Here is a 142929-nt window from a genome sequence, read left to right on the forward strand (position 1 = left end):
GCACTGGAATCATATTATCAACGATCCACGGCCGCCTGCAATACAGGGTGAAACCGGGGCCGGTGAACACCCACCGGCAAACCACGGGAACAGCGGAACACCGCTGCTTGGAACGCGGGGAAAGTGACCATCGAAAAGACCATGACCAAGGAAAAAGACCATGCACGGGCATTGGAAATCAGGTGACAATAGTTCCACGGCCGTCCGTAATACAGAGCGAAACCGGGCCTGGTGAACAGGATACGCACTGGCAAACCAGGAGATCAGCCGACCACCGTCGCTTGGAATACAGGTTTAAGATTTTAGCATTTTGAGCGGCCTAGTGGTACGATGGCACTTTCCTTGAGCGACTTGGTTGACGAAACACAGTTTCATCATATGACCCCGAGACAGAACAACAATTAATCCATGGAATAGCGGCACTCGGGTTCTCCGGGGATGAAGAAACACAAGACCCGTAGATAAGCGGGATAATGACGGTTTTCTGGGACAAGGAAGGTGCTTTCTTTTTAGTTGTGTGTTAGCGCCGCGAAGCAACTGTGGTTATAAGCTGCATACAGATGGAGAGGACAGCAGGAAAATGTGGGGACAGGGTGGTGTTGTGATGGCCACCATCAAAAGGGTACGTGTAACATTTGATGCAGGATGCTACTGTACGTAGTTTTCCCTAAAGGATAAAGAGGCTTAGAAAGAAAAGTACGGCATGTAAAGCTAAGGAAAGGCGTTCTCGCACGACAATGAGCAGCTCATAAAGCATGGAAGATAGCGCAGGTTCTGAAGGACTCGCTATTTGAAGGCATTGGACCCGCCGTGCTCGCCATCGCAATAGTTAGTTTCCAAACCTGTGAAAAAGTAAGGAAGGAAAGACATTGTCGGAGGACTTGAAGATGGCAGGGAACCACCGAAGCATGATTCGGAGAGCAGATGTCGCATTTCTTTTCTAAGGGAGCATAAAAGCGGCCCCCAAAAAATTGTTTGTTTGTTTTTTTCGCTGTGGCGTGTTCTGCAACGAATAAAATGAGGTCCTGCGAAACAACGGTGGGCGCAGGTGACTTACAGAGCACGCGCAACGCTCCGTTCCGCACACTTTTAAAAATCCTCTCCTCGTGCAAAGAGCGCATCGCCGAACGAGAGGAAGTCGTGACGTATCATAGCCCTGGCACGTGACCAGTGACGTACAGCGGCACAGCTCTAGCATGTCCTCGGTAGCTCTAGCCCAGTCTGTAACGTGCTGGCTTGCTGAGCTCACGATCGCGGGTTCGATCCCGGCTGAGGTTCGGTAGCGATGTGGGGGAGGTAAACATTGCTGCCGGCACAATATGTGTCGGAGATTTCCGGTGCAAGTCAAAAGAACCCCGGTCCATTATACTCCGCCGCACATGCAATATGTAGCCACACTGCGAAGACAAACCTTACATGTAACGCCACGGTAGCATTAGACAAGCCTGTATAAGCCACGCGTGAGCTGAGAAGGAAAAAAAAACAAAAGACACAGAGCCGTTTCTGTGTCACACCAGAATCGTGTCTATAGGCAGCGGCTGCTTTCTCCAAATGTTTTTGGGAATAGACCTCTCCCTGTTTGTAAACAAATGACGTCATAGTGTTCGACAGCGCCACCAATTTGGTAGAGTTGAACTACGTTCGAAAGGGGGCGAACAAGGTCGCGCCCGAAAGCCACGTTCTTGAGGGGATTACGATTGTCTCTGAAAGCCATTCGTGGAACCCAGCCCTCCCCTTCAGATTTGTTTCGGTTTCAGTCTGTCTACAAACGTCACGATGACGTTTCTTGGGTAGATGTGTATTCGATGGCGCAGTGACAATACACCGCAGAGCGAAAATATTTCGCATGGAACTCCTGGTGGACAACTTCACAGATGAGGCATATATGCTATCAAGAACGATGTGCCAAGTGCGTTCAACTTCCAGGAAGCTATATCAAATTGTAATAAAGTTTGACGACTCTTACTGCATTCTTCTTGTCGGGCCTAAACTTTTCGGCACCGTCTCGTACGTCACCCCTTGCTCACGTTAGGCCTACCTCTCACAGCATTCAGTCGCTAACGCATGGCTGCACCTCGCTCCGGACATAAACTGGACTGAACTCAGCTGATCCAACATTTCCGCACTTTATGTGAACGCGGCTACCACAGGACCCGATGCAGCAGAGCTAGCGTTGCCTCGGAAGCCCACGAGGGACGTTTAAAACAGCAGCGATAAGACAAGCCACTAGAGAAGAGTGGTGTCTGGGACAAAAAAAAAAAAAAAAACTTTCTTGCCAGTTCAATGCTTTGTGCCTGGCTTTTGTGATCTGCGCTGTTGTTTTCATCGTTTTCAATGGAAACACACAAACAACAAACGTTCTTGCACAGAAACTGCGATAGTGTTGAAGCTGGGTTCTAGACACTGCTTCACATCCAGTACCAACACTTGGCCACCAACTTTTTCTGCTGTGCTCGTTACAGTTAAGTGTGGAGATGCCTTTGCACTGGTTTGCCACCTTTCAAACTGTTACAAACTGTTTTGAACTTCAATTCCGAGTACTGGCCCAACACTGCCGACATCCCGACAATGAGACTGCCTCTCGCAAACATTTGGCAACACATAGGCAACCTTTATTTTTTTCCACAAATGTGGCAGCAAAGTTAAGAAATATATTACACTATGTACAGTAGCAGGATGTGTGCAATCATGCCAGCGAAGGGAAGAGCTCCGTGAGAGGGTCGTCCCACAGGCTCGCATCCAGAAGAGGTTCATCAGTGTTGGAATCGCTCAGTGGGGAATGTGCAGAGTCATAACCAGTCTCTATGCTGGCTGCTGGGCTGGGAACCGGTGTTTCCTGTTTAACTGTTGCTGCCACACAGGTGGGGAGGCCGCCCGTGTGCTCCTCCTTCCTGGAGTACACGTGGTCAATGTCGATCACCTCTTTGAGGGAGACCAGTTCCTTTGGTGAGGGCCCCACCAACGCATTGCTGGCTCCACTTTGCTCACTTGTCTGAAAGCAAAGAATGCTCCGCTTAATCGCAGGCTTTTGTATTACGGCAAAAGCTGACAGTTTCAAGTCACTCTAACAGTCAGTCCGGCATGGTCGAAACTACTGCCACGTAGGGGAGAAAGGTTGGGAGAACAAAATTTCAGACAGAAGATTTTTCCGCTGGATATTGCGGCCAACAAAGCTTTCACCAGAGCTCACCAAAGCACAAACTCAATCACCTCATACAGGTACGGGGGCCGTAGATGCTTTGCTCTCAACGCTGCCTCACACCATCTCATGTTCACCCAAAATGTGTAAATAGACCCTTGCCAAATACAACGAGGAGGTAGTCCAAGTAAAGTTAGAGGCATTTAATTTTATTCATGTGCTTTCGCCTCACAAGTCACCAGATGATGTGCAGACGCCGCACAAAAGCTAGTAAATTACACCAGACACTACAAACCATTTGATCTCTACTTCATCTGAAATGTGGGAAGTGCTCTTTTCTGCTCAGGCTAATAATGTGCTCCTTCGCACGATACAGCAAAAGCCCCGTTACTGTAACACCACTTTTTGTAAAGAAGTGGCTATTGTGAACTCAAGTGCCAGTCTGACTCAATTATTACGCACCTTCTATGACTCAATGGACTGCTATATAGTAAACCACAACAACTAAGGATACAGATTACAGTAAAAATTATTTAGTGTCCCACTCTGCCTTTAATTGCTTCAGTGGCGCCGCCACGCGTAAGTCTCACTTGTGCTGTGCAGTCGAGAATGTAGGAGTTGTGTGTGTGTATGACAGTATGGCTCATCTTCATCGAAATCTGACTGCTTTAACGCTAGTACAGAACTCAAGTTTGCTCAAAGTGGTGGACGGGAACTAATGAACGCGAAAACAAATTGTGGATGAGTTCGGTGTCAATTTAGTCAAGAACAGGAAGCGAATTGAAGGTGCAATAAACAGCTTTAGAAAGTCACCGCTTTGAACTATGGGAACTTGCTGATAACAGAGGAGGAGAAGATATCCAAGCTGTTTCACTTCCTCCTCTCTCGGCTGATTGTCCACGAGGGGTCAAGGTCAGCGAAAATGAAACGTGAAGGATTTCAGGAAGGAAATTTCACGTGAAGGAATGATGAAGCTTTTTTTTTTAGTCCTGTCAGAGTAGGATCTGACTATTTTGGGTTAAATGTCTTTCCTGGATTCAGGTACTATTTTGAAATCAAACTCTGAGTGACATCGGATTGCTTTTGTCTTTCTGTGATGTGACGGACAGCCTGTAGTTGGGGGGGGGGGGCACATAATGGTCAAACATGCAATCCTGGCAATTAAGGGCCGCGAGCACCGCGTGATGTAACATTGAATGCGCTCCAGCATTACAGTTCTTGTTCTGAGCCAAACAAACCTTTCATTCATTTCTGCTGCCTTTTTTGTATACTCTAAGGATTTTTAAGATGCTCCTGATATGATAGAACTACCGATACGGTAAATCTATGCTTGGAGCTCACCAGTTTACTTTTGAAGGGTTCTAATCATGCGAGTTTCCAGGACTTTTTCCAAGGCAACCCCCCCCCCCACCTTTTTCTGGAGGTGGACGTTGCGGGCAGTGCAGTTGTTCAGGGGTTCCTATTATGACATCTGAGACTAACCATTACGACCTATAACTAGATAGCACACTATTTTTACGAGCGACCTCGGAGCTCCAGGGGAGGGGCTACGGCCCTCCCTTGCCCCCCCTTTGTCCGTACGCTCATGGTACTAACGTATCACCCGGTTTTACTAGGTTCTCCAGTTGCTGACATAAACCACAATTTTAACCCCGAAAAAAAGAAAAAAAAAAAAACGAGACTCGAAAACACGCAAGGGTCCGCTCACCTGTGGCACTCCTCCCACTGACGTACCCACTGATGCGGGGGCAAATCCGAGAAGGTTTTCGCTGCACTCTTGTAGCATAGCAAATAGGTCATCAGGCTGGAAGGAAAAAGACCACATCAGCCTCCACTTCAACCGCCACGAGGGAGGAGTTGGACATTACCTCGTCATCAGATGTAAAAAGCCTGACCGCATCATCCAGAGTGAAAGTGCCAGTAGCTGAACCTGATCCTTCTGCAGAGGTTCACTAATAAGCGAAGCATGCTCAATGGAACTGCTACTGGTGTTTCCAATCCTCTCCCTCAGACGCTCGTTCTCGGCCTCACTTTGCTCCAGGCGCTGCTTAAGGGCAGCGTTCTCCTCCGCCAGGGCCTCTTTCTGAAAACATCAACGGTGTCTCTCCTGCTCACACTGCGTTCACGTCGCAGACAAAGCTATCATCGTGGAGCAAGAGTTGTACCACTTGTCTTGCGCATGCAATGTACCGTATTTTCTGGTGTATAACGCGCGCGGTATACAGTAAAAAAGTGTTCTGAAGAGGGCCTGCGCGTTATTCTGCGTTCACATTGCAGACCAAGTTATCATCGTGGAGCGAGAGTTGTACCACTTGTCTTGTGCATGCAATGTACCGTATTTTCTGGTGTATAACGTGCGCGTTATACAGTAAAAAAAGTGTTCTGAAGAGGGCCTGCGCGTTATACACGGAAATATTTTCCTGCAGAGTTCCTTTTCAGGTCGATAACGTACAAATTCTAGCCTCTTCCAGAGTGTGCTGTGGCTTTCTCGCGTACCTTTTAGGGTCAGTTGACGAAACCGGCAAAAGGGCACTGGACTTCATAAAGGTTAATGATGCTGCTATTCAGCAGTCAATAATCTTGGAATTCATTTTGGAAGAATGGTGTGATTGAGAAGGGACGCAAAACGGAAAGCAGAGAGGAGACTGAAGTTTAACGGATTTTAACGGATTTGACTAAATGTCTTTCAAATATAGCATATGCATACATATAAGATACACCGCTTTGGTTTATTGTGTATATACTGGTGGCAGTACAGAAGCTTGTAGCACCATTGCGGTGCGCGTTATACATCAAACATTTTTCAAATTCGGCCCGTTTTTAGGGGTGCGCGTTATACGCCGGAAAATACGGTATGTCGAGATAGACAGCATTAAAGGAGCAATGCACAGCCCCGCAAAAAATATTCTTGAGTGTAGTATGACGTCCTATCCCTTCTAATCATATAATACCATTCAATGCGTTCCGAGTCACCAGAAATATTTAATATGCAGCCTCGTTGTCCTCTTATGTTTGTACATGAGGTTTACATATTCTCCATTATCTGTACAGTGAAGCTGCTCATGCCAGTGCTATATCTAAATAGTGCTATATCCAAAAAAGAGTAATGGTCTAAATGAAATGTTGCAAACCTCGTATCTAAATAAAATGCCAACTCCTGGATCATTCTAGAAAAATAAAATAACCAGCACCATAAGCAGAACAAGAGCAAAACCAACACAGTTGGATATCACAGCTACTACACATTACCGTCAAATGCGAACTGAAGTAAAAACGTATTGTGCCCATTCAGTCAGACAAGACTGTACAGAAATTAAGCAGTTCGGAAAGAAGTTGAATATCCCAGTGTTTGAGCACTGCACACGAGCACACCACCTGTAAACATTCATCTGGCAGAAGGAAAACTATGACGCGGCAACACGACATAACTGCCTGTAAAATGTGACTCGATGCTATCACTCGATGTCCCGTCGTAGCTTTCCTCCCGTCGCACGATTGTTCAACGCTACCAAACTAGCTCGGTACTCATAAGGTTCTTCGTTTTTCGAGTTAAACCCGATCTTTCACGATAGTTCCCCCCGAACAAGTTTTCAAGATGAAAGTCACTGAAAAGGTTAGCCAGCTGTAGGACTCGAACCCACATCTTCTGGATTTCAAGAATTTGGGTAAAACCAGATATCTACCCGAAATCCTTGGGGGTCCTTAAACTTGTCATTCTCTGTAAACCGCCCAAAAAGTGAATCATAATATCAGCAAAGACAGCTATTTGTGACAACCTATTTATCCTCCTTTTATGATTCCCTCCTGAAGGAGACAAAGACAAGTTTTTGTGGAGCTCGGGCAAGTGTTTGAATACCGTGGCAGTGATTTCCCCAGAAATTCACTGCTGGGGGGGTGCCGAGCTTTCAAGGGGGAGGGGGGGGGGGCATGCTTGGTGAAGGTTCCACTTACAGAATTTTTCTTAGACACGGAAAGAATCGCGGCACAACGGTAACATATCTGCACAGCTTTCCCGGTTTATTTGTACATGTTATTACTTTAGAACACTACTTTATTACTTTAGAATAGAGATTCATTGTGAACGGCATTTCAACATTAGGATCCATAACCACATGACCGACAAAGATAAGAGACTACCATCTTGTCAATGAACACCTAGCAATCAACGGTGAAAACCTTAGAATACCTCGCTTGGTTGAGTTGGGCGCAAATGGCTCTTGATGATCCACATTAAGTTTGCGTGGCCGCACGCATTTTTGCTCGTACATACGCGCAATATATGCATTGCACAGTCACTTTCAAATTATTTTGGACAAATGCATGGTATGATCATCTGCATGACTGTGGTCCTACAGCCCAAGTTTGACAGCACAGGATGTAATTCGCTGCGCCGGACTCACTACCAGAACGTTCTGGTGGCCGAGCTGGGTGAAGTCGCCTGAGAAATTTCAGGGGGGGTGTTGCAAAAATGCAGGGAGGGTGTACACCCCCCCTGAGGGGGGTGTAGGGAAATCCCTGTACCGCGGTCACCCACTGCCCCAGTTCCGATCAGAAGTATAAATATTCTGGTTTCTCGTCCCCGTGTCACAGCAGAGGCTTGTTTCACATGCCTCTCATTTCACCCGAGAATTCCCCAGTGACATATCACACAGAGAACATATAGTGCCCCCTCTCTCGTTTGTAAAGAGTGCAAAATTTTTCCCCTCCCGAATTTGAAAAAATCATCAAAACCCGAAAACGAAGGACCCTAGGTATTCAGTAACGTTACACTACCTCTGCCTGCAACGTCATCACGACGATCTCCAACTCGTCCATGCGAGCCTTTTTCCTGTCCCGGGCGCACTGGGCTGCCACACGGTTCTTCATCTTTCTGAAACAAGAGACGGGGGCCTCAATCGAGCGAGGATGGACAGAAGCGAACACTCAAGCCAGGCTTCAACACAGTAGCAGTTTGCACCTGCCTCAGATGCGCAACACGGACGAGAAACAGTTTATACGTACAGTAATTAAACCTGCCGCAAAACATAAGGTAGGCAACATAGGCACATCACACCAAAGAGGCACTAAACAGCAACCATTTCTCCGCAGTCACCAAAGTATGCCGTTACCTTCGTATCACCACGAAAGGAGCAGTATTAACCTACATGTTGTTTGTAATTTATGCGCGAAAGAAAACATACCGTATTTTCCGGTGTATAATGCACACGTTATACAATAAAGTGCTCTGAAGAGATCCTGTGCATTATCTAACGGTGCGCGTTATACACGGAAATATTTTGCTTCAGAGTTCCTTTTCAGGTCGGGACGTACTAATTCTAGCCACTTCCAGGGTGAGCCTGTGGCTCCCTCCCATATTCAGTTGACAAAACCGGCCAAAGGACGATGGACTTTATAAACGGTTGATGCTGCGGCTTAAGGATGCTATTAAGCAGTCAATAATCTTGAATTCATTTCAGAAGAAAGGCGTGATTGAGAAGGGACGTCAAACTTAAAGCAGAGGGGAGACTGAAGTATATTATGACAGCGACGCGGTTGCATCGGAGTTTAACGAATGTGACTAAATGTGTTTAAAATGTAGCGTATGCGTATATGATGCACAGCTTTGGTTTATTGTGTATACTGGTGGCAGTACAGAAGCTTGTAGTACCATTGCAGTGCGTGTTATACATACAACATTTTTCAAATTCAGCTCATTTTAGGGGTGCACAGTACACACCAGAAAATACAGTAGTTCGCGTTTTGAAAGATGCAAGTTGCGGTTTTTCCAAGGTCCTTTTGAGGTTCAGACGTCATTCTGTCGGGGTTGTGAAACACAGTTTATGACCACGGCTTCAATATTTCGCAGAAATATTTATAAGCTACAGGTATCGCACGAGAGAATACATGGGAACTGCATAATGTCAGTTTGCGGATGTGACTGACAACTGCTGAATTTTAAAGATCATAGTACAGAAAAAATATATTAATAGAATCCATGTCGTTAATTTCTTGTTGCTGATGTCTACTGCCACAAGTGCTAACTCCTGCGGTTTCAGAGCTACAGTTCTGACTCTGGAGAAGCGTAATTTGCACAAGCAGCTCCATGAAAACAAGAAATAGATGCAAAATCGAGGGTTTTCAAGGACTGTAAAAAAAAATTCAATTTTTACGCAAATCGTGAGAAGGCAAAAAGGAAAGTGCAATTTGCATTTTCTCTCATGCATGTTCTAATGCACAATTAATTCTGTTAACAAAAAAATGATGCAAATCTGAGATTGTGGTTCATATCTAGCTCAGGTGCACCACTGGATTTAACCCTACATTGCAGTGCACCGCATAAGCAATATTGCAAAGTTTGAGATTTTCCTTCAAAATCTGGAGGTTTAGTGCCTCCAGTACCACAGCCTCACGGGAAGAATCTTGGATCAGAGGCAGGAGGGAAATCCGAGGGTTTTCTCTTTTATCTTGCTGCGTTTGCAACAGAGGGTAAACATGGCACAGAGCAGATGAGTGTCATGATATGAAAGGCATTGTAAAACCACCTGTCAGCATCCAAACGTCTTTCAATCTAACGGAACATGTTGTATTTTATTTTTACATTGGATGTTCACGTTATTTCTCGTCTTAGTGTGCATGTTCCATTCGTACAAAAACATTTCACATGCCTCATCAACAGTTGAGGTTCGCAATGAGTGGTTATGGAATCTTTCGTTGAATACATGTAATAAGAAGATTAATGTATTCAAAGAAAGACGCACGTCGAGATCTAATTGAACTATTGTCGGACAGCGTGATTTCTCAGGAGGCTTCAATAAATAGAGGGACAGTCGACTAGGCAAAACTCAAGTCGAGTAGCAGACCACTGGCAGGGTGCCACTAAAATCCATCCACCAAAACGCATGGAACAAAATTGTCACGCGGATAACACTACCTGTACAAGCTATTAGTCAGCACGCTGATATGGCAACGTTCTAAAACCTCACTGCGAACCTTGTGGTATGACACTGAACATTTACGCAATAGTATTTCCCAAGGAAACATCAGTAGCAGGGTACCCGTGTTGAAGGCACACCCCTATTTGTCGTCCGAAACGCTTTCCAGGTTTTGATCTTCCTTGGCACGCAGCCAAATAATAATGTGATCCCGACGCCTATTATCATCGGTGGCTTGATTGCTCGGAGAAACCAGAAACCGTGTGACGTCTCGGCTTGTGTTGGTAGCCAAAGTGTTGGTTGTAAAATTGAATGTAAAATAATTCAAGTCCGACTTCAATTTAAACTTTCTACGTGCTGCCTGAGAGTACAATAATAATAAGAAAAAAAAAAAAAACTCCCCAACTTTTTTTTTTTTTTTTCGAATTCGGAATCAAGCTGGGCTTGCTTTCCATGTCGCTGGGCATTGTGGATTGCTGCACATGAGCAGGTAAGACAATAGCTCGATTTTGTCAACATGACAGTTCGCGCAGGCGAACAAACAGCTGACGTGTCCATATGGTGGACGAATGGCGACCATTCTTGCGTGAGTCCCTTACCGTCTTAACATCTTCTCTTCCCGCGTGAGATGGTCCAAACGTTGCCGCTTTCTCACCGGGGCTGTGGTGACCACATCCATGACGGCCACTTCTTCTGGACGATCCCAATTCCTCGGTAATCCTGGTGACGACGTTGCTAGGTCTTCGCTCACGGTTGCGATAAATATCCTTTTTGGGACACCCATCACCGTTTTTTGCCGCCCTCCACTATTCTGTCACTCGGCTAATCATAACACACCTCAATATTGAGGAAAGTATTTCTATCTAACTCCGTGGACTCCAGTAAAATCATCGCACGATTGCACGCACCCGCAAGCACTATGTCACCACGACAGCAATAACGGGAAAGGCTCCGTGTGAGCTATTCATTGGTGGAGAAGACGACCAGCTACCTCATTGGCCAGTTGGACGTAGACGTCATCGGGGTAACTGGGCAACTGCTGATGAAATACAGCAGCGGTTTTACGTAAGCGTGCGGGCATCGGGCAGTTTCAGTCGTTTCCGCTCTCGGCTCTAATCAACAAGGAAAACGGGCAATATCAATGAAGGCATTGAATCATCAATGAATCCGCATGAAAACATGAGTCGCGTTATCTATTTGAAGCATGATTCCAAATACGCTGCTGGGAGGGAGTTCTCGAAGAACCAAGTACATGTATATCTCTGGTATCTCGTCCAGCAATGCAAAAAATAAATTTGAAAATAAATTTTTATCTGCAAGGGAAATGTTTGAGCAGAAAATGCAGTGCTGACAAGCCACGACAACATTTAAACAACTTGCAACAATTAAAACTTGGAAATACGAAAATAGAATGACACAAAAGTTGGGAACTAGGATAGTATTGCAAGAGCTTACATCATTCCCGTTGTATATTCTAGGCTTTGAAAAAAAATCCAGACTTGCATAGGGCCTATCCAAACTGAAACTGTTTATCCAAAGGGTCGATATATATATATATCGACCCTTTGGAGCCGTTTATATATGTAAGAAAAGAAAAGAAAATACGCTGGAAAAGCAGATTGTCGTCTTTATGTGGACACGCAGCCAGGATGTGCTTCCGGGCTCGCTTGCAACAAACTCTAGTGAATGAGTTTTCCACTCAAGCATTATTGCACCCAGTGTGCATTGTGTGAAAAACGAGTATTTCCCTGAAACACACAAACATATACAGGGTGTCCAAGCCAAGTATGAACATATTTTTTAAAAATATATATATGTATAACTTTTTCCGAGATGAAATCAATTGCAATATAGCATATGCTGAAGGGCATTAGCAAACTCCTAAGACAATGTCTTAATTAGCTTTCAATAGTGAGTTTTAGTATACCGTTGATGGTTATCGTGCCTATCGGAACCAAGTCGCAGTCGTGCGTGACTCGAGAATCCTATCCACTGATTGGTTGATACGGTTCGACGCAGCCATCTTATCAACGGTCTGCTAAAACTCTCTAAAATTAACCTTTTAATTATAAAAGCTACAAAGTTGTCCCAATGAGAACATCTGTTCCTTTCCGTCACTTCATATCGTAGCCGTTTTCAGAACAAGAATCCGTTCGGTAGATCGTCCGCAAAAGATTCGTGAAGGAACACAGTATTTTTCCCTTTATTTTGTTCATTGCGCATCTTCGGAGACGCGTATTTCCTTCATCCCCAATGTGAGAGGGTGAAGGAGCACAGTGCCGCCTCATGCGTCGAAGATCTCCTATGCCTTCATTTTGAAGATTGTCCTGCATCAAAATGGACTATGAGCTACTCATCTACTTTAATTTGCGGAAACAAAACAAAAACAAATGTATCGGGTGACTCTATCGGAGCTGCCCTTATCTTGTGTTGCAGTTTTTCTTTTAATCTTTTTCCAGGACGCAAGAGGCCATAGTGTGCTCTTTCCCCATCTCACATTGGAGATGAAGGAAATACGCGTCTCTGAAGATGCGCAATGAACAAAAAAAAAAAAAAAACGGTGTTTCTTCACGAATTTTTTGCGGACGATCTACCGAACGGATTCTTGTTCTGAAAACGGCTACGATATCAGGTGACCGAAAGGAACAGATGTTCTCATTGGGACAACTTCGTAGCTTTTATAATTAAGTATTGAAAGTTAAGACATTAGGAGTTTGCTAATGCCCTACCAAGGAGTGCCCTTCAGCATATGCTATATTGCAATTGATTTCACCTAGGAAAAAGTGATATATATATTTAAAAAAATATGTTCACACTTAGCTTGGACACCCTCTATGTACATATTTTTCCAATCGATGCGATCGATATTTGTAAAATATTGAAATTGGTCCAATGTCCCTCTGGCTTTGCAGTTTATAAGGCCTGAGCTATATCACATAAAGCACAGAACATCTAGTGCAACAAAAATTAACTGCACAACCTCTCTACACAAGTTCAGCTACAGGGCGTCCCTTCTAATTCTGTATAATCTGAATGGAAATAAAGCAACAACAATATCTTTCGATGCAGGGGCAGTTTATTGAAACAGTAGATATGACAGCATCTTTTGCAAACTACGCTCAGTCCATTTCTGGGTCACGAGCATTCAACAGCTGGACTGTAAAGGCAGACACTCTGACTGTGTGTGTTTCAGTTTTCTACTTAACAGCACCAAAGCTGTTCATATCAATGCATAAAGCACCGGCCCTTTGGCTGTCGGCAGGAAACATCTATAACTATATCCTTACAAGTAGTCAAGGTCTTCAGGAATGCCAAATTGCTTGTTGAGGACTGAGTCTTCAATGAAGAACTTGTTCTTGACCCAGGACTTTATGCTGCAAATGTTGTCTAGAAACGCGGCATTGTATAGACCAAGCATGTAATGTTGTGTTGTGTGCACAACCCATTAGATTATAACGACCATGTCATAAATCGGCAACCCCCATGAGAAGCCCGTCTGCACGGTCCGCTATTCATCGGCCCGCGCGATTCACATCGTGATTGGACAATGGAAATTTGAATTATGAATGCGCAGAAGCGAGCGCGCGACTACCGTAGCAGACGACAGCAACAGCTCATATGAAAACTCGTAGATTCATGATGATAATCAACTTTAGAAAGAAGCATTGCTCGTGGGACATCTGACGCTTGTATGAAAATACTGAAGTAAGCTGAAGTACAAAGTATTGCAGAAATTGAGGAAGCTATAACCGGGCCGACACCGTTAGCTTCCAAATGCGGCGCTGGCCCAAGCAACAAACAAAGGTTGGGCCAAGCTTGGCAATAGTTAGGTTGGCCTACCTGGCCTTGCTTGGTACATCATCGGCCAACAAGCTTGTTTCTTGATACCGATCTGTACCCTGGCCAATGATTTGCCAAGCATTGGCCAGCCTACGTTGTGCCAAGCCTGTGCCAAGATACAGACCAAAGCATTCCTGCGGCGTCGCTCATTGTCATACTCAATTGTCTCGCGGTGTAAGGTAACGATATACTATCATTATTTGTTTGTTTTGCTAGTAATTTCCCACAACGACAAGTGAGCACGACGTTTCAAGATGCAAAAAATAGATAGGTTTTTAAAGGTATAAAAAAAGCTCGTAAGGTTCCCCGAGACCACAATACGACCAACCGCACAACGGCATGTGTTTCCTGAGGAAAAACAGATACTACGTATACATAGCTTGTCTCGCGAGCTTCCGCAAATTCGAGAGTCCTGTTCGCGTGTATGTCAAAATGAAGGGTGAGGTATCTAAGTTTAATTTGGTGCGTACACAATACTACAATGAAATGATGAATTTCTTGTCGTATTAACTCGCCATGAAGGTAACGCTTCTGTTTCTTACTGCTTTAGTTTTGAGAAATTCCCTTGGTCCATCGAAAGTCGAACTTATGCAGCGTTAGATCATTCTACGTTTCCCTCTCCCCCAGGCGAGATTGATCAAAGCTCTGGCAAGTGCTTGGCCAACGAGCTCGTTTCTCGATACGGATCTGTACCCCGGCCGACGGCTTTCCAATCCTCGCTCTACCTATCACTATGCAACGTTGCGGCAACGTTGGACGACCGAAAGAGTCGTTGGCTAACTGTCATCCGACCTTTTGCCAACCGTCGGCCATCGGCCATTGCTTGCTTCAGGGGAAGGGGTGCCTACGACATGATTATCATACTCTAGTAGGTCGTGGTTGCGTGTGCCGTGCAATTACGATTGCTTCTAGGCTCACCTGTCCATCGGTTGATGGCGTCTCTGGCTGTGGCCGTCTGAGCACGGACGGCATCCAGCACATCAGGGTCGCAGTCCTTGAACTTGTCGAGACGTGCCAGTAGGTCCTTGCGGTGGGTTTCTGCCTGTGCCAGATCCTCCAGCAGCTTGGAACGTTCCTCCTGTAATTCGAGGGCACAATTTTTCTGCCTCGCTCAAGACACACAGATCGCGGAGCACCTACCGATTCTTCCCTCCCGACGCGCGCCTTCTCTACCTGCTCCTCTGTGACCGCAAGTTTTCTCCCAGTGGTCTCTGCTTCAGTTTCCAGATGCTCAATCTTGCGCTTCCTCTGGAAGACGCTCAATTCAGCCTGGACAAATGGACATGGGGGGGGGGAAGGAAAACAACTTGGGAAGATTGGGAACCATTAATGGAGACCAGAAAGTCACCCAAAAGATTTTCTGTTTCAGGCGAATTACAAAAGGGTGTAACTTGACGCATACATCGAGACGTTACGTGTAAAAAAAAACTTGTTACGAGTTAAGTTACCGTTTGAAAAATGTAACTAAGTTAATAACGAAGTTCTTCAGCCTGAAATGTAACTCGCAGTTACGGAGTTACTTGAAAAAAGAGAACGAGTTACTTCCAAGTTACTTTGGACACAACATAGCACTACACAGGTGTGTCACGCGTGAGAAGTTGAGTTAGACCCTGAGTTGCCCGCGGAGGAGTGCAACACGCTTAGATCGTTTTCGCTTATGTCCAACAATTCGAACGCTTTCGGTCTTACTCCCTGTGGGTGCACAGTGGTTCAGCTTCATTTCAATGGCTGCAGTTCTTACTTCCTGAACAGAATACTGTCATTGATTGAATATCACGTTTTATGGCAAAAAGTGTCACGAAGGAACCAGAGAGAAAGCAAGAAAATATGTGGACGTGAGCGAAAAGCGCATTAAGAGCAACTTGGAACTTAGCTTAAGTTACTTTGGCAAAGTTACCCAAAAAAGAAATGAGTTCCTTTGTAAGTTACCAGGGCACAAAAGTATCGCGTTAAGTTAAAAGTTACCAAAAAACTTAGAACCAAGAACTTAGTTACAGTAATGAGTTGCCACCTTGAACTCTGACGACGTGCCAACTAACACAAAAAAATTCTCTGTACGCAGTATTTTTCTTGGAATAAAACGCCCCCGAACCTCGACGCGCGCGTTCCCATTCGACTCACCCTGCAGGCCGAAACGAGGAGGAGGAGGATTGTGATGTCATCAGGGTTACAAGAGAGACCGTGCTCCAATAGAGGCCGGCGCTTTTCGCACTTTTTTTCTTTTTTGTTTCTACTCCCAGTTCTCTCTCTGTGTAGCAGACGACGCTTCTCCAAACAAGCAAACCAGTTAGCGGGTTGAACCGCGATGACATCAAAACGACACTGGTGGCTAATTGCGGGCATTGCCACAGTTGTGCGCGGTCGCGATTTTCAAAATCAAATTCCGCGACATTTATCCATCTGTCGAGTAGATCACTTCGCATGGTGTGTTTTAGCAATCAGGTCAACTGCTTCGTTTGAAAAAAATGTTCGTGACTGAAGCGCTTTCTGTGCTCCTTTAAAGTCCTTGAGTCCAAGTAGGGTTCTTTGTTTTTGGGTTAAACCCAATTTTTCACCCAATAGTTCCCCCAAAAAGCAAGTTTTCAAGAATTCGGGTAAAACATGATATCTACCCGGAATCCTTGCGGTCCTTCAGCATGTCGTTCTAGATAAACCGTCGTAAAAGTGAATCTTAATATCAGCAAAGAGGACTATTTGTGACAACCTGTTTGTTTCTCCTTTTATAATCCCCTCCTGCAGGAGTCAGAGACGAGCTTTTATGGAGTTCGGGCAAGTGTTTGAATACAGCGGTCATTCGCTGCCCCAGTTCCGAGCGGAAGTATAAAGATCCTTGTTTCTCGTCCCAGTGTCATACCAGTGGCTTATTTATTTATTTATTTATTTATTTATTTCATGATACTACGGGCACTGCCCAAGCAGGAGGGAAATAACAAGAATATACAAAACTATCATTGTTAATCACACAACACGGAAACAGCGTCCTCAAATTGGTTAATTGTACAGTTGGCAACATCAAAAGACAACGAGTTCCATTCAGGTATCGTTTTCACAAAAAACGAGTTTTTAAAAATATTCGTACGAGCAAATAACGGCTTAAAGGAGTAAGGATGATGATGACGTGAGGAACGCGCTTGCAAGGGAAGAAGAAACGATCCTGAGTCTAATCTGATATTGCCCTTAAATATCTGAAACAAAAATTTTAAACGAGCAATTTTTCTCCTTTTCAGTAAGGTTGGAATATTTGCGTTCGACATAAGGATGGAAGGAGAGTCCCGCCTTGAGTACTTCCCGAAAATAAATCGCACTGCTTTACGTTGAACCATTTCCAATTTTGCAATATCGGATTTCGTGTGCGGATCCCACACAATGCTAGCGTATTCAAGTTTTGATCTAATTAAGGAGCTAAAAGATAACATCTTCACTTCAGACGGAGCCTGTCGTAATTTTCGCTTCAAATATCCGAGCTTTCGCATAGCTGCAGAACATGTTAAAGATATATGTTTGGAACATTTGTAATATTTAATATGCCTTTCGTTTCATCCGAAAATTCGCCGATGACACATCAAACAGAGATTGTAGCGCCCGAATTTTCGCGCGTAAATAGCACCCGATTTTTACCCGCCAGAATTTGAAAAATCATAAGACCCAAAAACGAAGAACCCTAAGGATAAGCTAATAAATCCGTTTCCACATGCGATGCACTCGCACAACAGAGAGATGTGTTATTGGGGGTGGGGGGTGAGGGGGGGTTCCTTGTTTGACGGGTGCACGTACCACATTTGCAGCCTTACTGGGGAATGACCAGAAGTAGACCGAAGTGCCAATTTTTTCAGAGTCCACCAGTCCGTCGTCGACCAACGTTTGCACGACGTCTTTCACGGCCTGAGCAATTACGCCTTTTTCCTTGGGGGCTAGTTTCTCCAGCTCCTTTAACTGGAATACATCTCTCTAGACGGGGGAAAAGAGGAAGCAATCTCCTATCTCAAGCTTCTCCTCGACGTGGCACTCGCCTTCTCGTAGAAGAGCTGCAGCATGCGCTGACGCTTCTCCTCGGCGCTCACACCTCTTCTCTTGGACTGTAGGGAGAGAAAGGGGTGAGGAAGGAAGACCCACGAGGATGCTTTTCGTGAAGGCTGCATATCGGTTTTGTGATGCGGATACTGGAAACCTGCTGACTCAACATTTCAGGTCGAGGCACCCCGTGTGAAGTGCAGGGAGGGCGACCCATTTCAGGACGTCGTCCATGCTCAGGCGAAAGGGGAACGTTGGGCAAAAAGTAATGAGTAACTTAAGGAAACGGGTTACCAATTTTTGTAACGAAATACGTTACTAGTTACAGTTTTTTGGAAAGTAACTACCGTATTTTCACGCATATTAGCCGCGGCTTATGCGCGATTTTTTTTTCTCACGGGCGCCCTGCGGCTTATCCACCGGTGCGGCTTATCTGATGACTATTTTTTCCTGGTATTTTCCCCATACGCCGATTTTAACGAAAGGGCCGACAGTGTCTCTGGAAGAGCACTGCCCTGCCGATGCACGAACAGTGCATAACAGGGACGGGTCCACATTCGAGTAGATTGATCTTAATGGTGCATTCCCCCAAGCAGCTTTAAGGAAAGTGGTGACAGTGATCCATGTCTTCTGGAAGATCACTGACCCATCAGTCCACGAAAAACACCCGACAAGGGCACAATCCGATCTTGGTAGAACTCCAGAACTGACCTCCTCTGTTGTACACTGTGCCGATCCCGGAGTATGGACCACAGGGTTTATGGCCTTCTCTATGGTCTCCTTTGTCGCACAAATCAGTCGTCTCCTATTGCCCGCGGCTTATCTGCCAGAAAATTTTCAAAACGTCCCAAAAAACGCGTCCTGCGGCTTATCTGCGGTGCGGCTTATACGCGTGAAATTACGGTAAGTCATTACTTCGTTGCCATAAAAAGTAACTCGTTACCAAGTAACTCGTTACTACTTGGTACTTGGTAACTCGTTACCAGTAGTTACTCGTTACCAAGTAACGAGTTACGTACAGCTCTGTACAGACACGAACATGTGCACGCAATATATTCATGCAGATCAGAACACGAAGTAGCGCTCACTTTGTTAGATGTCCTTTCTGGTGTCTGCCTTCCAAAACAGTTTGAATGTTCAGTTTGGAAGAAACATTCATTCAAAATTCGAATATAGAATTCTGTATTTGATTCGGAGATCAAATTCAACGTAGGTATTCAAAAATTTTTTATACTCGCACACGCCTACTTTTTGCATCCCTAGAATTATAGAACTATCGGACTTGCGATGTACTACTTGTGTCCTAGCTCACCGTAAGCTTCCGCCAAACTCTTACTTGTTTGTATTTCCACGTAGGTATACGTACAAACAGATACATAAAATTTGATGCCTTTGGAAGCACTGTTAGAGATCAAGCGAGCATGTGAGTGACAGTGTTTTTGTGGCAGTTTTGTGACAGTGTAAAAACAGGCTCGTGCAAACATGATGTTTGTGCAAACAAAACCTGAGACAGGGAAGAGAGAGGACGACACACACTGGATCCCTGTTTCGGGTTTTTGGTGCTCCAGCTCGCCTGTGCCCTTGCCCTGTTGCCGATTATGCAAACATAGCTTTGGCTTCATTTTGACGACCTCTCAACTGCTCCTCGAAAAGGAGAAATGTCCCAAGTAACGGAGTGAGACGTGTATGGCCAACAAATGAAGTGGCTACATTATTATGTGCCTTGCACCTTGGCTATTTTAACACGATACTTGAAATAGCAAAAGGTGTGAGAAGAATGTCAGGTTGCGGACAAGACAGTACTTCAAAAAGAAAAATGAAAACGGCGGTTAGGAGCACCTATCGATTTATTAATTGCGCGACTTTCGCGCACGAAACTCCACTTCGGACCTAACACGTGAACCTGAAGAAGTTCAGTGTCATGCACGAAATAAGAAGGCAGTAAATCGTTAGATACTCTAAACCGTATTTTTCTCACTTACGTATTTCAAAGTTAAAATCGTTTGGTGGACACCTACACTATAGACATGCACCTTCTAGTTGCGTTAGCTGTAATAAAAGAGAGAGGGTGCAGACTAACTGGTGCATGATCATTAAAAGAACTAAAGAAAACCGAGAGACACGGGACACGTAGACAAACACGAAGTTCTCAAACACAGTAAGGGGTTTAATAACATGAAGCCTCCTAGATATCCAACAATTCCCGGAGGGAGGGGGAGAAAGCAGAAAGGACGGCCTATTTACATCGCTCCCTCCCTTCCGGGATTTGTTGGGTATTTAGGAGGCTTCATGTTATTAGACCCCTTACTGTCTTCGAGAACTCCTTGGTGTTTGTCTTCGTGTCCCGTGTCTCTCGGATTTTCGTTCTGTCACAATGTTGCATTCACATACCATTCTTCACCGTAGCGCAAAATCGACCTTTTAAAACAGTTTTATCTGCACCGTCTACGGTACGCTAACTTATATGAGATGCTGGCATGTAGCTTCTTTTCGTGCGTTCGTTCGTGTGGTCCCGCCGTACAAGGCAAAACAAAATAACAACACAAAACTGCTAAAACCAGACTCCGCTTTGACTCCCGCTTGACTTGATACTTGACCACTTGACGGCTTGCAAGATCAACGCCGCTAACGCCACCCGAGGCATATTCCGACGAAGGCAAAAATAAAAAAAAAATAAATGCGGCAATTTTGAGAGTACGGATAATTCCCGAAAGCTTTTGCGAACGTAAATGTGTTGGAGGATTTCAGGGAAGCATAAACAAACACCGAAACCAGATTAAGCAGACGACGACGGCGTAACGCGTATCTTTGCCAAACACCCTTGCATATCTGGGTCTGGAAACGTCCGTCAGCATGAATTTGTTCACGCTCGGGAGGATCCTTAAGGATACAGAAAGTACAGTGTCCTGGATACGAGAGAGGGGCTTGGTGCTTACCACAATGATCTGTCCCCACTGTGGTCATGAACTATCACCAAAGCCGTCGCAGCGGACCTTCGGGCGCTTTCGGTGCCGCCGCAACCACGCCGAGTTCTGCCAGTCCACCACCGTCGGAACCTGGTTTGAAAACATCAGACTGGCACCGGAACAAGTCTTAATTTTGATCTATTGCTTTTCGAAGAAGATGACCTTTCGGCAAGCAATAGATGAAGCGTCGCTATCATCAGAGAGCACCATGTCCGAGGCAACGGTCGCGGATTGGTACTCCTACTGTAGGGAGGTATGTACAGACTCCATTGCGGACGTCCAGAGCGGCAAAATCGGTGGCACGAACCACACCGTCGAAATTGATGAGTGCAAGATCGGCCGACGGAAGTACCCCCGGGGTCGCGTAGTTGAGGGAACATGGGTTCTAGGGCTCATAGACGTCACTACAAAGGAGCTTCGCCTTACCATTTGTCCACCCGACAAAAGGGACAAGGACACACTCCTTTCCCTCGTAGATGCGAACGTCGAAAAAGGAACCACCCTACACACCGACTGCTGGAAGGGTTACGGCGGACTGACCGCCGAAGAATTTCGTCGCATGACCGTTGATCACGGATACCACTTCGTCGATACAGACAACGACGTGACAACGAACCACATAGAGTCACAGTGGAGATCACTCCGGACCCCTTTGACAGGCTATTGGGTGACATCAAGCGTCTGTATAAGCCCATATCTGTCATTAAGCCCGGACTTGACACTTAAATCCCAACTGGATGCGCTGTATACGTTGTAAATATTTTGTACATATTTTGTACATATTTTGACCGGCCCCTTTTCGGGTGACTGTATACAGTTGGGTATTGTACCCTGCACTGTACTGATGAGCCCCAATTAGGGCGAAACGGTTGCGTGGGTTTTCCTCAGCATCCCCAGCGAAGCGTGCCCGGGACCCGCATTCCCTTCCCAGACCTTCTTAGTCACTAAGGCCCGGTTTCACCAACGTCAGCTTTGAACCGAAATCAAGCGTTGCTATTGGAAGTTAACACTCAAGTCTTTTTTGCAAACATCAGTTGGTGATGTGATGAATGTTTCAATAAAATAACTCCCTCTAGTGATGCACAGTTAAGCGTTAAATTCGAGTTAAGGGACCGTTGATCTTGGATCAAATGTTAATCGGTGTTGAAACCGGGCCTAAGACCTTCTTTGTCCTTCACAATATGGCTTCCACAGAGGGAAGTCAGCAATACTGGCCCTAGTTAACGTTGCTGAAAAAAAAAATCAAAATGACACGGGTGCTAAACGGCTCACCAAGGAAATTTTTTGTAGAGCTATACAAAGCACCCAATTTGATTAACCACAATATTCTTCTGCAAAAACTGGATTGATATTGAATAAGAAGACAACCCCTAAGCTTGCTTCGCAGTCTTACCTCCCCAAAAGCAATACGTACCTGCGAGTTGTACCTGTAAACAGGTACAACTCGCATGCTTTAAACATCAATACCCAGTACTGCACTAAGGCAAACGCCTGGATAAGTTCTAAGACTGTTGAAGAACAAGCATGCAGTCTGCATTTTGACCATTGCGCTTCCTACGAAGTTTGACGCCACGTATCTTCATAACTACTTGACATATTCAGCTTTCTTTTTCACAGCTTGAGTTCTTTTTCACATATTGGCAGGGGCGGGTAGAATCGCATCCTAAGTTCCGAAGATTCTAAGGTTTGCCTTTAAGGATATAAAAATTGCAAAGTTGCTTCATTTCTAAAATATGGTACGTTTTGAGAACTTCACTAGTCATCTCCCACTTGAGATACCCGAAGGTAATCTACATCATTGTGTTCGCCTCGAAATGCCCTTTCTTTTCATACCAACATTGCAACCGACGTTGCGTTATGAACGTAACTTCAACCATCTCTGAAGCAAATTTTTTTTTATGTGCTGTTTTGAGTCTTCATGAAAAACATTTGTGAGTAAAATGAACGATGTCACGAGTGGGAATATATGGGATGCGCGCTGTAGAATTTACGCATTTTTGGTAGACACCCCTCACAAAAAGACTGTTGAGCGTGTTGCCCCAAATCACAATACCATGTACTTGCTATGAGATGAAAGGGCATTTCGAGACGAACACAATGATGTAGATTACCTTCGGGTGTAACAATTGGGAGATGACTAGTGAAGTTCTCAAAACGTACCATATTTTACAAATGAGGCAACTTTGCCATTTTTTATCTCCTGAAAGGCAAACCTTAGAATCTTCGGAACTTAGGATGCGATGCTACCCACCCCTACCAGGGATCGGAACCGGTATTTTTTTCGGTCCGGTTCGGGTTCGGGTTCAGGCATATTGGTTCGGTTCGGGTTTAGCTCCGCTGAACCGAAATTATCAGCTTGAACCGGTTCAGGTATATCGGTTCGGTTCGGGTTCGGCTCAGGGAGAACCCTCCACCCCCCACCCCCCCCCACCCCTGCACATACACAGACAAAAAAAAATCTGTCAGCGGTCGGGGCATTTACAGGGATTGGAACAGTTACTTCTTTCGGCCTCGGTTTAACCGGTCCACGGGCAGTAATTTTGCTACATGCAAGCAAGCTTACGCTCACCGTACACGATTGTAAGAGAAAGGTGTGAGATAACCGTTCAGGTGAGCAAAAAAAAGGTCGGTCAGTAGTACAATTAATTTACCTCTGAACCGCTTCCCGAACCGGTAACCGTATCAATTTTTTTCGGTTCAGTTCCGGTTCGGCTCAGGACAAGCAAAAAAATCGTTCGGGTTCGGTTCGGTTCGGGTTCGTCAGAAAATAACGTTTTTTTCCGGTTTTCGGTTCGGGTTCAGTTTCGGTTCCGATCCCTGACCCCTACCAATATCTGAAAAAAAAAAAAAAATAAAATAAAAATAAGAAGAAAAAAAAAACATTCAGCTGAATATGTCAATTAGTTATGAAGATACATGGCGTCAAAATTCGTAGGAAATGCAATGGTCGAAATGCCCACATTTGAATGATACTTGATTAAAAAATAACCACCAGTTATTTTCAACTACTTCGTACTTCAACTACAACAATATGCGTCCTAGGACAAGGCCTTAATATATGTTTGAAAGAAAAAGATTGGAGTGGTCGACCGGACCACCCTGCCTTATTCGGGTGAAATCACCAACCTCAATAAAAAAAGAGGGAAGACTGTAGCGCAGTGACAGTATCAGTACTCTTCTTGTAAGATCTAAGAGGTCGCAATTCTTGTTGAAGGGCCTGTGGAATGACGTATGGCAGGGATTCTCAAGCTCTGCGATGTCAAGGAGCGTACTTTTCTCTTTTTGGCATAGCACGGAACCCTCTCTCCCCCTCAATAATTGAAACAATGAACAAATCAGATCGTCCTGCTCACATTCATGACTAATTCGCCCCATAGAGTCATAATTATAGCAGAAATTGAATTTAAAGCGACTGTGCGCAATGGCGGTGAAGAGCAGTACCAGCCAGCGATCTGCCTGGGACCTACGCTGACGCTACAGGGGCCACGCTTGCAGATTGGTCCAGAGAAGTGTTGTCCGCTACTCGGCTGTTCGGGGTTCTGAAAAAGCATTGCTCCTGGCTCGGTCATTATTCGGCCGCTCCTTCTATCCCCAATTCTCTGGGGGAACTGGCAAAACTGGTCTATGGTGGAAGAGGGACAGGGCGCTGACCCCCACTGGCCAGCGAACCAGAACAAGTTGTCCCTGTAACGTCATCGGTCACGTGGCATCATACGTTCTCCTCCTCATTACACCCGGAGTGGTGAGTTAAGGGTGGACGCGCATAGCTATGTTTATCAGAGTTTTTTTTTCTGGGAAGCAAACTGCACACATGAAAACCTTTCACGCTATTCGGCAAAAATGACACACGTACATCTGTGTGTTGGCTACCGAAGGATTTAGTGATGCCTGTCGTCGAACGGTACGCCATGAAGGCGGCAGAACCCGAGTTCCACGGAACTCATTTTGGGAACAGTATGAAACACTGACATCGTGTTGGTCTCGAGTTAATTACCTCGAGCAGTTCCTCACTCCAGTGTTGCTTGTGTGAGTAAACGAAATAAATTTAGACGCCTCGCCCTCCTGTTTGACACGAGGCAGCAACATCTGACATATATGGGGTTGGCCAAAACTCCAAAATACCTTTTCTGAATGATGCCTTGCGATGGTCACTGCACGATTCAATAAAAAAATAAATAAACAATACCCTGAAAAATCAGCCTTGTGCGGATCAGAGGGACCCCGATCGGATGTGCTGCCCAGACACGAAACGTGCTCATTCTCCGGTGGGCTATGCGGACAAGCGAAGGTGTTCCCAGCTGTTGAGCTCCTCTCACGCACTTCGCAGGCGAGCTGCGATTTGCTAGTCGGCAATTTTTCGATTCGCGATTTGCATTATGCGCGATTTCCAGGTCGATTTGCTGTCACTGCGGGTTCCGGGTAAAATGCGGGCAAAGTTGCGTGCTTGTTTCAAGATCTTTAAGAAATAGGATGACTTGCAACGAAGATTGTCTTCCATTCCCGAATTTCACTTTTGCCCGAAAGCTCCTAACTAGAGAATTCCTTAACAGGTGTTCGGTAATCAGTCATTTGTAGTTACATCCTCTCTGCAATAGGACAGCCGTCCAGCCATATAACTCGACGGCGATAACGGCATCAATGCTGCTCGTAGCTTTTTTTTTTTTTTTTTAAAGTTTGATGCAAAAAATAAAGACAATTATGAAAAGGGGGAAGAAATTAAAAATAAATAAACAAAAAAAGTGAATTGCACTAAATGCGATGGAAAGTAATGTTTCTGAGGCTGAAACACACGAGACACGCAACACGAGCCTCAGAAATTAATGACGAGAGAAGGAAGTCACTAAAAAGTCACTTCCTTCTTTCATCATTTATTTCTTGGGCACTTGAGGCTTTGTATGTATTTCTCCTTTCTATGTTTTCCAGCATGAGGAGATGAATTGCCATCACGTTCAACAAGCCTCAAGTTGCCCCACGACCATGGACGATTGGAATATGCATAAAAATCATAAGGAGAGTTCTATGGGAATATGAGGATTCCAATTTAAAAAAAAAATTCTGATAACATCACAAAACAACTGTAGTTATGAGCAGTGTACAGACACACACTCCTGTCGCACGACAAACTGAATGGCATTCCCAGCGAATGACATTCGCACTGAAAGGCACTCGCTTGTACTATAGGCTACACTAAGAAACAGAACGTCATTCGCAAATTGCGTCACTGTCAAAACTAGCGAAGCATATTATTTGACAAAAGTTTTTGACTTTGACAAAGGCAACTAAGAAGCCTGTCTGCACAGCACTTAGCGACTGGGAACGAGGGTAATTCTAAAAAAAAACAAACAATGGGTGTGTTAAGCAGCTGCTCCAGAGCACGAGTGTTTGGCACTTCTACCGCTCAGTGGTTACGCTCATACTCGGAGTTTCTTATGCGAGTGCGCTCTTCGCGCACCTGATTTTGGAGGGTGCACGAAAAGGGGGTTTCATGCTCTGTCACGTGACCTCTTCTCCCCCCTTTCCACGAAAGTGAAGAAAGAGAATGCAGGACTTAAGGGCGCAGCTGAGCAGAAAACAGAGAGAAAGGGAGAAACGGCAGCTCAGCGATCGTGTTTTAGCATCCAAGTGCCGCTTAATAGCTGCTCCAGGAGCATGAAACTCTGAGCGCCCGAGAAGGAGTAAGAGAGCAGCTACTTAACGCGTTTAGTATTAAGCCTTCCTTCCGGCGTGTCAAAAGTCTTTGAATTCGTGATAAAACATTGAATTACAACTTTCCATTTGTGTTTGATTTCTTCAAACAGTTTATCGTCATTGTCGTCGTTTTTGCAGTCAGTGCGAAAGGGAAAACCAAATGAACCAAACCAAACGAAAGTCATCCTGTGCGAAACATCATTCGCTGGGAATGACATTAAATTTGTTGCGTGACAGAGGTAACAGACAGATGGAGAGAGGACAGTAGGGCGGAGTGGGGGATGGTGTTGTTAATATGCATCCTGGGCCGACTTCAAGGGGAGCTGCCCCGACATTTGTCTGGAAAGCATGCCGGAAAACCTCGGGAAAGTCAGCCGGGATTCAAACCCGGGTCACCTCGGAGTCTCAACGTGGAAGGCAACCTTACTTTCAACTACTTCAATTTCGCATCATTTACATTTACCCTCTTATCTCCCCTTATACCTCTGCCTCCGCCAGGCTTCACCATCTCAACACACACACATACATAAAGTAATTTTCCACTTTGACACTCTTAATGCTAACTCATTAAAAGTGGGCGGAGCATCAGGGATAGGCATGACCCATTAACAGCCAGACTCCCTTCAATATACAGCCCTGCTTGTCTTCTATGTACAGTCAAACTCCCTTATAGCGAACACCTTTTTAACGAAAATACCACTACAGAGAATTTTTTTACAGTCCCGTTGGAGCCCTATAGGTCCAATAATGGACATCCTTTTTAACGAAAATACCTTTACTGCAAATTTTTTTCGCTGTCCCCTGAGTTTCGTTGTAAAGGAGTTTTACTGTACATGTAAGAAGTGGTGCATGTCCCATTAGTCCAATGAGGCTCCTTAGTAAGTTGTCAGAAAGCAGGCGCCAGCGTAGCATAATTGGCCGGTAGCGAAAAGGCGACCGGCAGTCGAGAGGTGTGTTGTCCGTGTGCCACGTTTCAGTAGCACTCGGGGTTGAAAAAAATCCGGGTATTTTTAAAAAGATCCTCTCCAGCAGGCTTTTTTTGGATAAAACGCAGAGTAAAAACAAATGTGCTTTGCTGTTCTTGATTTCGGGTGACCTCTCATAGTTTCGGTTTTTGCAACTGCCTGTCCCAGTAACACTGAATGGGTTTTCATTGTTTCCCGAGAGGTGGAGTCCCCATGTGAGGAGTCCCCATGTCCCCGCGGGTGAATGGTGTGGATGCTACACGCCTGGATTAGCTGTCGTACTTCAGTTACGATGCCTCCAAGAAGCAGAAGAAAGCTCCATGACGAAAACCCGAGACTGGGAAAAAGACGAAAAACAGACGACACAACACAAGTCTTGAGACTTGTGTTGTGTCGTCTGTTTTTCGTCTTTTTCCCAGTCTCGGGTTTTCGTCATGGATCTTAGCCACCAGCTCGCTTGCTTTTTAACCATTTTAGAAGAAAGCTTCTCCCTAAATGGGCAGAAGTAGAAGAAAATGAAAAAAAAAAAAAAAAAAGTTAAACCTGAAAAGTTCAAAAAGTCAGGTTAGAAAGTTAAAAAGAAATTAGAAGTTAATGTTGCACGTACCTGGGCTTTTGTAAACGGCCAATGCTACAATAAAATAAAGCGGGAGATATCCGTGCGACACTGAATTAAGATGGTCTATCGTGTCGCATCTGTGCAACATCTCTAAAAAAATCCGGATTGAATTGTGCGGATAAAATTTAAAAAAATCCGTGTGGGTTAAATCCAAACAACCCTGGTCACACTACATATATAATGTTCCTAAAATCTTTAATTTGCATCACCTTTCTTTTTTTAAATAATCTCCAATAGTCTCGTATGTCTCTGGACACCAGTCGTCACGTGCAGGGGGGGGGGGGGGGGGGCAACAAAGCGGGACGATATGGCACATCTTTCGTGTCTCCTCGTTGCCCGAGAGATTCTGACAGGAAAGAGCGGGTCCGCTGCTGGTTTCCCTTCGGAGGAAAGGCACTGAAAGATGACCAAGTTGCTCAAAACAGGGGTGGGGGGGCCAACGTTGGCCCGGTCTGCAAAGTTCTGTCGAAGCAATGTCGTACGTGCGTCAAGGTGGCTAAAAGAAAGCATCCTGCAGCACTATCGGAGAAGTCTTAAAAGGACCCACGGCACACCCAGGCCTGCCAGACACCGCCGTTGGGGACCCGCGCGTCGGTTTCTATACAGGGGGGCCGTCACATGGTGTTGTACAGGGAGTTCCTATGCCGCCTGAGACCCTGCTGCCTGCACACGGTCGGGCGGGGCAGCAGCCCGGGGCCGCTCTGCGACCTCTGCAGCACGCCCGCCGTCCTCCTGCCGTGCAGCCTGCAGTGCTGCTCCAGGAACGCGGACAGGTTCTTGGAGGCCGTGTGCTTGCGCAGCCTCTCTTCCTCCGCCCTCCTCGGCTGCTGCACGCCGGCCTTCGCCTCCAGCTCCTTCGTCAGGCGCTTCACCACCCCCTCTTCCTCCCTCCTCTGCGGCACGCCTTCCGCCCCCACCTGCTGCTGTCCGGCGCCGTCTCCCCCGACGTGGCTCTCCTTGCAGGCGGGCTCCCCCACTTCCCAGAGCACCCGGTTGAATGCCTCGACGACGCACGGCGTGCTCGTGCTGTGGATGATGACGTTGGGGACCTGGGGGAACCTCGACTGACCCCGGGGGAGCACCGCCGTCGACCGCGGGCGGTGCTCGCACCTCAGGCTCTGCGTGCGCAGGATCTGCCGGGAGGGGAAGAAGCTCTCCGGGGAGGTCTGCGTCACCCCCGCATCGTCTGCTTCCGGTCGCGTCGTCTGGCGCGCTTTCCGGCTGCGGACTTCCGGCGGCCGGCACGCCTCGAGGCGGTGACTAGGAGGGGACTGGGTTTCTTTCGCGGGCACCGGGTTGTACTTCGGAGGCTTCGCGTGCAGGGGCTCGATGACGCTCGGCTCGTCGGGCGCGTCGTTCCTCGAAAACTGGTTGGCCAGGTTGAGGATGAACCGGCTCTTCGTGTTGCCCTCCGGGGCGGGCGTCCGGTTGGGCGCCTTCGCGGGCTCCTTCTGAGATTCAAGCTCGCATATTCGGTCCTTGACGGACGCGACGCGGTGGAGACCTTCCTGCTTGGGGCAAGTTATGTACAGCGGAATTGTCAGTCGCGAGAAGAGCTTGGCGCACTTTCCCTCGGAGGTTACGGTCGAGGAGTTCTCGCTGCAGTCGGACCTCGGACTCTTGTCGGAAGCTGGAAAAAGGCAGAAACGAGGCGGATGAGTGGAAACGTTCCTTCGACGGCGGGAAGCGCACTCACCTTTGGGGAAGAGGATCTCCGAAGAGAGGTCGTCCGGCGACCAGGACTTGGGACGAGAAACTGACCCGGGAATTAGAAGATTCATTTGGTTCCTCATCGCTTCGCTTTTCCTTTCCTCATCCTCTTCTTTTTTTGTCTTCTTTGGTTTCTCGTACTTGAGGTTAGTCTCCGATTTTGAGCGCCAAATGCTGTTGTGCCTTTGTTTACTGCAAGGGTAAAAGGTTCTTCCTGCAACAAGCTCCGTTTTGCAAAAACTTTTTTTTTTTTTTTTCACTAATATCCACTGTGAAGACAGCATCAAAGAGTCTTTCTAGCGATAAATTTTCTTTCATATCTCAATGCTGAAAAAGCTTACGCAGCGACCCATTTCAATTAACGCAGCACAGCCAGTCTGATCTTCAATATGATGGTGTACCTTTTTTTCTATATGATGTTTTTTTTTCTTACAATCAAACTCAAACTCAAATGATTATCCTCAATGAAATGATAACTACAACAGCAAGTTCCAATAGATGGTTCTTGTCAGCCTGCCCTGTGAAGCACATGTAAACGAGGCTTCAACATAACGGTCGCGGTGAAAGCTCTTGCTTGCATATAGCAGTCAGAATTATTCTGCCAGCCGATAAAACGTGCAAAAATTCAGGAGCAATACTCCTTTTTTGTTGTTTTCACTGACAGCTAAAGATAAAGGCATGTCCAAGAACCATAGTCTCCAAGAGCATTTGAGTGTGACTGTCACGCGTTTAACAGTGAATAACCTACGGGGAGTAGGTGGAATAGGTGCGGGAATCACAGCGCACACCTGCACCCGCAAGACGCAACAGTGTTGCTTCCTCTCCACACTATTCTCTCGCACTCTAGCTTTTTCCGACTTACTGTGTGGAACAATGATGTCTGAGGCTTTGGGAAGTGTTCTCATCATGAAAAGCACATGCTTCATGGATTTTCTACGGTGCTGGACAAAAGTTTACGGAACAAGCTCCCGTACATTTATTCCTCAGAGTGCATTCCTTCCTTCCTTCACGGGTGGTGCCGAACGAACTTACAAACAGGTGACTAGGCACATAGGCACACGTTACATAGGCACACGTGCCTAAGTCCGTACGGTCTCAGCCGGTGCTAGCGTGTCGCTCTGAAGAAGGAATGTGCGAGGGCCTGTTCCGTAAGCAGCACCGTACTAGCACCGTAACGTTGTCCAGCACCGTACTAGCGTGCTCGTCCATGTACTTGCACAATGTAATCAGCACAATTGTGAATACACTCAAACACCTTTACAATGCACGCTTTTATAACGAAAAGACCGTTATGACGAACCTTTTTTCGTGGTCTGGTCAGGCGCCCATAGGATTCAATGTATACTTCGGACATTTATAACAAATTCTTTTATAACGAATATACCGAAATAAAGAAGCGAATTTGAAGTCGGTAGGGCGAAATTCGCGACTTTTACGACGAAGTTTTGCGAGCAAATGTCGAATTGCAAACATTTTGAGAGAGTTCCTCATTCCGAAGCGGCGCACTCGGCACCACAGATGGCGATTCTGCGGGGGTCATAAAAGGCGAGGAGAGAGAACAGGTGTTCATCCTCCCGGCATTTGTCCAATCGGATGACTTGTTCACGTGGGTGGGGCGCAGTCGGGGTTGATGGACCTCGACTTTGCTCCCTGCTCCTTGTGGGTAGGCTTGTACGGAGCGTACGAGGTCCGACACGCGAAACAACGGTAACGCAGCGCCATCTCTTAGGCGAGAGCAGTGGCTTGGGAAGTGCCTGCCCTCCGCGTCCTCTTGTTGGCCGGCATCCAGGAGGTGGAGCCTCCCTCGCTCTTGGTCAGCGAACGCAAGAATAGTCACGAAAAAAAAATTGTATCATCTGAAATCTGTGTCAAAAGAATTAAACCGAAATAAAAATTGAGCAAAAGAAAATTGACAGTGACTGTTCATTTCCTATAACTGTCAGTGTGTCAGTGTCATCGAATTTTTGGCCTATGCTGCCAAAATTAGATAATTCAAGAGGCCCAACACGTGCTTTCCACACGTGAGTCGCGCGCTCGTATAGCGAGCTTCTCCTAAAGCACACAGGCGTTAGGTGAAGCCAACTTGCGGAATGGTGACTTGTAATGTTGCCAGAAGCTGTCCTGGTATGTTGCCTCCACATGGTCTGGTCGCTATTTTCGTCACACAGCTTTGCGGTTTATTGTTGCGAGGGGGGGGGGGGGGGGTAGAAAGGTCAAAACAGAGACAAGGTTCCATGTCCATTGTAGGAGTCCATGTCTGAGGTGTGTTTTGATCAGAGCAACGAAGTCCTACCAATAAACAAGAGTGCTAGCGTTTTAAGGCACTTTTCCTTTGAAACATCCGCTTTAAATAAGTTACCGTTACGACAAAGATTTTCTGTGGTCTCCTGAAGTTTGTTATAAAGGAGTTTGACTGTACAGCGACGGTGCTACCTTAGCAACAATGTGTTGCGATGTGTTGTCCCGTGCTTCTGCGGCAGAGCAGACATACAGGGCCAGTTTCGTTTGCCACTCACGAATAAAAACCTTGACAGAAAAATTCTTTGCCACAGACTAAAGATTGAACTGACCATTCAGCTCGATCCTACGGCTCCTAGAAGTACGGAAAATGGCAGCTGTCTACGGGGAATGCTTAGCGGCCAGTCCTATCTAATGTTACGTACAGTAATCAGCACCGAATAATATACTATTGACTGACCTTGCATTGAGGATTCCTTGGTACGTCTCTAGCTGCTTCAAGAAGCCAGAGTTTGGTTTGATACAGCTTCGTCTCGTCCGTACAAATTCCAGGGCCTGGTCCAGGTTCCAGTCATTGGCCTTCATAACGTAAGCGATGACCACAGATGCTGACCTACTGATTCCCATCTTGCAGTGTACCAGCACTTTGGATCCTTGCTCCCTGGCCACACAACACACATGGTCAGCTAACCATTATTGCAAGAGAGCTTCAAATTAGGTACACTCTGGTACGTGCACATTGTTAAACACAACCTTCGGTCTGGAAAGACTTAAAGGGGCACTAAAACGCAAAAACGAGTTCGCTTCAAATTACGTTACATGCTATGCTAATTTCGTACTTGTTATCACAATTCAAAACTTTTGATTCTGTCTCGAAGCTACAATAATAATTATACCGGACTCTTTCTTGCGTCAGCACTAAGGAGTGAACGACGCTTCAGCTCCTGCATCGGTGTTTTTAGTCGAACATGCACCTGCGCACGCCATGGAGCATTCCCGGGTAAAAACACAGAGTGCGTTGCAAAGCGGACTGGCGTCGCTGTCCGAGGGATGTGAAAATATAAATGTTGTCAGTGGAACATTTGCGAGAACTGTTGTGGACAACATTTTGGAGAATCGGTATTGAAGAATGCAGCAGTGTTCATCATGCCGCACATATACGGAACTCTACGGGTGGAGCAGTTCCAAATCCACACGCGCACGATACGTACGCGCTCGCTTCTCCTGCTGTCTCATTGGATGCCGCCAATCTTTGCCTCCCGGGGATCCCATTCGTTGCCGCCAAAGATGGCTCCGTTTTCATTGCATTTTTCTTCTAAACGGTAACGTTGTGTCAACTAATGTTGTTTCATCTGTACAGTAAAATCTCGTGTAAGTTCGGCCCCCGTTAGTTCGGAATTTCGGATAATTCGGCTCCTCCAGTTCGTCCTGTCAAAACCATACCATGTATTTCTATGGCATGAAGCTCGCATTAATTCGTAAAAAAAAAATTCAGCGGGCTCCGCATTATTCGGACTTCGGGCCGGACAATCGGTTGTCGCAAACGCGAAAATGGGCGGCGCAAGCTTCCATCGAGGGACGTCATCACCCGATCTCCTTCTCTCTCCCTCTCTTATTGCACGCGTGCTGCCCTTCCTCGCTGCTCGTCGTGGCGTTCGTACCTCAGTGGGAGCGTTCGGACTGCACATGGCCACGATTGCTCACGCAAAGAGTGGAAAAAGTGGTGTCTAACTGCTTCAAACATAGCGGATTTATGCAATCTGGGGACCATCTGGATGCCGCAGAAGAAAGTTTCGAGGCCAGCGTACAAGACGATGGCGTTTTCGACCGTGTTCTTCCTCGCACGCTGCCACTCGCGGACTACGCTTCCCTTGTTGATGGCGTTGCTGTCGCCGGCCAGTTGACAGACGAAGACAGTATCAGTCATGTGTTGGGCACATAACACGATGAATCCGACAGCGGAATCGACTGCGAGGAGGCGCCACGGCCGCCGTGTTTGGCCGTGCCCGTCCGTGAAGGACGCCGCTGGGGCCCTAGCAACTAGGGTTGCCACCTTTCGGAGTGAAAAATACCGGCTGAGGGAGAGGAGGTGGAATAGAGGGAAAGGAGGAAAGGCTCGTGGGGAAAGGAAAGTGGGTGAGGAACGTTCTAGCTGGCTGGACACAACCACCAACAGCTTTGCACGACCACTGCTCTTGTACCCTCCGAACACAAGACGTAATGAATAACAATGAATAATAATAATAATAATAATGAATAACTAAGAAAACGACTGGAGACTGCGGAGTTTGGTCTGTGCTCCAGATTTATTCAAGCTGTAGTGGAATGTTGAAGGAAAAACCCCGTAAAAGCCCTTATGAAAGGTCTTGAGCCACAAATACCGGCAAAAGGCTGCCGGTATCATCTTCCTACCGGCAACCGGCAGAGGAAGCAAATAACCGGTCGGGCCGGTATAATACCGGCCTGGTGGCAACCCTACCAGCCACCCTGAAGGTCTTCTACGGCGGCTCCGATGGTGCCTGTGCTGAGGAACTGCTTGCGGACGTCCGAAAAGTTGTTATTCGCGTGCAAACATCTGGTAAACAGGCAACTATTGACCAGTTTTTTCAGAAATAAACCTGCGTGAGTGCAGCTCATGTAAAAATAAATAAATAAAGATAATCGTTTTCTGGTGTAAATTCGTTATTCTGGAAAACCCGATAATTCAGATTTTTTTTTTTGCGGTCCCTTGAAACCCGAATTAATGAGATTTTACTGTACTAATTGAAACACTGACTTTCATTTGAGAGCGAGTTGTTTTTTTGCATTTTAGTGCCCCTTCAAAGCTGGTCAGAGAGAATGGTTGTAGATTGAGCTGAAAAGAAGACATTTCAGAGAAACACTTCCCTTATGCAGATAAACAAGGAAAATTTGCTCCTGCAAAACTAAGACTCAAACCAATAGCAGTGACACCCTCTTATCACATATAAACATCTCATAATATAATGTTACAACAGAGAGCTCTAAGAGACAAGAAATATGTTAGGATAAGAATCATATCACAGACGGCACATGGCAACCGTTCTTACATGAACCGTTACGTCAACGGAAAGCCCTGGTCAACGAATCGTCAAGGCTGAAGAGCGTGGGCTTATGTGACAATCGACTGAGGCTCACAAGGTCACAGAACAACTGACTTGACCTGCTCAACTAAAGCACTGGCTTATGGGAAGCCACTAAAGCCAAATTGCCTGACTGCTGGATTATCTGGGCCCTTGACCTTAATTAATACAGTGATGGTACTCCCAAGATGTTATGTGGAACAATTTTTAGAGCAATAAAATATGCATTTTGGAGCAATAAAATATCATTTCCCCCAAGTACTTTGGTAGCAGTACTGCCAAGCCTTGGCCTGGTTTTCCTGTAACCTGAAATGTTGCCATTTCCCTCCCAGCATGCATATGTGCACTAGTTATGGCAGTTGCTGGGACATAGGTAGGGTCCGACTTTTCCGGCCTAAATCCGACTCTGCTCGATTATTCCCTCCCAAATCAATTTGGGACTCATTCGGGATGAACCCGACCTCTCCAAGATTTCTAACCACGTTACAACTTCGTGTCACATATTATTTGCTCATAAATAATATTTCGCACGTATTCATATTTACAGAAATTTGACGTAAATAATATTTTGGCACAACAGTATGCTATGCGAAGCACACATGATGTAACAGCATGTAACGATGTCACTATAGTAAATTAAAATGTATGCATGTTTGACTAGTAATAATAATAACCACAGGCATTGGTTGCAGATATAAGTAAGTTGACATCTGTGGGGTGACTCATGGTCATGGCCCGGATTTGTTATTCGTTTATTATTAAACCTTTTCTCTTAGAAGCGGAGCGGCCACCTTGTTCTTTCTTCACAGCATCTTGCTGGACAGGAGAGAAAAACAATAACCCCTATGTCACCCGAGTTTATCAGTAGCACCCGATTTAACCCAGAATTACGGGCTTTCTAATAGCACCCGACAACCCGAGCATCCAATTTCAAAATAGTGCTGGAGCGCGGAAAGCGCCAAGTGGATGCAGCAACTGTTACACTGCTGCTATACTGATGCGAAAATACAGCAGAAACGTAGGTGGATGTGCTAATAATGTGAAATGAAAGCCTTTAAATGGCATCCTCTCTTTAACTCGTGACAGCAAGCTGCTCTGCACTCCTTTCAGTTCAGTCAACATTTACTTGAGTGAACTTTTTTGTGTGTCGATGAAGTTTATTCCTTCAAGCAGGGATTGGACCCGTGACTTTTTTCTCTTCGATTCGGGTCCAGCTCCGCAGCAGTGCCATTCTGCAAGTCGGTTTCACCTCATTACTCCCGAGCGCTAGGAGAAGCCCTCTTTACGCCGCTTACAATATTCTGTCACTAAAGCCTACAAATTTTGTGAGCTCGTGGTCACCACTATACACTGGCCGTCGCAGGTTCGAGTAAATGTGCTCCCAACACTGAGAGTCATGTTCAGTGACAGCTGGAAATATGTGCAGTTTCTAAGCAGAGTTTCAGGAAATTCACAATGTAAACAGTTGCATGTACATTTGATTCGATTTGCAGTGTAAGTAAAATATTCGCAAAACTATTTGCGAGGGAAATTTTGCTATTTGCACAGCTCTTGTTAAGAGCAAGCGCATCCTTAGGAATCTCAAATAACACTAATGTACATTTGTTGTTCTTGTTGCCGACGCAGCAGTGGTTCACGGCAACAATGCATGTTACAGATCTGCATTTCAGGTGAAACGTCACATAGCATACTGTACTTAGGGCCTGACTTTTTCGGGTTTTATTTTTGGCCAAATTCAGGGGGTAAATATCGGGTGATATTTTTCATTCAAAAATTCGGGTGTATTCGGGTTAAATTCCGTTACGGCATATTCTGTCGTCTGGAATTCGGGTGTATTCGGGTGATTTTTTTTGTTTAATAAAAATTTGTGTTAACATCGAACTAATGTTTAGCAATGTTATCAAACTTTATTTGAATGCACGCTTATGAGTGTGCCACGTGACCCGGATGTTTTCGGGTAGATTCGGGTTAAACCCGAATTTTACAGATTTCGTTCGGGGGGTAAATATCGGGCGAATACGGGTTTAACCCTAAAAAGTCAGGCCCTAACTGTACTCTCTATATTCACTCACTGTATACACCCTGTTACATCCTGCTCAGGGACTGCCCGTTATTTTCACAGCCCGAAATTAAAACTTGGGGTTGCAGGACGCTGAAAATCGCGTACGAGGAAGCCTACAACCGCCAAAAGGATTACCTTAAAACCACAGATAGAAAAGTTACCCGTCAAAAAGAACTCGTTACGAGTTAAGTTACCGTGTGAAAAATGTAACTAAGTTAATAACGAAGTCCTTCAGCCTGAAATGTAACTCTCAGTTACGGAGTTACTTAAAAAAAAAAAGAGTTACTTCCAAGTTACTTTGTACACAAAATAGCACTACACAGGTGGTGGGCGCGTGAGTGGTTGAGTTCGACCTTGAGTTGCCTGCGGAGGAGTGCAACAATTCGCTTAGATCGTTTTCGTTTATGTCCAACAATTCGAACGCTTTGCGTCTTAGTCCCTGTGGGCGTACAATGGTTTAGCTTCGTTTCAATGGCAGCGATTCTTACTTCCTGAATAGAATACCGTATTTGTCCGCATATAATGCGAACCCGCGTATAATGCGAAGTCGCTTTTCAGTTATCACCCATAAGAAAAACACGATTGAGTGACAAATTTATTGAACGCGAATTTATCCGCCCACAAGCGAACAGTGATGCCTGCTGCTGACGCCAAAGGCGAATGTTCGACTCGTTCACGTCGTACTTCCTCGACAGCGTCAATAGCGTCGTTCAACCAACGCACATGTCGGGAGAGCTAACACAACTGTAGAACGCAGCACACGTGGAACGGAGTGACTCACGTTCCTTTGGCGCCTTCTTCTCTCAGGCGTTTCGTTGTCACGTGACGCACTGCTTGCGCTGCCGTAGACCAATCACCGCGGGGCAGGGAAGAGCAGATAGGAGAAGGAGCAGGGGAGCAGGTTCATGGTTACGGTGTTTATTTCGTATGAGATAACAGTCCTCATACGAAACAAACATCGTAGCCATGAACCTTCCCTCCTATTCCGGGGTTCCGTGTTTTTGGCGTTTATCGCTGTGCAGATACGATGCCCTCGTGTCTGCGTAGCGATACACTCCGGAAACACGGAACCCTAGAATCACAAAGGTCTGCGATGGCCGTGGGGCTACGGCCCCAAAGTGCCGCGTATAATGCGAGCCCGCGTATAATGCGAATGCGTTTTTAGCAACTAAATTTCGAGGTAAAAAACCTCGCATTATATGCGGACAAATACGGTACTGTCATTAATTGAATATCACGTTTTATGACCTAAAATGCCATGAAAGATCCGGAGAGAAAGCAAGAAAATAAGTGGACGTGAGTGAAAGGTGAATTAAAAGTAACTTGGAACTTAGCTTAAGTTACTTTGACAAAGTTACCTGAAAAAGAAATGAGTTCCTCTGAAAGTTACCATGGCGCAAAAGTACAGAGTTAAATTACAAGTTACCAAAAAAAAAAAAGGAACCTAGTTACAGTAACGAGTTACCTCGAACTCTGCTTAAAACTAAAGCAACTGAATGAACGCAACAGCTGCGAGGAGGAAATATCTCGTGCACTTGGGTTGCAGTTTTGTTTTGTTCGGTTCCGGTGTCTAATCTGTTTGGCAACGTGGCTCAATCTGCCGTGTAAATTGTAGTTCCGACATTTTGCAACACACATTATCAACTGGTAACCGCCGGTTCGATTCAATGTGAGAACGAAAAAAAAAAAAAAAAAAAAGTTCAGTTCAATTTCGGTTCAGCAAAAATGCGGGTTTTCGGTTCAGGTTCAGTTTTGGTTCCTGTCCCTGGCTCCGAACGAACTTGCTCAAGCTTGCAGGTGCAAACTTGCTTGCAACAAAAATTGCAGGTTCATCGAGCCATTTCAGTCCTCAAACTTTTGAAGAATTTGAAGAAAGCTCTCAACATTCCTAGTGGCACAATACAACATGTATGATGTGAGAATGCTTCACCTTGCCTGAGCAATATACTTGTAAGTCTTGTCCCAGTGCTTGAGCATCTCCGTTGTTTCGTCGTCGTACACGCGGATGTTGAAGTAGTTGAAGATTCCAGGATAGAAGTTGTCTATTTCCCGCGTCACATTCAGGATGTGGCCCACTCTGAAGTGAGAGACCCAATAACGGTGAGAAACTCTTTAAAATAAGAACATTTAGCGCATCTATTATTGGGGTGCGTCTCCTTAGCCCGGCTGTGCCGTGAAACGGGGGTTTCACAGACGAATCTTGCCGCCCTTCCCTGGTCATAGCCTCCAATATACCATATGTGTGCCCAATGGTCCCGAAACATATACCGTATTTACTCACATAATTTGCGCACCCCCACTTTTTACTTTAAGAGTTCAAGAAAAAAAAATCTTTGCACAATTCGCGCACCCCTACTTTCGCAAGAACAGAAATCGCGGACGCTCCATCGTCGTTCCAGGAGCTGCCAACACCTTGAAGCCCTCCTTTCAGTGTCCGTTTCTTCCAACCTCTCCTTCCTCCCTTCATGTTCTCCTTTTACCCCCACCACCCTCGCAATGTACCCTTTGGCGACGATGCACGTTTCCAAACTGCATGGGAACATCATCGCGACCCCCTTCCTGGCATCCACATCCACCACGCCCCTTGCACGTGCAGACTCTACGGCCAATGACAAGGCGCTCTCATTAGTCAGCACAGGAACGGCGTTGGGGAGTCCACGTTGGTGACTTAGGTCACACAGTTGCTGGTTGTCATTTGATCTCGACGCAGTTGCACAACGTGTCGCTGGTAGTTCCTTCCAAGTTCCGTGATCGTGATGGGCTACGACAGTTTTACGGCCAAGTTTAAGTTGCGGGTCATAGAACCTGCAGAGCAACGGGGCAACAGAGCAGCAGTTCGAAGTCTACGTAGAGTGGATGGCGTCCGGCAAACAATGCTTAACGCCAACTGGGCGCATTAGGCGGCCGTCGACTGAACAGATGTGCCAGTGGATCTGTGATGCGTGGGACATGGTCCCATTTGGTGTTGTCGTCAAAAGCTTTAAGAAAACTGGTATTTCTAACGACCTCGACGGTACAGAAGACGACATGCTATGGGACGAGAGAGACCCCGATGTCGCCGATGGCTGTGACGTTATTTCTGGCTCGAGTAGCGACGACGAGTTGTAAAGTTACCAAGTAATAAAGGTAATTATTCACCTTAAGGCCAGTCTTTTGTTTTGGCTTATCAGGAACTGATTTTGCACCCGTTCCTCAAGTCGTCTCGAGAAAGTCCCGCGTAATTTGCGCACCCCTAACTTTTGCTCATTTTTTGGGGAAAAAAAAGTGCGCAAATAAATAAATAAAAAAAAAAACGTCTTCAAAAATGCAAAACGTCAAAATGACGTCGCTCCTATTGTTGTGAACTTGAAGGGCGGAGCGAGTTCATAGTGCGCGTCGCGTTCTGTAATTACTCCGCTACTATGTCGTTGTCGACCTTCATAAGTTAAGAAGATGTGTTTCAGAGTTAAATGGACACATTCCTACTGATACATCATTGCTCATCTTCGGACTCAAAGTCTGTGGGTGGCCAGACAATGCTGGAGGACTATGTACGAATGGACAGCAATGTGCTGAATGAAAAACAATGAAACATGAAACAATGAAAAGAATGAAAAACACGATTCTGAGTGAAACAGCAGGTTCCGCAGGACAAGGGCATACGATGCCTGTGGAAAAAAAGCCAGAGATTCGGAGACTCAAAGTCTGTGGGTGACCAGACAATGCTGGAGGACTATGTACGAATGGACAGCAATGCGCTGGTTGCTGAATCGGCAACCGATGACGCCACCGTTCGCGACGGCTGAATGCGCGAAATCGCTGATAACGACGCGTATGATGAAGATGACGTTTCACCATCCATTACACGTGCTACCACATTTCCCTAAGAGTTGGGTGAAGGTCACGTGGCAGTTTATCCTACCCTATCACACACACACACGCTTCACATATTGAATAAAAAGCTGCTGGAGTCAAGTTACCCCTTGTCCTTTAGTTCTTCTAAATTTGAGGCATTCCATTCGGATCCGAGATACAGGTACTCCAGGATTTCTGTAGCAGCATCCATTTGCCCAAGAATAGTCAACATCTCCTGGTCGATGAAAGGCTTGAATTCGTTCAAGTTCATATCTAGCTCTTCCTCCAGCCGTGACCGAATCTGTAAAAATAATATAATTAATGTAATGTGTACATATTCCCCACTGAATTTTTGAACATTTGAGGGTTTTTCAAGTTTTTTTTTTAAGGTACACTGTAAAAACAGGACTATCCTAAATATAGAGCTAAATATAGAACCGCACATAGTACGCTCTGCACCAACCATGACCACGAATGATAGGGTTCTCACTTTTGATTCGAAGAGAGAGGACGACTTATGCCTTTTTGTGTCTGTTATCATATATCCAAATTGATACAAAGAGGCATACACCCCGTCCTCGAATCAGAAGTGACAACCCTATCATTTGCGCAATTACAGTTAACTCTCGATAACTCCCACTATCCACTAACACCCACTATCCACGATCTCAGTTTGACTAATGAGGGAGTTTTGACTTATCAAACCTGCCTCAAGTTTTGTTGAAAATTGCCCCCAAAATGTTGCACAGGTCAGTAAGATTGATTAATCAATTACCTTACAGTGCAAACTTAATTTTCGAGCTCCAATTAATCACAAAATACATTTAAAGCGGACTCACTTCTTAAGAATATCTATGGGGAATTTTTGTTCGCAGGGTTCTAGTAAACCTCGCTAAATTACGAAACAGGTACATTCGTGATCCTGTAGAGTTTGTTCAGGGAATAACATGTTTTTGAAAGGCCTGACGCCATTCGCAGATTTTTTGCGAATTAAAGTTTGTAAAATTTTCAATACATGGGTGTCCATGGGAGATGCAACAAAATCGCTTCTCTCGGCATGCCCGCCCTCGATATTTGGGCCAAAATGATGTAGTTCCCTGCAGTAACAGACGGGGGGGAATTTATTGCAATCAACAAATTCGACGAGCTTACTGCAGTCTTCCAGATCCCTCTGAACAAAAATAATGGCTTTGTTGTTTGCTAGCATGTTCTGCACGCTGGAGCAGATTACATTACAGTGGGCTCCCGTTAAGCCGAACTTCCGGATATGCCAAACAAATTACGGATATTTGTTTGTTTTTCCCATAGACGCCATGTAAAAAAAATTTCCGCTTAACACAAACAGACACCGCGGGCACTTCGGATCACCCAAACTTTTCCGGCGCCCACGGCACATGTAACCAGGCTTCACCGCACGCAGCGGAAGCGAGGAAGGCACGTGCTCAGCTTCCACCACCCCCGCCACGCGGGAACGCTCTGTGGTCGTTTAGTCCCTATAGACCATTTTAGAAAAGCAAGTGCCACCTGTGGTACGCAAGGGCTCATGGGAAATTAGAGGGCCTTCAAGCATTACGGTACGATACGGCCAGAGGCGGAGGTAGAAGAAGAACAACAACGTTCCCGGTGTGCGTAGCATCAGCGTCAGCCGATATAAACCATATCCGAAGCAGACGACGGAGCAGTGTCCCTCAAAGTTCCCATGCTGCCTTGCGCCACGCACTTGATGGCGCGCGCATCTTTTTAAAATCGTCTATTTGAGCCGACCACACATAGTCTTTCCCCCTTTTGCAAGTGCACCATAACATGAAACCTAAACTTTGTGGTGTCTTTTGATGTGCAGGCATTCGGAATTACAGTGGGGGCATGTGTGATTGCGCAATTCGCGTGTAGTCGCGGGGGGGGGGGGGGGACTGCCGTTCGAGTGCTGTTAGGGCCCATTCTATCCGCGTGCAGCAGAGGACAACCAGCGGCTTAATAATGCTTCAGTGGGTGGCCAAACTGGCAGGAAGTAAGTTATTGTATGCTGCCATGTTGCCAATATGCCGTTTCCCCAATTGCTACCCTGTTTTTGACATTTTCTGTGACACACTTGGGTACTCCTGTTAAGACGAACAAATTTCCGCGGTCCCCTCGTGTTCGTCTTAATGGGAGTTCACTGTACTTTCCCGAAAGCGCAGCAGGAAAGCAAAGCGAAGCAAACAATTTCGCGATGATGCAGCCAACTCTCTTGGGAAGCGAACGTTAACCAGACCGCATGAGTCCGCCTTAATCATCAACATCCACAAATCAGTGCTGGATGTGGCCACCCAGCCTTCAACTACAGCCACATCAACTGACTTGCCCTCCCCAGAAACTGTTCCAACAGTCAATCCCCGTCTTGCCATTACAGTCGCCGTCCGATTTTTCGGACTAGGCGGGGATCGCGTAACAGTCCGAATAATCGAGCAGTCCGAAAAAACGAATTTCGTTTCAAAATAAACTTTACTAAGCCCTAGTAGGCTGGAAAAATTTCTCGATGCTTTCCTAACGCACTTCCAGCTCTGCCTGATAACATCAGCTTCTATCTCCCGAAGCGACATTTCGTCACTGTAAGTACACTGACAGAGGCACCGCCGTCATCAAGTCCGCAAGTCGGCTTCACCGAACGCATGCGTGCTTTAGGTGAAGCTCGCTTTACAGCGCTGTCGCGCGACTCGCGGGCGGACAGCCCGTGCTGGGCCGTTGGCCGAAAACGAAGACGCAAAAGCGCTACGACACACCTCTTCTACTCAGAGGAATGGGAAATCAACAATCATCACTGCCTATTTTTTTGCCTCAATATTTTAGTTGGTTGATTTCTTTTGATACGAATTTCAGATGATACCAGTGTTTTCCGTCACCCCATGAAATTCGCGGGTTGGGCAAACAAGTCCTGAAATATTGAGCGACGGAGCTGCACGGCGTCCGAAATTTTGGACGTTCTGATACATCACCTCTATGCGACCCGCGGCCGTTCCGCGAACGAGTCCGAGTAATCGAGCATGTCCGAAAAATCGGTCGGCGACTGTGTATCCTGCCAGCCAGCCTTCGCTGCATTTGAAATCGCTGATTCCAAGCCTTGAGAACAAAGTGTGCCACTAACTTCTAGCTGCTGATTCCTATTGCAAAGAGTGCCGACTCCGGTATTTTAAAAACTAGAGTTCCCACTAATGGATAAGCGTAACTTGCTAAAGCAGCTCCATGAGAATGAGAAAAATATGCAAAGTCTTCTTTCAAGGACTGTGAAAAATTCCAGGGCTTTCAAGGAGCACTGGGAACCATGTGTCTAAATTGGGAGTTGTGTTGGCAAAAGGACGTCAACACTTACAAATTTGCTGGTGACTTCATCTAGATCTAGTGCCATCATCAATTCTTTGAGTTTGCTCTTAATCAGAGCCTTTGTCTCCTCCTTTTCCGTAGGTCTGAAACGTAGAAATATGAGTCGTCAATCCCGGAACCAACGCCAACTTCTTCGCAAAGCGTGGCAGTGGAACAACCCATTTTAGGAAAGGGCAGCCTGCCACATACATTTTTTCCCTAGCTTCCTAGATACGTACTCACTGTGTAAGGACACTACCGTGCTACAGAGCCTGAGGTGCACAAACCGCAAAGATATCAACAGCGAATTGTCCTGGTTCAAGAGCTGCCACGTGTTTGATCCTCCCGAGAAATCCCCCGACTGCACGGTGTCCCCGCCAAAACCAAAGGACACGCTTTATTTTACGAGTCATCTTAAATACCGAACGAGTCCCCTCCCCACCAGTTATTGCCCGACAAGGACAGAGGCTGGAAAGGAAACCCTAATCGCTCACAAGACACAACACCACGTTCAACAATTGTCAGATTCGTCACACAGCAGTGAAAATATTGTGTTCTCTCTTGAAAGCATTGCAGAAGTTACTGCGTTAGTAATGGCCTACTGAGCATTACCACATTTTCTCGAATCTAAGACTATATAGGGCAACTAGATAGGGCATATCTAAACGATAAGGGGGCAACAGTTCGAGGTGAGACACATATGGCTTCTTCTCTGGGCCAAAGCAGGTCTACAAATACCCACTCTTTGCTGTAGAGCCCTGCACCATCCATGGATGGAAGCGGATATCCGCAAGATACATGTAGATTTGGATGAAAATTTAGCACTTTCTGCGGATCGGATGCAGATGGCGCGAGGTCAGATGCGCATTGGATGCGAAGGCACCGGATCAGTAGCGGATCGGATGTGAACAGGCCGCGTGCTGTAATTTGTCCCCCAGCAATTTATTAGCTGTCAGCATTAGCTGCTGAGTCTTAGAATTTGTCGTCCATCCTTCTTGTTCCGTGTCTCTCGGTCCCCTACCATGAACAATTTATTTGTATTGCGCGCCGACAGCGAGCGTATGCTCGGGTTCACCTTTGACCATGCACGGCCAAGATGGGAGAAGAGGCATTCTGGCACCTCGAACCGCGCGAGCACCGACAAGGTAGCGTTCCACGCGTTCCAGAAGTCTCTCCACATCGCGTTTGTTGAAAGGTTTACCTTTGCTTGTCGTCGTGAGTCCTTCCGTGACAGCATGGAGGCATCAGAAATTATACCAACATGCTTCCGGCGATCTTTACACGTCCTTCGAAACGTGCGATTTTGCGGATCGGATGCGGATGTAAACTGTTGTGTATGCTGCGGATGTGGATAAAGTGTGCGCGGATGCGGGTTGGATGCGGATGCCAAAAATCTCATCCGCGCAGGGCTCTACCTTGCTGCCTTACGAGTGGGCAGACACTGGTTTCACCAAACTTTCACCCTTTCCCCCCCCCCGCTTTTTCTTAATTTCCAACACGACAACGGAATCGTAAATAGAAACGAGTCAATTGAGAAAAATTGTGACTTGTAAGCAAGTATGCAAGAAATTAGAGCATCGCTTGTTTCTCGGAAAAGACAATAATGGGAAGCTGTCAACACGTACTTCCAGGGACAACAAAAAACATTAAGTTAGGGAACAGGCACTTCACATTTGGGGGAAAGCACACATTCCTTGGGACGAAAGTGTGCGATGTTGGAAAACTGTCCTACGATAGAAGAGTTGTGGCGCTTCACGTGGTACCGTCGGTGAAACATTGATGTGATAACAAACACCCTGATACAAAACCAATTGTTGCTGACTTTGCTTTCATTTAAGCTGAGAATTTTATGCACAGATACCACAGCAATCCCCATAATGCATCATAAAAGAACCTGACTTTGAGCGTGAAGAATCCGGAGAAGGAGGTCTTCTGGAGACCAGGTCATCCATGGCGTGCCTGCAAAACAACAGCCTCAGATTTAGTACAAACCACAGGTCTCATCCATCCAGAGGCGTGGAATACGCGAATCTACAGTGTATCCAAGCTAACTCCGAACATATGTTTTAAAAATATATCACTTTTTTCGAGACGAAATCAATTGCAATATAGCACATGCTTACGGTACTTCGTTTTTGGGTTAAACCAGATTTTTCACGATAGTTCCCCCTGGAACAAAGGTTCAAGAATTCAGGTAAAACCTGATATCTACCCGAAATCATTGTGGTCCTTCAACTTGTCGTTCTCGGTAAACCGTCGGAAAAGCGAATCAATATATCAGCAAAGAGAGCTACTTGTGACAACCTATGTGTCCTCCTTTTTATGATCCCCTCCTGCAGGTGATGATGATGATGATTAGGATTTTTATGGCGCATCGACAACTATGGCCATAATGCGCCAAATGCTGGTGAGTGCATAAAACTGAGTTAAAAATATACTGATGTAATTAAACAAAGACTATGTTTGTAGTCAAAGCAGGAGTCAAAGCCACAACAAAGAGTGCCAGCCACAACAAGGAGTCAAAGCCAAAAACAAAGGAGTCAAAGCAGGAGTCAAAGACGAGCTTTTATGGAGTTTGGGCAAGTGTTTGAATACACTTGTCATTTACTGCCCCAGTTCCGAGTGGAAATATAAAGATGATTGTTTCTCGTCCCAGTGTCGCAGCAGTGGCTCGTTTCACATGCCTTTCGTTTGACCCGAAAATTCCCCGTGACATATCAAACAGAGATTGTATCGCCCGATTTTTCCTTCCCGAATTTGAAAAATCATAAGACACGAAAATGAAGAACCCTACATATGCTGAAGGGCACTCCTCAGGAGGGTACCAGCAAACTCCAAGAAACAATGTCCTAATTACCTTTCAATAATTAACTTTTTAATTATAAAAGCTACGAAGTTGTCCCCAATGAGAACATCTGGTCCCTCCGGCCACAGATCATAGATCGTCGGAAAAAATTTGTGAAGGAACGCAATATTTTTCTTTATTTTGTTTATTGCGCATCTTCGGAGACGGGTCTTTCCTTCACCCCTGAACGATTTTTGTTCTGAAAGCGGCAGCGGGGACCAGATGTTCTCATTAGGACAACCTCGTAGCTTTTATATTTAAAAAGTTAATTATTAAAAGTTAATTAGGACATTGTTTTTTGGAGTTTTCTGGTGCCCTCCTGTGGAGGTCGCTTCAGCATATGCCATATTGCAATTGATTTCATCTCAGAAAAAGTGATATATAATTTTTTAAAAATCAGTTCGCATTTAGCTGGGACACCCTGTATATTCTGCATTGTTTTCCCCGTAACAAGAATATATTGTACGACAGTATTGTGTGGAATGTAAGGTGACTACAATTCTACAATTAAACTTCCCCCAGTTTCTGCTTTGACACAGCTCTGATGCTCACAATAACACTGAACTATCACGCCGATTCCCAGTGTGCACTTCTTGTGCTACAGGACTTTGTGCGTTAAAGTGCCACTCCTGACTCAGAAAACAGTGTTTTATTTACCCCATGGTGAAAAGAAGGTGCCTCAAGGATTCTATACGCAAAATTTCAATCCTGTTTACGAATGCTGTGCATTTCTGTCAATTTTTGAAGATCCGCTGAGCCTCCACAAGTTTCGATGACGCGAGGAGCGGGTGACGTAATCATAAGCCCACAAATTACAGTGATGTCATGTACTGGAGAGGGCACTGGCCTCCTAGCAACGACGCCGGCGTCCGGGGGGGGGGGTCAGGTTGTAGAGAAGTCACATGACACTAATCAAAAGAAGGGAAAACTGGAGAGATCGTCTTCTCTCTCCTTTGTGTTTCGGTTTCTGTGTTTCTGTTTCCGTGAAGGTCGGAGCTGTCGGATGATATGTCACGTGGGGCTCCGGTAACGGAGTTCAAAAAGTGAGGCCCCCGGAAGACGTGAAGGGCAACAATGTTGCCAGACGAGAGCCCGGCGCCCTGTCGGAGCCTAACATGACGTGTCACAGTTCTCAAAAATAAAAATTAATTTTCTCTAGCTTTTGCATCATGTAGAGCCAAAATATTTTGCAGGTCTGTAAAGTGAGACGAGAAGATTTCATTAACATAACCTTGGTAGGATTCTGAAGACGCGAGATTTAGACCGTAGTAGCACTTTAAAAAAAAATTGTTCATTCTCCAAGCATCAACTTGTAGGTTATCCTTGCCACGGGTAGTGCATTTTCTATTTTATCGAGTTCCTGATTTACTTGACGACTTGTTGGCATTATCCAACGTTCTGCGAAGAGCAGTCACCTTCGCAACTGTTGCTAGGGCGAGAGAACCCACAGCCCCGGGTGACATCATTTACTCTTGGAAAATCCGAAATCCAAAATAAAATAAATGATGACGATAATTAGGGTTTTTTTGGCGCATCGACAACTACAAAATAAAATAAAATAAAGACCCTTTTTTTTTTATGTCTGTAGTGGAACTTTAAAGAGAACCAGTTTAATCTGGGTTGCTCTACGTCTCGAGACAACTATGATCAGACACTTTAGGACAGTGTTATGGATGGACCTGTAAACTGATTGCAATTAATTACATTCTCAGAAATTGCTTCCAAGATTAGTTTATATTAAAATCAAACCATATTATATAATTATTTTAAAACAAACGTGAACACAAAGCGAATTGGTACATAGGCAGAGCAGATACAGTCAAACCTAGTTAAAATGAAACAAGATACAACAAATTGCGTGATATAACAAAATATTGTATATTGCCAAGAAAAAAAGAACTGGTTCCGTAAAATCGAGGAACGACTTGTACGCGGAGTCCACCTATACAAAGAGCGGTTTAGCAACCTTGAGACCCGAAATCCCAACAATGTGCATGCACCACGTGCGTGACACTTTAGTGCAAGCGATGCACCGTGTCATTCTGTCACCTGTCTCGTTGCTACCGTGCGCAGTTGTCATGGTGCCAAAAAGGCAGCGTATGAGCTCTTTCAAACGGCAGGCAATCCTCTACAGCGAAAAAATCAACAACATCACCGCAGAGATTAAGTTTTGCGTGCCAGAGAAGTACACCTGGGGATGGCACAAATAGCGTTTCACTTGTTGAAGCATGCATTTTTGTTACGAAATTGGAATACAAAATCCCACAGTCAATTCAGAAACGGACTGAATGTAGAATTGAACCTCTGTATGCAATATGGGGATCAGTCGAAAAATCTGAAAACAAGAAAAGGGGCCCGATTTGATTGTCTGTCCCACTGACAATGACAAACATGCATTTCCCGTTTCTTACCTCGTTGTAGCGGGCCAATAAATTCCAATGTGGTTCTAAATTTTCTTTGGCAGGTACATACTTATTGCATACAGAGGTTCAATTATTCGCTTCCTTTAAAAAAATTGCATACTGGCACGTGCCTAACATAAAGAAAACGAGACAAGTTTGCCGAATTACAAATATGTATGCTGCAGCTTGAGTTTGAGCCTAAATTTGTGCACGCTTATGTTTGAATAACTCAACGGTAATGACCGACTGAACGTCTCACTCACCATTCATTGAGGCAGGACTGATCCGACTGAATCCTGTCGGCATAGTGCTGAACCCAAACACGAGTTGTCCCACCTTGAAAGTTATTTAGTTCCCGGGACTTAGCGCAGGCCCTGTGCAAGGACTGAAGTGCTGACCTGTGAATAAGCGAGCATCCTATTAGTAGAAACACTGCAAACTAATGTACTGTGGCTGCTTGGTTCAGAGTCCTCATACAGTGGCACAACACATTTTAAGGGTTTCATGAAGTGTTCCAGCAAGTTTCGGTTTGTTCTTGCATCGGCTCCCATGTATGCCGGGCGTCCATGCTAACCGTGGTCAGAACTATTCTTAAAATTAGGGAAAAGCATTTTCTCGGCAAACCTCTACGCGAGAAACGTCATCATGACGTTGGTAGACAGACCGAAGCCGAAACAAATCAAAACGGAAGGGCTGGGTTCCACGAATTAGAGTAAGAGTAGGACCCAAGGTCTCGTCCCTTTCAGGGACGAGACCCTGGCTCCTCATCTCCTCATCTCCTCAAGACCGTGGCTTTCGGGCATGACCTTGTTCGCCTCTAGATTCGAGCGTAGGTGGCGCTGCTGAACACTATGACGTCAGTTGTTTACAAACAGGGAGAGGTCTATTAAAACAACTGGCAACACACTCTTGGCCGGGTGGAACACCTTATGACTACAGTAGCAACAACCTGAAGCATTGTGAACATTACTTCCAGTAAAAAAACTTCTTAATTACGAAAAACACAAGTTAAGCGTAATGGCAACGTCTATTCCTTTTGGTACACCATTGCCGTTTTCATAAAAGTAACTGAATCAATACAGAGCGAGCAAATAGAGCAGGAAGAGGACAAGGCACCGAGGTCAGAAACCCTAACATCATCTCTGTAAACAATTGTGGTGAAAAAGGTCAAATGCAGCAGCACCTTTTTGATGAAAAGAATGCACCTTCCGTGTGCTGAACTGCACCTACAACTTTCCAGCATAAACATTACCATGCCAAATAAGCAACCGTCAAACAGATTTTCGAGAGCTGTGCATGTCTTGGCTCAGCTCAGGTGCTTAGGCCAGAACCGCGTATTGCACCCCGCAGGGCAATGCAAAGCTATGCCAATTAGCTGCATACATCTGTGGCTCATGAAAGGAAAGCTATCAAATGAACCAAATAATTCAGAACAGTGCCTCCTCTATTACTCAATGCCTGTCCATTTGCAGATGCGCCGGGTCGCTTCCCTTTCCCGCGGAGGGCACGTACAGGGCGCCACTTCCCTATACCCCTCGTCGTCTGCTATGTGCTCTTGTCTGATTTCGATAAGCGCGGTTTCGAACGTTTCGAAAAATGCGGTCCTGCGTACTGCCTTCTGCCATTTTTTTTACTTCTGGGACCAAGAAAAAGAAGCAAGGGGTATCGTTTCACGAGGTGCCTGCGGATCTCTCGTTACGAAAGGAGTGGTAGAAAGTGATGGCGAGGAAAGATTGGGAGCCGATCACTACTTCCAACTGTTCCGTTGGGTGCAGCAAGCACTTCCTTGCGAGTGATTACAAAGAAAACATCAAAACACGAACGTGTGTGGCAGGTGACGTCAGCGCGCGTCAGACCTGGGTGTAGGGTAGTGGCGCCGCCAAACGAGAGAACGTGAACTAATACGCATGCGCAGTACGGCACCTCTGACCAAATGGAGAGGCACTGAGTAATAGAGGAGGCGCTGTTCAGAATAACACACACAACTGCAATAGGCCCGTTGTTTCCCCCTTGTTTGATCTTCGATGCTCAGTTCACTTTCTCTGCACTCTCTCAGACAGCTCCGAGGGGGTTACCTGCAGAGTAGTGACACTGAAGGTGCACTCTTTTCATCAAAAAAGGTGCTGCCCCATTTGATAGATTTCGCCGAGGGTGCAACGAAAATTCCGTAAACATTCCCGACATCCCACTTGGCCTGAAAAGAATACGAGTGCAAATTGGTGCCACCTGCTGCGTCGTCTGCCACTGAGCACGGTTGGACTGAGTTCACAGGTCGTTTGTATACTATTCGCTGTCGCTAATTGAGCAAGCACCGCGGTTGTCGTGCTTCGTCACCTTAATAGAGATTCCGAAGAGGCAGCAACTGTGCGGCACTTGGCAAACGATTCCGCCACGTATCATGAAAGCACCACACCGAACTGCTCTAACCGAATGCAAGCACATGTTTCACTTGCCGCCTTACCCGGTTAATCTCAGTAACGTCTGAAAATCCACTATGCTGTCCGAAGACAATAAAATTGCAGTAAAGAGCTGCACGCAAGGGGTAAGTACACTAGCTAGCAAGGGCACAGTAAGGAGATCGACAGTGCACACTCGTAACGGCTCTCGGTCATCCTCGATACTGGAATTCCGATCTTCACGAAGGCATCGAATATGTGCGCACTTTCCAGCGCCACGTTGCTGTGTGTGTTCTCTGCTCGTTCTTCCCTGCACCTACTCCAGTGATGGTGCAGAGGTTTTAAGGGCTCGGTGCAGAATCCGAGCACTTCGCAACATGAAACGAATATGAAAGCGCAGGGGTGCAAAGTTGCACCCTCCAAAACTAATCAGGGTGTCTACCAAACTGCAGCCTTCAAATTCCCTGACTTTTCCAGGTTTTCCCTGATTGTTTCGAGTGAATTCCCTGACAAAATCAAAAGGGAACTTGGTTCCTGCTCCTACGTTTTGATATAGATTCCTCATAAAAAAAAGACCATTTATTAAGTATTAGTGAGGCTACCTTACTTTTCTGGCCTCAGAACTGTCGTAGAACTTGTCATACTTGCAGAACTTGTCAGAACTTGTCGAACTTGTCAGAACTTGTCATACTGGCAAACTGCTACTCGCGGTAACGTTGCTGCGGCATCGCCGCTCAACCACCGGTCGGCACTCGCAAATTCGCCGTGCATCATCATGGTACTTGTCCGCGATTTTCCCTGACTTCACCTGCTTTTTGGCCAAATTCCCTGACAATCCCTGACTTTTCCAGTCACATCAAAATTTCCCGATAATTCCCTGTTTTCCAGGTTTTCCAGGTTGGTAGACACCCTGCTAATGCACCTGAGTTCCACAGGTGAGCAGGAGAGGCAAGGAAAGGCCATTTTGTTTTCGCACCACGCTAGCCTCACCTAACAAGCGCACTTCAAAATGTTGCTCCTGTTGCGAGCAGCCACCACGATAGACATCTCGACAGCTTTGAGCTCACCTTGACCTCCTCGGAATGCTTCCGTGGATAAAATACACAGGTAATGCCACAAATCATACAGGCTTCTCTAACGCATGGCCTCCATAGCTAGTATTGTTAGCTCTCTCTGCTCCTCAACTGATGGTGGCGCTGGTGTGGAGTGGAAACAAAATGGCTTCCCAACTCGCCTGTGGAACCCTGTGTCGCTACTCTGAAGCAAAGCTTAAAAATGACTCGAGTCGCACTCGGTGCTGTAAATTTTTCGCAACGTTTCAACTGCACAGTTAATTAGTCGTCGTTTTGCCGGACTGCTACTTGCGGCGACGTTGCTATACGGCGTGGCCTCTCAACCGCCGATCGGCACACGCGATTCGCTGCGCATCGTCACAACACTTTTCCGCAATTTTTTGCCAGACTTCTGCTACTATTTGGCAAATGGCCTGACAAGCCCCTGACTTTTCCAGTTGCATCGAAATTCCCTGACAATTCCTGGTTTTCACAAGTTTTCCAGTTTGGTAGACACCCTGCCAAGTAACATTCTCAAATCCACCAGCATGTGGATTGCAATGCAGGTGCCACCACGGCAGACTTTGTGCATTCATACGGTTAAGAGCGTAGCAGACGATTAGTAAAAGGCACAGAGCTAACCCTACGCAAAGCATAAAGAAAGCAGAGGAACTGTTATCTTACCACATAGCTTGCACGGATACTGGTTTGAAGATATAATGCCCACTGCTAGATGTCACACTAAACCCCCTGCAAAAAGCAAAGCACTGCCTTCAGCACTATACATGTTCACAGCCTTAAGGTGCTACTACGGACTAAGAGTTATATTTATTTTACTCCCAATTATAAATCAGAGACTCAGCACGCAAAATACAAATGCACGCACTTCCACGAAAGTTTGAGGTAAGTCACAAAACTGCACAGTCGTCATTCGTTTGGTGAAGGAGCAAAGAGATGCGGACAAACGGAAACCGCAACACACAGGGCTCCTACAATCAACAATGATTGTATTTTTTTGGTACCGCAACTCATCACGTGTAAGCGTTACGGTGGGTGCACCGACGCAGTGTTCGCAACCAGCCAACGATATAAAGGAAGCTTCAAACAGTTCCCTCTCTATCAAATCCTTAAATCTCCCTTTTATCTTTGTTCTGGCAATCTAAGGAATACACCTGCATCTAGATATATTGTTAAGATAAACGGGAGGCTTAAGGATAAGTTACAGAGGGAATCATTAGAACTTCCTTATGGCAATTTCGGATGATGCATCTGGCGATCCGAGCAACAGCCCACACGCTACATGGGAGACGCTCTGGGGGGCTCCTCACCCGAGTTTGCTCGAGAGAAAGCAGAGAGCAAATGTAATGGAATAAAACCAGTAGTGGCGGGCCATGAACTTTGAGTTCACGCAATCATTATAGACCCAACATTCGGAAAGTTTCAGTCCCTCTGTGCAGAACTCCTTTAAGTGACAGTTATAGAAAAAAAATTGGGGCAGACCCAGTGGTCTCCGGCCCGTAGTGTTTTACACGAAAACGTCACGATCTATCTCAGATCCCTTTGCTCCTTTGTGGGATTTTAGTGAACGAAAATACGAGTCTTTGTTCATTCATTCACTTGGGTAAGGGTTCCCTGTCCGTGCCAGTGGTCGAATTCGCCTCCACCGCTAATCTTCTCCGGTGCCCCCGTAGCTCTCTCGATCACTTGGTGCTGGACTTTGGGGGCTTTTTGGTTTGGGGGGTTTGTTCCTCCCGAGCTGCTCTTTCTTCAGATTGCCGTTTCTTTTGCTTCTGATTTTAGTTTCATGTATGCCGACGTCCTGGCAGAAATTTTGATATTTCAACTTTGGACATTTATAAAGTTTTGGTTATTGTTGTTGAAGCCGATATCGCCTAAAGCGAGACCCCGCAAGGATTAGAAAAAAAATTAGGTGAGCATCATACCGAACATGAACCACCCCTCGATACCAAATACAGCATTCGCATTCATTTTGCGCGAGAAATTAATTAATAAACGATGACAATAGCAAACCGAAACGCGAAGAGCAGAAAACAGAGCCCCATACTACGGTGGTTCGTTCGTTCGGAGGATTCTGTGACGTCGCCCAGCGTTGTCGTCTGCTTCCAAGCCTGCATCCTGTCTCCCTTTCCGGATGCCGGATGATGTCAGCAGTGTGCTGTTTTCAGTGCCCTCTCGCTTCACAGAGGCGAAGTGCTCGCTTTGTAAACATTCGTTTGACTAAAATCTGCACATTTTTGGATCGAGATATTTCGTACACATGTTCCTGGCATCCCAAAGATTACCAATATACCACAAACAACCTTTGTGGTGATTTTGTTGAGAAGTCCCACTTTAAGGTCAAGGCAGAACCCATCAAGCGCTTTCCGACGACATCTCGATCGGCATCTTGCATCACATGTTCGCAAGATAGACTGCCCGCAAAGGTACGGTACCCCTTAAGGTACCCCTATATTTCCGTCTCTCTCGCGTGTGCCTGCCACCCACAGAGATTGCGTCTGCCGCCGCTGTAATACTGTTGGCTATTTAGCTGGTTGGCCAATTACTCAACGCGTTATCGCGTCATTAGATTCGGCTTAACTTTGTTGCATCGTAAATTTTGACCTGGCTACCAAATCGAACTGCCTTTAGGAAAAAAAAAAAAAAAAACGAAAAAAGAGAAAAAAAAACATTACCTATATGTAGGAGCCTTGCGTTTTGTGTTATTTGTTCCGCATCTTTTCGCTCCCTTGCCCAAAAACGAAGATGCCCCAACTAGCCCACAGTGGTATCGTGGGGAAAATCGCATAGGTTCCGATTCTCCAAGAACCGGTGATGTCACGAGGGTTGGTGTCCGTCTCCTAGCAACAAGGCCGCAGTCTCGGGTCTCCGCCCAACGCTGGAAGACTGGCGGCAACTATTGTGAAGAGACAGAAATTGACCTCCGAGGAGCAACGTTGCTCGACACCTCGGGTACATTGGCCACCATATGACATCATACTTCTCAAAACTAGGAATTTATTTTACAATACTTTCTCTTCACATAGAGAAACAATATTTTGGGAGAACACAGCATGAGACATGTGGATTTTAATGGCATACATTAAGATTTAGATTAGGTATTTAGTCCGTAGTAGCACCTAAACAAAGCCACAGCTATGTCTCAACATTATATCAATCGCATGCTCGTGCATAGGCAAGAGACCACATGGTTACAGTGAACTAGACGATAGCAGCGTAATGACCGCGCTCTCCGCGTGACTATCACGATGTCGACAGCCAATGGCGGCGCTGGAATCGACGACTATGGAGTTGCCGTACAGATGGTAAGGAGGAGACTCATAAAAAAGGCAATTGTTATTGCAATTACAATTAATTACAATTATAGTTGATTGTATTCAATAGAAAGAACAATAACCTGAACTCGTAAAATTGTTGAGACGCAGATGACACACTCTGCAAGGCATTCCCACACACTGTAGTTGGCGATAGCATTGCCGCCGCTACATTTTCGACACTTGCTCTGACAGCCGTCCCAAGGCACAGACCTGTCCGTTCGTTCTAGTGCCATTTTCTAGTTCACTGTAACAAGGTTATTCAGTCAGAAAACAAAACGGACAAATAAAGCTAGCAGTGCACGTAGTACATCCAGTTCCCTTCGCTGCACCAGTGCAGACCACACTGAAGTGCAAGTGCAGATATGTTCTGTCTCCAAGTGGAGACCATTGAAGTGATGCAATCACTTTAGAAAGGTCTCCTTTTCACAGTAATGCCGCCAGCATTCGCATGGCCCACAATACTAACTGAGTGTACTATAGCCCCTTCCTCCTAGATAAGGCCTTCCTACATAAGGAAGGCCCAAACGAAAAGTATCGCAGTCATCCAAAAAGCCAGACAACAGCACCTTTTTGGGCACCTTGACGCTCATGTCGTGCTTGTCTGTGTGTTTCAGCGTCAGAAAAGCCACTTCCCGCCATCTAGAACCTGATCGCTTGAACGACGTGATGCAACAATTAAAGCAACACTAAAATGCAAAAAATAAAAAAATAAAAAATAAAAACGAGTATATAGTTATTTTACTTAGGGCTACAATTTGTCACGAAAACGCCGGCGACAGCAAATTGGGTCCTCAAAATGCAGAAACGGCGGCAATCAATCGCGCAACACAAAGTACACTAGTGATCATGTCATGTATACACGTGTTTCAAACGTAGTCTGTCCGTGGTCTTGTGCACGTGTGCCGCTTCATGCACACTGCTGAATTTAAAAAATGTCTCTCGTTACGTTAATGAGAGATGTTCCGATGCAGCAAATTATCCGTAAATCTCAGCAGCAGCTGTCAAAAATCTACGTTATTTCGTTTCACCGTTCACACTATTTCTTTCGAGGCAAAAACGCTCCGTAGCGGGGACGCATTTCCGGTAGCGAAACTTCCTGATGCGCGAGGTGAAGCGGTGGTTGCAGGGCAGTGCCAAGAGAGGAAGGAGTTTGGTACGACTCTGACTGTGACTTTGTGACTTCATGAAAATTCTGAGTAATAACGGCCACTACGAAATGTACACGTGCCTTACGCCGTGAAAGGAGCATGGAAAGTTAACCTGATTGGCTGAACCCCATTTTTAGTTTAAGCAGGGTGTATATATTGTCCACGTAAAATATTTCGACTGAGCAACGTTTTGTTACAGCGCAATTCAATTTATAAAATCGCTGCTGTGGCGGGAAGCTTGCACGCTCAACTCATAAGCCACTCCCCATTGGCTGTGGCGTGAAATGTTTAAAGTATTCTCATTCGCTAGGAAAAAATTTGTCTGCTTCAGACATGACATGCTCCCTGTTGACAGCTATTCATTATGTTCTGTTGGTGCAAACGTAGAATAATAAAATAGACATATTTTAAACAACAGTAGAATAATAGACAATATAATGTTTAATAATTAATTAATTTAAATAAATAAATATTTAACTTAATTTAAATATAATTTAAATAAATATTAAATAATTTAATAGACAAACATAGAATAAAGCATTACGCTCATATGCGGCATGCGATCGTGTGTCTTATAGTCATTGTTTAGGTGTATTATATCAGTCTGAAGCTAACGAAGAGTGCTGGCAACTCACATGAAGGGATGCGCAGGAAGAGGCATGTCACGTCAAAGTGACAAAATATGCCAGCTGCAAATGAAGATAACGCGCGGATTCGTAATAAGACTCGTTAGACATAAAATCGTATTTTTTTTTTTGGTCACAAAGAGCATTGCAGAACTTCAGAATCACAATGTAGCCCTATTATAACGGTCCCAACACTGCTCTAGCTTCTGGGGCGCACGCACCTGCAACCCCGTCCTGCACTCCTCCACTCGCGGCGGGTAGTAGCTCTGGCTGTCTCTACTACAGAATATGTACCTCTATGCATCACAGCAAAGTCGGAGCTCCCCTTGTACGTCACTGATTGGACGAAGGAATGTGGGAGGGGGATGTTTGCACAATATATTTCCTCTGACAACTTCCTCAACAACAACCCGTCGGTGACGCATTCTTGATGTTTTTCGCAGATTCATAGGAGAGGAAGAGGAACCTTTGAACTGGCACTTTTCTTCGTGTCTTAATTACAAACAGCGCAACAGATGAACCCTGTTCCTTTTTGCGCTGCTCTCGTGGTGACTGGAACTTTCGTGCCTCAAAAAAAAAAAAAAAAAAAAAAAAAAAAAAAAAAAATAAATAAAAAAGCACGTCAGCTCCATTTTAAGTGCAACTCTGACACTAGCGCTCCACAGCCACCGTAAAGGGGCCACTTCGTCCGCGCTCCACACTGTCGCCGTCGTTCGGCTCGTTGCGCTCGAGCTTCTGGTTTTCGTTTTAGGATTCTGACGCTTTGATAGATTATGATTAGATTGCTGGATTATGCACTAAAGGATAAAGGCGGGGTAGCTGGTAAATACTGACACCTGTATCGCAGCCAAGGAGACACAGACAGAGACAAGGTGCAACAAGGGCAACTGCGTACTCTCAACTGATCAGCTTTAAAGGAGTACAGAATGCCATCCAGAATATTTTCAGTTTAAAACACCCGGTGAAAGAATATCCGTCAATTTGCTGAACAGCACAAAAGGTTTTGATGGGTGCGGTTTTTTTCCCCAGAAAATAACGTACACAAACCCGGATGTAATGAGGATGAGAAGGATGACTGTAATGTCATACTGTCTGCACAGTCAGTCAAGGTCAGCACCTGTCCTTTTCTTTTTGTGTGTGAGGGCTTTCTCCTTTTGTAGTCCTGTAAACCTGTTTCCTAGGGGGAGATTAGGAATTGAAAGGGTGACCCTGCGCATGAAGGATTTCATTGTCCTGCCAGAGTTTCCCTGTGCGTTACGTCAGTAGGGTTGCCACAAGGCCGGTATTATACCGGCAGGGCCGGTTATTTGCTCGCTCTGCCTGTTGCCGGTAGGAAGGTGATACCGGCAGCCTTTTCCCGGTATTTGTGGCTCAACACCTTTCATAGGGGCTTTTACGGGGTTTTCCTTTCAACATTCCACTGCAGCTTGAATAAATCTGGAGCACAGACCCAACTCCGTAGTCACCAGTCGTTCTCTTAGTTATTCATTATTATTATCATTGTTGTCTTGAGCGAGTACGCTCCTTCTTTCTCTCTCTCTGTATACTCTGCACCCCTCACCCACTTTCCTTTTCCCGCGAACATTTCCTTCTTTCCCTCTATTCCACCTCCTCTCCCTCAGCCGGTATTTTGCACTCCGAAAGGTGGCAACCCTATACGTCGGCGTAAGGTCACATGCTGGTACTGCTCTCCACCACCGTTGTGTATGGCCGCTTTTTGCTGCATACCTTAAATTCAATTTCTGCGATAATTACGACTCCGTGGGGCTGAATTACTTCCGGGGTGAATTTTACTGGCCTACTTAGTAGTTTTACAGAGCGAAAACAGGTTGTTAAAAATGACGTGTGTGCTACTTTAATGTTCGTGTGTGAAATTCACACACGTAGCTGAACGACAGGATAAAAAAAAGAACAAACCAAAAAGGGGAAAGCAAAGACGCGCGGAAACTCCCGCAGGCAGCAACGGCAGGTAGCATCCTGCTTATCTTGCCACCCCGTGTTTTGTCGAAACAGAGACCCTGCTGCCTTTCAGATGCATGGACTAAATATTGATGCTCTGTGTCTACTGGTATGTCGTGAATTACGCCGAGTACACCAAGGATTTGCACGTGATTCAATCTCATTCAACCAGAATCCGGTAGAATCACGTCGAGTTCAACCCGATTACACCCGAATTACTGAAGAAAAATATAACGCGATATTTATTCTCCCCCCCCAGATGCTGCTGGAAAATGTAACCCCAAAAAGTGACTCCCGAATTATGAATAGGGCCTCACTTTTTTGGGTTATATTTTCCAGCAACATCGGGTTATATTTTTCTTCAGTAATTCGGGTGTAATCGGGCTGAATGCAACATAGGGCCTGGTTTTTATCGGGTTTTATTTTTCAGCAAAATCGGGGGGGTAAATATCGGGTTATATTTTGCTTCAATAATTCGGGTGTAATCGGGTTGAACAGAACCTGATCCAGCCCCAATTTTTGTTGAATCGGATTGAATGAGGCATAATACACACCAGTAGACAAAGAGCCCATGCATGCAAGAGGCAGGAGGGTCTCTGTTTTGACAGTTTGCATGAGCATGTTTCTGCATTTACAACACAGTCTCCAAAGTTCTGCGCTAGTTACGATGGATCCCCACAGTCCAGCAGTTTTCGGGGAAATATCGGTTTAAACCCCGTTTTTGCCTATTTTAATCCGGGGCTAAATATCGGGCATAGTCGGGTATAACCCTAAAAAGTCCGGCCCTGATTATGAACATTATTTGATCCAGTCCCACGCTAAAGAAAGGAAGGGTGAGCGTACGGGTCTGCTACGTACCCGTCCCCGTCGAGCGTTATCCTGGTGTCTGCCCAGATGGGAAGGACTAGTCCAATCGTTGTGCGGTGGTTGCAATCCATGCCCAGCAGGCACGCCTCGTTCTGTCCCACACCCCTTTCCACCACTGCCAGGTACCGCGTCCTCGAAGGGTGCAGGCTCTCCAACTTGACGGCCTGCAATGTACGGACGGTTCAAAAAGTGTTCAAACACTACAGGTTTTCCCTGTGATTTTAATCCACGTGCCATGCAAACTTTATGGGGCACGGATTAATTCAGCTGGAACTTGGATTAAAATCGACGGGAAAACCCGTAGATTCACGCCGCGCGAGTACCATCTTGAGTGTGTCTTCCCGACGCAGCATGTAGAGCATGGACTGAAGGTGTGCTCGGATGTCCCCAGCGACTGAAAAATGTCATTGAGTTGAAATGCCATCGAGCCGGACGTCCCCGACTGGTGTCCACTCACCGATATTGTTGTTGGGACACCGGTATATGTGGACGCACTCGTCGTGGGGCAAAATCAGCGCGGTCCCCTTCACTGCCAGGTAGCACTCGCTGATGCTGAAAACGGAGGATATTCGGGAAATGAGTCCCGGGTACTTTAGGAAGGTCACCAGGTCTGGCCACGCCTTTGCCTCTTGTAATAAGAAGCCGTGTTCTTGAGGATCACGCATACCAGTCACCAGCGATTTATCCAGACCCCCCCTTCCCTACACCCCCCAAATGTTCAGTGACGCCCCCTAACTTTTTCACCAGTGTACCCCCTGCAGGGGGTGCCCTTGCGATTTCAGCTTTAGACACGTGTCAGTAATGATATCTTAAGCTGTGATGACGCAACTATAATAATTGCCCCCCCTCCCCTTATTTTTTTCAACACCTCTCTGTGCTAGGGATTCTGGATAAACCACTGCCAGTCAGTTTAAGATAAAATAAGATAAAAATTTAATTCGTGATACTTTTTTTTTTCTCTTTCACAGTTACATCGGGACTGAAAGGGCAGTTTAACGGGTATCAACACTAAGGGAAATGAACCTGTGATCTCACAACTAGTGATCCAAGTACACTCAGTAATCAAAGCTGCTGCTGCTGTTGTTGATAACTAAGGAAGCATTCTTTTTTTTTTTTCCCGCACCTTTCCTCTGCACAAAATACGCGGCCACGACACGAGTACAGACATCATTAGACTCATTGAATAATTGCACATACTGTGTAGCGGAAGGAAGGTTTGCACTGTGTATCAATTTCACTTGAAGGTGCTCATATTTGACACAAATGTGCCTGGTTGGGTTAATAAACTGAAGGGGGAGAAGAAAGAAATGTTTTTCGTATAATGGTCTTCGGAGTGTCACTCATCAATTTGATCATTTCTTTTCTTTACTTGGGGAGGGAAAAAAAGAAACAATGTACACACTTCCTAGTATTATGTTGTACAATCCTTGCATAAGGCTATATTACGCTTTTGTTCATTCTCATCTAGGGTACTGTGCCTTCGTGTGAGGACTTATTAATGAATCACGCTTATCTACAACTCTTAATTACACAGAAGCGGGGCTATCAGGATCACTTTTGGATTGCCATGTCATTCTCATATGTTAATGGCCTTCAAATTCTTGTTGTCCACCAACTTATAACGGCCAGTGTACTGATATTGCTTATCGTATCATAACAGGTACCCTTGTCATAAGAGCCATAGGTTTCAGTGGCCTTTTTGCTAACTACCACACTAGGGCAGGGGCTATTGGTGTACTGAATTTCCCAAAAGTTAAAACAAATGATGAAAAACTGTCATTTCTGTTTACGCAGCGTATCAAAGTGCCACCTCAAATACGGAACACTTCACTCCTCCAGTCATTTAAGAAGGAAATTAAATACGTTTTACTAGGCTTAACTAGCCGTGAATAAAGCCTACTAGCTCTACACGTTCCACCATGTCGATGGATACTGTGGATTTCTTTTCTCTAACGCATGGTATACATGATTTGTACCTCCATTTTGTTGACGTTTACGTATTTGTTCGACTACGATGTGCTTTTTTTTTTGCTTTTCCCGACATTTCACTGTCGCTCTCTGCTCATCCCTTGACAGTAACTAATGTGTCTTTCAATCACATACAAGTTCTCTTTTACACAGAGAGGTCCTGTTGTGTTGTCAGTTGTGGTAGATTGCAACCTCTACGTGCAACCCCGTATCGCTAAACAGAAATGCGATATGGCAGCCGCTTCATATCACTCTCCGTAACTCGTTATCTTCCTCATCGAGGGGGACGACCCTGACCAAGTAAAAAACAAGAAAGTAAAAGTGCAGCATCGCTCAAAAGATGCTTTTCTGCTCTTTTGACAAAACATAATACCACGTCCCACCGAAATTTCCCAGCATGCCGCCAGGGACTCTTTGATCCTGGTGTTTAAATGCCACCCAGTTTGACCTACGTACAGGGTGTCCACACTAACTGTGGTCAGAATTTTTGAAAATAGGAAAATGCCTCTTTTTAACCACAATACTAGATATACAGGATGTTGCAAATACTAACAAATAAAAAAAGCTGTTACAAATAAAAAGGCTATGAGACCAGCACAGGTGTCTCTGCCGGTGTGTTGTGCATCCTCTCGAAGCAAGCACGCAACTACAAGGTGCCTAGTTACCCAAATTTGATTAAGTCATTAATTAGGTAATTTCAGACAAAAAATGAGTCCGTGGGATGGAAGACAACCCTCGTTGAAAGCCAGTCTACGTTTTATAAAAGTCCTGAAACGTGCGAATGCCGTGAAATACCCATGACCGAAATTTGTTACAGAATTTTTGTTTCTCCGTGCCTCATTTGCATTGCAAAAGTTGGCGGTGGATCTTTCAGTGCACACGCATGTTTCAGAATTTTTTAAGCACGAAAGCACTTTCAACGAAGATCATCTAACATTGTACTGTCTCACCCTTACCCCAAATCCCGTAATTAAACAGTTTATTAATTTTACATAATTACTCCAACTGGTCACCTCGTACTACTTACGCACTGACATCTCCGCTGCTCTCATAGTAATTTTATCAAAAAAATCTGCGCCAGATAAAAATGAACCCCTGTACATTCCTCGTTTGCTGTACTGGCGACCTCCTGCGGCGTTGTCTTATCAACATTTGCCAATGAACTTTTTCATCACCAAAGATTGAAGTTTGGCCTAATGACAACATTCGTTCCCTTTAATGCGCTGAGGTCACTGCTGTTTTCATAAAACAGCAGATACTCGCTCCGAGATTGAACGGTGTCGGCGCGCTGCGGAGAACGGAGAACTAGTGCAGTGTGGGCGCGTCGTCTGCTTTAACACATTTATTCTGCGTTCAGTGCAGTAGGTGGAGCCATTGGGGAACCGAATAGTATCGTACCATCGTGGCACAAGTGATCTTCTGGTGAATATACATAAGAATCACGGAAAAGAACCACCAACTCCGAACATCGGCCCATGTGTTATCCACACTAGAACGGTGACAGTGTCGCCCCCTATACGTCGATCTCGCAGCGAATAGCACGAGGAACTGGCCCTGGAAAAGGCAAAAAATCTGGAATTTCTGGAGCAATTTAGCTTGGTGCAGACTCGAAAATATGTTTATTCAAAAGTTTGGTTCATGTTCTGTCTATACACAAAAACACCACTCAAGGAATTGGCGCCATAATTAGTCCTGCCACCCCTTGGTGGTCACAGGAACTGTGCACATGTGGACTGTCGTCTGCTGGGTTCCTCCATTTTCCCGCGTGTGCTTTGTTCATTTTCGTGTACGTTCCTGATCACATTGTGCCAGTCCATTTTCTCCCACTCAGGAACTGGTGTAGAATAGATATTACATCGGCTAGCACTTCTCACGTGAACATATCGCCACGTGGAAGCAGAGAATCTTCTTTTTCCTTCATCTTTCTAACGCTGATATGCTACTTATATGGAATGCTGGGTTATCGTCGGTCATACTCATTAAAGGCGGCGGCCACCAGTATTCGTCCCAATGGGGAGAGCGATTTTGGCAGTCCACCCCTGTTGTGTCGCCGCTGGGAACGAGGCTAAGGAGAGCACGGAGAGCCAGCTTTGAGAGTAACGGGACAAGGTCTATATGTAATTCTAATGCCCTCGATGGGTGTAAGATGTTTAGCACTCCCACCTTTTAGTGTCACATCATAACTCGCATGCTTCTGACATGACCTGTACAGAGAAAATATGTTTGTTGCACATGAACGGGCCTAATTATACACTTTGGAGATGTGTACGTCATGTGCGAAACTGACATACAGTTACTGAACACCGCAAGTCGAAACGGATTCCACCCTTCGAGTCTTGCCCAGCGCCCTTTACATTATTGCAGCTGCACAACGCCCACCACCCGAATGTTGGGACCTTTTATTGGAGGGATTGTTTCTGATAACTTTGCTTGAGAACAATTTAACGAGGATTTCATGCGAACAATTTCACAATTTATGCTTCAAGGGCATCAACTTTCATATCACAAAGTAAAGAGCAATCTATTCACCTGTTCTTTCGATGTGGATTTTCCTGTCCACTGGTCTCCTAAAAAAAGAGAAAGCAGAAGGAAGGACTTAACACGGTGGTTTTCAACTGATGTTATTCGAGGAACCTACGACACTGCAGTGAGATGAAATAGTAGACGCCGTACGGTAGGAAATTTTTGTTCTCTATATAGGTGATAATGGAACTGCGTAATTATAATTTATTTAATTTATTGTTTTGCCGCAAGATGTCGCTTGATATTTGCCGAATTCATTCAACTGCTTCACAATACTTCCATCCAGATCATTTGTTGGGAGTGGCCACTGATGCTTGTAAATCCTAAATCCATGTAGGCAGGAGAGTAGCTCAGAAGTTTCTCCCGAATAGCTCAGACTTTCTTAGTGCTTGTAAAGCTCTCAAAACATAAGAGAAGAACAAAAGCCTGGTGCGGAGAAATTGTTGGGTTTAGGCGCACTGTTCGCGGAACATCAGGACAAGGCTCGCGGAACCTTTGGGTTCCCGGTTGAGGAACGCTGACTTGCTGTTCATTAATATAAATGTATAACGAAGAATTAATTTCAGACTGCTATTTGTTTTACAACTGACATGTTACTAGGCAATTTAATAATCCGGTGGACATAGCTTGAAGGGGCACTCCTACCCTCTCATGGAATAAAATATGCTGTTACCTTGGCAGCAACACAAAAGGAGCGGGATTCGGCGGTTGTGTCGTTCATGACTTATGAGCGAAAGAAATCACAATTTACACTTTCCCTCTGACTCACTTTCTCAAGAAAGGCAACAGTGTGCTGTGGCCTCGGATTGGTCTCTTCAAACGATCTTCCGTGATGATTGGACAGATTGTTCGAGGAGACCAATGGGTGCATTGAATAGGCTCCCCCGAGCGTGAGTGTTCCGGACTCCACTCGCTTAGCGCGACACAAGCGGCACTCACTCCCGGGAGCGTGAGACTCCGAGACACTTTTTGTGTCCTCAAGCAGACGACAAGTGCTCGGGTGCTGGAGATCTTCCGTGACATACTTCCTGTTGAGCGGCGGCAGGAAGACCTCCGATGTGTGGGCTCGGAAGCGAAATCTCGGCTCTATGTTACCCAATACTACAAATTTTATCATCATTTTTTTATTAGTGGATGGCTTCCAAATGGATATTGGCAGTTTTTTTGCAGGAAATGCAGCGCTTTAATGCACACAATTTTAGCACCGTCACACACACTCATCTTCACAGTAAATAGCCCCAATGACGTCTATTACAAATTTCCATCTTTGCAATTTAATTCACTATTACAAAGGAAAGTCTTTACAACCTTCGTTTTCTCTTACAACGTAGCTACAGGTTCAAACTAAGCCAACGCATCCTCTGTCTGCACACTGAGTGAGCAGAAAACAGAAACGGCATCAGTGAGCGAGCAGTGTAGCGCTCCAAGGTTGCTTTTTCGCTGTTTAGTGGCTGCTCCGGGTGTCTCATACTCTCACTCTGAGTGCGCCAAAAAGGAGGGGCGCCTACTTGACGCACCCGGCGAGAGAGCACTCAATGTTGTCGGCCTTCTTGAGACAAGAGACGGAAACCGTTAATTGCAGGATCTTTCACTCAACGACGACGACACAACGGATGAATCTCGTACCTTTTGTTTTGCTCTCAAGGTAACGACATCTTTCGTTTTACAAGGACGAATTTTTTCACTTTCTTGTCCCTTTAATATTCCCGTGCCAGAGGCACAATAAGACCAACTTGTCTAACTCGTAATAAGACCAACAAAACAATAAGACCAACTCGTGTAGGGTAATCAGTGCTATGGAACTGTGCACTACTGCCTCAGTAATTACAAAATGCATTTCCATTGCAAAATATGTAAAACACAAAATAACTCTTGAATGGTCTCATAAAACCACTATAACCTTCATTCATTCTTTGAATTTTTTGTATTTAAAAACTTTCCTGCTGCTAATTAGTAGCCAGTCAATGATGAATTCAAGTTAGGACCATAAATAGTCGACAATGAAGCAGAAGAAATTTTCTCTTTGAAAAGCCTACATTTATTTGCTGAAAGGGACTATGAAGGTCTATGGACTATGAAGGTCTATGGACTATGAAGGGACTAAAATGTTTGGTCGGCACACTTGCAGAAGATCAGTTTCAATCTGAATGTTTTTCACACCATGTGGAATTGCAGTTCACGCACACACAGTTTCTATATGAGAAGTTGGAAACCATGTTGCACACTCAGCCAGAGATGATAAACTTGCCAACAACCACGTGTAACATGGCGGTCGTAGATGATAAATACAACTTGACAACACCCATGGCGTGATGATGCCACCATGCAAAGGAAGGTGTGCCAGTTTTCGGTAGAAGTGTTTTTCCCCCTGGCTTTTTTAAGAAAGGATTCGAAAGATTTGAGATTCGCAGAACCTTCCTCGGATTCGGATCCAGAAAATTCTGGGCTCGTCCACCCTCTAATTTTTTATATTTCTTATTATAGCATATATATAAAAAGGTTAAAGAGGTTGATATATCAGACGGCTGCAAAGTTGAATAAGAGTAAAATAATAAGACGTGGACGACAGCTTACAGGAAACAAAAACAACAACAAAATTAACAAAAAAACAACAAAAAACTTAACAAGAACTACTTTAGTTAGTGGGTAATCTAACACAAATATAACATGCTATGAAACTGACACTGGCCATTCTTCCCTGACTAACGAGAAGTAAGTGAACCACATCAACATGGAAATGCGAGAGATGACGCCTCAAAATATTCCCTCCTACCCCCGTGGAAAGACCTAGCCACAGATTTCTCGCATTGCTGCCGTTTCTCCCCTTTGTGTGCCCATTTTTCCGCCGTTCTACGCTCGCATGTCCAGCTGCATGCACATCCTTGCCATCCTCGCACCGTCATTGTGCAGAGGCGGATAGCACAATGCTGCATGGCCGTCTGCCTTTTGACAGTTCTTGGCAGGCAGCGCCACTGCACTGTTTGGTTGCACGAAACGAGGGGAGCGTTTCCAAAATTGTCCCACTTTCGAAAGGATATTTTAGTGTGAAATCCCCACTCTATGTTTTCATGCACACCTGTAAGATGTGCGAGGGGAGGCACGCCAGCAAAACCCGAACAGGATGTCAGACTACATTGAGAGTCAGCCGGTCCAGTTTGCATATGATCCTGTGGCAACAGGAAAAGTTTTATTTATTTATTTATTCACATATCTCCAGCGCCTAAAAGGCAAAGTAAACATTTAGTTTTTTTCTTCTTATATTTCACAGCTGGCAGTTCGGCACGGCTCTCATTTTAATGCCGATGAACAACTACTGACAGTATACCTATCATACACATTACTTGTGCGTCACACCGCGCATGCTTCGACCTCGTAATTTCCATTCATTAAAGGCTTCCACTCGTTCGCCTCTTGCGAGGAGATTAAATGTTCCTTTAGAAAATCGTTTGTCGCCAGCGGCATAATATACGCAGTCCATATGTGGAACTGCAAACATACTGGGGTTCCCACATCCGCAGTTTGAGCTGCTCTGCATAGCCACGGCAAATGATGCACGACTTCTGCCAAACGCGTTCCATGCATCTGACCTCTGGCAGCAGACGACTGCTTTCAAAAAGCTGACTTGAGCGATCTGCGCCTGTCACTGCATCCGCTCGCTTGGAACATAGGCAGTATCTACCGGACGGAACAAATGCACAGGTAGCATTTTAATGATCATGTGACATTGCCCGCTAAAACACGGGGCCACTGAAATCACTGCGCAGTCACGTATAAAGGGATGATGAAAGTCTCTCACGACAGTAATGCCAAAAGGGGACTCACAACAGGAACCGTCCTAAATATAGACTAGGGCGCTCCACTACGTATGGGCGCGCAAAAGCACCCATCGTCATGCACTTGGTGAACGTAAACGATGACAACATAATGTGCACGGCTGTTTTGTTGTCTTTTTACCCACTACAGCTGAGGTGACACAAGCAGTTACATGGAATGAAGGGAGATATCTCACTGAGCTCAGTATTTGAGGCGGTCCTTTCTCTCCAAATGACTAAAGTCGTTGGCAAGTTTTTCCGAATTTTATGCTAAGGCGGCTATCCGAAGAACAAGTTGACTTACAGCCTCTTCTTCCTGATCGCTGGTAGGGGAACTATCCGTGGAGAGACAAGGAGAACGCAGCACCGTCACTAGAGACATCTCGACACAAAACAATGACAAAGATGATACTGCCCCAACTGCACACCCCTTCAAGATATGCACTGCTCGTAAAGGCACACGCAAAACATAACTACTGAAGGAATTTTGAAGCAGCGTAAATCCACTCTTCAGCTATCCGCCATGTTCTCAAGAAACTTTTCTATACTCAACTCGAGCATGCGCAAGAGGTCAAGTCGCCACCGCTTTGCGTTTCGCTTTCTCCCCCACCCTGTCATCTCTTTGCACGTCCCGTTGCATGAGTAGAGTCCGGTTCCCTAATGTAAAAACTGAGGCTAACATGGCGACGAGGGCGCCAATAGTCATCGCGTATTAGCTGTTTTGAGAGCAGTAGCACAGAGCTAACATTTCCTATCTCATGCAGATATAAGCTTGCGTTTAGTTGCATAAAATTTCTGTCCAGTTTTTGATACAGCCAGGCGATGTAATTAACATCAACAATCACAAAGCACCCGTTTCGAGCGCCCCCTGCGTTGCAAAAAAATGCCGTTGGTTGAGTCAGCTTGAGTGAAGCTGTGGGCCCTGTCGCTGTGGGGCTGTCGTCGGTCGAACTCGTCGCGAACGTGGAGAGCCGCGCGCAGGAAACACAAAGATAACAAAGGCCTGCTGCACGTGGTAAGGATTGTTGGTATGGCGCACCTTGCTTGGCGGGAACCTGAGGCTTTTTTGATTCGTAGCATTCTTGACATCGCCGTCTTAATTGCTCGTTTGTTTTGCCGTAAGATCCGATATTGCGCTATTTATTGATTCTTATCGCGTCCAACTGTCGACCATGCGTTTTCATTTTCTCGAAACCAAGGAATACCCACGTGTGTCACTAGTGTAAATGTAAGTTGTGTCACTTTCATTTGTGTTGCTTGTCATTTGTTTTGCACGATTGTTACGTGCATCCGGGATCAAACACGCCCTGACTCAATGTAGTTGGCCCGCTTCCACGAAAAACTAAAAGCGCGCGAGTCGCACGATTCCAAGCGGGCCATGGTGGAATGTGGGAACTGATTAAGTACACATTAGTTTTATGATCCGTTGCGAAAAGTGAACGGGGAGTAATTACAACGAGCGTCGGTAACATTAAGCTTACGGGGATAGCAGTTATTACGGCGAACAGGATACGTGTCAGCATTTTCCTAGAATGAAATTCGAAACGCTAATCTCCACGATGAAGCGAAACTGCACGCCATATTTGTATTTTGTTGAATGTCAGCGTGAACTGAATTCAGTCTGCTGTGGCATTTTGTAAGTAAATCCAGTTTCGAAGGTCATGCATCAACGATGTACTGTGTTGGAGAGGTATCGTATCGTACTGCGAGCTATCCCAAACTTTCTCTGTGGCATTACAACTTACTAAGACAACGACACGACCTCTGCTAGGATCAAGTGACAGTCACTTTTCTGCAATCTTGGGTAGTGACGAAGTTACAAGTGACTGCTATTAGAGCTAGTCTTTGGAGTGACTAGTTGATTTTATACAAAAGTAACTTAAAACTGCAACTAGTTATCAGTTTTGGTTACAATAACTCTAAAGTGTAACTATGTTACTCGGGTGTTGCAATATTTTTCACGCGTTAGTTCTCTCGCAAAATTTTGCCAAGGCCTCAAATGCCCCGCAGTTTTTCCCTAAGCAGGAATTCACAAATTTTGTCACATCATGCGTAAGCAGGATGGACTTTGACTAACTTCCATAGCCTTACACTGGCCCATAACATGTATATAACATGGCATAATTACACTGGGACAGTACAATCGCAGGGACAATTTTTTTAGTCACACTTATTTGACTTTTCTAACAATGCGAGGTAACTGTAGCTACAACTAGTTACATTTTGAACAGAGTAAGTGCAACTCTTACACACTTACTAGTTTTGCAGGCGAACTGTAGCTTAGTTGCTTTTTCTCTCGCTTTCCCCAATGCCGCGGAACACTTTGCGTCAAGATGCTGCATTAATTCATCTAGTGCGACTCGATGTGGCTTTCATAGCTCTGTGCTGTTACCGCTTGAGACAAGTTCGCTCTCCCCAATGCTGTCACAGCGGCGGTCTAGAAGATCCAGAGCACATTCTTCATTGCCCACACTAATCAGATAAACTCATGCCCCCCCACTAGATCGCTCGCTCGCTCGCTCACTCTCAAAATTGCTTGGTCCCTGGCCAACTCAATGCCACCTAGCTACAGAAGGCCTGCTCATTGCCTCCTCTCCCTCCTCCGCTACGTGGACATTAAGAGTCGGAATTTGTCCGCTACTGCGATTCACAGTTCTCAAAATTCAAGAACCCGCAAATCATTGCAGCTCACCTGGAACCTGCAGACCTAAATATTTAGACAAAAAGTGCAAGACGCTTTCCAGAAAACCAGTTTTGAGAAAACATTGAGACCTTTTTGTGCTTTATTTTCAAGTTTTCCCATTTAGTACGCGGGGACGCTCAATGATAACTCGCAGACGACGGCAGTTCTTCTCCATGGCCACGACTGTTGAAAGCACGTTCGCGATTGGCTACGGCTACTGAGAACACGATCCTGATTGGCTGACTCCTAATTGTTGCGTCACGTGGACGAGTAAGCAGGCTTTCTCCGTCTAGGTAGTGTTGGCCAATTCCAGCTCGCCAATGCTGTGCCCTCGAAGCTCTTTCGACATTTTTGGACACCGTACGACTCGGATCCTTATTGTGAAGGGGCTCGTTACATTTCATGCCCCGCATCCCCACCAGTGATGGGGGTAGGGTGCCGACCCTTGTGATGAAACTCCCCATTCATCATCTTAAAGGGGCACTAAAATGCGAAAACAAGTTCACTTCAAATTACGTTACACGCTACGTTAAAACTTTGTACCCGTTATCGTAATTCAAAGGTTTGATTCCGTTACGGAGCTACAATCGAAATTATACCGGACTGTTTCTTGCGTCAGCGCTGAGCGGTGAACGTTGTTTCAGCTCGTGCATCGGTGTGTGTTTAGTCCATGATCCGCGTGCCTTGCCGTGGAGCAGTCCTGGTGAAAAAACATAGTGCGCATTGCGAAGCAGATCGGAATCTCTGTCTGCGGGACGTGAAGATAAATATTGCGAGTGGAACATTGGTGAGAACTGTTGTGAGCTGCAATTTAGTGAATCGGTATTCAAAAATGCAGCAGTGCGCATCATGCCGCGCATATACGAAACACTACGATCGGATCCGTTCCAAATCCGCATTTCCCACGTTAGGTACACGCGCGCTTCTCCTGCTGTCTCATCGGATGCCGCCTATCTTTGCCTCCTAGGGATACCATTCGTTGCCGCCTAAGGCGACTCTGTTTTCATTGCGTTTTTCTTCTAAACGGTAGCGCTGTGTGAACTAATTTTGCTTGCATCCCACCAATTGAAACATGTACTTTCATTTGAGAGCAAGATGTTTTTGCATTTTAGTGCCCCTTTAAAAATACTCTAAATCAGTATTTATTAATAGTCAAAAATAGTAAATTAGTATTAATTAGTAAAAATACTAAATCGGTCAATTTATTGTACTCCCAAAAGTCCCATACGGGCGTTACGTGGGTTACGGCGAGTGAGGAGAAAAAAGTAATACGCTATACAAGTAGGTTACACAAGGTACTGTAAATGATGCAAGATCTATACACTGGAAATAGAATTACGAAATAAACGTTGTTGTTGTTGTCGCTTTTTTTTTTTCACAAACACACCCTCGACCGCCTTTCTGTGTGCTGAACTTATCGTTTTATTGCACGATAGAACATGAGATCTGCCAAGGCAAAAGCAGCTGCTGCGTTGAAGAGCAGCCGAGATGAGGACTCTTCGTCAGACGTAGCACAAGAAACACCTGTCGCGAAGGGGAGGAAGAGAAGTACCGCAACTCCTCGTGAGAGCCCTCGCAAGCGCACGCCTTCCAGTGCACCAGCCAAAAAGGTAGCAACACTTTTTCACTTCCATACAGTAGACTCCCACTAAACGAAACTCTGTTAAACGAAAATTACGGATGAACGGAACAACGGGGTCACCTTCGGTCCGTTTCCTGTATATGCAATGACAAGAATCTTCGGGAAGTTGAAACAACCCGTTTTATGTACCGTATTTTCACGCGTATTAGCCGCACCGCAGATAAGCCGCAGGACTCTTTTTAGATGCATTTTGAAAATGTTTTCGCAGATAAGCCACACTCGCAGATAAGCCGCGGGTAATACGACGCGACTGCTTTGCGCGCTAAACCAGTGATGCACATACAAAATCAACAGAGACGCTCGTCAGCGCCGTACTTCCTGCCAGCTGCCCTGTGCCTGTACTTGTCCGCGAAGTCGCCGACTTTTGGTTTGAAGCCGCTGTCGTGGCTGTGCCTCAGCGTTGCAGCCATGCCTCACCTCTAACTGCCGCGCCCGTGTCCACGAATGCTGCTGCTGTCGTCAAATGAGAACTGACGCTTAGCTGACCACGTTTTATCCCGATGACAGGTGTATTGAACCCTTCCTATGGGTCTGCCGACAAAGGAGACCGTGGGGAAGGCCATAAACCCTGTCCACATTCCGGTGTCGGCATGATGTATAACAAAGGAGGTCAGTTCTAGTGTTCCATTAAGATCGGATTGTGCCCTCGTTGCGTGTTTTTCGTGGATTGACGGGTTAGTCCACTCGAATGTGGAGTGGACCCGCCCCTGTTCGGTATTGTTCGTGCACTGGCAGGGCGGTCCTGTTCCGAAAAACATGAGGCACTGTCGGCCCTTTCGTTTAACCCGGGGTATGGGGAATGTACCAGGGAAAAATAGTCACCAGATAAGCCGCACCCACGGATAAGCCGCAGAGCATTCGCGAAAAAAATTAATCGCGCATAAGCCGCGGCTAATACGCGTGAAAATACGGTACTTCGGGTAAACGTAACAAAGTGGAAGTACCGAGGTGCCTCCGAACCTGGAAGGTTACCATTCACGTCTGGCAACCCGGGCGGAAGTCATAGCCAGTGCAGTCCTGTCCGTCAGTCCCTTGTACTGCGTTAGGCTTAGCTCACGTCCACGTGTGTCTTCATGAAGTCAATTAAGAAACAGCCACGTGAAGGGGTTTCGCTTGCGTCAATGTTGCGGGTGATTCGGGGACATGATTGGCGAGACCAAATCAAAAATAGAAACCGTAAAATTTGATATGCCAAAGTCAACGCTGTCGTCATAGCAGGGTGTGCATTGAAGGGTGATGTGGATGATGCCACATGATACTGACAGGTAATATCGGAAACCTGGACGCGGGTAGAGGATGCGCAGTTTTCAGGCATGCAGGTATATTTTGTAAACAAACTGAAAAATGTGAAAGAACAGCCGTTAATTCTTTTTTTCCTCGCTACCTACAGTAGTGGAACTTGATTATCTTGAAATAAAGTTGCATTTCATGAAATCTGTGTACTTTGCTATGAAACTTCCGATAAATGGAACAACGTTTCCATTCCCTCGGAGTTCCGTTTAAGAGGGGTCCACTGTATTTGACGACAACACAAAGGTTGCTTAACTCTATGTGTGACCACGACCTGCTAGATTATGGCGACCATGTCGTACTGGCAGTCACGAGTTGTAAGAACTATACATAAACTTCCCTTTGCGGCTGTATCGCAATTACACTAAACAACGATGAGCACACAGTAAACAGAATATACATTCTGGCCAAAATGTTTGCAGTGAAACCTCGATAATTCGTCCCCTGGTTGACAGGCAGCGTTTGGGACTGGCCTTTGTCCAGGTACGGAGCCGTCGGGCTGGCCTGGGTAAATGAATGGGCGGGTAAATGAAAGGAAGCACATGCCTGGGAAATGTGGACCGTGTACAGTGAACCCTCGTTAATATGACCCCCGATAATCTGACATGCGCGCTTTACGACCATGCTCCTGGGGAACAATGCAGTGAAACCTCTGCAAATCCCCCCCGTTAATATGACAATTCCGCATTATGGCCAAAATTTTCGGGAACGGCCATGGTCATAATAACGAGGGTTCACTCTATACATATTGTATGAGTATTTGCCAGCTATTATATTGGAACTCGCGGGAAAAAGAATTCGCTTCGTACATGTGTCGAATAATATTTTGCAGAAAGCAAAGGTGCAAAGCAAGCGGGTGTCGGAAGAAGAGTTGTCCAGCGATGGTGATAAGGAGAACGAGTCGGATGAAGAATACATGACCGAGGAGGAGGAAGGGGCAGAGGCAGACCCTGCAGACGTGCCGGTCAATCCAAAACGTGCCGCGTGCGGCATGCCCGACTGTAAATTTGAGGTAATGATCCTTGCCCTTGCAGAACGTGCTTCCTAGGATGAACAGGGGAGGGCGGGAAGGAATTTCGCTACCGGGAATGACGAGCCCATTATCGCCTGTGTTCCCGGCCCTCTGGGAACACAGCTACCGCAATCCCACGCTAAAGGACTGGACAAGAAAGATGCAGTTAAACCTCGATACAATGAAGTTGGTAAAATACGGAGTTTACTTAGTTGTTCCTTCCTTATTAGGGGGAGGGACCAGTGAGTTTGTTTCATGGGCAATAGGTGAGAGGGAAACTGGAGAGCTGTGCAGACTATCGACCCACCTACATAGCACGTAGTTGAGGCCCGACTTTTTAGGGTTGTATCCTATTACGCCCGATATTCACCCCTCTATTCAAATCTGCAAAAACAGGGTTTATCCCGATATTTCCCCGAAAACTGCTGCACCACGGGGATACAAAGTCATCCCAGCTAACGCCGAACTTTAGAAACTGTGTTGTAATTGCATAAATACGCTCATGCAAACTGTCATAAAACGAGTCCCAGCTGCCTCTTACTAAATGCATGGACTCTCTTTGTCTGCCGGTGTGTATTATGCAGTGGAAACCGAAGACTTGTGTCTCATTCAATCCGATTCAACAGGAATTGGGCTGAATCAGGTTCAGCTCAACCCGATTACACCTGGATTATTTATGCAAAATATAACCCGATATTTACCCCGCGATTTTGCTGAAAAATAAAACCCGAAAAAAAAAACCAGGCCATAGTCGTATTGAAAGTCCCCCAGGTCACCTTCGGGCATAATACTCGCGTTGCTACGAAGGCACTGCCATGCCTCACGGGAACCGGCTTGACTGCTCCCTTCGTCCCAGCACAGTCTTCTAACGAAGGATCGTTGCGGAAACTGGCTTTCTCGAAATGGTCACTTGCTTGATTCGCTTTCGTGGGGCGCTTGTGCCTTTCTTGACAGGGTGTCTACACAGTAGAATCTCGACGATACTTCGAAAAAATACGACGATACTTCGACGAAAATTCGTATCAAACGAATTAAGCAATTATAAAAATTGAGGCAAGAAAATAGACAGTGACTGTTCATTTTCCGTTACTGCTGGTGAGAGAGGTCGGTCGTAACGATTTTGTGTCCCCGTTTTTAGCCAATGCTGCCCAAATTTGCGAAATGATCCAAAAGACCCAGCACGTGCTTTTCATCCACCCGCGAGTCGCACGACTGTGTTCTAAAGCGAGCTTCTCCTAAAGCACGCAGGCGTTAGGTGAAGCCGACTTGCGGAATGGTGACGCGTAATGTTGCCAGAAGTTGTCCCGATATGTTCCCTCCACGTGTCCTGGTCGCTGTTTTCCGCCAGAGCGGTGTCACGCAGCTTCGCGGTTTATTGTTGCGAGGGGGGCAGAAAGGTCAAAACAGAGATAAGGTGATAAGGTTCTGGGCCGTGCTATCCCTTTGATCTTATCTCTTCCTCCACCACCACCACCAAAGGGAAAGTCATTGCTTGCATTGCGCAACATGATGTAAGGGAGTCCGTGGTGAGGATCGCCCTCCCTTTTCGAAAGAAGGAGCAGCGTGACTCACGCGCTCTCTCGTCACGTGGGAACACCCTATGTCGCATCCTTGGCTCATTCGTACCATCCGTAAAGGCAAGATAATGTGTTCGTATCATCCGAACTGGAATACATGGGAAGAATAGGCATTCCGTCCGGGACCGGAAAAAAAATCGTATCATCCCGAAATTCGTATCATCCGTGACCGTATTATCGAGATTCTACCATAGGGTTCTTCGTTTTTCGGGTTTTATGATTTTTCAAATTCGGCGGGGTAAAAATCGGGCGCTATTTACACACTAGAATTCGGGGTGAAATCGGACACTACGACCTCTGTCTGGTATGTCATCAGGGAATTTTTGAGTGAAACTAAAGGCACATGAAACAAGCCACTTGGAATAGAAACAAGTCGATATCAGGGTCGATACCTCCTGCTATGACGCAGAAAGGTTTGTCGTGAAAAATGACAATAACTGCAAATATAGCGCACCTACACCATTTTATTCTTGCGTGAAGTAGCCAGTTATTTGCATCTGCGTCACGCCTGGAAGACTCGTAGAGCCCGAAGCTTTTGGGCAATAGTATTTCTTTCCGAATTCACGGATTAAAAATCGGGGAAATCAACATGTGCTCTAAATTCAGGCGAATTTGTGTGGGAAAACTTCCAGCGTGCTAAAGTTGGGGAGAAACTGGGCTCTATTACTCAAACGAAGTGTACTGGTTTGGTACACAGGGTGATGTACAGCGTTTGCACCCAAACAAGCTAGTGTGTATTCCATACCTGCCAATTCTCCCGATTCATCCGGGAGACTCCCGGATTCAGACCGTTTTGCACGATTGTACGACCGAGAAGCAAATCTCCCGGAAAATGCAGTTTCCCCCCTCTATGTCTCAAACGCCTGCTCTTTCTCTGGTCACACAGATGTAAACGTCAATCCAATACCAGCCCGATTGCCATCGGCATCACTGCATCGGAGCCTCTATGTTACGGAGTTCAAGGGTTCTAGTTCTAGCACTTCTAGTTTCCGGGCATTTCCTCGGTTTTCGGGCGACAAAGGTGCCTTTGCACTGTTTCCACGTTACATACTGCACATCACGGCTCCTGTGTGGCGGCTCCTGGCACGTGTTCCCGAAGCAGTACACAGATGAATTGGGACGCGTGAGGAAGGGCAGGAAGGGATAGGTGAGAAGGGTGTTCTGCACAGTTTACGGCTACGACATCAGCATTCCGTGTGGAGGGTGGACCGACATTGTTGCCCATGTTACATTGAGCAAGCACAAGAACCACTTTAAATGCGAAGACAAACAGGGCTAGCTAGGTCAGTCTTTCCGAAAACAAGGCAAGGACTACGATGTTATTCGCGCGGGCCCTCGTCCTCTGTGTTCCCAACTCCCAACGATGCCAAGCGTACTTACACTTTCCATTGTCGGCAGTTGGAAACACTGAGGAGGATTGTGCTTTGAACTAAGTCCACTGCAAATGTCGGTGAAATGGGAAACCGCGCACAAGAGCTCATGATACACCTGCTGAACAGACCACAGCGATGTGCAGCTGTGACTGACAGTTCTGACGTATTATGCGAACTACTTTTTAATGATGAAAGATGGAAGTCGCTGAAAAGGTTAGCCAGCTGTAGGACACGAACCCACATCTTCTGGATTACCGGTCCAGGGCTCTACCAATTGAGCTGAGCTTTGTTCAAGCTCTCCCGGGCTTTTGAATTTCAGACACATTACTAAGGTAGTGCTGAACGAGTAGCGTTGAATGCGAGGGCAGTTCAGCATCTCTAAGAGAACAGAGACATAGTTTTGTGTCTTCACGTTCTTTTGCGAAAGTGTCACAGCCTTGTCACAACTTGACACCCAGACAGTTTCTTGGAGAGGGCAAAGTCTGTTGCTGCAAAACTTGTGCCTGCTGAGGTCAAGTTTGCTCCTGTTACATATGCAAATAAAAGCCTCCCAACATCGGCTTTCTCCTACCCCCCCCTCCCCGCTTTTGAAGTCTCCCTAATTTGGACGTTCCCAAGTTAGCAAGTATGGTATTCCTACAGACATTTCAGTGAAGGCAGTTTGCTGTGTAAAAATCGGGTTGTACCCTAAAGAGGCAACCTCCAATTCGGGGAGCAAATTTGGGGAAATTCGGGGCGCAAACAAAGCGTTTCCCATGCGCACGCTCGATGGCGCCTTGCGTCTCGTGCTCTCGTTACCTTCGTCCTGTACTTGGCTGCAACCGGCGCGAAAAGGAGAAACCTCAGAAGGAAAATCACAAACCTTCCAATGACTCGGACTTCCTTTTGTAGGCACTAGAGGTACTAAATATCTAATAGGCATCAGATTCCTCCCGACCCGGTAACCTTGTATAGTATCGGAACAGGAGAAGGAAAAAAAAGAGAACGAGAAGGTTGTCAGAAAGCCTGTGCAGTTTTTCAGGGGACGTGCATTTTTTATTACATGACATCATAGTGGTTGTGAAAAAACATTATAAAGCTTACATAATTTGCAGAAATTCGATTATCTCATTCATAACTTTCAGTAGCTGGTGGCCGCAAACCTATTTCATTACCCTTTTTGCTTCTGTTAGTGACTCTCCACTGGCGGCTAAAGCTGACCAACCAATGTTACTTTGAACTTGCAAGGCCCTGTGCTAGATTTTTTTTTGCCATGTGATGTTTTCTCTGCCAGTAATTGATTTCAGGTTTCCTCTAACTCTGAACCAAAATGCAAAAGAAATGCTACCTAAAACAGTACTTTGAAGTACATGCTTAAAATGATGCATGTTTTCTTGACCGATTAGTTGTGTTTCTAGGTAGAAAAATAGGCTCCACTCTTCAGCGCTTGACATGCTCGTGGTGCTCATGATTTACTCGTGGAATATTAGGGCATAGCCTAGAGTCGTTCTATAGTGCAACACGAAATAAGGCACACACGAGGAGCAGTCTTTATACAGAGCTACGCCCCATCGGATTGGATAGATTCGCCCCAGTGTTGCACACATTGGAACCGAAAATCTGCCAAATTTTAGCCTGCGGAAACCAAAACTGTCTCATGTGCATGCCGCGAAGTGGGGGCGTCGTACAAAGGCTGGTAGCCAATCGCAGGAGCCTTCCACGGACAAGTGGGCGGTCCCCATTGTAGGACTTAAGTTAAATCACTGGCTATGCTGCATTCGGCCCAGATATTGACCACTCGGAATATTCATGCAGCCCTAGCCAGAATGCTCTGAGGCACTTCCAACACTGTAATTGAAAAACAAATTACAAAATGTCTTAGAGAAACTTTTCTCTGTAGTTAGCTCAGGCATCCTGCACACGTGAAGCCCTGCATATGGAGCATGTGAACTGCGTAGATTTAAATGTGCCGTAAGTGGTTGCAGAAGATGTCTAAGCCCGGCACAAATGCACAGTCACGGGCTGACTGATTCCACGGGGAGAAGCGGAACCATGCGCATTAATCGCTCGCACACTTTTGGAATTTTTTCAGGGCAATGCCGCAGACTTCATCGCACACTACAAGAAGCAGCACAAGGGATTCAAGGTGGCAAAGTGCCCGAAGTGCAAGGAGAAGTTCAAAATGTTGGCACCACTCGTCTGCCACGTTTACAGAGGGTGTTACATCCGAGAAGACGGCGATGGGCAGGACACAAACAATGACAAGGAGGGTGGCAAGGAAGAGGAACAAAAGGGTGATGAGGGGGAAGAGGGAGAAGAACAAGATGATGTTGATGATGGAGATGATGATGATGAAGAAGAATAGGATGCAGCAACAAAAGCTGTGCTGTGGTGCCCAGCAGTGAACCACCAGATCCTGCGACATATTTGTGTTGTGTCGTCCAGCCTTGTATAGCCAGGATGCTTGATCACGATGTGCAGACATTCATGGTGGACCACATTTAAAGTGATTCACGTTGCTAATGCCACTGTCGCACGGGCAGTCTTCAGCAGTGACCGCCGTGGAAGGCTGCCCGTGTGACAGGGCAGTAACTCAGTTGCCATATAAATACTCCCATGCTCTTGTACTCACGCTATATGTGTTGCATGCATTTTGCTCACATGCATGCACGCAAGAAAGTGAATTTTTTAATGATGTTTGCTCTTAGATGGAAAGTAAATATTTTTTAAAGTGAAGTCATTTTTTGAGTCTCCTGGCTTCCTTTCTCTTTCTTTTTTTTTTGTGTGTGTAAAGTCTGTACCACTGTGAACAAAGTGGTCAAAATAAGTCATGGGTCAAGAGGTACTGCCAAAGACACTGGTACTGGGCTGAATTATGCCGAACATTGTGTTCCTTGTTCGGGTCATGAAATGTTAATGTGCTCCTCACCATACCTGCTAGGTTTTTGGCCTAAGTAGCCCTTGTGTAAAAAAAACAAACAAAAAAAAACAGCTACATACATCCCCTGCCAAGTCTTCCAATTTTACAGGAGGCTCTCAAATTTCATTAATCTCCCGATTGTACGGATGCATCCTCCGATCTCCCGGAAAATTGGGGCTTCAAGCGTTTTTTTCTCTCGTTTTACTTTTAAATCTGCGCAAATTTATTTATGAAGAATTAGACAGCCCGCCCCACGTGTTGCATGGCATTACAATCCATGGCTGGTGGTTGCGGCGCATTGTGTCTCTCGAGAAGATGCGCTATTATCTTACCAGCAGTCCAATTTCCTACAGTAGTTTCGTCCATCCCCTCTGATGGTGCTCACCAATCCCAAGAAATACCCGCACGTGTTCCTCCTACGTGCCAAGTGCCTTTACACGGGTTTTCTGAGTTGAGGTTTAAGCACAGCCATGTGGCCACTGTTCCGTAAGATGTCCTCAAAATGTGACCAAGTGAAGTGCTACAGGTGCCGACGGATGAAGACAGCCGGCTTCATTGGTGAAATGGCTGCGGCCGCACAAAATGCAATGTTGGAGAGTCTGAGACAACGCGCCGCAGTTGCACCTGAAAGTGGCCATACGTACGACATAAATAGGCTTCTTTCGGATTTATCCGATAAACTCCCTCCGATGTTTTTGGCAAAAAATTGGATTTATCCGATGAACTCCGATTTTTCCAACGCCCACGTGGCGTCTAAAGTTTTTTCTGTTTCCATCTCCCTTTGCCCCCTTCTTCCACGCCTACTTTTCAACTTTAAACTGATCTATACAACCAGAAAATGAGTCAAGTGGTAGCCTCCTTCAGGGTCGCTGGACGCATGAATGGCCCAAAAGGAGGATAGTACACACATTTGTCCCGTCTGTTCTATGCATCCTCGATCCTAGTGACTCTACTTGACCCCAGGCGCTGGGCTAGCTTGGAACAGAACAGTTCTGTGTTCGTCGCAGCTGCTACTCATTTTGAGCCAAGGCACCATTCACAATTTGTGCAAATACGCTTGTTTGTACTTCAACAGCTCTGCGTAGTAAAACATCAGTGCGCTATATCGTGAGCTCTCAGTTACTTTTCCACTTCTTTCCTTTCATTGTCTCTGCGATGACTGCTCCGAAATACTCCGAAATCGGTGCCGTTCATTTTTTAGGCTTTTTAATCCTCCGAGAAACTCCGAATTTCGGAAAGGTTGAAAACTCCGATAAACACCCGAAAACTCGGAACCCTAGACGTAGAGAAATTGCAATACAGACGTTGGCAATGCCATTCTGAATGTACGAAATTAATGCGCATTGCGTACCCCCCCCCCCTCGCACTGCGGGTGATCTGTCGAATTTTGACTTCGTCTGTTTGGCCGGTATGTGATAGTCATGAATGGGGACGACGAAGGGAATCCCTTTCCTCTTGTGACCTACAAGAACTGCTCAGAAGGCGTACAGGCTGTCTTCATTCCCAAGCAGCTTTGGGTTTCCTTCTCTGGCAATTCAATCCAAGTGCTGTTGCCTGAGATATCTGTGCCGCCGCTCAGGATCTCATTAGGGAGCACCGCTTCAACACGGATGGCAGCACGCGCGTCTTCGTGTCTTCTGAGGGCGCCGTTGAGAATCCGCTTATTCTGCGGACAGTCGCTGGCATCGATGTGCTGGTACACATTGCAAAGTCTTACGTTTCTAACACAGGGAAGACCACCGGTGTTCCCCTGCCATTTACGGAGGAAGAAATTTCATCTTACTCGGAAAACTCTGGCGTGGTGTCAGCATGGCGGCATGTCCGGCGTGTTTCCTAAGAATGTGGTCAAGATGAGCATATCTCCCTCAAATCAGTTATCCTATTAACCTTCAAGTCCAACGTAAAGCTCGCATATACTGTTTTGTTGGGTTTCTCGCAGTATACAGTGTGTGAAAATATTCTGGCTCTCGTCCAGTGCTTTAACTGTCAGCGTTTTGGATACATTGCCCGCAAGTGCTGGGGCTCAACAAGATGCAAGGTATGCACCGGTGCACACATGGCAGTGGAGTGCACCGTGAAGTGGGAGCCTTGATGCGCGAACTGCGGGGGTCCTCATGCGACCTTTGATTCTGTATCCAAAAGAAGGTGGCCACTCAAGGGCATCAAGCAGTGGTTCTGCCCAGTGACCATGCTTCGGAGAGTAATGTCCAAGGGAGAGCCCGCCCTGTGGCTACTATACCCCTGCTTTACGATGCAAGTGGTGGGCTGTGGGAGTATGCCCCTCTTATAAAACACCCTTCAGTGGTGCCTCAGATATCTGACGGCTGCAAAGCAGTACCACAAGTCATTGGCACCACGGTTCACACCAGTACACCAGTCTCTGCTTCACCAAGGGGTCTTACCACCTTACCACCCTGTCATCGGAGTAGGCTCCCTCATCGACAGCCGACGGCGTCCAACCAGTTGCAATATGCACACACACCTAATGGCAGGAATGATACGATCAGTGCAATCTTACTGTTGATTTTTCTGGCATTGAAGGCTGTCATCGCCGCTTTCCCGGGAGTGGCTCAACTGCCCGAAGTAAAAGCTCTTCTGGCAGCAGTTGATCTTTTTTCTGCCAAGAATGGCTCTACTATACAATTTGGCTACCGTACTGCAGTGGAACGCAAGAGGTCTCTGTAACAAGATACCTGATTTGGAGGCGTTTGCTCTACAGTTTCAGACATCTGTCTTATGCATCTGCGAGGCCAAGATTCTCGCCTCGGCGGTTACAAAACTTACACATTGAATAGCATATCCCAGCCTCGAAGTGTTGCGTGTGTTCGGAGTGACTTACGTCTGTGCTGACCTGCTCCTATCATGATCCCTTCGACTATATTTGGAGTGCAGGTACAAATGGGCCGAACAGCTCTGACTGTTGTGAACTTGTTCATTCCCCCGTCGGCTACAATTACGTCCTACAGCGTCGGATGTGTTCTCTATATGTGTTCTGTGTGAGATTTGTTCTCTATAGTCTCCCTGTTCTTTTTATGGTGGTTGAGGACATCAATGCACACCATTCACTGCGGGGAAGCAGAAAGATGAACAGTGGCGGGAAAATTTGGGAGGACGACGTAGAAGCCATGGGGCTTCGCTCTTCTTAATGATGTTCTCCCACCTTCATGAGTCAGTGATTTCAGGCTGACTGTTTGAACATATCGTTGTGTGCAAATGATCTTTCCAGGCACATCACACGGGCGGTGGGTTTGGGCAGTAGGGGGGAGCGATCATCTTCCCATCTTCATCATGTTTGACATATTCTATGTAAGCTTCTGCACAAAGTTGTGTCCCTTACGAATCAGTTAGCCTTTCGCACACTATGGGCAGAAAGCACCCGCGAAGACATGTCTGCAAATCAACTGAATAAAGGGATTGAGAAAGCACTTCGTTTGTCTAGCAAGCTTGTGAAGGTGGTCCCTGGTCATCAGTAGTAAGCACTGACCACTAGCTGCCGGCGCACACAATTAAATTGTGTCCAAATAACAATCGAGTCCAAATCACAATTAAATTACCGTAATTTAACGCGTATTAGCCGCGGCTTATGCGCGATTTTTTTTTTCTCACGGGCGCTCTGAGGCTTATCTGGTGACTATTTTTTCCTGGTATTTTCCCCGTACGCCGGTTTTAACGAGAGGGCCGACAGTGTCTCTGGAACAGCACTGCCCTGCCGATGCACGAACAGTGCGTAACAGGGACGGGTGATTGATCGAGTAGATTGATCTTCCTGGTGCGTTCCCCCAAGCAGCTTTAACGAAAGTGGTGACAGTGATCCATGTCTTCTGGAAGACCACAGACCCATCATTCCATGAAAACGCCCAACAAGAGCACAATCCGATATTGGTAGAACTCTAGAGCTGACCCCGGAGTATGGACCACAGGGTTTATGGCCTTTTCTATGGTCTTTTTTGTCACACAAATCAGTTGTCTCTTATTGCCCACGGCTTATCTGCCAGAAAATTTTCAAAGCTTTTCTAAAAACGCATCCTGCGGCTTATACGCGTGAAATTACGGTAGCTGAATGCATTGTACATCATACTTTTGATACTATAGCATATGTACGGTACATTATTATTCGACACCTAGTGTGGCCAACTCGACATCAGCCATCTGCCTTCTTTTCTTCAATTTCTTCAACTGCCATTATTCAATTGAAGTGCCGGGTTTCTATTGGTTGCTATGCAATGACCAGATATATTTTTGCTCTCGTCATGGAGTTTTTTTTCATGAGAATAGTCACTGTGAAGCTTGTTTTTGGAAACAGTCAGAGAACTAATACCAAACACTTTTATTTCAGAGCATGCCTTATGCACCTGCATTTCAATGGAGATCTGTGTTACAAGCATTGCAGACCACTCAACAGTGATGAACACTCAAAGGTGAAAGTGGTGGAACAGAGATGCATTAATCTGTGTGAAAAGTGCTTGGTATCTGTCGAGGACACAGGTCTCAAGCTCCTGTCTTCAGACTACCACCAAATGATGTGTAAATAACCTTGTACAACGATTCATGGCACAAATAACATTTTCATTTCTTACAAAATGTGCCTTACATAGTGCATCAGGCAATTCCAATCGAAAAATCCATCAAGACTCCATCAGAAATTCTAACAGTCCATTAAATGGACCACCGAAATAGCTTATCGGCACATTAACAACTCCTAGTGGTCCAACAGGACTGTTAGCAGTACGACAAATGCTCTCCCAGAGCCCGTCAGGTGGGCCGAATGGCCCCACAAAAAGGCCTGATGGTTCCACAGGCCCCTGGCGACCCAACAAAGGGTATCTAACCTCCCATCAGATGAGCTTAGTGGTTCCGCTGGAGAATTTAATGATACGTCAACGAGGCTTTGCGGTCAAACAGGTGATGCCTCATTGTAGATCAGGTGCCCCTGATGGGACAATAGAGATATGGAATAGCATATAATCACCAGAACACTCCATGCAGGACGCCGTAAGGGACAAAACTGTAAAAGCTAAGACAGAACCTGCGTCCTGTCCTAGTCCTGTCCTTTAGTGTTTCCTTGTGTCAAAATTTCTAGCTCTTACAAAAAATTAGCAACGCTGTAGCCGACGTTCTTCCAGTATTCAATATGGCAGCCCGCATTGTCCTGACAGACAGACAGACATTCGACCGTCAGGCTACTAATTTTTTTATGCCGTCTTACTCTCGGAATATTCTAATATTTCTTCAAGATGCAGTCGTTCATGACGTGTAACCCCCATCAGACTTCCCTAAAACTGATCAGCTCTCAGAGACTCAAGCTGTAAATGCGCCAGCGTGTAAAAAAGAGTGTTGAGCGTCGCGCGACGCTAGCAGCCTATAAAAGGTACTAAAAGCAATAAAACCTCCGCTGCTAGGAAACAAACAAAAGAACGACACAACACACACCACAGACTGACAAACAAGTTTTTCATTGACTGACCTGCTGCTTAAATAACCTGATCCAGCAACGCCCTCTTCTGCAAGGTTACCCTTTTACACCCTCAAGCCTGCCTAGTAACTGTAGCAGCACTAGCTGCACCACCATCGCCTTGGCCACATGACACTGTTTCTGCCCTGCCACCTCGCGCTCACGAGATGCGAGCTAGTTACTTCTTCTTCCACTCGAGCGACCGGCCAGAACGGTCAATAAAATAGTCTGGTCCGACTTGACGCCTTTTGTCTCCTGGCCTCACTCAACACGCGACAACTGGTGACCCGGACGTGATGGCCACTGGACCCCCTTCTGCTACTGGCCCTCTCCCAGGACCAGCAGGCCACTTTCCGCCAGTCCAGCAAGTCCCAGGACCACAGCAACAGAACGTTGAGGTGCCCGCTATTGCGGCGCCCCTGTTGCCCCCACCTCAAGTTTCCGCCGTCGCTCTCAAGCTGCCGACGTTTTGGGCCGCTGATCCCGTCGTATGGTTTGGGCAAGCTGAGGCGCAATTCGCCCTTCGTCGCATCAGTGACCAACTGACGAAGTTCTACCACGTCGTTGCCGCACTTTCCCCTACTGATGCTTCCGAGGTGCGCGACTTGGTTGCCTCCCCACCGACACAGTCACCATATGACGTGCTCAAGACTGAATTAATTCGCCGGACGTCTATGTCGGAGAAAAAGCGATCCCAGCGCGTGCTGAGAAGAAGTCGGAGATCGCGCGCCTTCTCAGCTCTTACGGCGTATGCGCCAACTGCTCGGCGACCGTCCCGACAGCGCCGTAATCGACGATTCCCTGCTCCGCCAGCTCTTCCTCCAGCAGTTGCCGGCCAATGTCTGCATGGTTTTAGCCGCTGCTGGCGCCATGAGTCTGAACGACCTCGCCAACCTTGCCGACAAGGTCATGGAAATGGCACCACCGCAGATCGCAGCTGTTGCCTCGCACCCCCCTTTTCCGCCTACAGTACTTGTTCCAGCTCGCCGCAAGCAGTGGACCTTTCTCAGCTCGTGGAACAGATCTCCAACCTGCAGCTGGAGGTCGCAGCCCTCCGCCGCTGCAATCCTTCTCCGTCTCCACGCCGATCCCGTTTCGCGCATCGACGTTCCCCATCTCCAGCCGGAATTTGCTGGTATCATCGCCGTTTCCGCACCAAGGCTCGCAACTGTGCACCTTCCAGGGAAACTCCCGAGCCCGTCACTAGATATGGCGGCTGGTGACTCTGGCACTCGTCCTTCCCGCCTCTTCTTTGTTCTTGACAACAATTTCGGACTAAAGTTTCTTGTTGACACCAGCGCTGACGTCAGTGTGCTTCCGTCCTCTGTTTTTCGTTCACCACACAAGCCAACGTCCCGCACCCTGCAAGCTGTTAATTCCACGCCGATTGCGACGTACGGAGAGCATTCCCTCACTCTCGACTTGGGCCACCGCCGCTCCTTCGCATGGGTTTTCCTTGTGGCTGACTTGCAGTACCCTATTCTTGGAGCAGACTTTCTCAGCCATTTCGGTCTCATGGTGAACATGAAAAAACGCTTGCTCTGGGATGCAGAAACCCGGTCAACGGCATTCCCTGTCGCCATTCAGTGTGCAGCCGCATCGCCCGCTTCAAGGCTGGAAACTGTCCATACTCCGCCATCCTGCAGGAGTTCCCATCCCTCTTGAAGCCATGTAACACCGAGCGGCCCGTGATGCACACAGTGACTCACCACGTTGTCACTACAGGTCCTCCCGTGCATGCCCGTCCTCATCGCCTGGCCCCCGAGCGCCTCGCCATTGCGAAAAAGGAATTCCAGAACAGTCGATAAAATAGTCTGGTCCGACTTGACGCCTTTCGTCTCCTGGCCTGACTCAACACGCGACATAACTTTATCTTTCCGAAAGCACAGATCTTACATAGAGTCCCTCCTGTTAGCAACTCGTACGTCCTGTACCCTGTACTTTCGAAAAGATAAAGGCACTAGGCAGGCTTGAGGGTGTCAAGGGTAACCTTGCAGAAGAGGGCGTTGCTGGCTCAGGTTATCTAAGAGGTAGGCCTCTCAACAAAAATATTGTTTGCCAGTCTGTGCTCTGTTCTGTGTCCTCCTTTTGTTTGTTTCCCTGCATAGGGTTTTTATAGCTTTTAAAGTATGAAATACTGAACAGCCCAATTTTTAACTAATTTCAATAAAAGGCCACGTGCCGTGCGCGAGTACCATAAGCATCCATAAAACTGGGAGCTCCATAGGTGGACATCGCTTTCCGTATATCTGCGGGATGTCGCGTGTCGGCAGTTTAAAAAATTTTCGTAGTCTTGACGGAATTCCCTGATGGAATGGAGTGCTGCGAGAGAGAAAAAAACGCGCAATTGCACTGCAGAAGATCGATTCTCGATGGATATACAGAATGTCTAAACCAAATGAGTAAGAAACACAGACGTTCTGGTAATATTGCCAAGCCATTCCTCACTTCAATGTTGCGTGTGTGAGAAAATTAAATAGATTTAGACACCTCACCCCTTCTGTTTAACTGCGGCAGCAAGCAGGGCTATCGGATTCGCCAAATGACGGAAGACAAGCTATAAGTATAGTATGTCTATATAGTAAGTAGTAAGTATGTATAAGTATGTCTGTCCACGTCCGTCCCTGTCTGCGTCAACTTCCGCTTTGATACCAATGTATCAAAGGAAATGGACACTGTCATCCTAAGTGAGGTTTGGGTCCTTCACTTCTGGAGAGCGTTTGTTCTACTTTATTTTTTACTTTGTCTGTTCCCTTCTTGAAATGCTGCACGCATTGTATATTTTGACAAGCCTTGGAAACAAAAGACAGAATTAAAGCAAGATAAATTAAATTCGTCATGACAGGGATCGGAAAACAGAAAGGAACAAATTTTGTTTTTACTTTTGTGGAGCTCCCATTAGACCCTTTGGTTCTAATGGTCCCATCAAACCTTTGAACCGTTAGTTTTATTGGAGATGTCCGAAATTGCGATAGGCCTATTGGCCTAATGGTTCCATTAGGATTGGCTCTGATGGTTTTTTTTTTTCGATCGGGATACTAATGCTGTCAGGTTCACAGGGTTCTGGAGCTGACCATGGGAAGGTTTGTTGTACGGTTTGTTTCACCTGATGAAGTGCAGGTTCTGCACGAAAGCTTGTGCATATTAAAGTTCTATTCCAAAGAGTGGTTCATTCCCTGGACTTATGGTGTTCCCACTACTACCAAACTGGACTGTGTATTTTTTTCCTTCATCGCCCAGTGTACAAAGTGCACTGTCGAAGTTTCGATGTGCAATAAATCAGCCCGAAAGTGTGTAACGGGAGGCGCGAGAATTACCAGATTCAATCCACGGGGTGGGGGTACAGAGACGCAACAGGAATCACGAAAGACACGCAAGACACCGACATCTGGAGGAAATGAAGATACAAAGAAACCACCCTGGTTGAAGACAGAGGGTTGCTATAGGGGTAGTTAGCGAGGCGCAGCACAGATGTCAGGCGGTTGTGGAAAGGGTGCCAACTTTGAGCTGGCAGCATAGCTGGGCGTCCTCACTCACGAGGACCCTCATGAAGATGCCTCACCCTCACCTCACGACGATGAGGTGAGGGTGAGTGAGGCCAGACCACGCTGAATGTTCCTCACGAGGACAGTCGTGAGGCATTGCCCTCATGAGGTCCACCGTGAGGGCCCTCATGAGGCCAGTCGTCGTGAGGCCATCAATACGTGAGGGTACAACGTATTCCATGACGAGCCTCACGGATGAGGCTGTGAGGCCCTTTGTGAGGAACCTCACGGATGAGGCTTTGAGGCCTCTCGTGAGGAACCTCACGGATGATGCCGTGAGGCCTTTCGTGAGGGACCTCACGAATGAGGTGATGGGTTCGGTCTCCTCTTTGCTGATGCCAAACACTAACGTTAAACCTCACTGTGACAGTAACAACTGTTACCAAATTTATCCAAGCACAGCACGAAACCCTATAAACAGTTTAATGCCGCGCAGTATCATTAGTACCAACTACCGACACAGTAGTTCAACGCCAACGTGTCATGCGAACATGACGGAAAGTTCTTTTGAGGCTCATATGCCTCCTAGTGACTTGAAGACACGTTAGGCCATGAGGGTATTCACGAGGCGAGGGCTCGTGAGGATGAGGGGTCGTGAGGCCATGAGGGTCCTCATGAGAAGAAGGTATACGTGAGGCCATGAGGGCCCTCAGGAGATGAGGGCACGTGAGGATGAGGACTCGTGAGGCCATGTGGGTCCTCATTAAGCGAAAGTACATGAGGCGCCGTGAGGACATCAGGGCCCTCATGAGGTGAGGACACGTGAGGATGAGGACCCTCATCAGGTGAAGGCATGTGAGGATGAGGATGGTGAGGCCTCTTGGGATCCCGATGCCCTGAGGTGAGGTTTGTGAGGGCAAAATTTAAAATGGAATGTGAGGGTGACGGCGACTGAGGTTTAGTTACTGGTGAGGAATCTTTGGTGAGGGTGAGTGAGGCCAATAAAGTCTGTGCTTCGTGAGGCGAGGATGAGTGAGGCCGCAGGAAAATGCCCACCTATGGCTGGCAGTAAGACTCGTAGTACGACAAGTTCGATGGGCTGCGGCAAAACTTCGCAACGGTGTTGTGTTTATGTGTTGGCAGCGGCAAGGTCGAAGGAGCGCCCTCAAGTCCTCGCCTGCAGCAGCGTTACAGGATTATCAAACGCCATAGATCATCAGAGAAGGCCACACCTCTGGTAAGAGATATGGATTGCAACTTGTTTGTTACCTTCATATAATATGTTTACCTGCCATAGTTAAATATTCCAGCTGTTAACCTGGTTGCTGGCTTTTCACTTTTTATCGTACCGATCTCCAAAATTACCCACTGCTGTCACTTACCCGGACAGACACCCAGTGAAAGGGCACCTGTAGGCTCTTGCTGAGCTCCAGACCGCCCCAGGAGAGTCTGGTTTATTCGCAGAAGGCTTGAGGATCAAACGATATTCGCTTCTAGTCCCGGGGTATATAGTTGTTGATTTTCATTGGAGTGGGTGTTCTACTAGTGCTGTAAGACAATTGGCAAGGGAATCTTCGTTCTGCTCCTACGCAGACATGCATTTCATGTGCCCTCTGTTACGCCTTCCATTGCTGGAGCTGCCGCGTCGGCCACAAGTTTACCAGACACGAATGTATTTGACTGGAAAAAGGCCGCATTCTCTGACGTGAAAGACACTGCCTTCTCCAGGGATATTTCACCCGAAGCAGGATCTATAGCACAACAAAAGTTCCTCGGCTCCGTGAAGGTGGTGCAGAGTCCAGTGGTTATTTGCCAATGACACCTAGAAAGATACCTTCCCATCTTCATCGTTGCTTCGTGCATATTACCTGTACTACACCCTGGAGCGGAACAGTGGTTCGGGCGCTGCTTCGAGCTCGTTAACACTCAGCAGTAACAACGTTTTTCAGAACACCTCCAAACACTACGCTAACGAACACTGCATACAGTCGAAGGCACATGCCCAAATAACGCCCAACTATTAGAAGACCGAAAAATCAACTATGATAAGGCCGAGCGATCAGAAGACCGAAAATCAGAACACCAAACAATCACAAGTCCAAAATAAAAAGGTTAGAGAGACAGAAGACCAAGTGTGAGCACCCCAGTGAATGACCACTGAAGGAAATTGTTCTTTTTATAAGATTATGAAAAAGTTCTGTGGCTCTTGTATCAGAAATAAAATAATTAGAATGCATTGCATTTCGTGTACGGAAATATACTTTCTAGAGAAGAAAAATAAAAACACAAGCGATAATCTATAACTTTCTTGCTTGTTTTTCTTTTTCATACCAACCAACCAACTATAACCAACAACAAGAAAGTGCCTGAGCGCGAGGGAATGACTTGTATCACATCATGAATGAATTGTAGAGGGGACAGTATTTCTCTATATGTTGACGTGATACAACCCTAGCGTGATTCGCACAGTGTACAATAAACACCTTCAATAACACAGTCGTTCATATATGGTGTCCAGTATGCGCTTTTTTCGTCGCCGTAAGTCGAGCAGCCTTGCACTCTTAGTGAATTCATGCAGTGTACTCATAAATCATATAAGGTAATCTTTTGTGTTGCATGTTGCTGTGGTTTGTATTGAATGTAGTTTACTCCACACGTCAATCTACACCCAGTAAACCATTCATATCCATAGGACATCCCTACAAGGTCGCAAACGTCCTGAATATCTGGTCAACCATGCGATATCTATGGGATGTCCCAGAACGACATTCGCATTTCGATTTTATCCAGTAAATAACAGATGTCCTAGGTACGCCTGCAGGATATCGCGCTTTGGATACTCGAATGGAGGAAAGGCATGGAGATCCCTGGGATATACCCATGAAAGATCCAGTACACGACATTTTGGGGCCTGATTGAACATCACATGAACGTCGCCAGGACGTCCCCTGAAGATATGCGACTAAATGTGAAGTTTATGACATCTTGTTCCGACAGCCACATTTTTGTTGTGCTGAGAGCATGCAAAAACTTCTGTAAACGTTAAATGGATGTAGGGGAACAAGTAAAATCGTTATATAGTTCTATCGTTCGCGTGCTGCTAGCTGTGAAAGTAATTATCTATATGCGTAGTGTTCCTCAAGCAACAGTGGAATTCGCACACTTTTATAGCTCCACTAAGCAGCTAATCACATTATAGACAATAGCTTGAATTAAAAACACGGTATTTGACAGGAAGGAGTGTGAGGAACGTTGTTGGCTCTGCAGGTACACGGGTTAATTGCAAAGAAGAAGCACCCCCTCACCGTTACAGGTGTATCACGGCCCAATGTGCCCTATACTGCTGTTGTCGTTTATTTCCAAATTCCTTATAAATGCCCCAAAATTGCTAATACACCAACGTCCATAAAACGTCCCCGTGATGTGGGCAAGCTTACGCTTGTCCCATCCTACAGTTGGCAATACGAAACATCCCTGTGGGCAAGCTTACGCTTGTCCCATCCTACAGTTGGCAATATAAAACGTCCCTTCACAGTCCCGTCATCGTCCCTTCTGATATCCATCGGACGTCTCTGCATGCTCCCCGTTTCTCTCCCTTGGACCTCTGAGCGTACATATTACGGACGACACCTATTATTTTTTATTTATTTTCGTTAGAGAACGACAGGGACCAATGACAAAAACCACACTCTGTGGCTTAACGAGGTCACTGGCCCTGGTACAGTACCAGCATCTTGAGTAATAAATTACAATCACACACATATTACACAGAAGAATGCAGTTACTATATCGTAGCAACGGAAATATATATTATCCACTGAAATATTTCACAATAACACTTTTGGAGGGCTTGAGCAGTTCCATATCAATCCTGTTCAAAAGTTACGGAAGTGCCTGCTGCATTATTTGTGTACCTCCTGAGAGTCCATTCGTCTTTATGACGGGACGGATTATAGTAAACTTTTGACAGCCGATTTGCAATTACAGTCAACCTGCTTCTATCCGGCCGGCCTCGTTTCCTGTGAAAATGTCTGGATAGCGGGGGAACCGGATAAGTGAAACACGAAAACATAGAGTGGTCCTAAAGGACATTTCTATTGACCATTACACAGAAAACTGTCCATTGTCATCTGTTTCATTCTAATACACGCATCCAGTTCTTGCAAACCTTTGCTAATGGCATTAACTTTTGAAATATTGTTTTGTTGATCGGAAAATACTGGCGCTGTCCTCAGTGCCGCCCGCGGAACACTATCGGAAGCGACGACACTGACGATGTCGTCATCTGTAATTGCAGCGCACGGGTCCTCGTTGCAGACCTTCTCAGTCCGAAATGACCACACTGTTCAGTGGATTACTTTTGTGTAACGTGCAAAGTCGAAAAGGGGGAGAATTCTTCCTGGCAACACCATCTTTGTGTCAGTAAAAAGGAGGCCACGACCAGGGTCCTCGACCTCGCTTGACTAAGTGTCCTTCCTGGACAATGACGGAAGTCGATTGTTGGGTATTAATCACTTCTGTTCCCTGGAATTCTCGTCCGAGTCCGGAAGCTGAAGTCCGGATAAACGAGAGAGAAATACATGTGGAGAAATCCGTCCCCATACTCTTTTGTCCTGATAGCGCAGGATCCGGATAAACGAAGTCCGGATAAACGCGCGGGTCGACTGTAATTATTAATTGCATCATCCGCTGGATATCTGGATATCCGGTTTCAGACATACCGCAGATATTCATAGGATGACCTTGTGTTGTTGAGGAAGCTTGAAACAGTCATTCTTTGCAGGGAAGGATATGAATAGACCTTTACCCGAGAAACGTCATTATGACGTTGGTAGACAGACTGAAACCGAAACAAATCGGAAGGGGAGGGCTGGGTTCCACGAATGGGAACTTGTTCGCCACGTCCTATTAACAGAAAGTAGGACTGTCGGTCCCGACCCTTTCAGGGATCATCGTAATCCCCTGAAGACCGTGGCATTAGGGTGCGACATTGTTTCCCGCAGCTTCGAGCGTAGTTCAACTCTACCAAATTGTTGGCGCTGTAGAACACTAGTTATGACGTTATTTGTTTACAAACAGGAATAGGTCTATTGCGAGGAGCGTGACCGACGTACCTCGTCCCTCTTAAAGGTCGTGTAAGTTGGCGTATCTTCAACTTTTGATGTGCAGCAAGGCACAAAATCGATTTACGTACGATTTAGATAAAACGATTTAGACGGATAATCGCCAATCTCCCGTAGTGGATCACGGCCATCTTTTGAGTGGACGAAGAAGTAGTAGAATCATCCTGATCAGCGCGATCCCACGGCTATCTTTTGATTTGAAAAAGAAGAAGTCACTAATGCGAAACAGAGGAAGAAGGACGAACAAGGCATGGCAAAGGTATGGATGAGCCTCGATGAATAGCGCAAATTATTTGGTGAGAAAAGCTTGGACAGGTATACAGTCAACCCTCGATTTATGAACCTTCGATTTATGAATTCCCTCGTTTTATGAACACGAGCACGAGGAACCAAACTTTTTACACGCATTCTTCCCTCGTTTTATGAATCTCGATATCCGAATAATATGAATGGAATTTCTGGGAACCAACTACACTGTAAACTTTTTCACACCTTTAAAGGTGTGCGCTATGAACATTCAACCTGGTTGCGTAACATTGCACCTCCAGGATGATATTTTACAAAATTTGGAAAGCACTACTACAGATCAAGTGTCAGTGCAAATCTTGCTTTCATTATGTCTTGGATATCGTAGGTTCGAGCTATTGCATATATGCGTCGCTATCGATAATCAAGCACGCGCAAGTGTCTACAATACTGTTGAACAATGTTGAGATGTTGCAAGACTGAATTTTTGGAGGACAGACAACACTCGAGTAAAGAAAATTTGTGCGAAACCGTGCTCCATTATGATGTTTCCAAAATTACACCTAAAAAGGCGTGCGCCATGCACGTTGTTACACCTTTAAAGGTGTGAAAAGATTTAGAGTGTAGGAGTTGCCCACCGTTTTTGCCCTCAATTTATGAACGGATCGTTCTGAGGTCAACAGAAACCTTCAAAGGGATTATTCCGTGGTCTTATGAATGACGCCTGAATGGACAAAATGTTTTCTAGGTATTGCACCCTCGGTTCTTAACCCTTCGAAATCCGAATAAGGTGACCGCTGTCACCCGGAGATTTTAATACGTAAACGGATGTTAAAAATCCCGGAGGAAATCCGAGACCAGTCGAGTGCGAATGTGCTGACATCTCTTCTTTCCAAGATTGACACAGCGGAAGGTCCAAAGCAAAATTAAACAATTTAGTATTGCATAATAAACAGAGTGTGAATGTGCTAAAGTTTGTTCTTTGTGAAATTGATACAGCAGAAGGCGTGGTCGAAAGCAAAATTACACAATATATTACATTATAAACGCAATCCCAACTCGGAAATATTGTTCCATTTTCTCGATAGTACTCACTTCACGGATTTTTCGAGTTATGAATCCCTCGATTTATGAACAATTTTTCGGGGAACCGAGGGTGTTCATAAATCGAGGGTTGACTGTAGATAAATCCAGCATGCGCGGTATGATTACGACCGTGAATCATCGGGCTTCCTTTCCCGCTGGTGTTCAGCCTCTGCAGCGGTGTAGCCAGAAATATACAGAGTGTCTGTAACCTTAGTGGCATTTGCACACCTAACTACGAAGTTATTCTAGCAAACGTTAGACATTTCGATCGTACTATAAAAATAGAAGACTGGGTTTGGCCCATCCAAAACTTTGTAGGCTGATAGCCACTTGTCTGAAGTTTCATTCATTTTTTTTTTGTAAGTGATATGGTCATGCAGAAAGAAAATTAAAAACCAAACAAAATCTCGCCCCATGCATTTTCAATGGCCTATTCCGCACGAACACCGCCATTTTTTCTTGTGTCAGCTTCACATTCGTATCACTTCACACAGGTAGCGCTGCCTACAACGATGTTACATGCCCATTCTGATGTTATGCACCAATCCTCTTGTTCCAGTCTTGTTCTGTATACTGGTGCCACCAGTGTGTGGTGCAATGGAAATGAAGTGCACACAGGAGAAAATGGCGACTTGTGAGTGAGATAGGCCATAGAAAAAGCATAGAGTGGAATTTTGCTTGATTTTTAATTTTTCTTCTAGAGGACCATAACCGGTTCACAAAAAAATTCAAACAAAACTTCAGACAAATGGCTGTCAGTACGCAAAGTTTGAGGTTGGATAAACCACGTCTTCTATTTTTACGATGCGATAAAAATGTGTAACGTTTGCTAGACTAACCCTGTAGTGGTCTACTCAACTGACAAACTTCTGGTGGCGCACGATGGCGCATATGCGTGCAAAACTACAGAAAAATTGTGGCTATGCTTAGCGTCAAAAATAAGCAGAGCGACAAAGTCGCCGGCTTTCGTGCATTAGAATAGGACAGCATATCGACTTCAGGAGGGTTGCGGTGCAGGCACAGCCAGGGGCACTACCGATGAGCATCAGTATATAAGCAGTGATGGCTAGTAGTTAACTACATTTAGTTAAACTACTAGTTAAAGTACGTGATTGTAGTTCAAAAGTAGTTATGAACTACTTGCAGAAATGTAGTGTGCAACTACTAGTTAAACTACTATTTCGAGTAGTTAACTACAGTAGTTAGGTTACTGCAGGCGCCAACTACTTCCGATTGTGCCGCAAGCTTTACGGCACGATTGTGCTTCCGACTTTTACCTTGAGCTACTTGTTTGATGAGAACGGAGGTGCAGAGCAATTGTGCCGTGCATGTGTACTAAATTTTCACTTTTATCACTGCTTGTGATTCATACTTAGCTGTCCAAGGACTCTATAGAATGGGATTGGTGTTGATGAACAACGTTGAGTAGTTATAGATGTAGTTAAAATACATTGCACTAGTTAAAAAAGTACCTCCCCTGAAAAATAGTTGAGCTACTAGTTAAACTACTGTAGAAGTAGTTAGTGACCATCACTGAGTATAAGACAGCGTTTCAGTTTCTGCACCGATATCTCCCCTAGCGGTACCTGCACAGAACTCCCTCGAGACCGCCATGTTGTCCCATTCTAATGCACGGAATCCGATGTTTTCGTCGCTGTGTTTATTTTCTGCGTTGAGTATAATTTTTCAGTAGCTTTCGCACGCACATACGCGTCATCCTGCGCCACCGTAAGTTTAACAATTAAATAGACCTCGATTTACGTGTGCAAATGCAGGTGCTGGGGTTTATAACGTACAACATGTTCGGTAAAGGAGCAGCGGAAATCTGCCACATACCGTTCTCCTGGAAAACGTGTCCCAAAAGCCTCCCCTTTTCCTTCCCCTGTTCCCTTCCTCTTCAACCTCTACTGGTTGAAGCTTCTGCACGCCCAATTCGGTGTATTTCGGGTACTTCTATGGGAACTCTACATAGGAGAAGATTTCCCCTCATCTCTCTCCCAGATGCACTGCCAAATGTACCGTTTCCGGGGATTGATCACCCAGAACCCCCCCTTCTTGGCTACGCCGGTATCACCTGTGGATTGTTGGCGCCAACGCGGTGTTTCTATACGGGAAGTCAGTTAGCTCGCAGATGTGTACTATGAGAGTGCACTACGAGAAGAGCATATCTGGGAGATGAATACATGCTGATTTCTCAAGAAGACCCCTGGTGAGGACCTACACAGTGGTGATAAACACGCACAGTGAAGCTTCGCTAACAGTATCTTCAGCCGTCACTGAGGAACGCGGGCGAACACGGCGGCTTTCTTTCTTGTGTGTGTATGCCGTACCTCTCCCCTAACCGTGTATTCACACGAGCGGCATTTCCCCAGAAGCGGAAGATGCGAAAAACGTCATAGCTTTCTGCTGTCACGTGAGCGCGAGAGCTCAACGTCGTGTCTCCTCGTGCACTGCTAACCGTGGGGAATATCCTGCTACACAGCCACAAGATATTCCGTAGCAGACGACAGGAAAACACGCTGACGGTGTCGTCTGCTATGTGTCGTCTGCTAAATGCAGAGTGCGCCACTCCCGATATTCCGCGCCGTGTAAATGCTCATATAACACGGGACGGAACTTCGGGTCTGTAAGCTGTGTTTTCGTTTTTTTCTTCCACTAGAATATTCCGTGAGGATGTCGCTCGTGTGAATACACGGTAAATAAAATAGAGAACTGATGTTCTGAGGCTGGAACACACAGAAAGGGCAAATACATACAAGTGCCTAAGAAGTTAATGGTGAAAAATGAAAGTGTCTGAAAAAGGTTAGCCGGATATAGGAAAAGTGGAAGAGTGAAAGGGGGATGTTTGAGAGAGAGTGGTTGATTTGTCCCTTCAGATGGACGCGCCCTTGGAAGTCGCTGGGGAGGTGTGTTAGCTTAGCTCAATTGGTAGAGCCCTGGACCGGTAATCCAGAAGATGTGGATTGGAGTCCTTTTCAGTGACTTTCATCGTGCATTGGGAATATACAAGTTTATGCTCTGTTCTCAGACCTCGCGAAGGCCATTGACGGGATTCCGCACAGTTAACTGTATGTCAAACCTTCACGTCTTAAAGGGGCGTGACACTCACGCACACATTCCAGAAACAAACATTTCACACAATAGTGAAAGCAAGATACTTATTGTCCTACGTGTTATTCTGGGCGGGGGGTACTAGACCCTTGCACAGACGTACCCGGACGTCAGAGCTCCGGTCGTGACAGCATGTGACCTTTCTCTCACTTCCTCACTCACACAGACGCCTTTCCATGACGTCAGGTCGGAATGGGTTTCAATATTCGCGGTATCGGTTTTCAACGCGTCCATTACTGCCTTTACTGTAAAACATGGAATGCACGTTCACATTTCATTTTACATTTATCCAAAGTAACTAGAGAGCAAGAGTCGCGGCCCCTTTAAAGAAGCATGCAAAGCACTTGGAAGATATATTCTTTTACCACGTCATTGAACATGTTCATGGACCGTTACGCAAAATATTTCCTATGGGAAGTGCGAATTTCCTGATAAAATTACCTCCCGAGAAAGCGCGTAACGGCGGCGACCTCACCCAGCGGCTCCTCGTGTGGTGACGTCAGGTGGTGGAAGTTATCATTCTCTACCCAGAATCATCTGCTAGCGGGAGCGACCACGGCAGACGCGGTACGGGCGGCGTCAAATGCATCTGGAAAAGGGAAGAAAAAAAAAAAAAAGAAGGGAAATCAGTAGCTATTTAGCTGTAAATGCGAGAGAAATGCGTTATCATTAAGCGCAGTTTCCGGCGCATACTTGGGGTATCCACTTCCGGTCTAAACCCAACTTCCGGTTGCCACTTCCGGCGCATACTTGACTTCTGGGGTATCCACTTCCGGTCTAAACCCAACTTCCGGTTGCCACTTCCGGTCCAACTCGACTTCCGGTCTAACCTGGGTTCCAGTTGTCCTCCTCCGGTCTATATACTTGATTTTCGTTTCGATGCTTTCTATTACCATATGTATGTCCGTTTCATTAACCTTTAATTAGCCTTAATTACTTTCAATTACCTCGTACCTACCCTTTAATTACCGGAAGCAATCGTGGGTTATCTGAGGTAACCTTGACTTTCGTTTAGTTCCTTAAATACGATTACTTGCTTCGTTGCTCTCAATTTCTTTTTATTGACCTCAATTACCTTTGATTACATTTAATTACCCGCGGTTACCTTCGGTAATCTTACATTCGATACATTTAGACTTAACTTTCTCGTTTTAGTTACGTATAACTACCTTTATCACTATTTCTTCTTACTCTTATTACCTGCAACTACTTCAATTTCAAATCATTTACCTCCATTTACATTTACCCTCTTATATCCGTTTTACACGTCCACTTATACTTCTGCCTCGGTGAGGCTTCATCATCACATACGTGACACACACACACATGACACTCAAATAGTTTTTACGCGCACCTTGTACCGACCAGAAATAAGGGTGTGTTTATTGGAAAAACAAACAAAAACCATGTCCTCAGTGGGCATAATGGGCACCATGACTGCACAGTACACTCCACTCTAAGCAAAAAGGTAGAATTCTCCGCCCATCTAGGCAGAGCTGTATTGCAACCACATTTCTACTCAAAACAATTTTACCTTTCTGGGTATAACTGCAGCGGAGAACGTCGTTCTACCGGCTTGGGTATAGGAAGTTCTACCATTTTTTCTTAAAGCAAACGTGAGTCAGGAGCAAGGGAAACGGACCGTTTGTACCCCCGGAGGAGAAGGCTGCGCGTGGATTGGCCCGAAATGGTAGAAGTGCTGTCGTTCTACCAGCTTGGGTATAGGAAGTCCTACCTCTTTTTCCTTAAAGCAAACGTGAGTCAGGAGCAAGGGAAACGGACCGTTTGTACCCCCGGAGGAGAAGGCTGCGCGTGGATTGGCCCGAAATGGTAGAAGTGCTGTCGTTCTACCAGCTTGGGTATAGGAAGTCCTACCTCTTTTTCCTTAAAGCAAACGTGAGTCAGGAGCAAGGGAAACGGACCGTTTGTACCCCCGGAGGAGAAGGCTGCGCGTGGATTGGGCCCGAAATGGTAGAAGTGCTGTCGTTCTACCAGCTTGGGTATAGGAAGTTCTACCATTTTTTTCCTAAAGCAAACGTGAGTCAGGAGCAAGGGAAACGGACCGTTTGTACCCCCGGAGGAGAAGGCTGCGCGTGGATTGGCCCGAAATGGTAGAAGTGCTGTCGTTCTACCAGCTTGGGTATAGGAAGTTCTACCATTTTTTTCCTAAAGCAAACGTGAGTCAGGAGCAAGGGAAACGGACCGTTTGTACCCCCGGAGGAGAAGGCTGCGCGTGGATTGGGCCCGAAATGGTAGAAGTGCTGTCGTTCTACCAGCTTGGGTATAGGAAGTCCTACCTCTTTTTCCTTAAAGCAAACGTGAGTCAGGAGCAAGGGAAACGGACCGTTTGTACCCCCGGAGGAGAAGGCTGCGCGTGGATTGGGCCCGAAATGGTAGAAGTGCTGTCGTTCTACCAGCTTGGGTATAGGAAGTTCTACCATTTTTTTCCTAAAGCAAACGTGAGTCAGGAGCAAGGGAAACGGACCGTTTGTACCCCCGGAGGAGAAGGCTGCGCGTGGATTGGCCCGAAATGGTAGAAGTGCTGTCGTTCTACCAGCTTGGGTATAGGAAGTCCTACCTCTTTTTCCTTAAAGCAAACGTGAGTCAGGAGCAAGGGAAACGGACCGTTTGTACCCCCGGAGGAGAAGGCTGCGCGTGGATTGGCCCGAAATGGTAGAAGTGCTGTCGTTCTACCAGCTTGGGTATAGGAAGTTCTACCATTTTTTCTTACAGCAAACGTGAGTCAGGAGCAAGAGAAACGGACCGTTTGTACCCCCGGAGGAGAAGGCTGCGCGTGGATTGGCCCGAAATGGTAGAAGTGCTGTCGTTCTACCAGCTTGGGTATAGGAAGTTCTACCCCTTTTTCTTAAAGCAAACGTGAGTCAGGAGCAAGGGAAACGGACCGTTTGTACCCCCGGAGGAGAAGGCTGCGCGTGGATTGGCCCGAAATGGTAGAAGTGCTGTCATTCTACCAGCTTGGGTATAGGAAGTCCTACCTCTTTTTCCTTAAAGCAAACGTGAGTCAGGAGCAAGGGAAACGGGCCGTTTGTACCCCCGGAGGAGAAGGCCGTGCGTGGATTGGCCCGAAATGGTAGAAGTGCTGTCGTTCTACCAGCTTGGGTATAGGAAGTTCTACCCTTTTTTCTCTTAAGGGCGACCCGCATACGACGTTTTCTCGACGCAAGAACGCCGAGCGCTCGGCATTTTTACGTTCAGCTCCACGAACAATAGCCGTCGAGCGGGGACGCCGACATCTGAGGTGAACAGATCGGAGCTGCAAGCGCAGGAAGCGACGTGTCGGTCTTGACCAATCGCATGCTTGGCCGGAAACGACCGTCTCCACAGCCGCTCAGCTGTGTGGGCATAGACGGTGTGGTCGCGAAGTACGCGCAAGTGGAAGACAGAATGAAGTGGACCAGACAGAACTGGCTGGAAATGAACATGAACGCGGACACGGGAGCGACAAACCGCATACCATCCCACTTGCTAGCCATTGTTCGATTGTCGTTTCCCTCTGACCTAGATATCGCTGCACCCAGTAGAGTGTTGTCGACGGTTTTCTTCAATCCTTCTACCGCAACAGCTGTCGCTTTTAGAGAAGAAGCAGTTTTTTTTAACAGCAGCAGCAATTTTCGCTTTTGCTCCATACTGGGAGACGCGGGAGAACAGCGGACGGAAGCGGAAGTACAAGCAAGAGATTTCCACGTTGATGGTCGGCGCGCCTTGGTTATTGCCTTTGGTTACCAGATATTGTATTTATACAAAGTTATACTGCATGTTTTTCAAGTCATATCTGTCGCGTATGTTATGCCAGCCCATAATATCTCTTACTCATGACGAGAAATGCCGCCAGGGGCCTCGAGTACAAACTTTGCGCCGGCTCCTAAGCTGCGCCGAGAAAACGCCGTTTGCGGGTGGGCCCGACGTTTCTCCATCGGGAGTGACGTCACGACCTCATATCTCGGCGTATCTGCGTCGAGAAAACGTCGTATGCGGTTCCCGCTTTAAAGCAAACGTGAGTCAGGAGCAAGGGTAATGGACCGTTTGTACCCCCGGAAGAGAAGGCTGCGCGTGGATTGGCCTGAAATGGTAGAAGTGCTGTCGTTCTACCAGCTTGGGTATAGGAAGTTCTACCCTTTTTTTGTTTTGCTTAAAGCAAACGTGAGTCAGGAGCAAGGGAAACGGACCGTTTGTACCCCCGGAGGAGAAGGCTGCGCGTGGATTGGCCCGAAATGGTAAAAGTGCTGTCGTTCTACCAGCTTGGGTATAGAAAGTTCTACCCTTTTTTGGTTTTCTTAAAGCAAACGTGAGTCAGGAGCAAGGGAAACGGACCGTTTGTACCCCCGGAGGAGAAGGCTGCGCGTGGATTGGCCCGAAATGGTAGAAGTGCTGTCGTTCTACCAGCTTGGGTATGGGAAGTTCTACCCTTTTTTGTTTTGCTTAAAGCAAACGTGAGTCAGGAGCAAGGGAAACGGACCGTTTGTACCCCCGGAGGAGAAGGCTGCGCGTGGATTGGGCCCGAAATGGTAGAAGTGCTGTCGTTCTACCAGCTTGGGTATAGGAAGTTCTACCATTTTTTCTTAAAGCAAACGTGAGTCAGGAGCAAGGGAAACGGACCGTTTGTACCCCCGGAGGAGAAGGCTGTGCGTGGATTGGCCCGAAACGGTAGAAGTGCTGTCGTTCTACCAGCTTGGGTATAGGAAGTTCTACCCTTTTTTGGTTTTCTTAAAGCAAACGTGAGTCAGGAGCAAGGGAAACGGACCGTTTGTACCCCCGGAGGAGAAGGCTGCGCGTGGATTGGCCCGAAATGGTAGAAGTGCTGTCGTTCTACCAGCTTGGGTATGGGAAGTTCTACCCTTTTTTGTTTTGCTTAAAGCAAACGTGAGTCAGGAGCAAGGGAAACGGACCGTTTGTACCCCCGGAGGAGAAGGCTGTGCGTGGATTGGCCCGAAACGGTAGAAGTGCTGTCGTTCTACCAGCTTGGGTATAGAAAGTTCTACCCTTTTTTGGTTTTCTTAAAGCAAACGTGAGTCAGGAGCAAGGGAAACGGACCGTTTGTACCCCCGGAGGAGAAGGCTGCGCGTGGATTGGCCCGAAATGGTAGAAGTGCTGTCGTTCTACCACCTTGGGTATGGGAAGTTCTACCCTTTTTTGTTTTGCTTAAAGCAAACGTGAGTCAGGAGCAAGGGAAACGGACCGTTTGTACCCCCGGAGGAGAAGGCTGTGCGTGGATTGGCCCGAAACGGTAGAAGTGCTGTCGTTCTACCAGCTTGGGTATAGAAAGTTCTACCCTTTTTTGGTTTTCTTAAAGCAAACGTGAGTCAGGAGCAAGGGAAACGGACCGTTTGTACCCCCGGAGGAGAAGGCTGCGCGTGGATTGGCCCGAAATGGTAGAAGTGCTGTCGTTCTACCAGCTTGGGTATGGGAAGTTCTACCCTTTTTTGTTTTGCTTAAAGCAAACGTGAGTCAGGAGCAAGGGAAACGGACCGTTTGTACCCCCGGAGGAGAAGGCTGTGCGTGGATTGGCCCGAAACGGTAGAAGTGCTGTCGTTCTACCAGCTTGGGTATAGGAAGTTCTACCCTTTTTTGGTTTTCTTAAAGCAAACGTGAGTCAGGAGCAAGGGAAACGGACCGTTTGTACCCACCGGAAGAGAAGACTACGCGTATTTTGGCCCGAAATGGTAGAAGTGCTGTCGTTCTACCAGCTTGGGTATGGGAAGTTCTACCCTTTTTTGTTTTGCTTAAAGCAAACGTGAGTCAGGAGCAAGGGAAACGGACCGTTTGTACCCCGGGAGGAGAAGGCTGCGCGTGGATTGGCCCGAAATGGTAGAAGTGCTGTCGTTCTGCCAGCTTGGGTATAGGAAGTTCTACCCTTTTTTGGTTTTCTTAAAGCAAACGTGAGTCAGGAGCAAGGGAAACGGACCGTTTGTACCCCTGGAGGAGAAGGCTGCGCCTGGATTGGCCCGAAATGGTAGAAGTGCTGTCGTTCTACCAGCTTGGGTATGGGAAGTTCTACCCTTTTTTGTTTTGCTTAAAGAAAACGTGAGTCAGAAGCAAGGGAAACGGACCGTTTGTACCCCCGGAGGAGAAGGCTGCGCGTGGATTGGCCCGAAATGGTAGAAGTGCTGTCGTTCTACCAGCTTGGGTATAGGAAGTTCTACCCTTTTTTGGTTTTCTTAAAGCAAACGTGAGTCAGGAGCAAGGAAAACGGACCGTTTGTACCCCCGGAGGAGAAGGCTGCGCGTGGATTGGCCCGAAATGGTAGAAGTGCTGTCGTTCTACCAGCTTGGGTATAGGAAGTTCTACCCTTTTTTGGTTTTCTTAAAGCAAACGTGAGTCAGGAGCAAGGAAAACGGACCGTTTGTACCCCCGGAGGAGAAGGCTGCGCGTGGATTGGCCCGAAATGGTAGAAGTGCTGTCGTTCTACCAGCTTGGGTATAGGAAGTTCTACCCTTTTTTGGTTTTCTTAAAGCAAACGTGAGTCAGGAGCAAGGGAAACGGACCGTTTGTACCCCCGGAGGAGAAGGCTGCGCGTGGATTGGCCCGAAATGGTAGAAGTGCTGTCATTCTACCAGCTTGGGTATAGGAAGTTCTACCTTTTTTGTTTTGTCTTAAAGCAAACGTGAGTCAGGTGCAAAGGGAAACGGACCGTTTGTACCCTCGGAGGAGAAGGCTGGGCGTGGATTGACCCGAAATGGTAGAAGTGCTGTCGTTCTACCAGGTTGTGTAGGAAATTCATTTTTTTTCTTAGGGGGTTGAGTGTCTTTTTCGTTTACGCAGACAGATTGTCCTCACTCGACATTTCGGGAAGAACAGTGTTAGTGGCGACACTGCTGTTATGTCCTAATTGGTGCTTTGTGGTGTCGCGCCGGACGACCGCGACACAAATCTGGCAGAATCGCTGGCTCGCGACGTCGCTAGGGAAACAAAGAGTACGGCGTCGCTGACCCGTCCCACGACAACAAATGCGTCGCGCGATGCGAAAATCACCCGAGTTAATTGTCGCCGTATGTGGTTTAGCTTCTGACGCTGTATTTGTCCTGGAGTCACCCTAGAAGCTGACGCCACAAAGCCGCCATGTTTACGCCTACGCTTCTCTACGAATGCTCTGTACCGCTTTCACCCACTCTTTTCAAACCTCCCTGCTCTCTCCCAACTCCAAAATGTAGTGTGTATCTTAGCGCATAACTACACTTTTGTGAGCGCATCTCAAGCTGTGCGTGGGTGTAAAGATTGCGGAAATTCGTAGCAGACGACAACGTCGTCTTCACCCTGTGCAGGGGAGCTAGTATTCAGGCAAGCTTGATGTGACGTGCCACGACGTCTATTCTTCACACACAAACACAAACACACACATATATATACAGGGTGTCCACGCTAAGTGTGAACAGACTTTTTAAAAATATATCAATCACTTTTTCCGAGATGAAATGAATTGCAATATAGCATATGCTGAAGGGCACTCCCTACGGGGGCATTAACAGACTCCTAAGGCAACGTCTTAATTAACTTTCAATAATTAACTTTTTAATTATAAAAGCTACGAAGTTGCTCCAATGAGAACATCTGATCTCTTCGGTCACCAGCTACCAAAGCCGTTTTCAGAACAAAAATCCGTTCGATAGATCGTCCGCAAAAAATTCGTGAAGGAACGCCATTTTTTTCTTTATGTTATTCATTGCGCATCTCTAGAGACGCGTCTTTCCTTCGCCCCCAATACGAGAGGATGAAAGAGCACACTATCGCCTCTTGCGTCCTGGAAAAAGATTAAAAGAAAACAGAAAATGCAGCCCAAGATAAGGGCAGTCGCGATAGAGTCACCCGATAGATTTGTGTTTTTGTTTTGTTTCCGCAAGTTAAAGCTAATCTTCGACGCATGAGGCGGCACTGTGCTCTTTCACTCTCTCACACTGGGGGTAAAGGAAAGCCGCTTCTTTGAAGATGCGCAATAAACCAAATAAAGAAAAAAAATGGCGTTCCTTCATGAATTTTTTGCGGACGATCTACCGAACGGATTTTTGTTCTGAAAACGGTTTTGGTATCTGGTGACCGAAGAGATCAGATGTTCTCATTGGAGCAACTTCGTAGCTTTTATAATTACAAAGTTAATTATTGAAAGTTAATTAAGACATTGTCTTAGGAGTTTGTTAATGCCGCCCTAGGGAGTGCCCTTCAGCATATGCTATATTGCAATTGATTTCATCTCGGAAAAAGTGATTGATATATTTTTAAAAAATCTGTTCACACTTAGCGTGGACACCCTGTATATATATATATATACACCGTGAAGCAATCCCTGATACATTTTGATCAAAGTTACCCTCCGTGCGCCTCTTCAGATGACCAGGTGCTCACCTGCAACGAGACTGGCGTTCCGAGAACTCGTGCTCCCTCTCTTGGGAGGCTGCATACTGGGCATGAGCATGGGCTTCTTCGTGCTCTCTGCTTTCCGGCTGAGGCCGTCTCTCGCTGCTGTCAAGTCTGCAACCTACGCACAGCTCGAACAGATGACGGACCTTCAGGAACTTGCGAAGACACTCAGGAATCAGACCATAATACGGACCATACAAAAAGGTAAGCAAATTTCGTTACTCGCCTGAAAGCACGTAGGAAAGAATTAGTGAGTGAGGTGTTCACGGAGATCTTCGCGAGGGCGGGATCCAACGGATAACTCTTGTGTGTGTAGATAACGTGAGAATGTTACGCAGAATGATAGTCATTTCGTATAGACGCGGACTCCAGCTCAGCTTTGACTGCTGTAGCAGTGATTTATCCAGACCTCTCTAATTATACGGTAATAATAAAGGCAACGATGATAATGGTCGGTAATGGCAGGTTGAGATGTTATGATGTAGCTGCAGTAATGACCCACACGCGACCCTCCCGGCCCCCGTGCTTGGGATTCTTTATAGAGCACTGTACGATAGCATTGATGCTTCACCCAATATATGCCTCGCCTACGCGCTAGCGAGAACAGCGAGGATAACAAGAACAATTAGCAGCAGGCAGCCATTGCGCTGTCCGTTTGCCGACGTGTCCTTTGGTGGCCCGGATAGAAACCACCAGTGCTCTCCTCGAAATATTCGATGTGTTGCCATAGGGGACCTTCGATCACATTCCGATCGCATGAGTTATGAGTTTTTAAATGACGAATGCTAGTTCAACTGGTAGCAAGACTAGTGAGAGAATGGACCGGCTTACTGATAGAGACCATATTTGAAGTACCAAGTGCCCAAGAAATACATCAATGAAGTGCATTTATTATGACTGCTTGCACACAATTTATGAAGAACGTTTCAAATTGCGCGGTTTTTCCTGTACTAAAAACCACATGTTCTCTTCGAGCATCCGAAAGGTAATGCACAAAAAAGTCGGAAAATTTCAATACACTCGTTAAGGAAGACACATGTCTCAGCGGTTAACATCATGTGATCTCGCTCCGAACATCCACCGCATTTTTCTTATTCTCGTTCTATCGTTCCATTAAACGTACTTCATCGTGTACGGCGGCCACTGATTCCTTTACAATGGTGCCGACACCCGGGAACACGGTTTGCTGGTCGAGTCAAGGCTTGCTGAACTACGTCGGTATGGAGAATTTGGATCGCCTGAAGAAAATAGGACGACGAGTCGCTCGACGATCACTCGTATTACTAATGAATGGAAGGCCCATTTGACATAGTCGCCTCCGGCTGTTGACCAGCTAAAAGCGAAGCTGCAATAGACCTCTCCCTGTTTGTAAACAAATCACATCATGGTGTTCCACAGCTCCACCAATTTGGTAGAGATATTCTGCTTGGCACCCTCGAAGGCGAACAAGGTCACGCCCGAAAGCCACGCTCTTGAGGGAATTAAGATGGTTCCTGAAAGAGACGCGACCTTCGGTCTTACTTGACTTTTCAATAGGAGGCAGCGACCAAGTGCCCATTTGTGCAACTCAGCCCTCCCCTTTCGATTTCTTTCGGTTTCAGTCTGTCTACCAACAGCATGTTGACGTTTCGCGGGAAGAGGTCTATTCTTGAAAGCTAAGGTGTCAAGTTTCGCTCACATTGATCAAGACACTTATTGACGAATTCCTTGAACATCTGTGCGACCGATGCTCGGAGACTCTAACCGCCATCACCGTTCAGGTCCGCTCTGTGCTCGACTCTCCGTCGCCACACATCCGGAACACATCAGCAGATCCTCCGACGTTCTTTACGCTACACTCTAAGAAAAAAAAAGGGATTTTCTACCCATTTCGGTAGAGCTGCATTGCAACCACATTTCTACTCCAACCAGTTTTACCTTTTGGGTATAAATGGAGAGTAGAAAGAAATTACAGAGTAGAATGTGTCGTTCTACCAGCTTGGGTAGGAAATTCTACCATTTTCTCTTAGAGCAAACGTGAGAGAGAGGAGGAAAGGGAAAGGGACGCTTATACCCGCGGGGGAGGAGTCGCGTGTGGATTGGCACAAAATGGTACAAGTACTGTCCTGCTGCAATTTTGGGTAGGAAATTATATCTTTTTTTCTTAGAGCGTAGATTGAGGATTGGGCACACATGGCTCAAGCATCACCACCTACTCAGAGGACAGGATCCGCCGGTTTGCGTGCACTGCGGTGACAGCTTGACTGTCTTGCACGTATACTGACATCCTGGCCTCACTTCGAACTCCAACGCCAACAGTATTTCACCGCATTCTACAGTGACCATGTCCCCAGCCTTTCTACTGGGTAATACTCCTCTTGTGTCGTTTGATAATGTTATCCAGTTTTTGATCATGCGTCGTTACTTAGTCAGATGTAGATGTTCAGCATTGCTCCGCTTTTAGCCTTTGTCACCTAACTCATCCTGTAAATCTCTCATCCTGGAATATCTCATCGCTCATACTTAAAGATAGCTTTTAACTGCCACACTCACTTGTTATCGTCCTCCTCCTTTCTCTTTCATCATCATCTCCCACACACTCATCATAGTTCTTGCGCTTTTTGGTCTTTGCGGCCTTTGTGCCAATCTCTCTCTCTCTCTCTCTCCGTCGCCACAGTCTTCAGATGTTCGGTTGCCACGTGAAGCTGGAGCACTCACTGGTGGCAGTCACCCCGATGGAATCAAATTAACCGAATCTCAGAATCGACTCCTTCTCCGGTGAGCTCTCGCGCTGGCAAGGCTTCTGGGACCAATTTCGAGCGAGCATTCACGAGAACCCACGTCTTTCTAAAGACAACCAAGTTGAAGTATTTGATGTCGCTCATGTCTGGATCAGCAGCAAGAGCACTGGAAGAATTAAACGATATCGACGAGAATTATACGACACAGCATTCGAAATTCCCAAGTCAAGATTTGTCAAGAATGAACTGCTTCTCAACGAGCATTTTAACGTTCTGTTTCATCCTGGAGCGGTGAAGTTCATGAATGATGTCGCTAGGTTGTTGACCCTGTATAAAGCTGTTACTCTGCGGTTGAGAAACCTGAAGAGTCTGTGTACACCGCAAAACCCGATTCTTTGTCGCTGTGCATAGGGCAGTCACTAGGAAGATCCCTCGGGCTCTTGACCTTGAGTATTACCAAAGAAGAAGAAATAGCTTAAGTAACATTGCAGCGGACACAGCTAACACTGCGGATTACTTTCCTGCTGACGATTTATCACGGCTTTTGGGCTCTCTGGAACACGAAATTGAAGGTCGGGAACGGATTCGAAGACCGCAGTTTCGTGAACCGCAAGATGCCATTGCCGAAGGTGACAACCGCTGCAACCGTCTGAAGATCAACCTTTCTGCAGCTTCGTTAGCAGCAGCTGATACGAAGACGGTCTGTGCATGTCTTCAGATCATACAGTGGAAGACTGCACGGTTACCTTGAGCTCTGAGGACAAGAAAGCCATCCTTCGTTGCGAAGGGTTTGATTCCTGTATAGCAAACGATCGCACCTCTAGTATGTTGCAGTGTATTATGTTGCATGTGCACATGTTGCCTAGTAGTCTAGTATGTTGCACGTCTAGTATGCTGCCAGCTTCGCTGTCAGAAGTGCGATAGGAGACTTCTAACGCGCCTGTGTCCGGGAAAACCACCTATACGGCACGTGAAGGAGCTACCCCGGATATAACCACGAGGGCTTCACTTACAGCTTGGCGTTTCTTTCAGACGCGCAGCAGCCCAAGTGCCCCCTTGCTGACAGCGAAAGTATGGCTCGAAGACGCAATTGGTCAGCGGCGGTCGATACGGGTACTGTTCGACGGGGGCGGTCAGCGAAGTTTTATTCGCAAAGACATTTCAGACTAGATAGGATGCCAACCGATACGCGCTGAAAACGTGCATATTCACATGCACGGGAATTTTGTTCCTAGTCTAACTCCATACAGCTATGTGAAGCATTGTATAGCCCGTTCTCTTCTCGCCGTATCATAGTGGAGGCCATTGAATACGACCAGATACGCTGAAATAGCCTCTCTACGTCAAGTAAAGACCTGTCAGTACAGCTGAAGAGGATGGGCCTTGGCGTTGCTGATGAGCCTTTCACCTCTATTTCCATTTTCCGCGGATTTCTATCAGAAAATCGTCACTGGAACAAATGTGCGCCTATTGGATACGTTCATTGCGAGGGAAACCGTTTTCAGCTGCACCTTGCGAGGCACCAGTAGGTGTGGCTCCAATCGATGTGGTGACGTCGAAGTCATGCCGGTTGGAGACTACAAAGGTACGAACGCCTCATTAAAGGTATCTGGTTTCGCCTCCCTTAAAGAGACACCTCAAGGTGGACCTAATCTAAACCCGAACGTACTGCACGTCGAAAAGGCGTTCTTACAAATTGTTCTGAACGACGACTTTCTTTTCTGGTACGCGACTACTCCAGCAGCCGACCAACCGTTGCCGCAATCGACACATGGCGAGTTCCGTATTGAGCGATATCCATCCCGCTTCTCCTTGCTGCACCGCTCCGGCATAACTTACAATATATGCGGCAATATCGTGCCCGTCGATCGCCGCTATGCTTTCAGACCCTTTCTACGTTGATGACCTAGTTTTCGGGGACGATGCGATGGAGATAACAACAAGTCTCTATCATCAAGCTAAGGATGTACTCCGGCCACAAATCAGTACTCATCGTGCTTGCATAAATTTGTCTACACACTGTCATCCGGCCTCATTTCATCAGACGCAGATCTGGCGCTGAATTTAGCGTTACACCAGTCGTAATTGCCCCGTAATTTTTCATGACGAAGGCGAATTTTTGCGTCTGAAACGCCGTCTGCAGCAGTATCATCGTCCTGATGGGAGATGGAATCACTGAAAGGTTAGCCTGCTGTAGGACTCGAACCCACATCTTCTGGATTACCGGTCCAGGGCTCTACCAACTGTGCTAAGCTTACACACTCCCCAGCTTTGTATATATTTGTCCTTTCTATGTGTTCCAGCCTCAGAACATCAATTGTTTCATCATCATCATCCTTCCGGATCATTCATTTGCTGCCCTTTTGATAATGCGCGCGCACATACGGTTTTTCCACGCCGGCGTCCAGGAGACTGCCCGTGAATTGAGAGAAGAGTACTGGCTCCTTAGAAGTCGTCAGGTTGTAAAAAGGATCCTGACCGTGCAGTCGATAACATGGTTTCATTGTTTCTGCGTGATTCAGGGGCGGCGACAATACCAGAAGGACCTAACATTGCCTGCGTCGTCTACACATTTCAAGACGTTCGTGGAGCAACGACCGAGAACACGTGGGGTCGTCGTTGCGATCGACTGCTCTTTCTTAAGAGCGAAGGTGCTTCGAATAAACGAGCCGTCGGATTTAAGACCCCGACGAAGCTGAAGTTGCTGGGTGAGATCTTCCGATACGCCCACCAGCGTTTGGAGGACAAGGATCGTTGGATTATCTATGCCACTGCAACTTCCTACTTTATTCTCGAGAACCTCAGGTAAGTTTGCAATGACACTGCTGTGTTGGAGGCGGTCGGGATGAAAAATTAGTTTCCAATTAGGAAAGAATCGAATGACGAGGAACCATCTGTCCTTGCCAGCCTCGTGGACGGCGGCAATAGTGCTCAGAAACTTCTCATACGCAATTATTTTTTTCGTATTCGTACTTAGATTAAATTTAAGTACAACGGTATTTGTATTTTTTAGAATATTTTTAAAGCTGTAAGCACCACTGATGCCATTTTTGCAGGCGGGTTGTGCGGACATACTGTGAGTTAGCGGATGTAACCACTTGACGATTGATTACCTAAAATACATTGAAGTGACGGTCTCGTACCCCCCTCCTCTCTCATAAAGTGTACCATTCAATAGCCCTTGGTTGAAAATGGAATACTGCAAATTTACCCGACAGAGCACGTCACGGTTATTAAATAACCGAATTCAATTGATAAAGACTGAAGAGTATGCCGCGATCTGTGTTGGCAACAATAATGAACGGCCACGTCTCCCTGCGGGAACCCCCGTGATAGGATGCAGAAATCTTCTGCTTTCGCGCGCGCTAGTGCACCTGCGTGAGCAGACGACTTTCAGAAGTGACTGGGGACCGCGGCAGCTCTTGTACATTTTCTTTCAGTACTCATACGAAAAACGCGCAATGTAAGAAGTGGTCCACATGGTGGTTTAGAACAACTATGTTAATCCTCAGAGACAAGTTAAAAGTCGCGGAACAACCCCACCCACAGTCACAAATCTGAAGTCGCCGGCCATTGGCGCGCGCGGTCGCGTTACAGCTCCGAGCAAAAATATACTACGCGCGCTTCCATTACACTTCCTGTTGACACATTCATCATGTTTCGAAATGCAGTGTCGCTGACAACGTACGTGGAGAGGAGTTCGTGTTTACTTAAAAATCGCATTAAATACTCGAGGAAACAAAAACAAAAATCCGATTATGCGCCACATTGTGGAGATTCCACGGTCTGCCACGGGTCAATGCACAGGCCACATTCTCCGCTCGCGGAGGTATATGTCTGGGTGTCCCCATTTCGAGAGCAAAGGGGATGACTCAACCCAATGTCCTTCCGCACCTTCCAATTGCCATGGCAACGGCGACGTACCCGCAGGCCAACGTCATGCGTGACGTTTCATGTCGTCTGCTCTTACGGCACGTTTCTACATATTCCTCGAAAACGACTTGGTCATTCTGAATGAAACTTTGACGGGTGTATGTGTGCAGTACACGTGGAGATAGTTTTGGCTACGTTTAGGAATCGCATCGGCTGTACGACGCCGTCCCTTTAATTAACTTTTCATTTAAATGTTTTCCGGAAAATGCCAAACAGCGAAATTGGAGGAGGCTATGGTTAATTGAATCAACCCTTCTCCAAGTTGGGTGCAAGTGTTCCAGTCGCAGATTCGGATCACTTGCTCTATAGGGCAGATCAAGCAGCTCCATTGCAGAATGTGCCACTTGCTCAGACTCTGCCATTGGAATTCAGCAGAAAACCTTACCGGAACATGCTCGCCATCCGTGATCGCCAACGACGTGCAAAAAGCACGCCTCGCTTCTTCAGGAATCAGTCTCTAAGCTCCCGCAGCGCCATTTAGTCGTTATCCTCACCGTCACCATATTTAAATACCAATTAGTAGCATTCCCAGAAAACCGTTCATAAATATATGGGTGTTAGGAGCTGCCGAGCCGTGCTGCCGCGTCCGCCATATGACTGACATTTTGTTTGTCAGGGGTCACATATGGGTCGAGATGTATACTGCTCGCGACATGGTTGACTGAAATCGCCTGTCAGTAGTGCTGCAGCCTATATTTCATTGACTGCCATTGATTTGAGCGTGTTGTCCCAATTTAAAGGTGGGCCATATGGTGCAGGTATTTCTCACTCGAAATAAATGATCTTGCAACACATCGAGATTTGAGGTGGAATAAACCACGAGGGGCTCATTTCAGAACCGTGTCGCGAGTAGTATACCTACTTTGCGCGCGAAATCTGTGTGTGTGTGGTGGCCATTTCTCTACATGCCATGCGCATTTTCTGTGGATCATTGCAGTTTGCAACTCGCGATGCAGGTATTTTTTCAGCGCCGCCCCCCACACCCCTAATATACCCGTAGATCGACAAACCCAACCCCCAAAATAACCCCAGGAAGGCCAAAATCAAAATGCCTTCCCCCCTCCCCTCATCCAGAGTAGCAGTCTCCTCACTTCTCCTCCGGTCGTGATGAAAGTCCTGCAAAAATTCCTGCCTCGACGCGTCAAGTCATTTCGTGACTGTAGGAAAGGGAACAGGATTGCCGTTAATATTGGTACAACCTCAGCATGCATGGAAAAAGTAACGTTGGGTCGACATATTTTAGGTACCTCGTACAAGATATAGACTCTCGGAATGCCTACTACATGGGCCACATGAACGTGACATCGAAAGGCCTGCGCCTTGGGGACGACTCCGTTTTCGTCCTCAGCCGTGGAGCACTCGATCGCATGGTCCGAGGGGAATGCATGGACAAGGAGACAACTCTTATGCAGTAGGTGGATCTGCGATTTCTTCCTTTCTACATAGTAGAAACATATGGGGAACGTAACTACCGTTGGGTACACGGTTGTCTAAAATCTCCGGCCCGCGGCGGAGCGATCCCCTATCGGCGATATCGCGCACGGAGGACCGGTACCAATACCCTCCCCGAGGGGAGGCAGCGCTGAACTGCTCTCCCTAGCAGACGACGCTGGGAACGCGATGGTAGTCTCTCCCGACAGGCGGCGTTGCGTGGCATTACCTCTGAGACTGTAATGGTATAGTTCCTCCGTGCGCGACATCGCCGATAGGGGACTGCTCGGCCAAGGGGCTGGAGATTTTAGACAACCGTGTCCCCAACAGGAAGGGAGTTGCCTCAGGACAGGAGCCGCCGATATTTCGAACAGCGACTGTTCTTCTTCTGGGCACCGTCCTCATCATTGGCAGGGTATTTAAAGGGTTAGGTGTGACGTGTTAAAGGTTCATGCAAATTATGGGTCAACAGCCCGGAGGAAAGAAAGGGTCCGTACGGGCCTCTACGGCCGGAGTGAATGGCCGCTTTGTTAGAGTGTGGAGGGGATTATGTGAACGGAGTGATCTTGGCTCCGGACCGGTTACAGAAAAATGGGAGGTTCACGGACACGTGGACGGAACGGGACCAAAGGCAAGAATTGGCAAACATAGCTATGTTTGCCAAGCGGACGCATGGACTGCACGGGTATCCAGTTTCATGTTGCTGGAATCATGGGAAGCGTGGAATTTAGCGATCTGAAAGATTCGTTCGTTCGAAGAAAAATATTCGTTTGAAGTCTCGGTTCGAGCTGCCACATTCACGAAAACAGGGATTTGTATGCAACTCTGTCCAGTCACCTTATCGGAAGTTGCTGCTTGCTGACCAAGTGGGATGGTTCTTATTTCGTTGGCATTATGTAGCCGTGTGCACAGGCTCAGCAATGCTATTAAGTTTCTAAAACGAACTTAACGCGTAACGCGCTTATGTGGCTAGCCAGCCAGCAGAATACTCGGAAGGACATATCGCTGTGTGGCCTGATTAGCTGAAAGACGGGTGCGTTTTACAGAAAAGGCGTATACGTACATTGCGCCTTTCAGGTATCGTAACGAGGCCGCGCGCTACCGGAACACCGTCTCGTCTACATTTGGTGACCAAGAGTTTGACTAGGAAAGACATAGTTATACAGCCGTATTCTCTGAGGGATCCTTGTGCTTCGAGGGACCCTTCCAGTAGCTTTGGCAATGCGTTGAGAACGTGCTCGTTGGGCGTATTGGAGGCGCTGCCAGAGCTACCGAATGGACCTTTTTGACAATGGCCTATGCGCATGCGTATGACCTTGAGGCGCCGGAGAGGATTATCTCCGTCTTCACTAGATGGCGCACTATGGGGACGACAGAAGTGGGGACCAATGTGGGGAGACCGCGCGAATGGCGCGACCTTGTCGGCCCCCCGCTCCGGACTGGTTTTGGTCCTTTGTGCTACCCACGTGAATTTGTTTTGACGCGCGCCGAGCATGGTTCGTTGGCGGCAATCGCTATAGAACGCTCCTGAATACAGTCGGACCTCGTTTCATGAACCCTCGATATACGAATTCCCTCAACTTACGAACGGCTCCACAGGGAACCCAACTTTTTCCGTGTATTTTGACCTCGTTTTACGAACCCTCGATATCCGAACTATGAACGGATTATTAGGGAACGGACCCAAAGTAGCCAAGCCATTCTGACCTCGATATACGAACGGGTGTTATGAACGTACAGAGGACAGGCCATTTGATCGGAGGATAATGAAAGTTACTCAGTACATGCTGCCAAGGTCAAACATACAATGTCCCAACGCCACTACGTTCCACAAACATGATTCACCATTTCCTGAAAGAATAATTCGGGCGTTTACAGCCGAACGGTTGTGAGTTTGGACCATGTCTCCGAGACGAAAACATCTTGCCGTTCCAAGAGAAGGCGTTCAGTCCTGACAGCCGGTGACAAGCGTGGATATTTGCCGTTAGAAATAGTTTCATCCGCGCGCGATACGGTACTTTGGGGACCAGGTGGATATGTCAAGTGTCAGACTTCTGTCATATCTTCTAAACAGGATAGACCCTGCAGAAAGTATGGTGCAAAGTACAATTACGCAATATTTTCAAAAATAAAACTTATTCAAATCAATTTCCCGTGGTTTTGTGACGTATTTGTGCAATGAAGACCTCGGACCTCGATTTACGAATACCTCGATTTACGAACGATTTTCTGAGAAACGAAGGGTGTTCGTAAAGCGAGGTTTGACTGTAAATCAATTCTGTTCTGGCATTCACTGGACTCGGTCACTATTCCATAGCTCCATGGTTCCACTATTCCATGGTTCTAAACTAAATGGAACTAAACTTGGGAGTCGCGTTGGCCAACCACATGCCGGCCTAGAGAAGCCGACAGGTAACTTGTCTACCTTTCACCGGACGGGTCATACGTCCTAAAAATGAAATTTCGTCGCCCCGTTATCGTACTATGAAATGTTCGTATATGATCTCCTGATTTGCTGCAGTCACACTAACGGTGACACCAAGTCAGAAGCCCTACTGTGCCCCTGTATGTGCAGCGGATGACCATAAGCGTATTATGAGGTTCAGTTTCGACGGGTATACAGTTAATCGTGTTCCTTCGTTCCTTTCAGTTGTCTCCGCGCAGCCCAAGTCCAGCTAATTGACAGCAGGGACCCACACGGATGCCAGCGCTTTTTTGCGGAAGATCTCCCGACAGCTAATCTCTCCGCCTATGTGAGTAAGCACTAGCAACCTCCTAAGGCCTCCCCGAAAGTTGTCCTCATTTCTTCTTTTTTATTCATAAGGACTTAGTTATGCACTCACGCTATTCCCGTTCTCTGAGAGAATATCCGGCCGCACAAGGCGCGAATATATCTCCCGTGAAAAACGCAGGTTTGAAAAAACAAAAAAACATACAAACAAAAAACACGAAAGTTTTACGTCGGGCGCTTTCAGTACCCGCGTCGAACCTTAGTGATTTTTTGTAATGAATGAATTGTTGTACGTATGTGGAGATGGAGATCGTGTTGGTTTAGTAGCATGATGCACAAAGGCAAAAGCGACACGGACGTACAGAGGAGTGTGTTTTAGGTCGTTCACCACACCATCGAAGACAGGCGCCCATACAGTCCAGACTGCCAGCTACATGCTGCTGGTGCCCAGTAATAAGGGGGATATACAGGGTGTTTCAAAAAACGTGTCATTCGGACTTTATAAAAAAACGGGGCGACGGAAAAATACGGGGTAAACGGCATTTTTTGTGGCAACTGAATTTGCCATCTTGCAAAAATATTCTAATTTGATTTTAATTAAAATAAATTGAATTTCTTTAATTGAACTCTAAAATTTCTCAAGTCAACCTAACCTTTTTTTTTACAGAATTAGAGAAACCGTAGCGAACTTAGTCAGATCCACCAGGAAATCCGCTCGATATTGCAAATGGAACTGCCCAAAAAAAGTCCCGAAATTGAGGCTTCAAAGTTTCGGGTATTCAATGGCGCACGAAATCAGACGCAAAGATTCCTGGAGAGGAGGACTTGCTCCAGCCCCCATGAAGGATAGAATGTCAAAAAAAAAAAAAAAAAAAAGAAAAAACAGGGCGGGAAAAAAAAGGCGGAATCATTTTTGTTTGCCGCTTATCAACGTATGGTGGAATGTCACCCGCCTTGTTATCGGCGCCTCTTGTGCTGCACGCCGGTCCGGCGATAAACTGTTCTAGCTTCATGGGGGCAGGAACATGTCCTGCACTCCGCGCATCTTTGCGACTGGTTTGGTACGCTGTTGAATACCCGAAACTCTGAAGCCTCAACTTCGGGACTTTTTTTGGGCAATTCCCTATGCAATATCGAACGGATTTCTTGGTAGTTCTGACTAAGTTCGCTACAGGCTCTCTAATTCTGTAAAAAAAAACCTTAGGTTGGCTTGGAAAATTTTGGAGTTCAATTAAAGATATCCAATTTATTTTAATTCAAATCAAATTAAAATATTTTTGCAAGATGGTAAATTCAGTTGCCACACAAATGCCGTTTACCCCGTATTTTTCCGTCGCCTCGCTTTTTATAAAATCCGAATGACACGTTTTTTGAAACACCCTGTGTAAGTCTGGATAGCCTGTAGTAATGCGTAATTGTATTTCGAGGCGTGTTTGGCTGCATACATAAAAATATGCCTGGAACTACAGGTTAGGTCCCTGCACGGGCCGACTTTTCCGCGCCCGACCCGACCCGGGCGTGTCGAAAAATGGCCGTGCCCGACCCGTGCCCGGACCTTCATATTTTTTTTTGTGGCCCAGCCCGGCATGGCCCGGCGTCTAAGCGAATACAGCCCGGCCCGGCCAGATGACTCGGCGAGTAGATCGCGGCCTAGTATTTCCAGCCGTGACGTACGGGTTTCTGGCGCTTATCGAATAAATTTATGAGTAAATTAATAAGAAGAGAAGACAAGACCACAAACATACGAGTGCTGGCGGTTTAACACCGTAACGAGACCAAATTAAATCCAGAACGCACACGGGCATGGGGTTATCGTTACCGAATGCCAAGTTTTTGGTGAGGTAGAGGATGTTGTCGACAAACTCCTTCTCCCAGTCCCTACACCTCTCACCAAGCTTTGCCAACGTGATTGTGAAATACGTGAGAAGTGAGGATCAATGTGAAGTGGCTTTGAAAATGTTCTGGAGGGTCGAACCATACGCAGAACGCAGTGTCCTTTGTTTGTCTTCGCAAATATATGCACAGGAATGACGCAAGTGCGTGATGATATCAACTAATAGTCCTCCATTGTGTGGAATTAGCTGCGTGACCCGGCCGAGCCTGACTCTCGGAAACATGTTTGTCGGAGCGGCCCGCAGTGGCGACGCATTTTGTCGGCCAGGGCTCAGCCCTGTTCGGAGCACACAGCCAATAACAAGCCCGGCCCTGTCAGCGGACCGGGTCGGGGGCCGGGCAGAGGCGGATCTAGGATTTCTCCGAGGGGGGGGGGGGGGTCCGCTACAAACAAGTGCCAGGTGCATGCTGGGATTGGTTCATTGAACCCTATGTGCAAGTCTGGAATTGAGGGGGGGGGGTCAGGACCACACCCTAAATCCGCCCCTGGGGCAGGGCTCTACTGCAGGTATTGAAAGGTCTCATTAATGGCTCTGGCTGCAAAGGCGACCTCTGTTGGGAACTTGCTGATGGATTTCGTGCTCACGTGGCTCGAGCTGGCAGTCTATGTAGACTCTGTCTGGGCGCCAGTGTCTCGAATACGTAGCGCGAGGAAGTGCCACAAAAGTAGCCAGAAAATAGCCAAGTCGCCATCGCACAAATTTCGACGGCACGGCAGTCAGAACGCGGCCAATAGATCTCTACCTGTTTGTGAACAAATGACGTCATAACGTCCGACAGCGCCACGAGTTTGGTAGAGGTGAACTACGTTCAAGGCTAGTGGCGAACGAGGTCGCGCCGGAAAGCCACGGTCTTCAGGGGATTACGATGGTCTCTGAAAAGGACGCGACCTTCGGTCCTACTTTTCTTTCAATAGGAGGCACGGAACAATTGCCGATTCGTGGAACCCAGCTCTCCCCTTCCGATCTGTTTTGGTTTCGGTGTGTCTACCAACGTCATGATGACGTTTCTCGGGTAGAGGTTTACTTGGCGCGAAGTAGCCAAATCTGGCAACCGTGGCAACCCTGTGCACGAATTCTCTGTTTCAGGGGCTGAATTGCCTGAGTGACACACCCATAGCGTTCATCAAGCCTGGCATAACTGCTTTTGCACTCTTAGAAGCTGTTGGACGGTACATCTATCCTTACGGTATACGTGGTTACCTCAATACAGCGGAGGCACATGACAACAGCACGTGTTCTGTATGATGTGGCAGAGAGCTGAGGCACAGAGACTAAGCCAGACACGTTCCACCACAGAACACAACTCGTTGTTTTTCCTCCAAGCAACTGTGCTGTATGTGACTTGTACTATGAAGATATCTAATAAACATAGTTCAGAAGCAGCCCATCAGCAAATTTCCTTCACTCTTATAGGTGATGGCTGAGAACAGGATCAGTACGTGTTCTAGTTGTGTCTGTTCCACCCATGCTGTTCCTCTCCTTAAAGACATGTTCGTTCTTCACCTCTTGTTTCCTCTACTTGTCAGCAACTATACAGGGTGTCCCAGAAAACGTGTCGTTGAATTATAATAAAAAAACTATGCCACATAGAATCATGCGGTCAACAGCATTTGTTCTTATTAGGTTTTTGCCACCTCCTCATGGGAATGTCATGATCTCCAAGTTTAATTATATAAATATTCGCGAACTGAACTCTGAAATTTGCCAAGTAAAGGTCACTTTTTTACCCCACCAATATGAAGAGCGTGCGGAATTCACTCAAATTCATGACAATTCACAGTTATATTCACGAGCTATCCCATCGGAAAAAATAGCCGAATATCATGCTTTTCGGAGCACCGGACCATAGCGCGCGATGACTTTTTGAGCGCAATCGCTGTCAGTGCGACGAAAGGAGGTTCCGAAGCCAGCCCACAGAGTGATAGTAGAAAAAGTAACAGTTCCTAAATTGGGAGAGGGAAAGCATTATCGCAGCGAAAGTCGGACGTGATAAGCCGTGCCGGTTTTATCTCCCTCTGCGACGTCGGGGAGGGCTGGGTTTCCAACCTCCTTTCGTCGGACTGACAAAGATTGCGATGAAAAAATCATCGTGCGCTATTCTGTGCGACCTCCGTAACGCATGATGTTCGGCTATTTTTTCCGATGAGATAGCTTCTGAATATCCCTGTTAATTGTCATTAATTTGACTAAATTAGACACGCTCTTTACGTTGGTGGGGTAAAAAAGTGACCTTTACTAGGCAAATTTCCGACTTAAGCTCGCAAAAATTTACATAATTGAACTTACGTTACACGACATTCACACGAGGAGGTGGCAAAAACCGAGTAAGAACAAATGCCATTGACCGCATAACTCTAGGTGGTGTAGTTTTTTTATTATAATTCAATGACACGTTTTCTGGGACACCCTGTATACAGCTACTTTGAAGCAAAAGCGGTTCACTCAAGAAGGGAAGTCCTGGGCAGACAATTTGAGTAGAAGGTGTCACTGACGTCGCCTTGTTTCTGCTATGCGTTCTTTCGTATAAGCAACATCCATAAGGTATATGAAGGGGGGGGGGGGATCAAAATATTCCTTCGATCGCAAACTCAATGTACAGAGTGAAGATGCGCTGGGGAACCACGAGACGTGTCTGGTCTCTGGGGCACTACGTAGATGACGTCCAGGTCCTGTATGCAGGAGGCTAACTTGTCTGTCCCCGTAGCCCTGCACTGAACTTCACTGCACTGCATGCTCCTTGGCAATCAGGATCTCTGATGATATCATCGTCTGCCCTGATTTGTTGTAAACGTCACTAAAAAAAATCTTTTTTAGTGACAATTATAAACAGCATAAGTGGCACAAAAGAAAAAGCGTACGCCTCCCGTTTTCAACAAATCAGGGCAGATAACGATATCATTCGAGATGACAGTTGGCTTGGAGCGTGCTATGCGGTGAAGTTCATTTGTAATAGTGCACGGCGCGAGGGCTCGTCGTTAGGGCTGAGAGCCAAGGTGCTCCCAGAGTTTCGCAGTCAGGAAGTGTTGCCCTCTGAAAGTAGATGAAAATAGGTCACATTGGGCCTCCATTTACCAGGTCAAAAACAGTCTTTTAGCGCCACGTATTATGGAAAGCATCACGCATAAGAATGTGTCTCACGTGCTCTCTGAAGGCATGGTCGTGCACCGCTGAGAGCTGAAGCCTCTCGCGTCTTCTGTAAGCCTGGTATAGGCGATCTCATATATGAGAGCAGCAAGGTTTGGTTCATTCCTTGCAGTGCAGGATGGAGTAACGAGCTGGATGAAGCAACTTCCTCGATGTGCGTTGAGAGTGGTGCACCTCTTCATCGCTGTACTCGTGTGGCGACGTGCTCGATGAAACCGGCAACTCTAGCTAGCCTCGGTGGCCCTCGAAACATCGCTACGACAGGCGCGTTTGGAGTCGACATCCCCATCATGGTACTTTTAAACTTTCGGGGCATCTTCCCCTTTACTTACTAGTCGATGCTGTACAGATGCTGTTTTTTTTCTTCAAGAGTAGATGAAGGCAAGTAGAGGGCATCTTCAAGGTACGAGTATTATGCCATTTGAATTCCATTTGTTGAGGACGTTCCGGTTACATCTTTGGTGGAAGCATTTGATTAGACGTTATTCTGCTTGTATTCCAAAAAGTTACCAAGTCTCCATGTCTCGATGTTCAAAAGGGAATATGGCAGTTCTTGTGTTCCCGTTTGGATAAAAGCTCTACACCTTCCGGTGGCTCTTCAAGTTTGCTTAAATGGAACAAAAGTCTTCATGCATGAAATAAGCCTGTTAAAAATAAACGAGCAAAAGTTGTTTATTAAATTTATGACTATTGCATCTTACTTTAGCAATACTAACCACAGCCGCCTCTTCGACAGACGGGTGGTGTTTTATTATTTTTTTTTTCAAGGTCCGAATAGCCCCCCAAAATAACGAAACGTCACAAAATTAACCTCGCTCAGTCACGCTCGGTAGCCTCTGGTCAGTTCGCGCGCGCGTCGGTCACGTGATCTTCCCAGTTTTCGTGCAGCAACGAGGCAGGAAACATGTCCGTGGCTGTCGTCACGCCCGCCAATGCGAGATCCGCACTGTGATTCGTTTCTTTCACGCTGAAGGGCGTCGTGCAGCAAGGTGTATGGCCGTGATTTCACGAGTGAGAGTAAAGTGAGGAAAGGGTGTGAACAATTCAGAGAAGGGCGTGCTGTCATCAGGAGTTGAGCTTCTCCACGATAACGCCCGCCCTCACACTGCGACCTCTACTCTGAAACTCCTCCAGCAGTTCAACTGGGAGGTGTTCACCCACCCACCGTACATCCCTTGACCTGGTGCCGTGTGATTTCCACCTCTTCTGTCGAATGAAGCAGTGGCTGGGAGGTCAGCGGTTCAGCACCAACCAGGACCTGCAGACCGCCGTAACAAGATGGCTCAGTGGACTGGCGGCGGCCTTCTGTGACCAGGGAATAGAAAATTTGGTTCCACGCTACGACAAATGCCTCAACCGGAATGGCGATTATGTTGAAAAGTAGAATAAAGACATTTGCTCTAGGTTCCGTGTTGTGGCTGTGTGGACCTTGAAAAGAAAAAAAAAAAAAAAAATACCCCTCGTGCACCCCTCGTGCCTACGAAGTATTAGAGCATAACCCCTAAAAGCACCGCTTTTACTGGGAAAGACGACCACGTTATAATTTGTGAGTCTAACAGCTTTTGGAGGGGCACCACGGTAATAATATATGGTCGTTTAGGCCTTGAAAATATGCGGCCATCAACGAGAAAAAAAATATGTAGGAATACAAGGGGAATAGCGTCTAATCAAGTGCTTCCACCAAAGATGTAACCGGTAGGCACGAAGTCAACAAATGGAATTCAAATTGCATAATATTCGTACCTTGAAGATGCCCCCTTCGAGAGAATACTCACTTCAAAATTAAACAGCAATTCCTCATCTACTCATGAAAACAGAAATAAAAAATGAATACCTGTGGAGCACTGAGCAGAATTTGGGCGCAAAATATTAAAGAAAAAAATGCCCCAAAAGTTCAAAAGCCACGACAGACCACGACACACATGGAGATGAGATCTCAAAATCAATAGTAGTGTACAAAAAATACGTAAAGCACGTGTTCTCTATGTAAACCAAATTTCTTGACAACACTACTTACGATGCCCCATAGCCCTAGTCTCTTATTTGTTACATTGCGACATTGTGACAGTCATTCCCAGGACCGTTTTTCTTTTTTTCTCCTGGACTTCTCAGCAACGTTTTGCACCAAAATGCCCGTGCACCGAAATGTCCGGATCCCGTATCGGAGGTTGTGAACTACCGTAATTTCACTCGTATAAGCCGCACCGCAGATAAGCCGCAGGACGCGTTTTGAGGAGCATTTTGAAAATTTTCTGGCATATAAGTCGCGGGCAATAAGAGACGACTGATTTGCGCGACGTAGGAGACCATATAGAGAAGGCCATAAACACAGTGATCCATACTCCGGGGTCAGCACAGTGTGGTCAGTGTAAGAGTTCTACCAAGGTCGGATTGTGCCCTTGTTGAGCGTTTTTCATGGATTGGTGGGTCAGTGGTCTTCCAGAAGACGTGAATCACTGTCACCACTTTCCTTAAAGCTGCTTGGGGGGAACGCACCAGGAAGATCAATCTACTCGAATGTGGACCCGTCCCTGTTACGCACTGTTCGTGCATCGGCAGGGCAGTGCTGTTCCAAGGACACTGTCGGCCCTTTCGTTAAAACCGGCGAATGAGGAAAATACCAGGAAAAAATAGTCATCAGATAAGCCACAGCGGTGGATAAGCCGCAAAGCGCCCGCGAGAAAAAAAAAGTCACGCATCATAAGCCGCGGCTAATGCGCGCGAAATTACTAACCGGCCGTTCCATTATGTCCCGCAAGGGGCGCCGGTGACTGCCAGTGATTTTCAGCGCCTCCTGGACGAGAGCTATACATGCATATAAAACATGTAATTCGAGTTACAGAAAGAGGTTGCCGAATTAATTTTTAATCCGATTGAGCTATAGCTAATCTCGACTTACCTGTCGAGATGTAGACATGGCTTATCATGTAGACATGTCTCCACCCCATAGGGGTGTTATCACCTTGGTGAAGAAGTACGACGATGACGGACGTCGGAGTAATCAACTAAGGAATCACCATAGACAATGAGAAGGATGACACAAATTGCTCGCAATGCAGGCTGTTGTCTCTCCCTGTTGCCCGTTGGTCCTCGTTGTTGTCTTGTTACTTCGTTCGTGCTTCTGTTTGCTGTTGGTCGCCAGGTAAGTGCATGTTCCTTGCAGCTCTGTCGCAAGTTTGACCTCAATAACGTGTTACTGCATCTTACAACATCTATGCGGTAACTAAATACAAGTATGACTATGCCTAGCTATCTGTGTCTTCTTGTCGTTAACATACTAATTTGTCGTTTTCTGCATTTTCCTCTCTATTACCGTTTTCCCTCGAAACGGAATGAAAATGGAATTTAGTTTTTGACAAAAGCCTATTTTTGTTTTTTTTCAGGCATGAAGTTCTTCAACGTCGCTTTGACCATCTTCCAATGTTTCTGCCTGGCGGCCACAGCGTTTTTCTTTTGCCTTGTTATCTTCGAGGACAACGATGTCCTCAGGGCCGTCTACATGCTCTGCGGCCTGGTCTCACTCTTCCTATTCGCAATAACAGACGAGGACATCAGGGCCAGATTGTGGAAGAGTGAGACCGAAGAAGACATGATTCCACAATTGACAGTGGACCACTCAGCATCGGCTCACACGCCCACGGGTTGGTCCCAAGAAAGCTCTACGACAATAACTGTGGAGTGAGGTGGTGACGTGCTTGTAAATAGCGTTCGCTTTTCTTGTTTTTTTTCGTTTTTTGTTTGTCTGTTTCTTTTCGTTTTTTTGTTTTCGTTTTTTGTTTTTGTTTTTCTCGTTTTCTGTTTCTCTTTCAAAACAAAACTTGTACATAGCGTGTTTTTTTTTATGGGGGGGGGGGGTTTGGAGGGCGTGACTCCGTTGGATGAGGGTCATCCAACTGAGTCACAAGCGAACCGGCCTCCACGTGGCGCCCTCTGGAAACGGCAAGCTAGCCGGCTAACGGTTCGCACAGGACAATTTGTCCTGGACTCGATTACGTACTAGCCCTTGGGAACAGGACTGTCCCATGGTGTCGGCCCTGACGTACACGGGACAACTACCACACAGTTGTGAAGTAATGAGTTGAACGTTACTGGATGTAACTACTGTTGCCCATGTATTTCAGATGAACATTTTGAAATTTGTATAGATTTTATTTTGAAACTCTTTAGGAATTGCTTTGGAAAAGCACAATTTTTAGCATTTGATTCAAAACATAGAATATCACCACCTTAATATTTTTTTTTTCTCAAAATCTGTGGCATTTGCATTTAATCACACGTCCTCTGCGCCTACCCCCCGTATGGGGGCAAAAGGTGGCCATTACAGTGTCGCATCGTTCATTAGGTTAACAATGCACCAGTTATGCTACTCCGTCATCGTGATAAGTATAATGGAATTGTGGCGGCCAGTGGACGACGATGACAACGACGTGCCTCTGCTGGCGCGCGCCACTGCGCCTGCCAGCCAGTTCTACCGGCACCGTCCTAGTGTGAGGCCAAGGCCATCTGCCCGCTGGGACATTCCATCATCGCCGGTCAGGACTCATGTAGGGGAACACCACCTCCTCTACATTTGGTGACCCCAACAACGAACACCATGTTCGGCGTAATTTGGCCATTCACCATCCTAAATTTTTCGGCAAACCAGCAGCGAACCACCACCTAGCCGGCAAGTCACACCGGGAACACTGTTCCACCGGGGACCCACAGGAGACCACAGCAAGCTCAGCTTACGGCCTCCACCTGCTTCATGATGGTCCTCCCCGGGATTTCTCTGGCGACAACCAGCACTCACGACAACCGCACTCACTCAGCAACAATCAACGCTCAGCAACGATCACTCAACCCAATCGGCAGCCACTCAACAGAATCAGCAACCATTCAGCACTCACACCTCATCTCTGAAACCCGCCCGGATCGCAGCGCCATTGTTCCCGCCATCCCGCTGCTGCTGCATCAACAGCCACAAGCACAAGCCGTGTGCCCAGTCGTCCACCATCTAAGGGCCGTCATCATTCTCCTCTTCATGGTATCGACGCGAACCTCAGCCGCATGCACCGCTCCGCGTCTGAGGGGGGGGAGTGATGTGGCGGCCCGTGGACGACGATGACAACGACGAGCCTCTGCTGGCGCGCGCCACTGCGCCTGCCAGCCAGTTCTACCGGCACCGTCATAGCGTGAGGCCACGACCACCTGCCCGCTGGGAAATTCCATCATCGCCGGTCAGGACTCATGTAGAGGAATACCAGCGTCCTCTACAGAATAAACAAGTCCCCCAACTGTATAAAATAAAATAAGATAAAATATATGTATAAAATAATATATGGCCAGTGTGATTCATTACAGGTACTATAAAGCAACAGGCAAGCTGTTAATATTGGCAGCAGCATTTGAAAGCTTATTCCGAACGGAACCCACACTGCGACAGATCGACGCCTCGTCGTCGTCGGGCAACAGTGTTACATGTCCCCCAACATCGGCTAAGTCATAGGCTAAGCAGCCGGCTTCATGAACTACTGCTGTCTTTGAAAAGTTTGTTCGAACGATATAGTTCCCGAGATATATATTCTCTCAAAATGTAAGAACATTGGAAGAGACGAGCCACCCTCGCGGCACTTAGGGAAAAAAAAAAGAACCAAAGAAACGTCGCGATGATAAGAGCTGATGGTATTGCAGCACAAGTGGGACGGTCTAAGCACACACTCCCTTCATTTCGCCTGAATGCCGCTAGGGTGGCTCTCCTCCAGCTCCGCAGGTCGCAGGCGCGTTCAAATTAACTGTACTGCGAGCTGTACATCGTGGAAATAAGCAAACGAACTCTCTGTGGAATCACCATGAGTGTCACGTACGCAAAAAATGCACCACGTCCGGCAATCCAGCGTGGTGATGGTAGCGGTCCACAGATGCCGCTGCACGCTCCCATTGTTATTGGCATGTTGATGTTCGCCGCCCTGCATGGCGACCTGCGGAGTTCGTGTGGGGTCTTAGACACAGGGTTGCCCGTAATATTAAATATGTATTATCTAAGGAACTACGAGGCGGATTCGAACGAAACTATCAAATAAGCCAGCTGTATAAAATTGTGTGCCAGCTGCTTGACAGTACCTTTAAGTATGCAACTGAAATTCTTTGTACACGCTCGAAAAATAAAAAGTTGAGCTGGGCACATACTCGGGGCCACGTGCATAGCAGTACACTACATGTAGCAGCTACAAATACTTTTTATGATCATTAAACGTATTCCTGCCTTATGTGTTTAAATGAATAGGACATTATGAGACTCACCTGTAGCAACCATATAAGCATCTGTGTCCGAAGTCCATTTGACGACGAATCTCAAGTCATATACGCTTTGCACTACCCGTAAACCCACACCAACGTTCTAGAGGTTTTCGATCAGATAGGTGTCCAGCATACCCGTATCAGGCTGCCTGACAAAAAACAAACATCCACTTGGAACGCGAAGGAAAGCTAACCTATAAGAGAACTTGTAAATGGCGCCACGACGCTGTGGCAAGGAACAGGCGAGGAAGGAGCGGATTGGCTTGGCTTGACTTGGAAACCAAGCAATGTTGTCCCGCCGTCACCAAGTCCAAGAGCGAAGAATGGAGTAGGAAAAGTGCACGCTAAAAACGACAATATTGAAGAAAATTTATTTATTTATTTATTTATTTATTTATTAATAATACCTCAAGGGCCCTTGCGGGCATTACATGAGGGTACATAGTTGGCATATGGAAAAAATGAAATGATGCACAGCAAACAAGATGTATCAGATGTTACTATAATTAATAGAAGGAGGAAAAGGAGCTTTTCCGTTTTTATGATGCAGCGCAAATAATTAAGTATTAGTCCATCTGATTGCCAAGCGACTCTGTTAGCGAAGCAGAGACAGGAAATACAAAGTGCGAGTGAGATGGGATACGTCACTGAGAGTTCCGGTTGAATCTGCCTATTTTGGCGGAAGAGTCTGGGTTGCTCCTTGGAGCGATCTTCTCACGGAGGAAGGAAACACAGGACCGGCCCTTCCAACTTTTTGCCATTGGGACGGTCGTGCCAGCATTCTGGGATGCTCCTGTCTACCATGTGACCGCTCACGTGACCCCAAGAGCACGCGCAGGGCAGCTCCCGAAGCAGACGACGGGAGTCGTGATTGTCTTGCAGTTCAGGTGGGGCTAGAAACATCATTCGTGACGCCGACTTTTGTGTGACGACGTGGCCACGTTTTGTGGGTTTGTTGCTGAAGTGGTAACGCATGTCCATAATAAAACTTGTACAACAACGGAGGAAATCAAAATAACCTGCAGCTGTAGTACAGCGCCAGCTTGCAAACGAACGATTCAAGATGACTCCCTCACAGACAGGGATACGAAACAACCGATGAAGTACGTACTTACGAATGAAACGTTATTTCCGTGACAGAGCTGCTTTCTGTGGAACGACAGCCGCAACCGCAGTAAGAGCACGGTAACAAAACGTTGTTTCCGGGATGGTGCTCACATTTTAAGAGTAAATGACTTTGGAAAGGCATAAAAGCACGGAAAGCAGCGTGAGCAACAAACCGTTGCTAAACCGAAACTTTAGAGAGGATCACGTGGTGGACAGGAAGTAATGGCGGTTTTGACAAGAGCGACCGCCAGAGGGTCCCACGGAAATCTTTTCGGGACGGCCGCTCCTGTGTTTCTCCAAAGCTCCCATTGGAAGGCTCCGGCACTAGATTTCCAATCTGCCAGTAGAACACACTTACTCTCGGCGGAGCAACGAAACTTGCTCCGGAAGCGTTCCGAATCTGCCATTGGAATTGAACATTTGTCGTCGGAGAGATGATCTGCATTTTCGCGTTAACGAAATTTCGCGGTCGCTCCTTTGCGCACTCGTGCTAATTAAAAAAAAAAAAGGTTTCTCTGCCAAATACGCGTACGATGAAATGACCACGCAATGTCCCCCGTCAGCGGGTGAGCTTGGTCACCTGCATCCTCCGGGCGCTGAGTAAGGACGACCCCTCTCTGTGTTCTATTGTTTGTACGGGGAATGCGCATGTGTGGTTGGAAAGGGACAACCAGTTATAAAGTTCATTGCCAGCCATCTCTTTCAAGGGAGACTTCAGAAGGATTCAAAAAAATAAAAATGATAATAATAAGGTGAGCATCACGCAGCGGTCTGTGGCAAAAGCTGTGTTTTGATCCCTCAGCGACGTATAGGGCTCATGGACAGCCCGCGAACTCAAGTCGTACCATCTCATTCTTAAGTGCCCCCCCCCCCAACACGTCTAGAGATGCGAAGCCCCCCCAAAAACACCGGAAATTTTGGGAAAAAAAACATTTTTTTCGTTTTTTTTTCTCGTCTCCGGAAAAATTAACCAAAACGTCCAGGCGACAAAATTCAAAAATGTAAATTTTCGTGCCTTCGATGCGTTCCAACCCGCCAACAGTGCCTTAGGTGCCTCTAATCCCCCAACAACCACCAACTTAGAGCTCCGTCTGGCTATTCCAAGCGATCGCCACCGCGTTCACATAATATCGGAGTTCTGGTCGGAGTGGACGGGTTGTTCCAATTACCTATCGCTGAGTAGACAGCAGTCTCATGGGATGGTCTGCTCCGCATTTATGCCTAGAGGGTGAACACTACTAAAGTTTCCAGCTCATTGTATGCTGTGGTTTGGCCGGCAATGCTTCGACTCAGCAGTAACCGTGTTTGTTTTCATTTTTTCAAATTTTTCGAAAAAAAAAAACCCCCGAAAAAAGAACCGTTTTTTTAGGGATCCAAAATTTCCGGAAATTTTGCATCTCTACTCATGTCTCAACATCATACGCATTTCACTGATCTTTTTGTCTTTGGATGTCTTTAATCTATCTCGTCCTGCTTTCACCTTTTGTTGGTTTATCCTTTATTTTCCGGATTATTTTGTATTATTCTTTTGTTCTTTTCGTGGTTTCGCGGAATAGCAAGCCGACATGGCGTTCAGCTGACTCTTTCCTCCCTCCTTTGTTTCCTTTCGTTGTAATAAATATATCCCGTCCTTCAAATCTCTCCGGCTAATAAGCTGAAATGAACAATATTCACGACGACGTTTACCTTTTCTTTTTTTACTTTTACAATGTTTACGAAAACAATAACGTAAAGATACGACAGACAAATGCAAAGTAAGATAAATATTTCCCAAAATAGTCGCGGTGAGCCCGAGTACGCAGGACGCAAGGAAGAGAAAGAAGATGCGTTGGTGCAATGGAGGAAGACCGCCGGCGACGCGAGCGTCAAATTTCCGTGTACACGGCCTTCGCGTGTGTCATCGCTGCCGTGGTGATCATTGCCCTGCTGGTTGCCGTGACGGCCAAGAAAGTCGTCCACCACAAGGCGGAGCGCTGGCCGGCTGGACCCTTGCCCTTCGACAGGCGCTACGACACGGGCGACCTCCTGAAGGAAGTGACCAACAGGAGCAAACCTGCCGTTTGTCCCACCTGCCAGTGGAATGACGCGTACCTCTTCGACTCCGCGAAGGAGTACAAAGTCAAAGACGTGTGCTCCAATTTTTACGTGCACGCGTGCAACCAGCGGTGGCTTCGGGGCACCTCCCTGGCCAATCGTCCCTATGCCGAATTCAGTGCGGGCCAGCTCATGCTGGACGTGGACTACTTCTTCAAGCGGTTCCTGTCGCTCCGCGGCCGCTCGGAGAACAATTTCCTCGCGCAAGCAATGTGGGTTTATGACAGGTGCAACGCCAACGACAGCGTTGTTGAGTCCGTACAGAGTGTTTTGAGCTCCCTAATGTTGCCAGACTGGCCGTTTGAGAACTGGGAAGGGGACCTGGTCTGGCACGTCGCGACAGCTGAGAGGACACTGAGGTTACAGCCGCTGTTTGAGGTAGTCTTCAGGAAGAACACCAGGAGTGCTCTACCGGTTATTCTGCGAGCACCGAAGACGTTGCATCAAAGGTATCAGCAAGGTGGCTTCGATGAACAATCTTATGCAACATATGTGGCCGCGTCTCTGCAACGTTATACAAAGAACAATGCGTCGGCGATAGCTGATGGCATTGTTCGACTGGAGAAGGCAATTGAGGCGTTTGCGGCGCAAGAAACGCCGAGCAAAGTGTTATCGTTAGAACAGCTATTCGCGAGCGAACGCTGGAACTGGATGAAATATTTCGACGTGGTATTCGATGGCAAATATTCCATGCTCAACCACACCATGATCGTCGTGCAGGACCCCGTGTTCTTCGCCAACTTGAGGCACATATTTCGAGGTCGCTACGACACTTCCGTGATCAACTACATCGGCTACAAGGCAGTCGCGGAATTTTCTCCGTTCTTAGGGGACCCCTTCTTGATGAGGTTGTCGCACGGCTACCGCCTGCCAGATCTGCATGAGCGACAGGTAGCTTGTATGGCCCTCTTGGAGAAGGTATACCCGTATGGATTGGGCATCGCTGCCAAGCTGACGTTGGGAAAAGAATTCGCGACAACGTACCGAACACACTTGGATAGTCAGATGCAGTTCTTCTTTTCTTTGTCGCGGAAAGTTATCGTGCAGTTGGTGCAGTCGCACAAATCGTGGATCGACCCCGTGGACACTGCCACGGCCGTTCGGAAGCTGCAAGCCATGCAGCTCCATTTCGGCACCCAGGCCAACCTGATCGAGTACGAGCTCTACCGCAGGACCCGTCCGGTTAAAGGCAACACCACGATCGAAGCGGTTCTGGGTCTGTACTCGCACGCTTCCGCGCTCTACTGGGACGTGGCGAAGGACGCAGGCTTCGACAACATGGTAGAACAGGACGTATTCCTGCCAGGATCGCTTTACCAGGAGGCGGACAACCGGCTGCTCGTGCCTCACGCCGTGGTTGGATTTTTGAACCATATCAGTAACCAGGTTCACCCCATCTTGTATCCGGCTGTTATGGTGCACATCATGCGCGGAGCACTCGCAGCTCTCGCACCGAGCGCTTCCTCCTTCGTTAAGGGTGAGCTGAGGAACTGGTGGAGTGTCAGCACGAAAGGGGCGTACGAAAATATTAGCAGGTGTCTCCAGGCCCAATACCCTCGCATGTCCTCACCGGAGTTGAACCTCTTGGACAATGCCCTCATGTACCCTCTGTTTCTCATCTACAAGGCCTCGCTCGAGAAACTCAAAGGAGTGCACGCCTCCGTCAATTCCGAACAGCTTTTCTTCTATAATTATGCCGTAGCGCTTTGTGAAAGGAAATCGTCCGGACCGATGCAGGGGATGTGGCGTGTGAACGTACCGCTACGGAACTTCCCTGCTTTCAGCCGGGCCTTTGGGTGTCAATGGAAAACTTACATGAATCCCGCAGAAAAGTGCATCATGTGGGCGATATCGTAGACAGGCAGCGCAGCTCTCCATCCAAAGTATCAATAAAGCGTTGCTCCAACTATAGTTCACCACATAACCCAACTACGGTAATTGCAATCGCGTTACACAAATGAGTTTCAGTAAACTGTGGAGTCGCTATATGTCGACGGGCGATTCGAAGGTACAGCTTGGGGGGGGGGGGAACGTTTACGGGAACCGGAGTGTCATATTTCTCCATCGGAGCGACGCGCAGGACTGAGTGCATTGCACAACTAATACCCCTGTCACATGACACTTTCGATGTGGATTGAATTCGATCCGCATAGTCTCTCTCAAGAGAGTTCGGTGGCCGATGCTGCTACACGGTCCAACTCTAAGCGTATTGAAAGGTTCAGGTTCAGGTTCGTCTAATCCCTTTCGGCACAGGGCAGGCACCTTGAAATGCTGCCACAGGTGAAAAGCAAAAGAAATTAAAAGAAAAAAAAACTTGGAAACACAGACACAAATAACTTGGCTCTATATAGGCGTTCCAGGCAGACTAGTGTCCGCAACGTGGTTTTCCGTGTGCTGCTTCGCTTTCGCTGAGGGTTTGCTTGGCTTTGCTTGTTCGTAGGGTCTCCCGGTCTGTTGGCTGGTCCGCTGGTGCTAGTTGGTTGGGTCCTGTCCAGTCCTGGTCTTGGATCGCTGACCGGACTGGCATTCGCGCTGGCTCTTGCTACCGTGTTAGTTTCTAGCATGTGCAGAGCAGTTTCCGTTTGTTTTCCCCAATTTGTTAGGTGGCGCTTGCATCTGTCTGCGATATCGCTGGGGTTTTCACCATTTTGAGGGTATGGACAGAGCGCCGTTTGGATGTCTAAACCCTCTAGAAGAGTTGTGTGGACGACCGGGCGTTGCAAAATCACTTGTTCTATGTCTTCTTTCTTGATCCCACAAAGCATACATGTCTCGTCGGGGTAGTCGAAGAGCTGTGCGATTCTTTCTCTGGTCAGAAGGGCGCCTGTTCGCGCCTGGAATAGCAAGCCGTTTTAGTGGTCACCTCTGTAGTAGTTGTATGGGGCAGGTTCTCCTTTATATCCTTTATCCTTGTAGATGTAGGTTCTGCTTTATATACCAGCTCCCGTGGCTCAGTGGTTAGCGTGCTGGCCATGTCACGTCGAGACTGGGAGGTACCCGGGTTCGAATCCCGGTGCCGGCTGTGCTGTCTGGGGTTTTTCCTGGGTTTTCCTCAGACGCTTTCAGACATATGTCGGCACAGTTCCCCTAGAAGTCGGCCCAGGACGCACATTCCCCCAGGGCGTCAGTCGTGACGTTGCCCGCATACGTGAGGCCGACAACGGCAAGCCCTATTGCCATCACCACCACCTTCTCCTTTATATTTATTATAGAGGATCATGCTTTGTTTTTTGTTTGAACGTTGTCTCCAGCAGCTATGTTCCATTGCTTTCATTTCCTTCTTGATTCGTCTGTACCATTCTCGTACGCTTTTTCTTCTTGTGTCGTGTCGTTCTCTTACTGTACTTGGAGTCTATTTTACTCGTACGTTTGATGCAGTTTGTTTTTGTGCCCCTATAACGTAGATGTTGGAAGACTCGTTTTAAGTGTCTGTTTTCTGCTAGGTGGGTTATTCGCCCCAGGTGACGTGTTTTTGATCCGGCCTCCCTGTATTCGAGGCTGGACCACGACAGTTCTTCTTGAACAGCTACATTTGCTGTGGCAAGGTTTCCTCCCAGTATCCATTTACCTATTCCTCTCTGGTGGCGTTCCAACGTTTTGATAGTACCGTTGCTGTAGCACAGTGCTTCGTTGACATACGGTAGGTAACGTTTGGGACAGCTACCGTCTTCCATGGTACTCTGCCTACCGCGTACGGATTGTCGGGGTGGCGAGCCAAGTGCCACACATGTCCTTTCCTCTGTTTGATGTCGCTACGGCTATACTTTGTTTGTTTGTTTGTATATTATACATTCAAGGCCCCCACTTGAGGGAATTACAGAACCGAGTGAGCATTTACAGAATACACGTGTAAATAGTGGCAACGAAACACAAAATGACCGTGGTGTGAAATCACAGACAACAGCCCGACAAGAAAACACACACACACACACACACACACACACACACACACACACACACACACACACACACACACACACACACACATATATATATATATATTGCTGATGCACAGATTAGCGAGCATCGTATTGTAAATTAGTTTGTTGACGATGTGCTGATGAAAGATAGGAAATCAATGCCTGCTTGAAGTGTGTCATGGAAGCTTGCGAGACAACGGATTGGGGAAGGGAGTTCCACTCTCTTATGGTGTGGGGAGCAAAGGATGTATCACATATTAATGTTCGACAGCGTGGGCGTGAATCACCTTTCGTAATCTCTTTTAATAATAGTTAATTATTTTTTAAATAATAATAATAATAAGTAATTTTTTTGCTCCGAGGTATCGATAATGGTTGGTACGGGCGACGTCAAAGTTTTGGAGTGAGAATATTTGGTTTGGAATGTTGTTGGTTTCCCCGAATTTCATGCATTGTGTTTTGGTTCTGCTGAATTTCATTCCATTGGGTTCCGCGATTTTGGTGCACACGTCCAGTAGGTGTTGCGTGTCGCCGGGTGTCCGCGCATTCAGCAGGATGTCGTCCACTAGCGCAGGGATATGTGTTTCTAATCGCCTCCCAGATGTGTCGACGGTGCTTAGCTTTTTGCCCTCGTCACTCTCTTCTAGTTCTTTGAGTAAGTCGTTCAGGAATATGTTAAATAATGGCGGCGACATGGGGCACCCTTGTTTGAGTCCCACTGGTTGCTTCACTTTCTCTGACTTGAAGTTTTCAAAATGGTATGTGCTATAACAGTTTGAGTACATGTTTTGTATTACTTTTAGCATTGCTCCTGGCAGTCCTAGTTGTCGTAGTTTCTCCCAAAGTATTTCGTGCGGTACGGCGTCGTAAGCCCTTTCCAGGTCAAGGAATGCCACCGTATAGTTCTTGTCCCGGTTTTAAACTCAGGCCTATCAGTTGAGTGATTATGAAGAGGTTGTCACTGCCTGGTCTGCCTTCTCGGAAGTCATTTTGTGCTTCGCTCAGGTGCTGGTCATATGTAGTTGTCATCCTGTCGTTGATGGTGGTGGAAAATAATTTCGCGATGTTGATTTGCAGAGTTGACGTCATCTCTTGGTTTCCCTTGGTCCTTATATAGCAATCTAACCGTGCTATGGTTCCATTCTTCAGTGATTTCTTTTGTCTGTTGCAGATTCTTCATAGATTTTCTTTGCTGCGAGGCCCTATAGTATTTTTAAGAATTCGTTTGGCATTCCATCTGGACCTATTGCTTTGCCTTTCTTGAGTTTGTTTAGGTGTTTTGAAAGCTCGTCCTCTTCTATCGACCATAGAATGTTCCCTGTTGGATAGCTTGTTTCCGTGCAAGACTTGGACATACACGTTCGTTTCCGTAATTCTTGGATGAAATATCGCGTCACGTGTTTCTCGATGTCTCTCTCTCCGTGTTAGTTTCTCTCTGTTCCCTCCTTGATTGTCGCGCAGTGCACTTTCAGACGCCTTCGTTTTCTTTGGCGTAATTATGCTTTCGATATACTTCCAGACCTTTTGCCCATTTTGCCGTCCGGACTCGCGTACCTCCTCTTCCTATCCTCCTGTAGTATTGTTCTGATTTCTGGACTAGCACTCTTTTGGTCTTCATCTGTTGGATTTCGTAGGCCGCTTTCTCCTCTTTGCTCTCTGTCTTGTTCTTGACTGCTTTCCGCAGTGCGCGGCATAGTCTCTTCCTCTCACGAATCGCGTCCAGTGTCTCTCCACGGTGTACTCCTTTAACTCCGTTTTCTTGTCACATAGATCACTCCCTTTTGGATAGTACAACGTAAAGCGTAAAAGATAAAGCGGTTGAGGTAAATAAGACAAAAGATAAAACGGTTAAAGCGTAACCCCACTCCCTGAAGGGAGTGAGTAAGTTCTGTTTTTAGAGTGCAACGTAGAAAGGACAAATGCATTAAATGCCTCAAGGTACCATCGTAGAACGTGAAGAAAAACAATGTGCAAGTTTCCGGCGATGCAGAATCAAAAATAACAAAGACGGTTAAGAGCATCAGCTGTTTACTATATACATTAAAAACAAGACTTTCGTGCAGTAGGCTGCACTTCTTCAGGTTTGAGGACCTGTTACAAGTGGTGAAGCATATATCAAAAAACCAAGTCACATGGTACAAGAGAAAAAGGTAAGGGTGAAGAGAACTACAAACGCGATACAAATATCAACAAAAATGAAAATGAAAAACAAAACGCAATCAGTAGGAGGTGGCTCGACAAGGTCAGTATGTATGTATGTATGTATGTCTGTCTGACCTTGTCGAGCCACCTCCTACTGATTGCGTTTTGTTTTTCATTTTCATTTTTGTTGATATTTGTATCGCGTTTGTAGTTCTCTTCACCCTTACCCTTTTCTCTTGTACCATGTGACTTGGTTTTTTGATATATGCTTCACCACTTGTAACAGGTCCTCAAACCTGAAGAAGTGCAGCCTACTGCACGAAAGTCTTGTTTTTAATGTATATAGTAAACAGCTGATGCTCTTAACCGTCTTTGTTATTTTTGCCTCAAGGTACCTAAGAAATTAACGATGAAAGATGGAAGTCATTGGAGAGGTTAGCCAGCTGTAGGACTGGAACCCACATCTTCTGGATTACCAGTCCAGGGCTCTACCACTTGAGCTAAGCTAACACGCCTTCCAAGCGCGCGTCGTCTGAAGGGACAAATCAACCCCTCGCTCTCACTCATCCCCCTTTCACTCTTACATTTTTCTCACTCACACACATTATTATACGACGGGATCGACGTAAGCGGCAACTGGTTGAACATGAGACAACTGTTGTTCCAGCCCCGCAGAGCATCAGTTGTCTCATGTTCGAGAAACACAGCACCGAAACATAGTACGCACTCGAAATGAAACATTATGGGCTTTTGTTACCTTTTGGTCTGGCTACATTGGGATTGACAAGTGGACAGATCGGGACAGATGCTTAGAAGTGACTTCACTTATCGATACTACAACACAATCAATTTGTAAGCGTCCCACATCTTGAATGGTTGTTGCAGCGCGACGTCGAAATGACGTGTGGCTATTGTCGTCAGGGCATGAGCGCGAAAGAGTGCAGTGAATATCCGTTCGGTTCAGAACGATTATTTACTTTTTGCGACAACTACACTCTTAAAAATGAACTTCACCACATAGCACGCTCCTAGCCAACCATCACCCCAAATGACAACGTTCTCGCCCTAGATTTGTTGAAAACGGGAGGAGGAGCCTATTTTGTGCCGTGCATAATGAGCACAAAATAGGCTCCTCCTCCCGTTTTCAGCAAATCAGGGGCGAGAACGTTGTCATTCGGGATGATGGTTGGCTAGGAGCGTGCTATGTGGTGAAGTTCAGTTCTAAGAGTGTACGTTTTGAAAGCTTTCACCGTAGGTAGCTAATTACACTGCGTTAGAAACCACTGCACCCTGTATACCTATTTATTACCCCTTCACCACTAAGAAGGCGAAATTGATTTGCTTCCACACAAGTTTCGTACGAACACCACCAACATATAACTTCATATGGAAAACTGCCTGCAGGTGTAGTCCGCTCGGGCATTCGTCTACAGTTAATCAATCTTTTTTCTTCCTCCTTGGTTCGGTTTTTTAACATCTGATTAACCCAGGGGTTGCTATGTCCCAGCATGCAGAATGGTGTTCTTCTGTGCAAAGACAAGTCTCGAAAACTGGACCCAGATGCTTACCGTCCGATTACTTTACTGACGAGCGATTATAAGATCTTAGCTAAAACTCTTCTATTGCGCGTTTCTCCTCTGTTGGAGAAGGAGTCCGCTCGGGTATTCGTCTGCAGTTAATCAATATTCCGTCTCTTAACTGGCGATTTTGGATCGGGTTGCTGTTTTTTTTTTGCGACTGAGCGTGTCCTTACTCGAGGATCCCGAAGTGATTAAAAATGATATGCAGGATTGGCTATCGGAACAGTGTTCCGCACCCGATTTTGGGCCAGATCACTGGGAGGCTTTGAAGCAAGGAGCAGCACACCGTCTTCGGTCTTGGGGGAGACAGCGTGAACATCGGCAGTGTAGAGATGCACACAGGCAGGTATTAACTATTCTTCGCCACCCTGGCTCTCGCAGACATGATACTGCCTCTGAGATAGAGGATGTACAAAGGCGCCTTGCGTCTCTTCGTATGCACTCCTGGCGAAAGTACGTAGCGCAAAGAAACGCCGTGCGCTCGTGTCGGGAAGCTTATTGCTCGAGCATGCTATTGCGGCGCTATGTGGCAGGAAATCCGGGCTCGAGTACAGCCGAGCTCCGGTCAGCTGAAGGCTCACTTCTATCCGAGCCTGATGACATTCAAGCAGCGATACGTGAGCATTGCGCGGCCCTTTACGAATCATCACACGACGAGCCCGTTATCAGCCGAGAGTGCCCACTGCATGAGGGCAAGATAGAGCATATAGGCTCGGGGCCGCTCACGCAACAAGAGATTCTAGCAGCTGTCTCCTCAATTCCGAACTTAAAGTGTCCCGGTGTTGATGGTCTCCCAGTTGAGTTCTGCAAACGTATCTGGAGGGTAATTGGTAACTGCTTGACGCGGGTATTTAATCTATGCTTGTCCCGAGGAATGCTATGTTCTAGCATGCAGACTGGAGTTGTCCTCTTGTGCAAGGACCCGACCCAAAAACGAGATCCGGATGCATACCGGCCTATCGCTGTATTGGCATGCGACTACAAACTCCTAGCCAAGGCACTTCTTTTGCGTGTTTCGCCGCACTTAGAAAAGGTGCTACACCCGTGCCAGGCGTGTTCTGTTCCTGGCAGGTCGTCAGTGATCCGTGCGACAAATATGGAAGCGGTGTAAACGTTCACGGACGGGTAGGACACCGTGAGCCAGCTTCCACTGGAGACTCGCCCGACGAACGTCCAACCAGCCAGCCGTGATACATCGCCAGGCGCATCCGAAAGGACCACCCACAGCACCAGGCAGGAAGGGAACCAGCA

The 142929-nt window shown here is 46.6% G+C and overlaps 7 protein-coding genes across 13 annotated transcripts; 4 read left to right on the top strand and 3 right to left on the bottom strand.

Moving 5' to 3' along the window:
• Positions 1 to 2586: 2586 nt before the first annotated feature.
• LOC135370103 (X-box-binding protein 1-like) lies at positions 2587 to 11003 on the bottom strand. 2 transcript variants are annotated; one of them, XM_064603794.1, is made up of 5 exons: positions 10650 to 11001; positions 7913 to 8009; positions 5008 to 5222; positions 4848 to 4943; positions 2587 to 2992 (listed from the first exon to the last, which is right to left on the bottom strand). In XM_064603794.1, exons 1-5 carry the CDS (start codon positions 10832 to 10834, stop codon positions 2917 to 2919), a joined length of 669 nt encoding a protein of 222 aa, XP_064459864.1. In that variant the 5' UTR covers positions 10835 to 11001; the 3' UTR covers positions 2587 to 2916. The 2 variants fall into 2 exon arrangements, with proteins under 2 accessions (XP_064459864.1, XP_064459865.1); XM_064603795.1 differs by lacking the exon at positions 2587 to 2992 and adding an exon at positions 3658 to 3733 and having other exon boundaries at positions 10650 to 11003.
• A 2116-nt stretch (positions 11004 to 13119) lies between these two features.
• Positions 13120 to 20934, bottom strand: LOC135370104 (meiotic nuclear division protein 1 homolog). Of its 3 annotated transcripts, none has more exons than XM_064603798.1 (6): positions 20838 to 20934; positions 17901 to 17966; positions 17665 to 17838; positions 15031 to 15138; positions 14809 to 14968; positions 13120 to 13437 (listed from the first exon to the last, which is right to left on the bottom strand). In XM_064603798.1, the coding sequence occupies exons 2-6, from the start codon at positions 17922 to 17924 to the stop codon at positions 13334 to 13336; spliced, it is 570 nt and encodes a 189-aa protein (XP_064459868.1). In that variant the 5' UTR covers positions 17925 to 17966; positions 20838 to 20934; the 3' UTR covers positions 13120 to 13333. The 3 variants fall into 3 exon arrangements, with proteins under 3 accessions (XP_064459868.1, XP_064459866.1, XP_064459867.1); XM_064603796.1 differs by lacking the exon at positions 20838 to 20934 and adding an exon at positions 20293 to 20492; XM_064603797.1 differs by lacking the exon at positions 20838 to 20934 and adding an exon at positions 19884 to 20060.
• LOC135369706 (uncharacterized) lies at positions 20755 to 21624 on the top strand. The gene has a single exon (XM_064603222.1). The coding sequence runs from the start codon at positions 20755 to 20757 to the stop codon at positions 21622 to 21624; it is 870 nt and encodes a 289-aa protein (XP_064459292.1).
• Positions 21625 to 28317: 6693 nt separating this feature from the next.
• Positions 28318 to 69969, bottom strand: LOC135370109 (protein phosphatase Slingshot homolog 2-like). The gene is made up of 14 exons (XM_064603799.1): positions 69658 to 69969; positions 65548 to 65585; positions 61508 to 61602; positions 61374 to 61444; positions 61042 to 61214; positions 53800 to 53865; positions 49931 to 50065; positions 46320 to 46379; positions 44431 to 44524; positions 41210 to 41385; positions 39181 to 39327; positions 32548 to 32748; positions 29836 to 30041; positions 28318 to 29769 (listed from the first exon to the last, which is right to left on the bottom strand). Exons 1-14 carry the CDS (start codon positions 69733 to 69735, stop codon positions 28754 to 28756), a joined length of 2556 nt encoding a protein of 851 aa, XP_064459869.1. The 5' UTR covers positions 69736 to 69969; the 3' UTR covers positions 28318 to 28753.
• Positions 69970 to 70259: 290 nt separating this feature from the next.
• Positions 70260 to 81645, top strand: LOC135370111 (nucleolin-like). 3 transcript variants are annotated; one of them, XM_064603800.1, is made up of 4 exons: positions 70260 to 70368; positions 73473 to 73646; positions 75801 to 75980; positions 81002 to 81645. In XM_064603800.1, the coding sequence occupies exons 2-4, from the start codon at positions 73476 to 73478 to the stop codon at positions 81272 to 81274; spliced, it is 624 nt and encodes a 207-aa protein (XP_064459870.1). In that variant the 5' UTR covers positions 70260 to 70368; positions 73473 to 73475; the 3' UTR covers positions 81275 to 81645. The 3 variants fall into 3 exon arrangements, with proteins under 3 accessions (XP_064459870.1, XP_064459872.1, XP_064459873.1); XM_064603802.1 differs by lacking the exon at positions 70260 to 70368 and adding an exon at positions 70377 to 70581; XM_064603803.1 differs by lacking the exon at positions 70260 to 70368 and adding an exon at positions 70886 to 70989.
• Positions 81646 to 96069: 14424 nt separating this feature from the next.
• LOC135369893 (glycoprotein-N-acetylgalactosamine 3-beta-galactosyltransferase 1-like) lies at positions 96070 to 122778 on the top strand. Of its 2 annotated transcripts, none has more exons than XM_064603475.1 (6): positions 96070 to 96148; positions 108672 to 108906; positions 113945 to 114227; positions 116599 to 116766; positions 119437 to 119539; positions 122623 to 122778. In XM_064603475.1, exons 1-6 carry the CDS (start codon positions 96140 to 96142, stop codon positions 122671 to 122673), a joined length of 849 nt encoding a protein of 282 aa, XP_064459545.1. In that variant the 5' UTR covers positions 96070 to 96139; the 3' UTR covers positions 122674 to 122778. The 2 variants fall into 2 exon arrangements, with proteins under 2 accessions (XP_064459545.1, XP_064459543.1); XM_064603473.1 differs by having other exon boundaries at positions 122499 to 122777.
• Positions 122779 to 133778: 11000 nt separating this feature from the next.
• Positions 133779 to 135893, top strand: LOC135369708 (neprilysin-1-like). Its single transcript, XM_064603223.1, has one exon. The coding sequence runs from the start codon at positions 133779 to 133781 to the stop codon at positions 135891 to 135893; it is 2115 nt and encodes a 704-aa protein (XP_064459293.1).
• The last annotated feature ends 7036 nt before the right edge of the window (positions 135894 to 142929 follow it).

The sequence above is a fragment of the Ornithodoros turicata genome, chromosome 10 (assembly GCF_037126465.1).
Source record: "Ornithodoros turicata isolate Travis chromosome 10, ASM3712646v1, whole genome shotgun sequence".
Lineage (NCBI taxonomy): Eukaryota > Metazoa > Arthropoda > Arachnida > Ixodida > Argasidae > Ornithodoros > Ornithodoros turicata.

Coding starts and splice junctions, on each gene's coding strand:
- LOC135370103 (XM_064603794.1), bottom strand. CDS start 10,834: ATGGGTGTCCCAAAAAGGATATTTATCGCAACCGTGAGCGAAGACCTA. Junction 5,223..7,912: donor TGATGACGTTGCAGGCAGAG/GTAGTGTAACGT, acceptor TGATGTTTTCAG/AAAGAGGCCCTGGCGGAGGA. Junction 4,944..5,007: donor TTTTTACATCTGATGACGAG/GTAATGTCCAAC, acceptor TTTTCCTTCCAG/CCTGATGACCTATTTGCTAT.
- LOC135370104 (XM_064603796.1), bottom strand. Junction 14,969..15,030: donor GCGTCGGGAGGGAAGAATCG/GTAGGTGCTCCG, acceptor CTCGAATTACAG/GAGGAACGTTCCAAGCTGCT. Junction 13,438..14,808: donor CGCCATCAACCGATGGACAG/GTGAGCCTAGAA, acceptor CCGCGTTTCTAG/ACAACATTTGCAGCATAAAG.
- LOC135369706 (XM_064603222.1), top strand. CDS start 20,755: ATGAATTTGTTCACGCTCGGGAGGATCCTTAAGGATACAGAAAGTACA.
- LOC135370109 (XM_064603799.1), bottom strand. CDS start 69,735: ATGTCTCTAGTGACGGTGCTGCGTTCTCCTTGTCTCTCCACGGATAGT. Junction 44,525..46,319: donor CCGGATTCTTCACGCTCAAA/GTCAGGTTCTTT, acceptor TCTACGTTTCAG/ACCTACGGAAAAGGAGGAGA. Junction 30,042..32,547: donor CAAGGAATCCTCAATGCAAG/GTCAGTCAATAG, acceptor TTACCCTTGCAG/TAAACAAAGGCACAACAGCA.
- LOC135370111 (XM_064603800.1), top strand. CDS start 73,476: ATGAGATCTGCCAAGGCAAAAGCAGCTGCTGCGTTGAAGAGCAGCCGA. Junction 73,647..75,800: donor CCAGTGCACCAGCCAAAAAG/GTAGCAACACTT, acceptor AATATTTTGCAG/AAAGCAAAGGTGCAAAGCAA. Junction 75,981..81,001: donor TGCCCGACTGTAAATTTGAG/GTAATGATCCTT, acceptor GAATTTTTTCAG/GGCAATGCCGCAGACTTCAT.
- LOC135369893 (XM_064603473.1), top strand. Junction 114,228..116,598: donor TTTATTCTCGAGAACCTCAG/GTAAGTTTGCAA, acceptor GACATATTTTAG/GTACCTCGTACAAGATATAG. Junction 119,540..122,498: donor CAGCTAATCTCTCCGCCTAT/GTGAGTAAGCAC, acceptor TCTCTGTTTCAG/GGGCTGAATTGCCTGAGTGA.
- LOC135369708 (XM_064603223.1), top strand. CDS start 133,779: ATGGAGGAAGACCGCCGGCGACGCGAGCGTCAAATTTCCGTGTACACG.